This window comes from Balaenoptera musculus, chromosome 14, assembly GCF_009873245.2.
Source record: "Balaenoptera musculus isolate JJ_BM4_2016_0621 chromosome 14, mBalMus1.pri.v3, whole genome shotgun sequence".
Taxonomy (NCBI): Eukaryota; Metazoa; Chordata; class Mammalia; order Artiodactyla; family Balaenopteridae; genus Balaenoptera; species Balaenoptera musculus.
The window spans coordinates 38246814-38359676 of NC_045798.1; the positions used below are offsets into that span (position 1 = coordinate 38246814).

The 112863-nt window shown below is 37.4% G+C and overlaps 2 protein-coding genes and 1 pseudogene across 4 annotated transcripts; 2 read left to right on the plus strand and 1 right to left on the minus strand.

Annotated features, from left to right (window-relative positions):
• Window positions 1–9553: 9553 nt before the first annotated feature.
• On the plus strand, window positions 9554–50254 carry THOC1 (THO complex 1). Of its 2 annotated transcripts, XM_036823214.1 has the most exons (21): window positions 9554–9663; window positions 11562–11635; window positions 11729–11789; window positions 13033–13099; window positions 15748–15866; window positions 16337–16385; window positions 16803–16898; window positions 24677–24759; window positions 27644–27717; window positions 29599–29707; window positions 30883–31014; window positions 41900–42000; window positions 43247–43313; window positions 43512–43562; window positions 43653–43723; window positions 44131–44226; window positions 44983–45048; window positions 46628–46711; window positions 48383–48530; window positions 49272–49347; window positions 49855–50254. In XM_036823214.1, the coding sequence occupies exons 1-21, from the start codon at window positions 9610–9612 to the stop codon at window positions 50148–50150; spliced, it is 1974 nt and encodes a 657-aa protein (XP_036679109.1). In that variant the 5' UTR covers window positions 9554–9609; the 3' UTR covers window positions 50151–50254. The 2 variants fall into 2 exon arrangements, with proteins under 2 accessions (XP_036679109.1, XP_036679110.1); XM_036823215.1 differs by lacking the exons at window positions 9554–9663; window positions 11562–11635; window positions 11729–11789; window positions 24677–24759 and adding an exon at window positions 15306–15347 and having other exon boundaries at window positions 11823–13099.
• A 2205-nt stretch (window positions 50255–52459) lies between these two features.
• Window positions 52460–98341, minus strand: USP14 (ubiquitin specific peptidase 14). 2 transcript variants are annotated; one of them, XM_036823216.1, is made up of 16 exons: window positions 98000–98341; window positions 93212–93357; window positions 91061–91093; window positions 83637–83741; window positions 82800–82903; window positions 72321–72379; window positions 69337–69467; window positions 66984–67064; window positions 66532–66617; window positions 65739–65853; window positions 60740–60805; window positions 60503–60595; window positions 58964–59092; window positions 54368–54428; window positions 53894–54001; window positions 52460–53237 (listed from the first exon to the last, which is right to left on the minus strand). In XM_036823216.1, the coding sequence occupies exons 1-16, from the start codon at window positions 98013–98015 to the stop codon at window positions 53086–53088; spliced, it is 1485 nt and encodes a 494-aa protein (XP_036679111.1). In that variant the 5' UTR covers window positions 98016–98341; the 3' UTR covers window positions 52460–53085. The 2 variants fall into 2 exon arrangements, with proteins under 2 accessions (XP_036679111.1, XP_036679112.1); XM_036823217.1 differs by lacking the exon at window positions 91061–91093 and having other exon boundaries at window positions 52462–53237; window positions 98000–98316.
• LOC118879937 lies at window positions 81673–82184 on the plus strand (annotated as a pseudogene).
• Window positions 98342–112863: the final 14522 nt, after the last annotated feature.

The window sequence follows — 112863 nt, forward strand, 5'->3', positions numbered from 1 at the left end:
AGAGCAATGGTTCTTCCAGGGTAACGTCAGCAGTTAACTCCCGAATCCTCTGCCATACTCCCTCATGTACCTGCTAAGAAAAACTACTCTGTCCTCAGAGCAGGGGCCATGAACACAGTTGAATAGATCGGGGAGGGTCAACCACAGCAGTGATGACTAAGCTGAGCTTTAAACAAGAAGGATTCGACTAGTCAGAGCAGGGAAGAAAGGCATTCCGGAAGAAGCAGAAATGTACGCAAAAGTTATAAGACATAAAAGGAACTGAGAGTAGCTCAGTCTGACTGCAGAGTATGTGGTTATGAGGCGAGACAAGAGAAATGCAATACATAATTATGACTTTAGAATCAAAAACACTCAAGTCCAAATCCTAGTCGTGTAAAGAATTTTTTAAAATTCTCTGAGTTTTGGTTTCCTCGTTTGCATACAATATCTCAAAAAGTAAGGAATCAATGAGATCATGTATATAAAGTATAAAAGACAATGATGGCACACGATGTGTGCTTAGCATATAGTAACTTATTATGAATAGGAATATATCAATATATAAGGCTGATGGATTGGGCAGGGCCATGCTATGAATAGCTTTGAATGTGGAGTTAATTTAACTAGGTCTTGAAAGCTATTTGGAGCCACTGAAGGAATGGATTGATCAGATTTCTATTTTCATTAAGGCAGATATTCAAGTACAAGGCAGTGTGCTAATCACTGTGGGAGAGATGTTTGAACAAAAATGCTATCTTAGACACCCCCTCTATGATTCATTGCCATCAACCACTGACGATTTAGCGTGGGTCTGGTGCTGACATCAAAACAGGAACCTCGGGCTTCCCTGGTGGCGCAGTGGTTGAGAATCTGCCTGCCGATACAGGGGACACGGGTTCGAGCCCTGGTCTGGGAAGATCCCACATGCCGCAGAGCAACTAGGTCCGTGAGCCACAACTACTGAGCCTGCGCGTCTGGAGCCTGTGCTCTGCAACAAGAGAGGCCACGATAGTGAGAGGCCCGCGCACCGCGATGAAGAGTGGCCCCCACTTGCCGCAACTGGAGAAAGCCCTCGCACAGAAATGAAGACCCAACACAGCCAAAAATAAATAAATAAATAATTAATTAATTAAAAATGAATTAAAAAAACAGGAACCTCTTTTCGACTTTCCATTTACAAAGTGGGAGGAAGGAAGCTAGAGTCGGGCAAAAAAACCATTTTAGTGTAAAGTCTAACCAGAACCAAGTGGCAGAGGCCTCTTCTAGCCCTGAGGGCAAAGTGCTCTGTTTTCCTCTAAGAGCTATGAATAAAAATAGCACATGCTAAAATGAAGGTCACAAAACCTCATGAAATAGTCATAACTTAGTAATTCCCCCTGGTGTAGGTCTGTATCACTTGTTTTTTAAACTGACATAAACAGTCATTAGAGGAGCTCCTTGAAAGAAAAAAACACCAAAGTCCAGCTGAGCCTTCCTGACTTCTGTAATGTGGATGGACCTGCTGAGTTGCTCAGAACTAAGGAAGTATTCTAACACAGCACTATACGTATATACCATTTTCTGTAGTAATATCCTACTTACAATTTGCATTGACTACGGCCGTTAAGGTCATTACTACCAGAATCCACTTCAGATAGGAATACATCTAAATACAAAAAGTTCACTTTTCTGTCTCTTCGTCTTTCTACTTTAGAGGAGATATTTCCATGCAAATGCTGACCTCTCGTGGTAAGAAACTTTAGTAAGTTACTTACTAAACTACTTCTTTAAAGTTACTTTAAAGAAGGTATCATTCCAATGGAATTTAAGATAATTTGCGTTATGGATAGGAGAGGCAAAGTTAAATGATCCTATTTTAATGGAAAAAAAAACTTCATCCACAAAATGCTTTTCCCTTGGCAATCCCAGAACTTTCTCTCTTTCCTCCAAAGGCTTTCTCATTTTGCTTATTACATACCCATTGAAAATTATAAAAGTCAAACATGATCACTCCAACCAAAGAGATTTATTCACACTGAAACAAATACATCTAGCTCTTTCATTTTCTCTGCCTTACACTCAGCAAATGAATATTTTAATATTTATTCACCAATTCATTGATTGACACTTGGTGTTTCCAATTCTGTGGCGTTACCAACAGTACCAAAATAAGCATTTGTGTACATGTCTCTTTGTATACATGTTATCAATATAAGAAATCCTCTTGTGTTTATACCTAGAGAATTGTTGGATTGAAGGGTATTACACCTTCAACCTTATAGAATGCCAAATTCTCTTCCAAAATGGCTGTACCAGATTACATTTCCATTAGCTGAGTATACAGGCCCCACCTCCTCACGAACATGCATCAGGCTTTTTTTTTTTTTTTTTTTCTATTTTTTCGGCCGCGCCGCACGGTATGAGGGATCTTAGTTCCCCGACCAGGGATCGAACCTGTGCCCCCTGCAGTGGAAGCACGGTGTCTTAACCACTGGACCGCCAGGGGAGTCTCACATCAGGCTTTTAAATTCATGCCAGTCTCACAGATGAGAAAACAATATCTCAGTATTGTTTTATGCATTTCCCTGATTACCCAGGGAGCTAAGCATCTTTTCATATTTCCTCTTCTGTATGAATTTCCTGTTTATGCCTTTTACCATTTTTAACTTGTTTGCCTTTTTATTGATTTGTAAAAGTTTTTAATATATTCTAGGCACTAATCACTGGTTATAAGAGTCGCAAATATCTTCCACCACTCTAAGCCCCGTCTTTCCATTTTTATTATCTTGTCTTCTTAATGAGCTGAAGTTAATTTTAATGTAGACAAAATTATCCATTTTTCCTTTATGTTTTATGCTTTTTGTATTTTGTTTGCGATATCCCTCCCTACTCTATGGTAATTGGATATGCTCTAAATAATTTAATTTTGTATTTCAGACTGTGTCATTAATCCACCTGAAATTTTTTTGTGTGATATGAGGGATCTTTTTTTTTTCCCCATGTGTGGATAACCAATTGTCCCAGAATGATTTATCATATAATCTCCCATTTTCTTCTTGACTCTTAGTCACAATGTCTTCAAATGTGATACAATGAAACATAGATAAAACTTCTTCATATGTGTGGGTCTGTTTGGGGGCTCCTTATTTTCTTTCATTAGTCAATTTTTCTTTCCCTTAACCATTAGTATGGCATCTTAATTGTTATGATTCTAATAAGCATATATCTAGTAGGGCAAGTTTTAATTTTTTCCAGTGTTATTGAGGTATAATAGACAAATAAAAATTGTGTATTTTAAGGTGTACAACATGGTTTTGATAAATGTATACATTGTGAAATGATTACCACAATCAAGCTAATTAACATACCTATCACCTCACCTAGTTACCTTTTTTGTGATTGATGAGAACACCTAAGATCTATTCTCTTAGCAAATGTCAAGTGTACAATACAGTATTATTAACTATAGTCACTGAGCTGTACCTTAGATCCTCCCCTTCTCTTTTCATTTCCTATAGTCCATCTGTTAGCTCTGTGTCTGTGTGTTGGCCTCATTTTCTCTTTCTGAAGATGGGCTTTCTCCAAGTGATAAGGAAGATGGCAACATTAGCTCAATATTCACCACGGCTCCTGTGGTAACAGAGAATCGGGCTAGGCAGCCAGCATCACCAATGGATATTATCCTACTTGCTGTTCAGCATCCAAATACTCTTTCCAATTGAAGGGAAATTCCAAAATAGGGCTCTGCAGCTCACTACAGAAGCTGAAAGCAAGGAGGGACAGGTGTAACTCTTCCTGTTCCCTGGAAGCTAGAGCACAAGCACGAGACCTGAGTATAGCCAATCAGATACTGTCAGCCATGAACTTGAATCTCGAGGAAGACGTGCAAAGGTCTGAGAGCTGGAGATGATGCAGGACAGCTGCAGCGGCGTGGTGCTCAGTGATGCGGTGACAAGAGCCCAGGGGCTGCCGAATCCAGGAGCAGAGCCAAGCCATAGAAATGGTGTTGGCAGGGCATCTTAAGACTGAAGCTATGTCTTGCTTCCACTGAGGCCTGCCCAAGCTTTATCTCCAGCCTTTTACTTGTATGAGCTTCCCGATACCCTCCCAATAACTTACTTCTCAAAATACTAACCAGAGCAGGTCTCTATTGTTTTATAAAAGAGATCTAACTCTGACTAGTACAACAGCCATATTGTCCAGCTGCAGAAGAAAATTTTCAAAGACTTAACTGCTGGCCAGGCCTGGTCCTATGCCCACAACTGTTTGTTACAAGAATGGGGCAAAGGTGGTGGGAATGGCAAGTGAGGAGTGGGAAACATGTTGAGCACCCCTGCAACAGTGATTAGGACTGAACAATCTTGACCTTCATTTATAAACATTTGTAAACATACAGAATGAAAAATTACCAGTCATATGAATGTCTTTCTCACCTTTCTCTGCCAAACCCCACCCTCACAAATATACAGCTCATTCCTTTCCATTCTTTAAGCTTTAGCTTAAATATCATTTCTTCAGAGAGGTCTTTTCTGGCAACTCAAAAGTTAAATACTGCCGGAGCATCCCCTGCCTCAGTCTCTCATTCCTTTGGTTTTGAGGGACCTTGGGGCTACGTTACTTAAGCACTGTTCATCTCAGGTTCTTCTGTAAACCGGGAATAATAAAGAGTACCTACCTCACAAGGTTGCTGGGAAGGCTAAACAGTTCATACATGTAAAGCACTAAGAATTCAAGCACACAAGGGCACTCAATATATGCTATTGTTTCCTTCATAGCATTTTTCACAGTGAAATACTTTTATGTTTCTCTTTACTTTTTTTTTTTTTAAGTATTTGTTTATTTATTTATTTATGGCTGTGTCGGGTCTTCGTTTCTGTGCGAGGACCTTCTCTAGTTGTGGCAAGCGGGGGCCACTCTTCATCGCGGTGCGCGGGCCTCTCACTATCGCGGCCTCTCTTGTTGTGGAGCACTGGCTCCAGACGCGCAGGCTCAGTAGTTGTGGCTCACGGGCCCAGCTGCTCCGCGGCACGTGGGATCCTCCCAGACCAGGGCTCGAACCTGTGTCCCCTGCATTGGCAGGCAGATTCTCAACCACTGCGCCACCAGGGAAGCCCTCTCTTTACTTTTTAAAAAATCTTTTCTCCCATAGAATAAAAACTCCATGAGGATAGTTAACTCTTCTGTTTTGTTCAAAGTGCCAGGTTCATCCATATATACATGTATATATATACACACACACACAGACACACAACTAATATATGTATTAGTTGAGAATAAACGAATGAAGAAAATATTATAACAAAAACTTAGGAGAGTGTGGTGGCCATGAAAAGGCTCCCCTCAGACCATTTCCTGTGGGAAACATAATTGACTGACAGCCCCACGGCTGCCTGCTGGGTCCACCACACCTGCACCGAGGCCAGGCTTTCTGAGGGTGGCTCTAGGGCAATGACTGAGCATGGCAGAGGTAACCAGGGCAGGTCCATTCTGGCAAACTGCCAGACCCTTCCTACAAGAAGTTTGGCCTGACATCTCCCCACTGGCAAAGTCAAACCTTTCTTGGAGCTGCACTTCACTTCTGCCTTCCCTCTCTCTTTCCATAGGTGTCAGCCCTGCACTGAGGTCTGCAAGCTCTCACTGCCTGCTCCCGCTCCTGCTCCCTCCCTAATAAACCTCTTGCACATCTAATCAAATGTTGGCATCTGCTTCTTGGTAGACCCTAGCTAACACAATCAGGACTTGCAGAAGCAAACCTCGAGGGGAGAATTTGTGAATAAATGATTAAGGTGCTCTCAGGAGAAACCAGTAAGGGAGAGAAACAGGATAGGAAAGGGAAACAAGCCAAGTGATGGGTCAATTTCAGTCAAAATCTCTGCCTAACCTTTCAGGGAAGCTGGGCTCACCAGGGTTAAGAATCACCCACTATTCAATTTCTAACCTTAAATTATGTTCATCTATGTGGTCCAATCAAGCTCACCAAACAGGATTTCACAGCGTATACTAGATAATGATATATACAGTACCTACAATAAAATAAAATAATAATACTGCATATATAATCCAATAATATTGTTCTTGTGCCTAGCAAATAGTAGGCACTCAATAAATACATATTGAATGAATAGCACAATATTTACAATATAAAATGCTTGAAAATTGCCACCACCCTATAAAAAAGACAGCACCCACACAGTTTTCATGCATTTTCTCTTTTTCCACAAAAATCTAACTCCCAAAATATACACAAAGTGCCAAACCTCTTCCATTCTTCTTCTCAGCGATATTCCTCTCCCAATGCAGGAGTCTCATTCTTTTTGCTCAATTTTGCCTCTCAAACATCAGTTCCCTGTCAATATAATTCTTTCAATCCACTTAAATTACCTAGGGAAGGGAAGGGAAAGAGGGCTAGGGCCCAGAACCCAAACCGGCAAAGGCTGCAATCCCAACATGCTAACGTGGTTGACCTGTGAGCATGCAACAAAGTTTCCTTGGCCTGGGCTAGAGGATAAAGGCCAGAACGAAAGCAGACTAAGCTGCCTCCCTGGTCCTTTTCTCCTAGATCTCACCACACCAATGATAACTTGAAGCCAAATGAGACATACCAAGGAAAAGAAGAGGAATAAAGATGTGAATGCTTAGAATCCATCCAAACCATCCATTCTAGAATTTCCCATGGAGGTGTTTCCTAACAGAGAGGCATTCCCTGGTCCATCTTACCTCACTAGCATAGAAGGAAGAAGAGGTGCTCAATAAACGTAAGTGAGGAATTTACATGTTATTGGATGCCTGCCCTTGGAATGCTATTATTACACCCTTCTTTAAAAACTTATGTTATGAATGACAATATGATCCTCACCCTTATCTAATTATAAGGAAATAGTTTATGAGCCATTAACTAGGCCCATGGCTTCGTAAAGATTCATGAGTTAAGACTCGAGAAAAATATAGGCTTTGGGGTTCAAATCCCAAACCTAGCTTTCTCTAGCCATGTGACCTAGGACAGATGAGCCTGTCTCCTCACTGATGTGCATAACTATGTACAGTGTTGCTGTAAGGAGTAGGAATAATACAAGAAGTGTCTGGCTCATACGAGGTACTCAATAAAGCTTGACTATTACTTATGACAGCATGACAGTGTAGAGCTAAAAAATCGAAATCAAAACCCATGGGTAATCTCATGTTGCCGGTTACCTCTATCAAGAACCCTATCTCTTTGAGTTTGCTTCATGTGTAAAATGAGCATAATCGTTGTGTTACTCATCTCAAAATATCATTTAAAGGATCAAATGTCTTACTACACGTTAAGTGCTTTGGGAATTATAAGGCATTTATTAACATGATCTAAATGCTAACACATTTCTATGGTAGTGAGTTTTGATGGACAACTTTTTTAAATGCATCACCTACTTCCTTGCCTTATTGAATATCACTTCACCTTGAGATCTCAAGATCATACTGATGGCTGTGACGTTTTTGCCCTTTTTATCTAGCATCAGACTGCGTTTTTACATAGATTTTTTCTTAACTTGTGGTAAAGTATAAATAAAATTTAGCATTTTAACCATTTTTAAGTGTACAATTCAGTGTCATTAAGTACACTTACAGTGCTGTGCAAATGCCACCCATATCCATCTCCTGAACTTTTTCATCGTCCCAATCTGAAATCTGTACACATTAAACAGTAACTCCCCATTATCCCCTGATGTTTGCTGCTTTTTTTTTCCTACTGTTTATCTGGCGTTTGTTCACTCATTAGCAACAACAGCTCATTTCTCTCCTTCCCACAAAATATACTGCTGCCTATAACTTGGGAGGAACTGCAAATGCCATTTTTAAACCAGTAACATTCTTTGGCCTGAAACACGAATACAATCTGGTTCCAACCCGGTTTTTCTACTCCAAAGTTTAAGTCAAAGTCAACAGCCACCTTTCACTGTGCTTTCTTCTTTTCACACCTCTGCTCACACCTTCCTCACCCTTTGGAATGTCTTTCCTATTCACCTCTTCACACTCTGACCTGTCTATTGGAATCCTTCAGGGTCCAGCTCGTATTCTCTCTTTCCCACAAAGGCTCCTTGACCACCTCGTATGGTCCCTCTCTCCTTTGATCTCTTACAGCAGCTATGATGCAAATTACTCGTGATCAAAATTGTACATTGCAGTTGTTTCATTTATGTCGACCTGAGCTCCTCAAAACAGCAATTAAGCTATATTATTTTGTTCATTCAATCATGTGTCCATATATTTATTACTCATTCAACAAATACTGTCCACTGTGTACAAAGTGCCCAGCAAATGTGTGAATAAACACAATTCTAAGTCACTAGGCTTTGATGGATGAGTCAATAAACTCAAGCTCTTCTTCTGTTTGGATTTTGTAAAAAATAATTTTATTTACCTCTTGGGTCTTAGTTGTGCTCCACACAGTTAATAATCATCTATAGTATAATAATAATCCTAATACATCAGCTACCTATTAAATCAGTTAAAACCTGTTTATTTTGGTAATTTGGAAATTTACGTTGCACAATCAAACCTGAATGATTCTGTTGATTCTAAAAATCCTGCAACTCTCCAGGTAGCCAGCACTGTTCACAATTCCCACTTAGGGACAAGACTATGCAAAGCTGTCTTTTTGTTAGTGTCCTGTATTCTCGCTGGATATCAACGAAGGGAACAAGGTAAAGCGCGCCTAGCTTTCTTCATTTAGGTACACGTGGAGGTGAATAAGAGCTGGTAGGAAGTGTTTGGGTCGGTGCTTCTTCGCCCACAGCATAATTCCAACTGAAAAGTTACTGCCACTTGGCTTCTCGTTGGCCAAGCCTCTCTCATTGGCCAAGGGAGGAAACTGCTGAGAAGACAAGGTTTTGCAACTGGTGCCTCCAACCCTTGGCCCGGCGCCACCCGCTATCCAATCAGCGCCGAGTACTGCATTCCTCCAAGATCTTCCTCTTTCAGTATAGCCCTCTATGTGCCGGCAAAGTTAACTAATCCCCAAACATTCATAATAATACTTGCATTGCTATACAAGCCACATGCGCATTCATGATTTCATTGACGCTCCTCCACAGCCCAAGGATATAAGCATTATTTCTACTCCTCACAGGAGGAGGTTGCTCCTGAGCTACAGGGCCCATGAACTGTAGGGCAGAAACGCAAATCCGGAGCTGGGACCACTCCTCGAAAAGGACTTTGGTCCGGCGGTGCACGGCCACTGCCGACACTTCCCCAGCCTGGAGCGTTCCCGGATAACCCACCTGCCTTGGATTCTCTGGAGGCGGTTACCTTCCCTCGCGGCCCCTTGAGCGGTAACCAGCCGCCTTTCACCAGGCTTCCCCAAACCAGGAAAACCACCGCCAAAGTGCGCGTCCCGGCCTGCAACCCGCAGCGCTTACAGGACAAGACCACACATCTACCGTCACCCCAAGGGTTACCCACGAACCCGGATCGGGCATTGAGCAGCTGACTCCGGCTCCCAGCGCCCGCCCGTCCTCGGTCACCACAGAAGCTCCCACCCACCCCGCACCGGGCCCGCCCCTGCGCTCACAGGCCGCTCTAGCCGTGCACAGAGCCGGCAATCTCTTCGCTCCCGCCCTGACGTCATCGGCGGGCGCCGCGGCGCGGTGGCGGGCACGCGCGGCCGAGAAGATGTCTCCTACGCCGCCGCTCTTCAGTTTGCCCGAAGCGCGGACGCGGTTCACGGTGAGCGGAAGGCGGGTGGGTGCGGCCCTGGCTCAGCGCTAGTTTTTGCCCTCCTCTCCCTGAAATTACTCGAATTTTGCTCTGGGGTAAAGCGGGGACAGAGGCGTGTGCGCCGCGGCGACGGGCTCCCGGCCTCGTCGTGGGCTGGGAAGTGGCAAAGGCGCATTACCTGTCTCTTCCGCGCGTCCTCTGCGGTCCGCCTCCACCTTCCCTCCGGCGGGTCCCAGGACCCCGCGTTCTGGGCGTGTCTGCGCCCTGCGTGGAGGGGTCACCCGCAGACTACCTCTGTTCGGGTCCGGCTCCTCGGCAGTGCTCTCTCAGCTGGGCAGGTGTCTCCAGAACTGGAAGGAGGCTGCTGAAGGGGGTGGGCGGGACCGACTTCAGCCCAGAGAACCGGCTCCCGCCCCGCCTCCTAAGCTGCCAGGTGGTTGTTCTGGCCGCTTATTCACCACCCTTTAACCCTCTGTATCGCATTCCTAAGAGATCGATGAGGAAGGTCCTAAGTGGGACAGGACAAACAGGTCAGCTTGGGAAGGGTTGTCAGCTGTCATTTTATTCTTACACATTGGGGAACAGTAGTTTAAGCATTTGGGAGACACTTTACAGAGCGTTTTCATGTTAGCTTGTTTAACTCTTAGAATAACACTGTAAGGAGGCTGTTTTATTATCGCTGGTAGATGAGATAGAAACTGAGACAGCCTCCCCCCACTCCAAAAGTTAAATGATTTACTTCACTGTTTTCTCTGAATTCAGACCCAGTATTCTTTTTATGTTGCCCATCACTAAATTGTTTGACTGTATTTGTCCCTAGTGCTCTGAAATTCTGCCAGGAGTAACTGTTAGGAATATCCAAGGTTATATTAGTCCTGGAGGGGACCATTTAATGGGAGCTCATCTAGCCCAGTGCTTCTCAAGCTTGAGCATGGGGTGGGATCTCCTGGAGATCTTGTTAAATGTAGATTCTGGTTCAGTAGGTCTGGAATGGGGCCTGAGATTCTGCATTTCTAACAAGTTCTCAGGTGATGCCACTGCTGCTGTTGGTAGTAAGGATCTACAACAACCCTCATATTTAACTCATGAGGAAAATGAAGCACAGAGGTAAGGGGGTATGCCCAAGATTACACAGCCTATTCACAGGCAGAGTCAGGAATGGACTTTTCCAGTAAAAATGTAACTCCTGTGAGGTAACATTGATTTTCCAAGTGTGTGTGAATTTTCACAGAATGAATGACTTGGCAGTATTTTTGTCTTTCAATTATGACTACTTTAAGACAACCAGCAGTTTTACTACTTTAAGACAATCAGTGTTTACTTGGTGTCAGGGACTGTGCTGTGCAAGCTACCTAGACGAGGTAGGACTTTTTTTTTTTTTTTTTTCCGAGGTAGGACTTTTGATGGGTCTTGAAGAATGGATAGAATTTGCGTGAGCATGTGGGAGGAATAATGGGAATGAATACACTAGAGTGAGCTTGATAGAAAATGATGGGAAAATGGCTAGACCCTATAGAGAGTACGTGTTAGGGGGTACTGGGAAATGAGGTTGCATAGCTTGAGTGGGATAACATTATCAAGGACGTTTAGAGGAAGCTACGAAATAAGGAGCCACTTAGAGATTATTTTTTTAAAAGCAGGATACTCATGAATGGGATATTTAAAGAGAAAGTAGGAGGGAAAAACCTGGAATGAGAAAGTCTAGCTGGGGAGCTCTTGCAAGGCTTAAAGTGATGAGTCTATATCAGTAAGTGGCATTTGAATAAGAATTACTGATAGAATGACTCATAGGTAATTTTTCCCAGGTATAAACATTTTTTAGTTAGACATACTATTGATGAGTGATATGCTTTTCAGTAAATAATAAGCAAAATTTTTCCACTTATTTGCTATTTTTATTTTTCTAGAAATCTACCAGAGAGGCCCTGAACAACAAAAATATCAAGCCCTTGTTGAATACCTTCAGCCAGTTACCTGGAAGGTAAGGCGTTGATATCCATGAAATAGGCTCGCTGAAATCTTTATACTTACCCTGAGCTGCTTTAAAAATGCAGGTGTTTTTTGTTTTTAATAGTGAAAATGAAAAAAAATGTACCCTTGACCAAGCTTTTAGAGGTGTTCTAGAAGAAGAAATTGTAAGTATGTTTTTCCTTTATTTATCGTTAGAATTTTGCTGGCAAATCGATATTATTTTTAAATTTGCTTTTATCCTTAGAATAGATATTTAAACATGACTGTTTTTTCTAGAGTGAACTTGGTACTTTGTGAAACCTAACTTGGTCATAGTTAGTATAGGAGTTGTGTAAGGATTAAGGGTTTTAATAGCACAGCTTGACTTGTTTAAGGGTTTGGTTTAATAAATGAGTAGAGCCCTCTGCAAGTGAATATGTATAAGAAAAGTTGATAAGAGGTCTTCCTGAGCAAAAACTAGAATTTGAAGGTGAGCCCTCTCGCTTTGCTGTATAAACAGTGACACATCTTGTAGTGGCATAAAAGGTCTAGTCCAAGGATGTTCAGCATGGGAGCTGGGATTCCATGCCCTCATTTTCCTATGGCATCACCTTATCAGTTCGCCTGCAAAAATAACAAGAGCCTATCCAACTTCAGTAGAGAAATTTGATCTAAACATGAAAAATCTGAATTTATTTACCATTAGTGGAGCACCCAAATGAAAGGAAAAGTTTCAGTAGTTTATTCTTGGTTTAGCAAAGCTTAGATCTCAAGAAGCTAGACCCTTTTCCTGTGGCCATAAAACAGTGTCCCTTTCTTTTGGACAATTCTGTGTCAAATTCATTCTTTCCTCTGCTTCAGACCTAGTCACCTGTTGTCAGGCATTGGGCAAGTTACATTGCTTTTCTGAGCCTCAATTTCATTTGTAAGAGGGGAAATACCATCTTTTCATGGTGGTTGTGTGAAACGGCACTTAATGTACACTCAATAAATGCTGGATTTTATGATGTTATCAAACCTAAGCACCACCTCTCTTCTATTAAAACCCTCCCTCAGACATATTGATGCACCAGTACAATTAATTCCCCTGACCCTGCCTTTGTCCTGTGCCATTGAGTGAGTTATGGCCTCAGCACATCTGTAGTTGATTAGCTTACAGCCTTAATCATGCTAATGTAACGATCTTCCTAAGACTTGGATTTTAAGTGAATCACCTGCTGTTTAATTATTTGACATACTTCTACAGTTAGGGTTATTACTGTTCATTTTTAAAATTTTCATCTTAGAAAGTAATCTTATCTTCTGTGAGAAATATCTTTATCCAGCGTTAGTGATAATCAGTTTAACGTCAGAGGATATGTTTTTCTTATTATCAAATTAATCTAAAGTCTGGCTCCTAAATTAAGTTGTTTTCTCCTTTGTTGGTAGATAAATCATTCATCATGTGAAAACGTTTTAGCTATTATTTCTCTTGCTATTGGGGGAGTTACTGAAGGTAAGTATGGGTTTGTTTTGTTTTTTTTAAAGCAATCTTGGGCATGACATGTTTATTTAAAACTTATTCTCCCCATACCTCTCTACCTAATTGATTTTGTTCGTTTTTAAAATTCTGCCTACCCCCTTTGCCAAGAAGTCCCATGGAAATTAGCTCACAGGTATTTCTTGTCACTCGTGTATACAGTGCACACTTTGGCACTTTCTTTGTTCTCCACTTGTTCTGTTCATCAGGTAAATATTTATTGAGCATCTACTATGTGCCTGGTACTGAGCTAGGCCTTGGGAGATTCAGTGGTAAATAAAACATATTCACTGCCTGTAAGGAGCCTAGTGGCTAATGGAGGAAACACGTCTAAATGTCTTACTGGGGCGGGGGGTGTGGGGGGGTGGGAATTGAAGTAGGAATGAAGTATGGTTGAAGTGATTCTCTAAACTTCAGAGTCTGAAGGAATCAGGATGGTCTTAGAAAGGAAACTGTAACATAAGAGCTATGTGAGGGATGAGTAATTTGTCAGGCAGAAACAAGGATATAGCTATATAAAGACCTAGTTCAGCATGACTAAAAAAATGCGGAGCAGAATGGTGAGAGGATGATGAGAATGGTGAAGAAAAGAAGCAGGAGGAGTAGGTTAGGGCCATTTGTAAAGGGCTTTGTGTGCCATGCTAAAGAGGACCTATGGAAGAGCCATTGGATTGGGAGAAACTGCTGGCAGGAAAACTAGGTAGAGGACAATTAAAATGGGGCAGTGGCAGTAGGGGATAGTTTCAAGAGACTTTTGTTTATTTATTTTTATTCATTTATTTTTGGCTGCGTTGGGTCTTCGTTGCTACGCGTGGGCTTTTCTCTAGTTGTGGAGAGCGGGGGCTACTCTTCGTTGCGGTGCACAGGCTTCTCATTGCAGTGGCTTCTCTTGTTGCGGAGCCTGAGCTCCAGGCACGCAGGCTTCAGTAGTTGTGGCTTGTGGGCTCTAGAGCGCAGGCTCAGTAGTTGTGGCGCACGGGCTTAGTTGCTCCGCGGCATGTGGGATCTTCCTGGACCAGGGCTCGAACCCATGTCCCCTGCATTGGCAGGCAGATTATTAACCACTGCGCCACCAGGGAAGCCACTCAAATGAGATTGCCAGGCTTTAGCTTTGTTTTACTGAATCAGAATCTTTGAGAGTGGAATTTAGGTAATTTTCTATAGTTATTAATGTCAGTTAACTTTTGCCAAACTATACTTCCGCTAAGGGCAGGGAGTATGTCTCTCAAATCTCTTGAATATACAGGACATAAAAGTATCACAAATCTAAGTGTTAAAGGACTTTAGAGGTCATATGGTCCAATCTTGTCTCTGGCCTATCCTGTCTCCCCTCAGTAAAGTCCTTGGCAGGTGGTCATCCAGCCTGTACTCCCATTGATGGAGCTCACTATTTGATTTCTGTGAGATAGTTCTGATGGTGCGATTTCCTTTGTATTGAGTTGAAATTTGCTACTTTATGCCTCCCTGGTTCTAGGCAGTATCCCTCACATCACATTCCAGATATGATCTTACCAGTGCAGAGTAGAGCTGGAAATACTACTTCCTGTTTCTGACTACTGTGTTAATGCAGTATTTTGGGCTAATAGTACCCACTCAGGACTTTTTTTTTTTTACATACCATGCTGAAGTGGCTACTTTTCCTAAACACTTAACAAGTGTTAGTATCTATTACGTAAAAATAGAAGGAAGAATGAGCAGGGAGGTAAAAGTATTTTTAGCTAGCCTAGATGACCTTAAAGTCTTTAATTTATTGCTTTACTTTAGTAAGATTGAATTTAGAAATAAACAACTTTTTATTTTACCCTTTTTTCCCTTGAAACAATGGTATTATTGTAAAAGTTTAATGAGTTGAAATCAGTATCAAATCTTTTTGTTATCTTTTTTGAAGTAGTTCTTTTCAAATCACAGACAACTTAAATTTTAGCAATAGTACAGAACATTTGGATATGAGAAGGGAACATACTAGTCCTAATTCTTCTACTTTAAAAAAACTACCATTTATTTTGGTATATGGTTTTAGTTTCTCTGGTCTTTTTAAAAGATTTTATTGTGATAACCATAATACCCATACAGTTTTGAACCCTGCCTTTTTCACTTGACATTATATCATAAACATTTTCCAAGTTATTGTAGTCGTCATAACCATCGTTTTTAATTGGCTGCGTTATATTCTTTTGAATAGCTTAGTGGTGAAGAAAACAGACTGTGGAGCCAGACTGCCTGGGTTCGTATCCCAGCTCTACCACTTACTGGCTCTATGATCTTGGGCAAGTTATTTAACTTCTCTGTGTCTCAGTTTTCCCATTCTATAAACTGGAGATAATGTTATCTACCTCATAGGGTTATAAGGATTACATGTGTTAGTATATGTAAAGTACTTAGTGTGCCTGACATATAGTAAATGCTCTAGAAGTGGTATCAAGAATGATTATCATCATCACATACCAAAACTTACTTAAGTATATCCTGTTTGGGGACTTTAGGTTGCTTCTGTTTCTTGTCTTTCACAGCCTTGTTAGGATTGACAAAGTATACCTTTAATATTTTCTTCAAAATTATTTTGCATGGGCTGTTTTACTCAGCAGTATTTTAAACTTTTTAATTGGCTTGTGCTCCACTTGAAGGTATTTGTACAGCATCTACACCTTTTGTATTGTTGGGAGATGTTTTGGATTGCCTTCCTTTGGATCAGTGTGACACAATATTCACTTTTGTGGAAAAAAATGTTGCTACTTGGAAATCAGTAAGTACCTTAGTTTCTTTTTCTGCTAATATTATCTTTCTGTAGATCCAGAGTTCTGAGGGTAGTTTTTTTTGTTGTTGTTTGTTTTGTTTTTTGTTTTTTGCTTATATTTATAATATTGCTGATTGCCAAAAAGTTTGTCCCTATGAGAATTATATATTCTGCTCTCTTGGAAAAGCCAAGTAAGAGTCATACGGAGAAAAAAATGGAAGTACAAAATTTGAGTAGATACAATTAACTTGAAAACACACACTTTTACATGTTTAAAAGTTACTTAGAATCGTGTTTTGTTATATATTTGAAAATATTTTTATTTCGTTAAAAATGTTATTTGCTTGAAAAAAGTGAAAGTGGCATAGTAGATTCTCAGTGCATAGTAGTGTTCTTTAAAATTTTACTTCCTGTGACTTATTATTGAAGGACGTGCAACAACTTCAGAACAATAGTAATAATTTCTGTCTTAATTTCAGAATACATTCTATTCTGCTGGGAAAAATTATTTACTACGTATGTGCAATGGTAAGTAATTCAACAGTAAATGATTGTTTTTTAAAAAGTAAATGTGGCCAGGAAAACAGGTGGTGGAATTAAACACAAGTGGTAAAATTTTTAATGTAGATTGTATCTTCATTTTTAAATAGCAGTCTGAGTTATTAAAACTGATCATTTGCTTTAAATTAAACTATTCCTGTTCTGGGTATAAACTTAATGAAAACCAAAAAAATTTAGTAAAGCTCGTCTTACCCATGCTAAACTTGTTTAGTTTTATTCCTAATTTTCTAGAGCCTTTTTGTGACAAAAATAGTTTCTACCCCCATTTTGAGAACTACTACTTTAGGAAAATACTTTTGACAAACTGGTTAAGAAATTTGGGTATGGTTGTAATAAACATAGAATGATCTCACCTGTGTAACCTTCGTTTCCATGTGTTGTTAGATCTCTTACGAAGATTATCAAAATCCCAGAATACGGTCTTCTGTGGACGAATTCAGCTCTTTTTGGCCAGACTTTTCCCTTTATCTGAGAAGTCAGGTAAGCTTTTGTACATAAAATGCTTTGCAGGAAAACCTTTACCAGATTAGAATCTACCACGATGATAAGAAAGAAAAATGGTTCTAAAAAGTTGAAAGATAACATAGGAAACTGCCACTTTATTTTACTTATAAGTAGTTATACCTGTTTCAGTGTATGATACAGGTAACCCTTAAATAAAGTCATTGATTCCTTTTTTTCCTATATCTGCAAGCCTGTTTGTTTGTTTGTTTCTCTTTTTTTAATATTTATTTATTTATTTATTTTGGCTGCGCCGGGTCTTAGTTGCAGCACATGGGATCTTTGTTATGGCATGCAGGATCTTTAGTTGCAGCATGCGGACTTCTTAGTTGCAGCATGTGGACTCTTAGTTGCAGCATGCAAACTCCCAGTTGCGGCATGCATGTGGGATCTAGTTCCCCAACCAGGGATCAAACCTGGGCCCCCTGCATTGGGAGCGCAGAGTCTTACTCACTGGACCACCAGGGAAGTCCCTAAAGTTATTGATTCTTTAAGTTCAAAGTTTGTGAATAATAATGTACAGTTGAATCACACTGAAATATGTAGCTATGAATCATGTTTTTATTTCATTTCCTAATGTATGCCTATTTTTCTGTTTCCATTTTTTCCTTCAATCACTACTGTTCAACCACATTGACTTTGTTCATTTCTTTTATCATTTATTATTGTGAAATGTAATGGTAATGTGAAAAGTGCATAAAGTAAATATAGTATAATAATTATGAAGCAAACACTTGTATAACCACTGTCCAGCTCCAGAAATGGAACATTGCCCACCACAAGGCTCTCTAGAGCCCACCACAATCTGTTCAAATATGCCAGATTTTAATATCCCTTTGCTTCAGTCTTCCCTTCCTTAATATCAGGCTAATATACCACCTACTTTATATGTTTTTGTAAGGATTAAATGAATTAAAATATGTGAAGAGCTTACAACAGTGCCTGCATGTGGTGAGACCTATAGTATATGTTAGCAGTTGTTTTACATGTGGCTTTCTTTTTGTCCTGCTAGATCTATGTTTTTTTCTTTCCTTATTTAATGTGGTCAGGATTAATTTTGATTTATCAATGTATTTACCACTTGTATTTCTGACCTTCTGTCTGTTTCCCCCTTTAGACTTTACTATAGTGCAGATTTGTGTTTTCTTTGAAAATCTTTATTTCTTTACTCTTGAAGAATGGTTTCAACAGATAGAAGATTGTAGGTTGGCACTGGATATAGGATTTCATTTAGTGGGAGATAATCATTACTTTGCCTTCTAGCTTCTATAGATAAGGCAAATGTCAGTCTAACTCCTTTGAAGATAATCTAGTTTTTTTTTTTTCTCTCTCTATCTGCTCTTAAGGTTTTCTTTTTCTTTGGGTTTTTTGTTTGTTATTTGTTTGGGTTTTTTGGTTTGTTTTTCAGTTTTATATGATGTATCTAAGCATGGATTTTTAAAATTTATCATTCTTCAGATTTGTGGGCATCTCGAATTTATGGATTGGTTGTCCTTCATCCAGTTTGTAAAAATTTAAGCTGTTATTTCTTCAGATATTGTGTATGCTTCTTTCTCTTTTTCTCTTTATGGAACTCTAGTAGACATACTATATCTTCTGACTGTATCCTCTGTCTCTTACACTTTCTACATTTTTCATCTCTTTGTCACTCGCCATCACATTCTGCATAATTTCTTTAGAACGGTTCTCCAGTTCACTACTTCTCTCTTCAGCTATGAATAATCTGCTGCTAAATGAGTTCTTAATTTCAGTAATCGTATTTTTTCATTTCTAGAAAGTCTTTTTTAAGTCTGCTGTGTCACTTTTTTAGTTTCTTATTCCGTGCTGATATTTTCAAACTTGTTTTTTAATTTTCTAACCAGGGTAAGCATTGTTATTTTTATGTGTCTGATAATTCCAGTGTCTTAAGTCTTTGTGGGTATGTCTCTAGTGTCTGTTTCTACTGTTTCTCACTCATTGTGTCTTACCCCTTTGTGTTTCTGGTTAGTGTTTGATGTTATATTTGAGAAGATATTTGAGGGAATAATTTTGAGGCCTAGGTTAGATACCTTTCTCCAGACAAGAGTTTTCATTACTCCTGCCAGGCACCCTTAGAAGGGTGCTACTGCTAGTCCAAGATTACCTTAATCTAGCCCAGCTCAAGGCCTGTGATTCCTTAGATAATTGAGAAGACTTGGCACTGGACTGCAATTTGGTTCATCCTTACCTGAGGACGTAGGTCCCAGTCTAGGAGAAGGTTGAGGTAGGATTTATTAGATTCCCCACCTAGAGATTTATTTTTATCATCCTCACTTCAGGAAGCTGCTAAAAGAGTAGGTCAGTTTTGCAGCCGATTCTTCCTGTTTGGCAGATATCCTCAAGACAAAAGTGGCTTTGAGTGCTGATGATGCATTGCTTATCTTTCTTGCCTTCTTGATTTTTGCCATATATTCCTCACTGAATGTCAGCTCTTTACTATTTTTAAGAAAACAATTTTCTGTTTCATTGCCTAAAACAATGCTGTGAACATGGTTTATGCTCTGTAAGTATTCATAGAATTAATGTAATTTATCCAAGTTTTCAGTTGTCCTTAAAGGGTTAATCTGAATTAATTAATTAGCTAATTAATTAGCCTTCCGTTACTGGAAGCTCAGCTTTTTATATTTTTTAACAACTTTATTGAGATGTGAATTCACATACCATACAATTCACCATTGAAAATGTACAATTTACTGTTTTTTAGTATATTCACAGGGTTGTACGGTCATCATTGCAGTCTAATTTTAGAACATTTTAACTTCTAAAAGGAACCCTGCACCCATTAACTGTCACTCTCCACTTACCTCCATCCTTACCCTGTCTCCCAGGCCCTAAACAACCATTAATCTACTTATTGGTCTCTATGGATTTTCCTATTCTGGACATTTAGAAAATGGAATAATAAAATATGTGGTCTTTTGTGACCACATTTTCTGGCTTTTTTTTTTTTTTAACATCTTTATTGGAGTATAATTGCTTTACAACGTTGTGTTAGTTTCTGCTGTATAGCAAAATGAATCAGCTATACGTATACATATATCCCCATATCCCCTCCCTCTTGAGCCTCCCTCCCACCCTCCCTATCCCACCCCTCTAGGTGGTCACAAAGCACCGAGCTGATCTCCCTGTGCTATGCAGCTGCTTCCCACTAGCTATCTGTTTTACATTTGATAGTGTATATATGTCAGTGCCACTCTCTCAGTTCATGTGACTGGCTTTTTAAACTTAGCTTAATACTTTCAAGGTTCATCTGTGTTGTATGTATCAGTAGTTCATTCCTTTTTATGGCTGAATGATATTCTCTATATGGATATACCACATTTTGTCCATTCATCAGTTAATGGACATTTGAGTTGTTTCTGCTTTTTGGCTATTGTAAATAATGCTGCTGTGAACATTTGTGTACAAGTTTTATGTGGATGTATGTTTTCACTTCTCTTGGCCATATACATAGGATGGAATTGATGGGTCATATGGTAACTGTTTTAATTTCTCCTGGATAGATATCTAAGAGTAGAATTACTGGGTCATATGGTAACTCTGTATTTAAGTTCTTTTTTTTTTTTTAATTGGGGTATAGTTGTTTTACAATGTTGTGTTAGTTTCTACTGTACAGCAAAATGAAGTAGAGTTCCCTGTGCTATACAGCAGGTTTTCATTAGTTATCTGTTTTATAAATATTAGTGTATATATGTCAATCCCAATCTCCCAATTCATCCCACCCAACCTTTTCCCCGCTTGGCGTCTATACGTTTGTTCTCTACATCTGTGTCTCTATTTCTGCCTTGCAGACTGGTTCATCTGTACCATTTTTCTAGATTCCACATATATGTGTTCATATACGATATTTGTTTTTCTCTTTCTGACTTACTTCACTCTGTACGACAGTCTCTGGGTCCATCCATGTCTCTACAAATGATGTATTTAAGTTCTTGAGGAACTACCAAACTGTTTTCCAAAGAGGCTGCATCATTTTATCATTGATGCAAGTGTGTTCCAGTTTCCCCGCATCCTTGCTAACACTTACTGTTTATTGTCTTTTTTATTACAGCCATCCTAGTGAGTGTAAAGTGGTATCTCATGGTTTTGGTTTGCATTTGTGTAATGACTAAAGATGTTAAGCATCTTTTCATGTGCTTACTGGTCATTTGCATGTCTTTCTTAAAGAAATAGTCTATTAAGATTCTTTGCCCATTTTAAAAATTGGGTTATTTGTCTTTTTATTACTTAGTTGTACAAGTTCTTATTATATTCTGGATACTAGACCCTTATGAGATATATAATTTGTAAATATTCTCTCCCATTCTGTGGATTTCCTTTTCACTTTCTTGATAGTGTTGGTTGCAGCAAAAAAGTTTCAAATTTTGATGAAGTTTAATATATCTATTTTTTCTTTTGTTGCTGGTGCTCTTGGTGTCATATCTAAGAAACTGTTGCCTAACCCAGCAGTCCCTGACCTTTTTGGCACCAGGGACTGGTTTCGTGAAAGACAGTTTTCCACAGAGTGGGGTTGGTGTGGGGGATGGTTCAGGCGATAATTCTAGCGATGGGGAGCGACAGATGAAGCTTTGATCGATGAAGCTTTGATCGCTCGCCTGCTGCTCACCTCCTGCTGTGCGACACGGTTCCTAACAGGCCGTGGACCGCTACTGGCCCATGGCCTGGGGGTTGGGGACCCCTGGCCTAACCCAAAGTCACAAAGATTTACATCTACGTTTTCTTCTAAGAGTTTTAGCTCTTACATTTAGGTATATGATCCATTTTGAGTTAATTTTTGTATGTGGTGTGAGGTGGGGTTCCAATTTCATTCTTTTTATATGTGGATACCCAGTTGTCCCAGCACCATTTGTTGAAAAAACTATTCTTTTCCCACTGAATTGGCATCTTGCCTTCTTTTTACCTTCAAAATATCAAGATCAATTGAACCTTAGGACCTTGGCACTCTTTCTGCTGTCTGTAATCCTTTTGTTCGTTATTGTCACATTACTGACTTTTGCTGTCACTCAATCTCAGTTTAAATTTTACTTCCTTAGAGAGGCTGTCTTTGAGCATCTAATGTAAACCTGCCACCATAGTTACCCATTATCACCACCTGATTTCAAATCTCTTCTTAGAATTTAGCACCACCTGGCATTTTCAGTGTGTTTGTGTTGTTCACCTCTGTATTTTCTGTGCCTAGTAACTTCTAATACCAGATATCTAGTCGCTATTTAAATATTTGATGAATGAAACTCTCTTTGTGAAATGAAGTGCCCCTTCATAAGTACTGATTTGTGATTTCTTTTTCTGGAATTTACAGAAAACATAAGAACAAGGTTTCAATTCTCAGTCATTCTTCAGTCCTTCCTGTTTATCTCCAGCCTCCACTCTCAGTTTTTAAAAAACATTTTAACCTCTTTTTCAATACACTACATTCCTAAATTGACAAGACATAGAGAAATCACTTTTTTCTTATTAACTAGTTGAAAGACTAACAGTATGTTGCTAAATGTAGCTTTAAACTATCTATATATCTTTTAATAAATTATATTTTTAAATTTAATTTTTAAATTATAAAATTACCCAACCTTGTTTCAGAAAATTTAGAAAATGAAGGGAAAAAAAATTCATAATCAATCCTGTCACCCTAACATAAGCTAGGTTGGCATTTGGGGATATCTTCTTGCAGTATTTTTTCTTCTGTTTTTACATTTGTAAATGCGTAAGATTCACTAGAGTATATCCCAAGACCTTCAGAAAGCTGTCTTAACATGTAATTTACCCATTGAATTTAGTAAAGTATGACTGAGATTTTTAACCTGAGAATTATGGCATATGCTTTGTTGAGTAATAAATAGAAAATGGACAAAGATATTTTAAGTAGTCAATGCTAAATGGTCAGCCAGCTTCATTCACTAGCTTTACGATGTCATCTAGCATACTGGCTTTTAAAAAAAACTTCTTGTTTTAAAATAACTTCAGACGTGAAGAGTTGCAAAGATAGTATAGAGTACCCGAATAGCTTCACCTAATGTTAACCTCTTACATACCATGGTACAGTTATCAAAACTAAGAAATCAACATTGGTGCAGCACTATTAGTTACAGACTTTATTTGGATTTTACCAGTTTTATCACTGCTTTGTTTTTTAAGGATCCAATCTGGGATCCTGTATTATTTAGTTGTGATGTCACTTTAATCTCCCCAATCTCCCCAGTCAGTGACAGTTCCTCAGTCTTTGCTATTTTTTCATGACCTTGACAGTTTTGAAGAGCACTGGTCAGATAATTCGTAGAATGCCCTTCAATTCATGTTTGTGTGATGTTTTTCATAATTAGATTGAGGTTATGGATTTGGGGAAGAAGACCACAGAGGTGATGGGCCCTTCTCAGTGCATCGTTTCAACATGGTATTGATGTGTCTTTTTACTGGGGGTGTTATCTTTCATCACTTATTTAAGATATTATCCTTGATCACCATATTTCTCTACTACAGAGTTACTATTTTCCCCTTTGTAATTAATAAATATTTGGAGGGAGATACTTTGAGGCTATGCAGATTCTTTTTCTCCTTAGACCTTTGCCGGCTGAGTTTAGTACTGTTCATCAGTGGATCTTGCCTGCAGTGATTATTATTAGGTTGTCCTGGTGGTGATTTTCTATTTCTTTCATTCCTTCTACGTTTATGAATTGGGATTCTTCTCTGAAGATGAGTTGTCTTGGGAATTCCCGGGCGGTCCAGTGGTTAAGACTCCACGTTTCCAATGCAGGGGGCCTGGGTTTGATCCCTGGTCGGGGAACTAAGATCCTACAAGCCTCACAGTGCAGCCAAAAAAAAGAAAAAAGAAAAAAAAAGAAGAGTTGTTTCTTCTCCTTCGTTTACTTGTAATTCAGTCATCTATTTCAGTATGAACTCATGGATATTTATTTTATATGGGTTATAATCTCATAATATCATTATTTACTTTGTTGCTCAAATTTTTATGGTTTTCCCCATTGGGAGCTCTTTCATGTAGGCGAGGATAGTCCAGGCACATCTTGTATTTTCCCTGCCCAACCCCTGGAATCCGCCACTTCTCCAAAGAGCCTGATTTGTTTTACTTAAAAATGGTATTTAGAAGACAAGATCTGGGACCTAGATAATGCTAATTGTTACTAGAATATCACTGCTTCTAAGCCCTCTCAGTGGACAGAGCTTGGAAAGATACATATGTATACTAACATGTGTATGTATGCATCTGTATTCCTGTATCTGTCTACACTTTTTTTAATGACCAACAACAAAAACAATGCTGTCATAGTGACTGATAACTTGTGAGTCTAATCTAGCACCAATAGATCTGCTTATTTATAACTTCTTTCCCTGACAGCGAGAAACCTGGCTCTCACTAACTATATTTCCTATAAATATTGTTATACATTCACACTTTTTGAATAATACAATTTCTATTTGTGCTTCAGCAAAATTATAAATTACTGCATATTGCATTCTGTAAAATTGTTCTAGAATATTCATAAATAACAAGGATCAATATATCTGTTACAGTGTATACAGAATTTGGCATACTCTAAAGGCACCTTAAAGAAATGAATTTTAGAAAGAATTTGAAAATCAAGTGTGATGTTATTCTGACTTGATCTTTTGCTTAATTATGGATTTATCATTTTATGTATTTTGGTTATATGACAACAAAGTTATATTCTTAAACAAGTTTAGGTGTTTGATGGATTTGCTTTGAAAATTTTTTTTTTTTTCAATAGGTCTTAACTTGCAGAGTCAGTTTAATCTGGAAAATGTCACTGTTTTCAATACCAATGAGCAGGAAAGCACATTGGGTCAAAAGGTGAGGCTGATATGAAATCTAACATAACATTTTAAGTTTGTTATTGAGATAACTCAGATGAATGAGTCTTCTAAATCAAAAATTTTAAAAACCTTTATTTTCAATTTATAGAAATAATATGTATTCTGTGTAGAAAAAAAATGCAAACAAAGTAGAAATATTTAAAATAAAAAATACAACTACCCCATAATCCAAGGCCCCAAAGATAACCACTCTTAACATTCTTGTTTTGTCCTTACAGGACTTTTTGTGTGTATGTAGTTTTATTCCAAAATTGAGGTCATACAATACATACTGTACTGAAATTCACTTTCTTCTTTTAACAGTATGAAATGGTTGCGTTTCTGCATCAGTACATTTAGATTTGTCTCTGTGTTTTAATGTCTCATGATAAGTCTTTGGATATATCACAGTCTCCTGTCACTGAGCATTTAGATAATCTCTAATAGGGAAAACTTGTTAACAACATTATAGTAAATAGTATTTTGTATATCATTGCTAAATTATGCAGGTGTCTCCTTAGGATAAATTTCGATAAGTGAAATTTCTGTGTCAAAATAAATGCATATATCAAATTTTGATAACTGTTGCCCGGGTACTTCTCAAAAAAGTTGTACCCATTTATACCACCCCCAGTGGCACATAGAGAATGCCTTCCCATTTCCCCACAGCCTCACGCCAACATGGGGAATAACCAGTTTTTAAAAATTTTTGCTTAATTGATACATACTTGAAAGGTAAGTCGTCTTTGTTTTAACTTACATTTCTTTGGTTATTAATGAAGTCGAGGAACTTACTGTATGTTTATTGGAATTTATTTTTCTGTGCTGATTAGAAACAATGAGGAAGAGAACTGCCTATTCATGACATTTGCCCATTTTACTGCTGAAACGTCTTTTTCTATTGATGTGTAGAAACTCATTGTATAGAATATTATTAATTCATTCCTACTGTGTGTTGATACATTTTTTTCCTCAGTTTATGGTTTTTCTTGTAACTTTATAGTTTTCTGTATGGAGCTATTAAATTTGGATATAGTAATATTAACATTTGTTAGTCTTTTGTTTTAGTGTTTCTAGCCTTGTGTCATACTGAAGGCTTCCACTCCACAGGAGTATATAATTCTTTGTTTTCTTCTGGTGCTTTTATGATTTTATTTTTTCCTTTAAATCTTTTACCCAGCAGGAAGGTTGGAGTTTGGAGTAAGTTGAGTTATAATTTAATTTGTTCTAAATTGTGAGCCAGTTATCTCAGAACCATTTGTTAAATAATCCATCATTTGCCCACTGATTTTTTCGAAAGTACATCAGCAAGATCAACTTTATTTTTAAAGATTATTTATTTATTTATCTATCTATCTATCTATTTATTTATTGGTGCGTTGGGTCTTCGTTGCTGTGCACGGGCTTTCTCTAGATGCGGCGAGCCGGGGCCACTCTTCGTTGCGGTGCGGTGGCTTCTCTTGTTGCAGAGCATGGGCTCTAGGCGCTCAGGCTCAGTAGTTGTGGCTCACGGGCTTAAGTTTCTCCGCAGCATGTGGGATCTTCCCAGGCCAAGGCTCGAACCCGTGTCCCCCTGCAGTGGCAGGCGAATTCTTAATCACTGCGCCACCAGGGATGCCCCCTAAAGATTATTTTTGATGTGTCCAGAAAACAGTCCAGAGCTGGCAAATTTTTGGACATTCAGCACCTGCTCTTCATTTAGGAGCAAGTTATAAAGTTTAAAAAATTATTAATTAGATGTAACTAATATTTCACTGTAAATTAATTAGAGTACTTTACTTAATTTATCCCTTAAATTGTAATCATTGTCAATTTGGAAATGATATTGACTTTAAGATTTTTCAAAATCTGCCTTTCCCGTTTATGTATCTTTTAGGTATTTCTTGGACTATTCTATGTAAACTTGTTATTTTAAAGTGGGGGGGTGGGATGAATTGGAAGATTGGGATTGACATATATACACTATTGATACTATGTATAAAATAGATAACTAATGAGAACCTACTGTATAGCACAGCGAAGTCTATTCAATGCTCTGTGATAACCTAAAAGGGGAGGAAATCCAAAAACGAGGGGATATATGTATACGTATAGCTGATTCATTTTGCTTTACAGTAGAAACTAACACAGCATCGTAAAGCAACTATACTCCAATAAAAATTAATCATTAAAAAATTTTTTTTCAATATGGAGCTGTACACCCAGCATATCCTAAAGTGTTCCCAGATAATAAGTGTTATGTGTACAGGTAGGGGAAGATTTTCAAGGTCAAATTAAAGTTGGGGACAAAAACTACTTAAATCACTTTGAGTTATTTACTGTGGTTCTTGGAATCCTTAGTGTACTAATGATCTTCTCACTTTTCCAACACGTCATTGTATACTATGTTTCCAAATCATATTTTGCCATAGATTCTCTATTCCCAGAGAGAATGTACTGACTGTGTTTGGAAAAGTACTGGTTTAAAACTTTGCACTATGTTTTTTGTTGTTGTTGTTGTTTTTAATGAATAGGTATTTATATTCTTTTATTATTTATTTATATAAATATTTAATATTTATTTGTTTATTTAATATTTATTTATTTATTTTGGCTGCAACTGTCCTTAGTTGCGGCACGTGGGATCTTAGTTGTAGCATGCAGACTCTTAGTTGTGGCATGCATGTGGGATCTAGTTTCCTGACCAGGGATCGAACCCAGGCCTTCTGCATTAGGAGCGCAGAGTCTTACCCACTGGACCACCAGGGAGGTCCCTGCACCATGTCTTCATGACTATCTTATATTATTGTCATACTGCTCTTGAGTTCTCGGATCCCTGTCATATAGGATTCTCCTCTGCCTGACAACTGCTTCATGACAGGATGTACATTTTTTTAATTTAGCACATGGAGGACAGAGAAGAAGGAATGGATGTGGAGGAAGGTGAAATGGGGGATGATGAAGCTCCAACAACTTGGTGAGTGTTTAGAAGTTCAGATTTCTTGATTTACAAAGGTAATACCTTATGACTTATCAGGTACTAAGGTGAGAATGTAGACAGGGAGGAAGGAGATCATGCTTATGGATTTCTTTTGTTTGTAACTTTAATGTATATCACTTAAAATTACAACTCCAAAATCACTAATGGGCTGTATCAGTTGGTTTCTAAATTGTGTGCAGGCAGTCCGTTTTTTAGGTGTAACCTACCTTATATATATTCATAATGTTTGAAAAGCCAACCACAGGCGACCTACGCACTCCTTCCCTTCTCCCTTCCGTTTCATTTTGAGATCATGGTGCTGTGTGGATCACTAAACCTACTTCCTGTTTCCCATATAAAATTACAGTCTTACTTGGAATATTTGGGCATGAAGCTTAGCACAGATGCTAACTGTAATCCATAGGTTCAACTTGTTAAGGTTTATTTGGAAAGAATGGAGTAAGATAGTGTACAGTAGGGTTTACAGACAAAATTAATTTCACAGAGGTGATGTTGAAAATTTTTGTGGACATTTGAGGGTATGAAACAGTTGATACCTCAAGCATTTTTGATATATGGTTACTACTTAAAAGACTTTATTGGCTGTTTTTAGTAGTATAGAGGATTTTGCTAATATAAACTCTGAAATGTCTGTTTTAAAATTAAAAATTGAAGCATTTTGTAGTGTAATGATTGCTTGTAAAATTAAAAATTAAAATATGTCTTGACCCGTATGCTAACACATATATATGGAATCTAAAAAAAAATGGTTCTGATGAACCTAGGGGCAAGACAGGAATAAAGACACAGACATAGAGAATGGACTTGAGGACATGGGGAGGGGGAAGGGTAAGCTGGGACGAAGTGAGTGAGTAACACTGACATATACACTACCAAATGTAAAATAGATAGCTAGTGGGAAGCAGCTGCATGGCACAGGGAGATCAGCTTGGTGCTTTGCGACTACCTAGAGGGGTGGGATAAGGAGGGTGGGAGGGAGACGCAAGAGGAAGGGGATATGGGGATATACGTATGCATATAGCTGATTCACTTTGTTATACAGCAGAAACTAACACAACACTGTAAAGCAATTATACTCCAATAAAGATGTTTAAAAAAAAATATGTATTGACACTGAAGATTTGTAACATAGCCGAATTAGAAATTGAATTAGTAATGCCATTTTTGTAATACTAAGTTCATATGTACCTAATGTGTTTGTTTCATACTAGGTCTTAGTGTGTTGGTTAGGATATAATGCCTAGGGCTTTTACCATTAGAGTCAAATTAACATTAGCTTAAACAACATAGAAATTGATTTCTTTCTCATGTAAAAGTCTGAAGACAGGTGTTCAGGGCTGATGCAGTAGCACTCTTCAGGGAGATTGTCTAGGGACCCATGTTCCTTCTAACTTCTTGTTCCACCATGCCTTGGTATTTGCTCTTTTTCATATAGTCCAGGATGGTTCATCATCATATCTGCATTCTAGCCAGCAAAAAGGGAAAAGGGAAAATGGTAAAACATGGCCCATATAAGACATATGACTTCCGCTCCCCACTGACTGGCCAGAATTTAATCACATGGCCACACCTAGTGCAGGAGAGGTTGGGAAAGAGAGCCTTAAATTCTGAATGTATCCAGCCACAATTCAGGGGTTCCACCACTGAAGATAAAGAGGGAATAGGGGTCTATGAACTCCCTGAAATTATTTATAGACGTTTATATAAATATTTATGAATTTGTGTACTTTTCTGGGGAAAGAGGCCATGGCATTCATTAGCTTTTTCAGAGGATTTGTGACTCAAGAAAAGTTAAAGCATTTAGATATTTCTAAAAGAACTTAAATGATTTATTTAATGTAACATTTATTTTATCAGCTCCATTCCAATTGATTACAACCTGTACCGAAAATTTTGGTCACTTCAGGATTACTTTAGGAACCCTGTGCAATGCTATGAGAAAATTTCATGGAAAACTTTTCTCAAGGTGAGTTGCCAATTACAGACTACCAAAAGCCCAATATTTTATAGCTAATGGCAGAGTCAGAACTTGACTCTTGTCCAGCATACTTTTCACTATATAGCTCTACCTCTTATGTTTTTATACCTATTTCATAATATAGAAGCTAAATTGTAAATTAATATATAAACAGTTGATTCTGAGAGTAGTTTATAAATGACTTGAGGATTTAAAATTTAGTAATTACAGCCTTGGTTTTTTTTGTTTTTACATAGTATTGTCAACATGAATTGATGAACTTTTGCAGAATACATCCTGCCTTTGCACAAAATTATTTCAGCTATCCTCTAAGAATAGGACTCTGCATACTATGGCTTTGGACCACATCCAGCCTACTGCCTACTTTTGCAGACAAAGTTAATTTTGTCACACGGCGACACCAATCATTTACGTGTTATTTGTGGTTGTTTTTGTGCTATAATGGCTGACTTGAGTAATTGTGATTGAGACCATTTGAGCCATATAGTCTAAAATATTTACTATCTGACTGTTTACAGGAAAAGTTTACTAACCTCTTTCTTATAAGAATTCTCTATTTCTTTTTCTTGGCTCCTTAAAGGTCAGTTTGTCCTTTTTGTTGTAATCAAAATCTAAAGTTAATAGGTAGCTCTTAAAAGTAGCATGGTGTGTTTTCTGTGTTACTTTTTAAAGTTTTTATTTTATATGCAGTATCTTTTTTTCCCCCATAACTATCCAAATTCAGATTAAGTGGTAAGTGAGAAATCATCTGGAATTGTTCCTCAACTGGATAGGCTTTGACATCATTTTTTTATTTGGTCACAGTGTTTAGCACAAGAAATGCTTGAGAGTTTCACTGCTGATTAAACAGCTACTTTTACTGGTAAATTTCTGTATACTCTCAAAGCATTCCTTTCTCTGTTTGCCCCTTACACAAACTGCATAAGAAATCACATTTTTCCAGAAGTAGAGAGTTTATTCCTACTTTTACAATAACCATGATATCTCACAAAAAATAGTTTTACCCTCATTTTGCTGTCATAATTTTTCTTGTTTAGTGTGCCTTAAGGATGCATATACGGTTAACTGGGAATAAATTGTACATTATTTTGATAAAGAAAAGCACTAAACAAATGATTGGGCAACAATGCCAAATAAAACTAATTGATATTTTTACTTTGCAGTATTCTGAAGAAGTTCTAGCTGTTTTTAAGAGTTATAAATTAGATGATACTCAGGCCTCAAGGAAAAAGATGGAAGAATTGAAAACAGGAGGAGAGCATGTATATTTTGCAAAGTTTTTAACAAGTGAAAAGGTATAAATCTTTCTTTTTCACTAAGCATAGTAAGAAATGTTTTTATTTTTGTTTTCTCTATTTAGCTGATATCCTTTTAAGTTAAATACAGTAGAAAAGTTTCTTACTTTATTTTTGGTTAAAATTGATAAATGTTAGTTTGAGAGTCCTATTTCTTCTTGTAGAAGTAAGACTAATTTAATTTCAAAGGTGAAAAGTTGTTCTGCATTGTCTGTTTTGTAGATTTACTTTGGATTAAATACATTTTAGTTACTTTCAAGTACATATATTCTGAACCTCAAGTTAGGATTTCATTTGCATTTGTGAAAATATTTTGTAATTAGTTTGCCATTTAGGTACAAATAAGGGGTTTTAAAATTCCCTGTTAATCTTATTTACACAGTTTAATAAGTAATAAGTAAATTTTGTTCAAATACAATGCTAAGGCATTATGTAAGTTTCTAGTCAAGATGGCACATTGAGTTTGTGTTTCGATTCACTCCCTTTGCTCCAAACACATAGCAATGACAGGTAAAATATAAAAAGAGAAAACCAAAAAGACAAAGCTGGGCTTCCAGAGACAAGATAAATATCTTCATAGACCAGAACTGCCAAGTAATAAGTGAAAATGAAGCCTTGGGCCTGCTGACTGTATATTCCAAGCAGGTGGTGGCAACCAGGAGCTTGGCTACAGGTGAGACCAGATCCATGTGGGACCAGGAGCCAGAGCCATATTCACTGCTTGAAGCCAGAGACTGGGGTAGAACTTAACCCACTTTTGAAAAGAAGCTAAGGTAGATATTACCAGTCTTCTGCCAAAGGCTGTGGTTTCATAGGAAGTTGTGGGTCTAGGGATAACAAAGGCACAACTTTGTGTCCTCTGCTTGCTCTATGACCAGATATGAGATATCCCCAGTATACTCATGAAACAGCTGTTCCAAAAAGTCATCATGAGACTGTTTTCCAGACTTGGGCCCATGGACCTGGTAAAAGAAAGTGCAAAACTACTAGATAGGAAAAGGTATACACAGAGATAAAGAAGAAGAAATAAGCAACAATCCCAAAACAAAAGCCTTCCATTCAAAACTCTCTGATAAATTAAAATTCTGAAATCCAGTGCTAAGAAAGATCACCAACAAAATCAACTATTGGGATATATGTTTGTTTATTTTAGATACATAGCCTAACCAAGACTTTAAAATATATATGTTTTGGATAATCAAAGAGATAATTGATAGTACAGCATCCATGGAGAGTAAGAAATTGTGAAACTGAAACATTTCAGTTGAAATGAAATAGTAGTTTAATATGACAACTAATTGGGATTCTTGAAAATGAAAAAATATGATCATTGAAACCAAAGCACAGCACATAGAATTAAACTATAGTTTGGACATAGATGACAAGAGTACTAATGATGAGAAGTTCTCCCAGAACACAGCACAGAGACAGATTTTTTTGTTAACCTGAAAGCAGTTAAGAGCCATGGAAGATAGACTGAGAAATGCTAGCATATATCTAAGTAGGATTGCCAAAGAACAAAATGGAGAGAATATTGGAGAAACTAAAGGACTGAAGGAAGTCCCAAGTTCTCAGATTAAAAGTGTGCTACAACTACCAAGCAGGATAAAGAAAGATGAATCCATACTTCAGTACATTATGCTGTAACTGCAGGTATAGAGAGAAAACCTTAAAAGCCACCAAAGAGGGGAGGAAAAAAACACAAATATACTGGAAAGGAACAGATTTCTAACAGTTATCAATAATAGATACCAGAAAACAGGGGAGAAATATTTCTGAGAAAAAACTATCAGTCCAGAATTTCATGCCCAGCTAAATGCACTCAAGACTGTAGATGAAATAAAGACATTTTCATTCTAAGACCAGGAAAGCATACCACTCTAAGACCATCATTGTGAAAAACTACTAAAGGATGATCTTCAGGCAGAAGGAAAGTGAATCCATAAGAAAGGAGTGGAATACAGAAAGCAATTGTGAGCACAGAAATTGAAAAATATTTCAGTTTACTATTGACTAAAAACAAAAAAGTCATAATAACTGATTTTTAAAAAAATTTTAATGTAGTATGTAAACTAGATAACAATAAGAATCAGGGAGGGGAAAACAGATGTTTAGTGAGTAATTTAAGCATATGCTACAGTCCTTGTAATCCTCAGGAGGAGAAAAGGAATGCTGAATAACTTCAGACATTATTATATTAAAAGGGAAACCACCAAAGGAAAAACAGCCTGTAGCTCTCAAATGGCAAGGGGTTACAAAGGGGACAAGAAGGAACATAGACTACTTTATAAATCCAACAGATGGCAGGAAGGGAGGAAAACAAGAGAGAAGGGTAGGTAAGTCCAAATATATCAGTAATGACTGTATAAACTGATTTAATTTACCTAATAAGAGAGATTAGCACATTGGATTTTTTTAAAATCCAGGTATATTTATTCATTTAAATGAACAGACATATAAAACTCTTTGGTTGAATAAAGAATTCAAAATTTTATTTTACCGTATGTAGAAAGGGAAGAAAATTCCAAAGCCTCCTCTAACTTAACAAAGAAGCTTCCCAAAGATATATACCTTTCAGAAAGCTTGAGATATCAATTTAAGTAATATTATCAGGGCAAAACAGTTAAAAAAATACAACAACCAGTAAGAGTTGTATGCTTTTAGCAGTTAAAGGTCACATTTCTCAGGACATGACAACTATTTCAAAACCCTGGATATCTTAAAAGACTTTTTTTTTTTTGGACAGTTGACATTTCCAAGGACATTTTAGAAAGCAGCAGGATTATACATTTTCAGAGACATCTCCACATTGGAATGTAAAGTCAGTGCTTTTGTATCGATCTCCATTCACCACTTTATCAGAACTGGTCCCTGAATAGTGTCTCCCTTACTGACTCTCTGTGAGCTTTGTTTCACCAGCAGTGCAGACAGCATGAGCTTTCAGGGTTAAGCACTGGAATTCCATTAGGTAACGTTTTGATAGAGGGAAAAGCAGGTTTCAGAAGCTTAAAACTTTACAATATGGGAAAGAAAAAAAGGCACAGAGAATTGCAACAAAGAATGTAAGGCATGTGATGTTTTGCATCTTCACTTCCATTTGTTGCCTCTTAAGCAGTTACTTTATCTTAAATTTCAACCTATAAAAGAACCCTTCCTGTGCAATCTTCATATTTTTCCTATGTATTTCCAGTGTTTGTTACTCAGCATCCAAGTGAAAATATTTGTAATGCACCACCTACAGCACCATTTGATAAGTTTTACTGCTTCACTAAAAGAAGCCTTCTAGCATTTCTATAACACCTTACATGATGTTTTACATCCCAGGATTTCTGAAAAGGCCATCCCACCTAAATATGTGCCAATCTAATGTTACTTCTCAACTTTCTTCTGGTTGTAGATTTGGTAAATGACAAACACTCTTTATTTTTCAGGGATATATTTCTTGCCAGTGAGAGCTAGCCTAAGTGAAATCAAAAGCCATTTAATTATTTGGAGTATAATTCTATAGCCCATCGTTTCAGTGGTGAGCAGGTTTAGGAGAGTGGTCTTGTCATTACAAGGTTAGGTCTTTCATCACTCAAATAGAGCATATAGCCTCATTTGATGGCCGTGTTATTACCCAGAACCCTTGTGTTTTGCTTACATGAATGTGGTCAAACTTTTTCTTAGGAGAGTTTTCCTTATATCATCCTTAGAAAGGATGATATAACCTTTCTAGTTAGAGACAGGCCGATCATATAGCAGCTTCAGGTAGGCACAGATTTTACAGATAAAATAGATATGTTTCTAACTTATCATACCTTCTTTCTTAAAGGTGGAAGTTTCCACTAGAAACTCATGCCTAGGGTATGATTGTAAACACTAATTTCCAACAATATAGTTCCCTTGTTAACGTAGCAAAATAATCCCTGGATTATTATTTTTAGTGGAGAACTGCCAGTTCCTTAAGTTTAGTCCAGAGTCATACTCAGAAATTTTAAGGGAGAATTTCACCTCTAATTGTCCAGTTTATCATACTGTGTGAAGGGCACTGTATTATTATAGGAATTTCTCCCTCAGTACTGTGTAGCATGTAAAAGTAGAACCAACATTTTAAAACAAAATTCCAAGTATCATGAGTGTTAACATGATGGTTAAAGGAATGTATTTTTGTATCTTTGAGTTCTTACAGAAAAAATTCCAGCCAGTAACTAGGTATGAGCTTCAGGGTTACCCAGTTCTTCAGAATACCGACTCCTCTTCCCTTTACAGTTGAGACTCAGTGACCTAATGAAAAAGATCCGGGGGAATACTCCAGAGCTATCAGTTAGCAGAGTGGTTGCCCCACAGTCACACACACTAGTGTGGTCATTAGGCCATTCTTGTTCATGGAGGTAAGAGAAATAACAATTCTTCCCAGACTCTGCATTGTATGAAGAGCTCTCAAATAAGAACTTTTAGTCACTTAAAAAAAAAAAGTTCCTGGCAGAAAGAAGCTATCAGTACAGCCTTAAATTTTTCATACTTTATCCATTTGAGAGATAGCCAAGGCTGAGTCTTTATGTAGTGAAGGCAAAGACAGGTCTCATCTTTTATGAGACACACTACAACCTAGTTAGGCAATGACCTCAGAAGTAAGACCCTCCTATAGACAGACAGGCAGGCTAACCACTTTCCTATAATTTCCTTTAGTTACATCAGTTGTTTCATATGGGACTCCCTTTAAACAGGTCTGGGAGGTTTTTGGACAACTCTGGAACACCGCTTGAGTTTTCCTTGTCTGCAGCCAGAGAAAGAGCCAGCCCTCCAAATAGTTCCAGGAGTGTACCATGAGGTTCCTGGAGTTTGTCAGAAATTTAAGTAGAAACTAGATCATTGATCCCTGTGCCCCCAGAGAAAAAAAAGTTATAGCAAAAAGCTGTTAAATGGGTGGTGCTGACATTTTCTTATAGGTCCAAGGTGGAAGGCCTTACACTTTAAAAATCATATAAGCACTCAGCAGTTCTTAATAAGAACGGAGCAATGTTTTCCACTGATGAACCTTGATGTAAATCAGTTGTTAGACTTTACGTCTTGACACCATCCATCTGAGTTAACTGGTTGGGCTTCTCACAACTGTGATTAGAATATTTGACACACTTGATTCAGGCTTTGAAGTAATCTAACACAACATTATCTAGCACATCAGTGTTGGCCCTTGGGTGGCCACTGGGGAAGTATCAGAAATTTAGTTGGCCTACCATTAATATTTCATAAGGAGAGAAACCAAATCTTCTGTTTACTATAGATCTCATTGTCATATGAGCTGTAGGCAATGTGTCTAACCACTATAGTTGAAATATATACAAACTCTTGGGTTAGTTTATTTTTCAGAATTCTCTTTTGATGTTTGACTTTCTCTGCTGAATTCCAGTTCTATGGCATGAAGGCATTGATGAATCGTTAGGGTTTTACAAACTGCAGTTTGTTTGAAGACTTTTGCTGACACTCATGTCAGTTTTAACATATGGGTGTACTTCCACTCACCTGAAAAGGTAAACACAATTACTAAAGTTTTACATGCATAAAATCAACCTGAAACGGTCCGCAAGGTGGGAGGCATGAGCTGCCCTCTTTATTGTGACACTCCTGTACTCTGTGGGCCTGACACAGGGCAGCTCCATAAATACCATTGAACATACTGGAGAGTTTAGAGCATACTCATCGTTCTTTATTATTTTTAGAATCCCTTCTGTGTGTGAGTCAATCCATAGTTATGCAAGCAAGATAAGAGTAAATTCTTCGGTGCTGCCAAGCAGCCATTTAGGAAAGACGAAAGATAGGGTTAAAAAAAATACCCTGCCAGTGTAGACTGGATTTGGAGCCTAGTTCTGAAGAAGGACAAAGTATTTTATGCCACGTGTGTAGGTCACAAAGTGAGAGGTAAAAATTACCACTTTAAATGCATTAATGAAAAATTTAAGAGTGACAAATTGAGAATTCAGGAAGCTAAAAAAGATACGGAATAAACCTCAAGAGAGAAGTAAGTAATAATAATAGCACAAATTAATGAAATAGAACAAAGAAACTATAGAACATATCAGGAAAACCAAAGGCTTTGAAAAGAAAAATTTTATAAAAAAGATTTTTGTAGAAGTTCTTGTAGAACAGGCCTGACTAAGGAAAAAAGTGAAAACGTACCAATAAAATAGGAGTAATTGGAAATGCAGAGACAGTAAACTGTGTAAGAGACTATATTTCTAACTGCTGATTTTTAAATCTAATGAAATAGTAATTCTGTAGAAAAACTTAATTACCAAAATGGATTCACAAAGAAATTAAAAGCCTGAATAAACATATAACTATTAAAGGAATAGTAATCAAAGTGACACCTTTCAAATGACATCAGGCCCAGATTTTTTTAGGTACATATTATCGGCACTTCAAGGAATAGAGGAAAAGCAACCCAGGTCCTTATATGAGATTAATGTAACTTTTAAATAAAATCCCAATAAGGACAGACCAAGAAAAAAAGTATATATATCAATTTCACTTATGAATAGAGATGAAAAATATATTGTAAAAACTCACAAATCAATTTTTTAAATCGATAGCTATTTTTAAAAAATAGAGACTAGGGCTTCCCTGGTGGCGCAGTGGTTGAGAATCCGCCTGTCAGTGCAGGGGACACGGGTTCGAGCCCTGGTCCGGGAAGATCCCACATGCCGTGGAGCAACAAAGCCCGTGCGCCACAACTGCTGAGCCTGCGCTCTAGAGCCTGTGAGCCACAACTACTGAGCCCGTGTGCCACAACTGTAGCCCGCATGCCTAGAGCCTGTGCTCCGCGACAGACAGAAGCCACCAAAATGAGAAGCCCACACACAGCAATGAAGACCCAATGCAGCCAAAAAATAAATAAATAAATTTAATAAAATAAATTAAATAAAAAATAGAGACTAAATAATATTTATAATAATATTTATTATTTAAGTCTCTAAATAATAGACTTAATATTTATTAATATTTTAATAATCCCAGGATTGTATGATTCAATACCAGAAAGATTAATATGAAATTAACAGATTAATGGTTTTTAAATAAAAACTATGATCATCTCAGATGCCAAGAAAATTATTTCAATACAGTCTAATACTCATTACAAAACCAAATCAGAAGTAGAAGGGAATTTTCTGTAACTTGATTAAGGGGATTGACAAAAACCCTATAGCAAGCATCATATGTAATGATCAAACTTTCAAAAGTATTCTCAGTAATTTCAAGAGCAAGACACGGATATCTACCAACCATATTTCTGTTCAGCGCTGTAGTGGAGGACCTACATTTCAATAAGAGAAAACAGAAATGAGAGTTATATGTATTGGAGAGAAAAGACTGAACTGTCTGTAATTGAAGGCAATATAATTGTCTACAGAGAAATTCCAAGAGAACCAACAAACTTTGAATTAAGGAGGCTTCAGCAAAGTTACAAAAGAAACATCAATAGTGTTCCTATAAGTAACTGGTTACAAAATGTTATTTACAACAGCAATGAAAACTAATACCTATGAGTAATCTTCATGGAGAAAATTATAAAAATAAAGAGATACGACTACATTTATAGAAAGGAAGACCCAGTGCAACTTCTCCCCAAATGTGTCCATAAATTCAGTGTATTTTAAATCAAATCCAAACAGGCTTTTTGAGGGAACTTGAATAGTTGATCTTAAAGTTTTTATGGAAAAGCAAAAAGCCAGGAGTAACTAAGCCAAGAGTAACTTCTTCCTCCTAAGAAGGAACAGTTGCCCTATCAGATATAGATATTAAGACCTATAAAGCTCTAATAATTAAAACAGTAAGTATTAGTACAGGTATAAAGAAGAAAAAAGAACTAGGACTAGACAAAGTGAAAAGACAAGCCACAAAGTAGGAGAAAGATATTCACCATCTCCAGAACTGAGGAAGATTAGTATTTTGAATATACCGTTGACAAAAAGACAACCAAATGGAAAACTGGAAAGATGGTATGAACAGGTAATTTACAGATGTAGAAACCTGAATAGCTAATGAGCTTATAAAAGATGCTAAATGTCACTAGTAGCCAAAGAAATTAAAATGAGATAATCACTTCACATTTGTCAAATTGACCAAACTTAAATATCCTAACAATAAATGAAATGTATTGGCAAAAGTGTGGGGAAAGGAGAACTTGAACACACCGCTGGTTGAAGTATAAATTGATACAGCCACTTTGCAGAGTAATTTTATAATAAAGAGTGAAGTTAAAACTTCTAAGATGTGGGCCCTAGAGAATCACACATATGCACAAGGAAATATATGACTCATTGTAACTTAGGTGTTTGCAAGTGAAAGTTTGGAAACGACCTAAATGTTCATAAGCAGGAGACTGGGTGGGTGGTAAATTTATACCCTCGCGTTCTATAAAGCACTGAAAATGGATGACTTAGGATGGGGGTTGGCAAATTACTTACTATTTCTGTAAATGAGTTTATTGGCTCACAGCCATGCTCACTCCTTTACGTGTCGTCTGTGGCTGCTTCTGCATGGCAACAGCAGAGATAAGTAGTCGGGACGAGGACTGTATGACCACAAAGCCTAAAATAATTTACTGACCCTTAACAGAAATTTGCCAACCCCTAAACTAGAGCTACACGTATCAAGTTGTGTAAATGTCAAACATAATATATGAGAGAGGGCTTATTGCAGAATAATGTGTGTAGAGTTTGAAAACATGCAAAATACCTTGATATTTAGATGCCTCTATATGTATAATAGTGTAAAACATGCATTAGAATCAGCAACACCGAATACATGGTAGTGCTTTCCATAGTGGAGGGAGCTTATAGAGGGGCTTCAACAGTTTTGATAATATTCTATTTCTTTAAGAAATGTGGAACAAGTAAAAATGTTAGGATTTGATAAGTAACTGGATCGTGAGACATGAATGTTGTATTAACTGTACCTTTTTGAACTTTAAAAAATACTCCACAATTTGAAAATTGGATATTTTGATCTGATGTGTTAATAATCACAAATTAGTAAGAATTTAATTAATGAGAATGCTCTTAATATTTTGTTTTTTAGTAAAGATTTTTTAAGCATTTTGTGTTAAAGTAACAGAAATGGAAGATTTCATACTTCAGTTTAATTTTTCCAGAGCATTGTTTTGCTTTTAAATTTTTATATTATGAAAAGTTTCAAATGTGCAGAAAGGAATATTGTTTGTATGTACGATTTATTGACAGAAAGGCACATAAGGATAACTAAGAAGAGTAGCCTGAGCCTTTTTAGGTTTAGAATAATAATCAGGAAGGCTGAGGCCTGAGCTAAGAGGCGTAGTAAAAGCTAAGGACAATAAAAGGCCCTTTGTTCACAAAACAAAGACAACAAAGAAATATTTGACCCAATGCATGATGTAAATGGTGTAATTTTAAAAATAACCGAAGAAAAGCAGGACTAGAAAATATATATTATCGAAGAAAGAATACAATTGATAGTCCCACCTCTTACTAACTAGCTGTGTAACCTTGCAGGGGTCATTTTAACTTGTCAGGCCCTCATTTTCTTAAGGATAGTGTGATGCAGTTAGTTTAAATGATCAAACTAGTCCCCTCCCACCTGTGATTCAATGTCTTGTTGACTTCTGTTTTCAATCCATTGTTTCTGTCAAAAAAAATTATCACCCAACATAAAAAATAAATGTGGAATAAGGGACTTAAAGCTCAAGGTAGATGAAAAGTTCATAAACAGCACCTATTTCTTCAAGCCAGGAGTTCCTGTCTTCACTCTAAGCTGAACGCCTCAGGGTCTTCAAACAGGCCAGTCTTTTACTTGCCTCAGTCTTTGTACCTCCTGTTTCTTTCTTGTATTCGCTCCAACTTTAGGTTCGCTCCTGTGGCTCACGGTTGCTGCTTTTTCCAGGAAGTGTTCCTGGAGTAGTTTAGGCAAATGGATGGATGGTGGAGCCTCTCGGTGAATTAGCCAACACCGGAGAAAAGCAGGCTTTGTTGAGGAAATTGGTGTGTTTTATTTTGGACAGGAAATCTGATCAAGTGTCAGTGGGACATTCAAATAGAGATAAAGTAGTAGCTTCTTGAGCACACAGATCTGGAGATTAGGAGCGAGATCTAGGTTGAGAGTATAGATTTGGTATATAGTTTGGTTATCAGCTTATACGTGGTAATTAAAGAGGAGAGTGTAGATTGGAAAGAGAAGAAAGCATCAAACCAAATCCTGAAGAAAATCAGCATTTGAGGGAGAAGGAGAAGAGAAGGAGAGAAGAAGAAGATAGAAGAGTAGCCAGTGAGATTGGAGGAGAACTAGAAAAATATGACCCCATGGAAGCCAAGCATATCGAGTAGGATGAGGACTATGGAGAGTGCTCACTGGATTTAACAACAGATGAGTCATCGGTGGTCTTGGCAAAACACTTCCCGTGGATTGGTGACCCAGAACACCACTGGTTGAGGCGGGTTGAGGGGAGGATTGGAAACAGTGAATGTAGCCAGTTGCAGGCACTTCCTAGGACTACAGAAAAGAGCGACATCCCTCAGTATTGTATTGTTTATCCACAGGGACCTCTTCTTTAGCCATTATTTCTTTATATGTGGGAAAGTGACAGCCATACTTTACCTTTTTATATTTCTGCTTTTATCCTGACCTCAGGACCACAGATATAACATTGCTATCCACCAACATAAATACCTCATGGCATAAAATGGTTAAGAAAGCTAAATGAAGCTTTGCTACTCTATCCTGGGGCTTGTGCAGTAACGCCTCACATGCAGTGAGTTCTCAGCACGTGTTTTTTGAATTGAAATCTTCCATTTCTGTAATAGCATCACCTGCACCTTTAGGTAGAACTTGAATTTAATGTGGTGCTTTGTGTGTGTGCTTGTTTTTCGAGTAGCTGATGGATTTACAACTGAGCGACAGTAACTTTCGTCGACACATCCTGTTGCAGTATCTCATTTTATTCCAGTATCTCAAGGGGCAGGTCAAATTTAAAAGGTAAGTTAATATGGGGAGTAAATGGTTTATAAACAGCAGCAAAGAGAATGATTGCTTACTGATGTATATTTTTATGTAGCGCGCTCATTTTGTGTGGAAGGGTCACCTCCCTCAAACATTTCATTTGCAGCAATATTAGATAATCAGGGGCTTTTGTTAGCTTAACAAGATGCTAAGGTATTTGTTTTAGAGAAAAGGCATTGACTATATCTGCTGCCAGTGTCTTTCTTGCTGAGCACCTGGCATCCTGGGAGTTCTCAGTTGTCTTGGTGGGTGGAGGTCTTTGCTCCTGATTTCCGTCATTCCTCACCTCACTCAGACCTTCTCCAAACCTGATTTGCAAACTCAGCCAATAATACTTCTTTCTCCAGGTGTGGGACTATCTAGGACATTAGAACTGAAAAAAATTAAGTAAAGCTTTGAAGCACGGAGGAGTTCTAGTTTCTTTGGGGTTTCAGAAAGCCTAATGAGGACTTCCGCTGTCAGTCTGAATACCTCCACCTGTAGGGCGGACTAGTCCCTCTTGTCCCACCCAAACTGAAGCAGAGCTCCCTGTTGCTGGCTGGTATCGGAAGTTTGCAGAGCAGTGTTGTATTAGTTGTAAAGAATGTGGCTTCCTACCTGCTGGTTTCATCACCCACTAGCTGCAGTTCAGCTTTCAGACTTGTAATTTTAAGATAACACATAGCAAGCACTCAAAAATGTTATTTGTTATCCTTCTATCTGTTGTGGAGGTTTGGTATAGCATAGTAGAAATTGGAGGCAGACCTGGGTTTGAATTCAAGCTTTATGGCTTGAGCCTCTGTAGTCTGTTTAATATATGCACATGTCCTTGTTTTGAGAATTAAATGAATAATGTATGTAAAGTCTTTAGATCCTGGCACATGGCAGTCTATCAGTATTCGTTGGATGGCTGTAAACTATAGAGCACCTAGTCCATAGTGAGAGCTGAATTAATGGCAGCTATTAACAATTTGGGTCTGCCTTCAGCCTTCTCTAGTGTTTTGGGGGTTTTATTCATCATATCTTGAATGCGTTTTAAAGGAACGTAGTGTGACGTATTTGAATGTGCATCTTGGAGAGAAGTATGATAACATTTTCTCTGAGGCTGTCATCCCACACTGAACTCCTTATTTTAGGGAGCGTTCATTGCTTTGTTCAGTGCTTCTTCAAGACAGTCCATAAACCTTAAAATTGAACATACATTCTTGTAACTCAAGCATGCTTTTATTGCTTTGTTTCCTAGTTCAAACTATGTTTTAACTGATGAGCAATCACTCTGGATTGAAGATACTACAAAATCAGTTTATCAAGTAAGTTCATCACGCAACAAACCCATGATTGAACAAAATGAAAATTTAGAATTTTCTTTGTTTCAGCCCCAAATAGGAAAATAAGGATAAAGTTAAGCTCAGGTACAAGACCACAAACACTTCTTGGTTCTCTGCCTACAAACCACTCCTATGATGCAGAAAGTTGTTGAAAGCTTAGTATATTCTTTCTAATCACAGCTACTATCTGAAAACCCCCCTGATGGAGAAAGATTTTCAAAGATGGTAGAGGTATGTGTTCTATATTTACATAGTCTTCTTAGCACCCAGTAGAGTTTCAAAGTCTTCATTATGGAAATGTAATTTCTTTGTTTTTCCCAGCATATATTAAACACTGAAGAAAACTGGAACTCATGGAAAAATGAAGGCTGCCCAAGTTTTGTGAAAGAAAGGTAAATATATACTCATCTCAAGCAATATGAGAAAGGCTTTCAGAATACAGTTTGGTATGATTATTTTACATCATGTACAGATATGTGTAAATGTATTTCATATAAAAAATGTAAATTGTATTCCATAAAAATTACAACCACTTTGATATACTTCTATTTGACATTTTTATCTCAAATTTCTTGTCATTAACTTCTCAGAACAAACTGATCTGTTATTAATTATTGGGAAAAAAATGCTGTGTACCCACTCCTTGTAATTTGTCCCCCTGGTGTGGCATTTTTGTCTTCTCTCTGATGAGTGTAATAATAATGAAGCTTTCATATGAAGCTTTTTTAGGAAGAAAACAATAACTAAATTTTCTTTTACATTAAACATTTGAAATTCCAGTATGTTTTGTTTACCACAGAACATCAGATACCAAGCCGACAAGAGTAGTACGGAAGAGAACGGCTCCAGAGGACTTCCTAGGGAAAGGACCCAACAAAAAAATTCTGATGGGCAAGTAGGTTAACCTGTCTCATAGGTGGGATGTTATCACAGAGGCTTTTATATTGTGAAAATATTACTATAAGAACTCCCAAGGTTTTGTGTTTTTCCAGTTTTTTGTGTGTTTGGTATGTACACAGATGACTAAAGCAAAACACACCCTATCAATCTGTAGGGTCCATCATGGATTCATGCAACGAGACAAAACTTACATTTTTTGTCTCCTGCTTCCAAAATCCATGGCTCTAGGTTCTGCCATTTTTTCCATGTCACAGACAACACAATTGCTGTTAGATTGATCCAGCTTACTTCTAGTTGTTGCACGGTACTATAATCCTTTCATTTCTTTTACCTTCTAGTTAACTATTCATTGCGTTATACTGCATTTGAATATTTTTAGAAAAAAGTAATGGTTATCACTATCATTAAAGGGAGCTCAGCTCAGCGCTGTGACGACCTAGATGGGTGGGATGGGGTGGGGCGGGGGGAGAGCCAAGAGGGAGGGGATATAGGTATACATATATGATTCACTTCATTGTACAGCAGAAACTAACACAACATTGTAAAGCAATTTTACTCCAATAAAAAAAAAAGGAAAAAAAATCATTATCATTAAATATATGCTCATATAGAAAATTTGCTAAATACCAAAAATGAGTAAAACTCATCACCACCCCAAAATCCACTATTTAAGTATTTTTATAGTTTAAAGGTAGAAGAGAACGGTGTCCATAAAAAAATGTATTTATTTTTGTGTCTGTCTATTTTGCAGTGAGGAGTTAACAAGGCTTTGGAATCTCTGTCCTGATAATATGGAAGCCTGTAAATCAGAGACAAGGCAGGTTTAAAATGTTTCATGTGAAGTATTGCTTTTCTCAAATGTTAACTAGAGTAGAATTTTGTCAGCTATAAGCAGAGCTCAAAAGAAATTTTAAAGTTTACTGTGGTTGACTTTGGCCCAGCAGAATATAGCTTTCCATAAAACACCTAGAAGTACTGATAAAATAATTGTAGAAATCACAAGAAATAAAGATTCACAAAAGAAGGGGGAACTAAAGATCAAAGTAAGAACTAATGCCGCGGTTGCTTCTAGCTGGGGAGCAGTGCAGGTGATTCCCACATTGGGGAACCAGAGAACTTGGGTTTTAACGGCCACAAAAGGACAGAAAGTAAAGCCTAAGGGCTGTACAAATATGTAACTGAGTTTCCCCCAAGTAAAGCTGAGGCCCTCAGTGCACACTATCTGTAAAAGAAGGGCATGGCGGGAGGAGGAGGGACTTGCTCACTGGCACAGGAAGCAAGGAGCTCGTCCATTTCCACCTGAGATATGGGCGAAAAGAAAAAAAGTATTCCCTGAGAAATTATAACCACAGGTCTGCTGTCATGCAGTCTTAGAGTTTATATTTATACTACCAGCAGTGTAAAGGAACGACCCCCAAGCTAAGAGGGTGAACTAAAAAGTCCCAGGCTGATGATAGAAAGCTTGTGGCGGGGTAGGGTGACCACACCTTCAACCTAAGCCACACAAGGATTCTACAGGTAAGTCTGAAGATAAACTCACCATCCAAACTTAAGAAAACAATCTACCATGACTAAGAATCAGCAGACAGAAGCAACTAAAAGGAACATGGCACTCTCAAAAAGGACCAGGCAAATTAGAAAAAACAAGTACTTCTTGTGGCAATAAGAAAATATAGCCGTTTTGTACAACACAGGGAATATAGCCAATATTCTGTAATAACTGTAAATGGAAAATAATCTTTAAAATTGTATAAAAAATTTTTTTAAAGATATGATAAATGTTTAAAAAAATATATAGTCACTGAAATTACAAATTTAATAGGCTGTCTTCAGAGAGCCCATTTTTCTCGTTTTAGTCAAAGATGTCTTCTGATAAGATTCTTGGGTCTTATTTGCTTGACTGCATCAAATTTTATTTCTACATACAAATGCAAGAAAGGTGCAATTAAAAACCAATCATGCTACCATGGTAACAATCTAAACTAAGCTCAACGTTAAATTCATATGGTCTGGTTATTAGATTTGGTTTAATTCTGGTTTTAACAATAAATATCCATGGATGTTGACATGGCATGAACATTTCCTGCTTGCTGGTAAAATTTAAATGCTCTTAAACCCCTGGCTACCCTCTGTGACCAGCAGCACCGTCATATGTGACAGTATGCAGCGCAGTGTGTGTTACATTATAGACTAGTATATAAAATGGTGTAGTACCACACTGCCCTCTTCATTGTCCCTTTTGGGAATTTTAGTTTTGAGTCACCTCCTTAAAAATCTGAGTTCCTAAGTAATCTAAGTGAAAAATCAGTGTGGGTAATGCTGGAATCTTTATTGCCACCATTGTATGAGCATTAAGAACACACATGATCCTCACTAGTTATTTTTTTAATGCCCAGGGAATATATGCCAACTTTGGAGGAATTCTTTGAAGAAGCCATTGAACAGGCAGACCCTGAAAACATGGTTGAAAATGAATACAAGTAAGTAATGTTTCTCATGAACTAATTTCCCTAATACCTCTTAAGAATTGTATGTATACTAGAATGCTTATCAAGGCAGACAGTTGAGAGCATAGTACTTTTCCTTTTAGCTGAGTTTATGTGCCAGCTTCACATTACTGCACGTCTTGATTTCAGTGACCATTCCCATCGACTAACAAGCATGACTTAGAGTCACGCTTGTGTCAGAAAAGTAGAAAAATCCCCCTTGAGCCCACCTCTATCACCTCTTTTCTCTGTTCCCCTTCAAATCACAGTATGTCCAACAGTGTTTGATAATTACTGCCTTCATTTCCTCAGCTCCTTTTCTCTGGTCAGCCCATGCCTGCTGGGCTGTCTCCTCCTCATCACTCCACTGAAATAGCTCTGATCATTTTTTGACCTTTCGGCAGCATTCTCCAGTTGATCTCTCCCTGCTTAGATAATGTTTTCTTCCCTTGACACCCATCTAACTGCACTCTCCTCCTGTTTTTCCCTTTGCCTCACCATCTCAGTCTCCGTTGCTGGCTCTCCATCTAACTCAAATTTTGTAGTAACTTCAGGATTTAGTCTTAGCTGTATCTTCCAGGTGACACCACACAGCCCCATGGTTTTAAATAGGCATTACAGCATCGTGATCCGAGGGCAAGGGTCCTCTCATCAGCCTGCCTAGGTCAGTCCTGGGACTCTACCACTTACTGGCTAGGCTTCTAAGGGCTAATTTAAACCCTTCTTTGCTTTGTTCCGTTATCTGTTAAATAGTAATAGTACCCATTTCACAGGGTTATTCTGAGCGTTAAATAAGATGGTTCACGTTGAACCATGCACTGCCTAGCGGTAGTTTTTCAGGTGCCAAGACTGTCTCAGAGGTAATGAGGCTCATTTATGAGCAGTGACTAATAAACTAGATTGCTACTCTAAGAACTTGTGGGGACTTCCAAGTCACTTACAAAAACTCTTAGGTGCAACAAATCTGTGCTCTGCATTCTCTGTAGCTTGCCTGTTTCCAAAACATTATCTTTATAGAGTTTCTCAGGTTTTTCTTACCTTACTATGTACCACCTATTATTAAGGAACAGTTCGTGGATTCTGTTCTTGGTATCACTGCGTATGGTGTTGGCTACTGGATGTGTCCCTTTTAGTTTTGGAGTAATTTTTATTTACTGAGGTTGATATTCAGCAAATTAAAGTTTAGATGTTACATAAATTTTTTAAAAAACAGATTAATTAAATTAACATGATGAAAACTGTTGGGTTTATAAAATATTCTGAAACTCACACTTGCAGATGGCATTGCCAGTTTGGATATCAAGTCAACTGAACATAGTGAACCATGAGTAGTTTTCTAAATGACCAGGGGGATGATTTGTCCTGCGCACATAGCATCTGGCCAGTCCTGGACACATACTAATTGACTTTTAGCTTAAAATGTATGTAAACTTTTTAAATTTAAAAACTGCTGCATATGAACCTGCTTCTTTGGATTCTGTTGGTTTCCATTTATAAGTGAACGGCATACTGAGAGGTTCTTTAGGGCTATGATCAGAATGAGAAGAATGGTGCCTTCAGCTACTGACCTGGGAGTATAGAATTTTGCCTGGTGAACTACATTAACTAGAAGGGAATATAGAAATAAATAAGTATAAATTACAAGACTGACATCTCTTTTTATAGGGCTGTGAACAATTCTAATTATGGTTGGAGAGCCCTGAGACTGTTAGCACGGAGAAGCCCTCACTTCTTTCAGCCAACCAACCAGCAGTTTAAAAGTTTGCCAGAATATCTCGAAAACATGGTAATAAAGCTAGCCAAGGAATTACCAGTAAGTAACACAGATCAATTTTTACGTCCCTTAGTTTGCGTTACCTTCTTTTTTTAAACTGCTATTGCTGTTTGAGCTAAGAGCTGAATTTAGCCTTTATCATGTGGAAAAAAAAAAAATCCATAAACCCCCTTGTTTTAGAATGAGGAAAAAAATGCATTTGAGTATACATTTATAGGAAGTACATAAATTGATAAAGTAACTTTATATACTGTATAAAAAATTAACTTAATTATTATACTTTGATTAAACTTATTTTTTTGTTTGCCAATGCATTATATTTTATCAAAGGTAGGGCCCATGGGGTAGTGGTAGGCAGCTTGGCCTATCTTTCTACTCTTTTCTCTTTTCCAGTACAATATGGTAATAACTATACTGTATGCATAAATCTGAATTAAATTACTCAAAAAAAAAATGTTAAGGACATGGTTGCTCCCCGAGTCTTCCCTACACCATTGTTACCATATGCTGAGTACTTGCAAGTCATCTTACCATACTTCTTACTGGCTCCCTTCTTCCCAGGTTGGAGTAAGAGTCTTTCCAACCTTCAGTCTTCCCCGCCCCTCCTTCTCCAGGTTAACATTGTCCCACTGTGATCCTTACCTGACATTCACATTTAACACTCTCAAGGGTAAAGTTCTGGGCCCCGTAATTGGAATCTCATACCTAAACAGAAAGTATCCCCAGTTATCTGATTTTAGAGGTTGGCATTCTTTTAAAACATTCTTTTACTCATTTTAGCCTCCTTCTGAAGAAATAAAAACAGGTGAGGATGAAGATGAGGAAGATAATGATGCTTTACTGAAGGAAAATGAAAGTAAGAATTGAATTTTCTTGGCTATTTTACAAAATTGGAAAAGATTGGGGTTCTTTGTTGAGAGGTACGTTATTTGATCTACTTCTCAACTTCTACCATTTTTCCCAGCTGTTTCTTATAGTGAGGAATCTAAAACATTGCTTGATAATAACTTTTAAAATAGTACCTTTTATACAGTAAAATTTGGAAGTTTGGGAAGAAAAGTACTTACATACATTTGAAGGCAACTCATACCTCTGTTAATTCTTGGGGTTTAGGTTGGGGGCCGCTGGTTTCAGAAGCCTTCCTAATTATAATAGAGGTAACAGCTTTAGCTTTGATTGAGTCCCTAATGATCATAAGAATGGTAATTCAACCCGCAGAAAGTATAAAAAGGAACTGTTTTACTTTTAAAATAAAGCTTATTAAAGGTGACTAATATCTCAGTGGCCCCATATTCCGTTTTATATTTTGAATCGTATACATCCTCGTACCTTGTTCATAATTTATGTTTCCTGTGTTTTCTAGGTCCTGATGTTCGGCGAGACAAACCTGTAACAGGGGACCAAATAGAGGTATTTGCCAACAAACTGGGTGAACAATGGAAGATTCTGGCCCCCTACTTGGAAATGAAAGACTCAGAAATTAGACAGATTGAGTGTGACAGTGAAGACATGAAGATGAGAGCTAAGCAGCTGCTAGTCGCCTGGCAGGATCAGGAGGGAGTGCACGCGACACCCGAGAACCTGATCAATGCACTCAACAAGTCTGGGTTAAGTGACCTTGCAGAAAGTCTAACTAATGACAATGAGACAAATAGTTAGCTTTTTTTTTTTATTATTAAAACTGTGATAAGCTTTTGTTACCAAGCAGCATTTGATAAGAGGTCCACTGGTTTTGGTAAACAATAAACATTTTTATAACAGTTGTACAGTTGGCTGGTGCTCCAAGAACAACAGAATGCATGGTGGCTCTTGATGACTGACCTCAGGGTCTGGGGGGACAAGGGGGTAGGTTGGGGAAATGGCCAAAGTAAAGTGACCTCAAGGTCACATAATATTTTTGTTAATTAAACATTTATAATAAAGTCAGTAAGCAATATTTAGGGGCATGGTGTTTCCTAAGATACACTATGCCAAACTGGTTTCCCGCATTCCATTAGTAGTTACAGAATTTAACTTGCTATCCTGAACATCCCACAGTAATACTTTCTGAAACCATATGACTGCTCTAGTCTCATCTATGCTTTAAAGCAGAGGATCAGCAAACAACAATGGCCTGTTTGTCACCTCTTTTTATAAGTAAAATTTTAATGGTACACAGCCATGCTGGTTCTTTTAAGTACTGTCCTATGGCTCCTTTCATGCTACAACAGCAAAGTTACATAGTTGCAACAAAGACTTATGGCCTGCAAAGCTTAAAACATATTTTTAAAATACCTGGCCCATGGCAGAAAATATTCTCCAACCCCCAACTTTAAAAGAAATGGGGTGAAGTCTAAAACGTAGTTCTTTTAGCCTTACAGAACTTATTTTAAGCTCTCAAGTCATTAAAATAGGGATACATACCTCAGGGATTGTTGTGAAGTTCAAATGAGATGTATGTGAAAGCATCCTACAAACAGCAAAGCACTATGTAGTCATGGCTGGAGACAGTTTCCATTACCCTTTAGGGTGCTAAGGTCATTGTTTGAATCCTAAAAATATTCTTGCTGGGGCTTCACCTCACTCTCTAGGTCCAACAGTGACCCAGCACAGCTCTAATATCAAAAGGGCCTCAGTGCGAGGGGCACAGCACATAAGGCACGCTCAGGAATCAATCAAGACATTTTCTTGCTTATTCTCTCTTTTCAAAGATCTTATATGAAAGGTTGAATTCTAAAATAGCCTTAATAGCTTAAAACAACACTAGTGTAAGTCCAATTTCTTATACTTTATAATGCTTTTTGGGATCAAATAAAATGAAGTGTTTTGTAATGACAAGGAATTATAATTTAAAATGCTAATTCCATACAAGGCTTATATACTATACTTTGTTCTAACCCTACCTGATCTAGTAGCTACAGCATCCTCCAAATCGTAAAATCTGAATTGTAATTCCTAAATTGGTGTCCTCAAAATTGTTCAGAACAAAATAAGATAGTGAATAAAAAAACTTCACAAATTTACAAGCATCACACCAATATATAAAAGAATCATTACAATTCTTATGGTCTCATCCTCCCTATTCTATTCTGCACCCCCTCCAAAGCAAAAGGAGTACTGATTGCCAATTATTAAAGCTTAGCTGAAGAACCTATTTACAAATAAATTTTCCTGAAATGCTTATTTTATCCCCTAGTGTTCTTAGATTATATTACATTGTTCAAACTTGAGAGGAAATGGCCATTATCCTCTAAGAATCTAATAGGTATCGCTACTATGCTCTGCAGAGCATTAAAACAGCATAAGCAAAGATGAGATTTCACGATAATCCCCAAAACTTTATTATAAATATCTAACTCAAAGGAAATCAGACAAGTTAGCTGATATTCTATCCTTTCGCAACCAAGCAAGGCTCCTAAAACAAAAATGAATTGACTAGAGTGTATTAAAATGGAAGAAACATACCATATATATTGAAATATCTCATACTTTGGTATTTCTACCATCACTTTAAAAATCGTTGGTATTAAATTTTGATAGGCATTAAGAATTTGGGAGTTGACAGGGGAGTAGAAATAAACATCCAACTGAGCCAAGGAACAGATCTGATAACATGGTTGCATTCAGCATCCAAAGAACTCCATTACTTTTACAACTCTATTTCTTTTTAAACAGAATATTATGCTAGCAGGCAAAGACGACAGTATTTCTAAATGGATGCTTAAGAGCATAGTTAAACTAACCACCTGCAGAAACTGTAATAGTAGTAAACATATCTGAACTTCAGCCAAGCTCCAACACTCAACAGACAAAAGACTTGAGGTCAAACGCTGTTAGTCCCTCTTTGTTTTTGTTTTTTTTTATTAAATATCCTAATTTTCTAAAAATAAGCAACCGGAGCTTGTCAACATTATTTTTAAGGTTGATTACTACAAAACCATTGCAAAGTTAAATGTACAAACCTAGTACATCAGAGACACAGTAATAAATGTATAATCAAATGTACTATTATTGATCACAATTTATTTTAAAGTCATGAAAAGCCAGCAACAGTCAGGCTGGACAAATACTTGATTGTACCCATGTTTCCATGGGATGGGGACAGCAGCACTGAGTTACACAATGAGATCAACACTTAACTTCCTTTCCACCGTCCTGGCAAAATTTTTGTTAGATAATGCAAAGGATGGGCAGCTACTGAATCACTGGTGGTTTGAACCATGCAAAAACAACAAATAATAGAGTAATAGGTGTGCAATAAACATCTGATTGCTGAATCTTGGGCTGAAAAAGACAGGAAGAAAAATTATCACAGAAGGTAATCGTTGAAAGGCATTTCAACTCATAATTTTTAAAAATTAATCCAAGAAATAAGCTTTTTAAAAATGTCTTCCTGTCACCTTTATACAGGGCAGCACAGTCCAAAGGCAATTTTCTCTTTTCTGTTATTTTTTAGGTCGATAACACAGAGTGGTCTGCTTCTGCCCTCTTTTGTTCTACATGAGGGGAAACATGTAAAACCACCTAAAAAATCTTCCTTTAAAGCTCTGGGTTATAGAAATGATCAACAAACAACATTTATTTCACACCTAAGCATAAATAGCTAAAATGAAGATTACTGTTCACTTTCCTCTTCCATTATTTCAATTCTGCGAGGCCCATAGAGTAGAACATAAGCTATATGCCAGTCTCCACCACCAGAAAGCCTCAAGATATCCTCTGGTGTCACGATGCTGACCTTATCATCATCAAACTTAATCCATTCATCTAAAGTGCAAAAGAGAAGAATGAAATTAATCTCATATATGATTTTTTCAGAGTTCCATTGCAAAAAAGGTACTGAGTAATTTTATGTACAGTAGTATTCCATCTGCCATACCAACAGTTCTCAAAGTGTGGTCCAGGGACTACTCGGGTTCAAGATCTTTTCAGGGGTTCCATGAAGGTTACAACAATTTTCATAACACTCCTAAAGCATTATTTCCCTTTTCCCCCTCATTCTGTGAAGTGTGCTTTGGAATTCTCCAGAGGTTACACAATGTGTGATAAAGCAGCAGATTGAAGGCAGAAACGGGAGAATCCAGCTGTCTCCTATTAAGCCTAACAAAACAGACTTAGAAAAATGTAAATCAATATCATTTTTTGCCTTTGTTTTGGAAAAGATTGTAATTTTTATTTTGAAAATGTTATTTATGTTAATATGTAATGACTTCATTCCTGTCAGCTTTAAATGACTTCTCAGTTTTAATTTCTATTATAGTAAATATTGAGATAATCCTCATGAACAGAAGCTCTTTGGGATCCTCAATAATTTAAGAATGCAAAAGGAGTTCTGAGATCAAAAAGTTTGAGAACAAATGTGCTAAAAATCTAAACAACTTATCAAAATAGTATGGAACAATTTAAAAAAACAGAATCTTTACCTTGTTTCCTTTTCACCCATGATACGTAATGACCTGAAGAGCTAGATCTTCCCTGATGTGTTAGCACTGCTTGTAAGTCATAGTATCCACAATTATTGGAGCCAATGTCTAAAGAAAGATGTAAACCCAATAATATTAGAAATGAACAGATATGTGCTTTCTCAAGCTAAGTAACAAGCAAGAACAACTCAAGTTTACCCTAGAGAAGTACTCTGTTAAAATCCAATAAGATACTACTGTCCAATTAAAGGTTCATGAAAGATGTTTTAAGAAGTATGCTATCATTCATAGAACATATATTCACTAAAAAGTGATTTTTTTTACTATGTCATACTAAGGTAAATTATAAGAAACAACTTTTTTTTAAAGCACAGTATCTGAAAAAAACAGATATGTGGAAAGAGTAATTTTACCTTAAAAAAAAAAAAAACCCTACACACAGTAAAACTCAACTGAAATGAAGATTTCACTTACCATCAGCAAAAGAAAAGGGTTCATACTTAACTTCTTTTGGGGGACTACTCTTTTTGTCACTCTGAGGAGAAAAAAATTTTAATTTTAAGTTTTCATGATATTGGAAATAAAATTTATATTCTCAATGAGTATCCATCTCCACAAATATTTACTGATTTACTGTCTATAATGCAAATCACCAAGGCAAGACAAAGAAAAAATATGATCTGCCTTACAAATTGCTCAAATGATACAGCTACAGTTAACATAAAACTGTAAACCCAAAAGTCCTACTCTTTAACAGTCTCATATGTCTAGTAGGAGATCCTGATTACAGAACCAACTTCAAACCACTAAACCTAGAGCACACCAGTGAATAAATACAGAGTACAGATAAACACTGCTCTACGGTAGAAAAAGAAAACCCAATTCTGCAACTTTTCTAGAACACTATCAAACCATATAGGTAAAGACAAAACAAAAGAAAACCTGCCTCAAAAAAAAAAGTCGAATTACTGCAATTAATATATCTACTAAGCCACGGCCACCTGCCACTTCAGCCCAAATGAACTGAAACATTTAATTCAGCAAATATTTACCTAAATTAAAAGAGGCATGATTTACAACTTTAGACAAGGATCTTCAATGGGAACTCCCTTGCCTCAACCCATTTCAGTGTGTAATATAAAAACAACTAAGCAGGGGCTTCCCTGGTCACGCAGTGGTTAACAATCTGCCTGCCGATGCAGGGGACACGGGTTCGAGCCCTGGTCCAGGAAGATCCCACATGCCGCGGAGCAACTAAGCCTGTGAGCCACAACTACTGAGCCTGCGCTCTAGAGTCCGCAAGCCACAACTACTGAAGCCCACGCACCTAGAGCCCATGCTCCACAACAAGAGAAGCCACTGCAATGAAGAGTAGCCCCCACTCGCCACAACTAGAGAAAGCCCGTGCACAGCAACAAAGACCCAACACATCCAAAAATAAATAAATAAAATACAAATTAAAAAAAAAAATTTATTTAGGCATATGGACACTAAGTTCTTGAAGACTGTAATGATAATGAAGACAACGCAAGCAGTTTAAAAGATAGCTAAAGTGACAAGAAGCCAAAGGATCTTACAACAAAGAAAGGCAATTAGGTCAACCATTTCTTTATATATTTTTAACACCTAGAGCAACCCAAAAAAGGCTATACAAAGAAACACATTAAAAAACATTACACATGGGCTTCCCTGGTGGTGCAATGGTTGGGAATCCGCCTGCCAATGCAGGGGACACGGTTTCGAGCCCTGGTCCGCGAGGATCCCACATGATGTGAAGCAACTAAGCCCATGTGCCACAACTACTGAGCCTACGCTCTAGAGCCCATGAGCCACAACTGCTGAGCCCGTGCACCACAACTACTGAAGCACGCAAGCCGTAGAGCCCATGCTCCACGACAAGAGAGGCCACTGCAGTGAGAAGCCCACGCACCATAGCGAGGAGTGGCCCCTGCTTGCCGCAACTAGGGGGAGCCTGTGTGCAGCAACAAAGACCCAATGCAGCCAAAAATAAAATAAAATAAATTTTTTAAAAAATCAATTCTTCAAAAAAAAATTATACATAACCTAGAATTCTAAAAAACGTTCATGTAACCTACAAGAAGGGAAAACAGAAACAAAAATCAGAACAAACAGCAAAATATAAAATAGATTTAAACACTAACATATTAAGAATTACATGAAATGTAAATGGTCTAAATGTACCAATAAAAAGACAGAGGTTAACATAGGATTAAAAAACATGACCCAACTATATGCTGTCTATAAGAAACTACCTTCAAATATAGCATGGGCAAATTTAAAGTAAAAGAATGGAAAAAGATGTATCATGCAAACATTAACAAAAAGAAAGCAGCAGTGGCAATATGAATATCAGATAAAGTAGACTACAGGACAAAGAAAATGACCACGAACCGAGAGGGACACTGCATAATAATCAAAGAATCACTCCACCAAGAAGACAGAGCAATCCTAAATGTGTATGCACCAAATAACAGTTACAAAACATGAAAAGCAAAAAGCTAACAGAACTGAATGAATGGAGAAACATACAAATCCACAATTTTAGTTGAAGACTTCACCACTCCTCTTTCAACAACTGTTAGAACAAGTAGACTGAAAAACAGCAAGGTTACAGGAAAATGCAACACCATCAACCAACTGGATCTAATCAACATCACATAATACTCCACTCAACAACAGTAAAATACACATTCTTTTCAAGTGCCCATGGAACATTTACCAAGATAGATCACATCCTGAGCCATAAAGCAAACCTCAACAAATTTAAAGGAATTTAAATCACACGAGTGTGTTTTCTCACCACAATCGACTCAAACTAGAATCAGTAACAAAAAGATAACAGGAAATTTTCCAAACACTTGTAAATTAAACAAGACACTTCTAAATGATCCAAGGTCAAAGAGAAGTCTCAAATTTTTAAAAAATACAAGAAACATAATGAAAATGGAAATGCAATACAATTCATAGGACACAATCTGAAAGCACTGCTAAGAGGAAATTTACAACACTAAATGCACACATCAGAAAACAGGAAGTCTGAAATAAAAGATCTAAGTTCCCACACCATAAGGACCTAGAAAACGAGAAGGAAAATAAACCCAAAGCAAGCAGAAAACAGGAAATAATAAAAGTAAAAATCAATAAAACGAGATGCAGAAAAATAGAGAAAAATCAATGAAACGAAATGCTAGTTCTCTGAAAAGAGCAATAAAATTGACAATCCTCTAGCAAGACTGACAAAGAGGAAAAAAAAAAAGACACAAATTAACAATATCAGGAATGAAACAGGGGACAGATATCACTACACACCCTGCAAACATCAGAATAATCATCATCCTAGGAACAACTCTGCACACATAAAATTGACAAGCTAGATGAAATGGATCAATTCCACAAAACCACAAACTACCAAAACAAACCCAATATGAAATAAATTTGAATAGCCCATAACTATAAAGTTCAATTTTTAATTTAAAAACTCCTGAAAAAGAACTCTGCAGGCCAAGACTGTCTGACCAAGACAATTCTACCAAACGTTTAAAAGAGAACTAACACCAATTCTACACAATCTCTTTCAAAAAAAATAAGAGAAAAAACCATCTAATAAACCAATTCAGGAGAGTAGACGTTATAAGATCAATATACAAAAATCAACTGCAATGAATGCAAAAATGAAATTTTAAAAACTATGCCATTTACAAAAACATCAAAAAGAATAAAATAGTTACAAATAAATTTAACCAAAGTACAAGAAATGGACTTCCCTGGTGGTGCAGTGGTTAAGAATCTGCCTGCCAATGTAGGGGACATGGATTCGAGCCCTGGTCTGGGAAGATCCCACATGCTGCGGAGCAAATAGGCCCGTGTGCCACAGCTACTGAGCCTGCACTCTGGAGCCCGCAAGCCACAACTACTGAAGCCCGCACGCTGCAACTACTGAGCCTGTGAGCCACAACTGCTGAAGCCTGCACGCCTAGAGCCCGTGCTCCACAACAAGAAAAGCCAACACAAAGAGAAGCCCACGCATCACTCAAAGAGCAGCCCCCAGTCACCGCACGTGACCAAAGAAAGCCTGCACCAGCAACAAAGACCCAACACAGCCAAAAATAAACTAATTAAAAAAAAAAAAAAAAGAAGGGGGTAGGGGGAAAGGAAAGTGGATTTGGCTACAAAGGGGCAGCATGAAGGATCGTTGTGGTAGGGGAAATGTACTGCATCTAGACTACATCAAAGTCAGTATCCTGGTTGTGATATTGTATTACAGCTTTGCAAGATGTTACCACTAGGAGAAACTGGGTAAAAGGTACTCAGGAACTCTATTATTTCTTGTAACTGCATGTGATTCTACAATTATCTCAAAATAAAGTTTAATTTTTTAAAAATTGCTTTTAACACACAAACACAGTAACCTGCAGAAGAATTTAATTTTAAAATTTGGTATATAATATCACACTGGAAATATTCCTAGTTACCAGGAAATACCTCTTTCCTTTTGAAGAAAACAATCCAACATATAATTCAGCTGTCCCTTCTCTGAATTTAAAATATACAATTTATTAAATATAAAGTTGCTAAGGTTATAATTTTATCAGTTATAGGTGCTTGTTAAAAGATATGACTTAAGTTGTCACAGTGGGCATAATGAAGCAATATTCGATAACACTAATTCCATTTTAAAAACTAGAGATGCCTTACAAGGAAAATAATAAAATACTCTGAATTTTACAAGGCAAGATTTTACGGAAATAAAATAAAAATTTGAGGAAATAAATATTGATATAAAAGGAATATAAGCTGCAGATTTTTATGGGAAAAGAAAATATTAAGTTTATTCTACCATAAAGGACCCATTTAGCATAGCTAGAGTTCTTTTTCTTATGCTAAACACACCTAAAACTTTAAGGGCTTGCACCAATACCTGCAAGATTTGTATATATGCTAAACACAGGTTCATCCATTTTTACTAATAGGTTAACAATATAAAATGAATAGTGGACACGGATTAAAGATAAACATATTAAGATTAGAAAATGACCAATAAGAACCTACTGTCTTTGGCTGCTGATTTACTTTTTTATCTTCCAGATCCTTGAATTTTGATCGAAAAGAAATCATTTTCTCTTGAAGTTCTGGTGTACATAGTTCGTACACATCCAACATAAGAGGAAATTTAACATCCTATATACAAACCAAAAAGAAAAAGTGCAAACAGACTTATAAAGGTAGTTATTTAAAATATTTATCACACTTTTTAAAGTACTGCTTTCATATTCAAATAAAGTTGAAAATAAGAACTGTAAAATTCACATGGAAATCTATGCATTTGAAGATATCAGTGTTTATTTTCAATCTGGTCCTAACTTTAAGATTAAAAAAATTTTAACTTTTCCATTAAACATTTTAACCCATGAAACTGACCTCAGAGGAGTTACCAAAAAATTTAAACAACAGGGACTTCCCTGGTGGTCCAGTGGTTAAGAATCCACCTCCCAATACACGGGACACGGGTTTGACCCCTGGTCAGGGAACTAAGATCCCATATGCCACGGAGCAACTAAGCCTGCATGCTCTAGAGCCCACGCACAACTAGAGAGCCCATGTGCCACAACTACTGAGCCCGTGTGCTCTGGAGCCCCACGCACCACAACTAGAGAGCCCACAGGCTGCAATTACTGAGCACATGTGCTCTGCAGCCCGTGCGCCACAACTAGAGAGCCTGAGTGCTGCAACTACTGAGCCCACACGCTCTAGGGCCCGCATGCCACAACTAGAGAGAAGGCCGCACGCTGCAAAGAGCCCACACGCCACAACAAAAGATCCCACATGCCGCAACGAAGATCCCGTGTGCTGCAACTAAGAGCCAATGCAGCCAAATAACTAAGTTTTTTTTTTTAATTTAAACAATAAAAGAAGCATTTCAGAAATACTAGACTAGCAGATACTTCAACTACATTTAACCTGTTCATATGACACTAAGTATATCTGAAAATGTATTATAAATTTCAGCTCAAGAGGCTAGAATTATATATACCTCTCGCAAGGATCAGAGACTCTATGGATACACAGCAGAGCTACAGTTCAACAAAACAGATGAATCATAAGGTAGGCTCTGACATCAAATGATTACAATTTAAGTATTCCTTGGGCACCAGTAACTTAACACTCTCCTTTCACCTGGAATAAAGGAACTAGAATAGAGTGTGTTATATTGCCCCTTACCCCACTCCCGTCCCCAAACCTACTGGACCAGTATCTCTGGAATTGAGGATCTGGTCTAGGGCAATATTTCTGGGGAATGGAGGGCATCCATCAGAATTACCTTTTGAAAAATGTAAGACCTAAGGCCCCACTTAATCAGATGCTTGGTGGCAGTTGAGGGGCAGGCGTGTGTATGATTTAAAATAAAAAGGACAATAGATAATTCCAATACATATTCTTATTAAGAACCACTTGTCTAATGTTAATAACTTCCCTATTTATAGTATTTTAAAGTGAGTTTATCCCTAAAAGAATAAAGAAACCTATTGTAAGTTAAGAATTACCTTCAAAGAATTACAATAATTTATTATAGTAAGGTTCGTTACTAACCTTAAGAACTTTGGCATTCACAGATTCCTTCTCTTTATAAAAAAATCGAACCATCTGAATAGTCAAGTAAGCAGGCAACCGGCTGATCTTGGACTGAGGAGACAAAGTGGAAAGAAATTCTGTAACATACAAATACCACACAAGTTTTTAATTCCTCAGTTTGGTAAAAACAAAGACTGGGTAACATTAATTAGCTGGAAACCTTTCTAGTAAATGGAATTGGATTCCAAAACTTACAGATTTGATGTACAAAGCATTTCTTTGCAATGTTGGAGACTGTTTGGTGATTTCTTCCTGAAGTCGCTAAAAAAGAACATAACAGAAGTCCAAACATTAAAGAATTTTCTTCTGCAATACAGTTATATCTTTAATTCTTTTAAAAATTATCAACAGTACTAATTAATAGACAACAAATAGTACGTCAACGGATTTATACCCCTGAGAAATAATTTGAATGAAGACAATGTGGGAAGGCTTTTAGATATGGTTCAGTTCTTAAAAGGCATCAATTTTTACTGGCGTGAACTCCTCAGAATGTAAATAATACTTGAAGTCTTTTAATTATGAGCCAAATGCTCAGATTCTGAGAGTTTATACTGTATTTTATACAACCTAAGGAAGCCTTTCATAGTATTCCTCTACTTATGGATCATCAGAATATTCATATTAGAAGAAAATTAAGAGAATGTAGATAACCCTTGTTCTTTACGCTTTATTTAGCAAAGCCTTCCAGAACAAATCAGTTTTTGTTAAATTTGAGAAAAGTCGTAACACAGAAAACCTCTGTTAATCTAATAAATGTGGGAAAGCCTTTAGCCATTATATCTTATAACCATCATGTCTGCCATTCCACTCCTTACAGCCTGTGTGACACTGAGCAAGACAGTTATCCCTCTGGGCATCATCTGTAAATGGTGCATCATAGATGTAAATGGTGCTAAAAGCACTTAACGTGACAGTGCTGTTGTTAGAATTACATTAGTACATGGAGAAAACTTGGAGAACTATTTGGTATATATTCTATGTTCAACAAGCATGTTACACTTATATAAAAATTGTTTCAGGTTTGATTTTTAAAAATTACTAATTACAAAAGGAATCACCATGGAGTAGCTTTTTAACATTTAACCAAGTTTATCTGGCAACAAAGAGGTAAAGAAATGTGGAGCAAAATTACTCAAAAATAAAACAAATGATGATAAGGAATCTAAAAAATTACCAAGACAATAAATTAATTAATACATTAATACATACATTAATACATGTTTTTAAAGAAAGGATATATGGTACAATGTTACTCATCAGGTAAGCTACATATTATTACCATCAATCCATGATCATCTAGAAGTTCCAGGTATACTTAGTTTTCCTGGAATTTTATAAAATTATGAAGAATATACCCTGGAGAGTCCCTGCCGAAACATTCTATCCCACACTCTCCAATTAACATTTACATCACGTTTTGATGCCCTGAAACTTGTATCATAATTTGTTATAGGACTTGGGGTGGTAAGCTAGTATCTGTATGCTTTTATTTTTATTTATTTATTTTTACTTTTCCCTTTTTTTTTTAACATCTTTATTGGAGTAAAAAATGGTGTGTTAGTTTCTGCTTTATAATAAAGTGAATCAGCTATACATATACATATATCTCCATATCTCCTCCCTCTTGCATCTCCCTCCCATCCTCCCTATGCCACCCCTCTAGGTGGTCACAAAGCACCTAGCTGATCTCCCTGTGCCGTGTGGCTGCTTCCCACTAGCTATCTATTTTACATTTGGTAGTGTATATATGTCCATGCCACTCTCTCACTTTGTCCCAGCTTACCCTTCCCCCTCCCCATGTCCTCAAGTCCATTCTCTACGTCTGCGTCTTTATTCCTGTCCTGCCCCTAGGTTCTTCAGAACCTTTTTTTATTGTTTTTTTTAGATTCCATGTATATGTTTTACCATACGGTATCGTTTTTCTCTTTCTGACTTACTTCACTCTGTATGACAGATTCTATGTCCACCCACCTCACTACAAATAACTCAATGTTGTTTCTATTTATGGCTAATATTCCATTGTATATATGTGCCACATCTTCTTTAACTATTCATCTGTCGATGGACATTTAAGGTTGCTTCCATGTCCTGGCTACTGTAAATAGAGCTGCAATGAACATTGTGGTACATGACTCTTTTTGAATTATGGTTTTCTCAGGGTATATGCCCAGTAGTGAGATTGCTGGGTGGTATGGTAGTTCTGTTTTTAGTTTTTTAAGGAACCTCCATACTGTTCTCCATAGTGACTGTATCAATTTACATTCCCACTAACAGTGCAAGACGGCTCCCTTTTCTCTATACCCTCTCCAGCATTTATTGTTTGTAGATTTTTTGATGATGGGCATTCTAACTGATAATGAGGTGATACCTCATTGTAGTTGTGATTTGCATTTCTCTAATGATTAGTGATGTTGAGCATCCTTTCATGTGTTTGTTGGCAATCTGTATATCTTCTTTGGAGAAATGTCTATTTGGGTCTTCTGCCCATTTTTGGCAGAAATGGGTGATAATGAGGTGATACCTCATTGTAGTTGTGATTTGCATTTCTCTAATGATTAGTGATGTTGAGCATCCTTTCATGTGTTTGTTGGCAATCTATATATCTTCTTTGGAGAAATATCTATTTAGGTCTTCTGCCCATTTTTGGATTGGGTTGTTTGTTTTTTTGATATTGAGCTGCATGAGCTGCTTGTAAATTTTGGAGATTCTTTGTCAGTTGCTTCATTTGCAAATATTTTCTCCCATTCTGAGGGTTGTCTTTTCATCTTGTTATGTTTCCTTTTGCTGTGCAAAAGCTTTTAACTTTCATTAGGTCCCATTTGTTTATTTTTCCATTTCTCTAGGAGGTGGGTCAAAAAGGATCTTGCTGTGATTTATGTCATAGAGTGTTCTGCCTATGTTTTCCTCTAAGAGTTTTATACTGTCTAAGCATTACATTTAGGTCTTTAATCCACTTTGAGTTTATTGTTGTGTATGGTGTTAGGGAGTGTTCTAATTTCATTCTTTTACATGGAGCTGTCCAGTTTTCCCAGCACCACCTATTGAAGAGGCTGTCTTTTCTCCATTGTATATTCTTGTCTCTTTTATCAAATATAAGGTGACCATATGTGTGTGGGTTTATCTCTGGGCTTTCTATCCTGTTCCATTGATCTATATTTCTGCTTTTGTGCCAGTACCATACTGTCTTGATTACTGTAGCTTTGTAGTACAGTCTGAAGTCCAGGAGCCTGATTCCTCCAGCTCTGTTTTTCTTTCTCAAGATTGCTTTGGCTATTTGGAGTCTTTTGTGTTTCCATACAAATTGTGAAACTTTTTGTTCTAGTTCTGTGAAAAATGCCATTGGCAGTTTGATAGGGATTGCATTGAATCTGTAGATTGCTTTGGGAAGTACAGTCATTTTCACAATGTTGATTCTTCCAATCCAAGAACATGGTATATCTCTCCATCTGCTGGTATCATCTTTAATTTCTTTCATCAGTGTCTTATAGTTTTCTGCATACAGGTCTTTTGTCTCCTTAGGTAGGTTCATTCCTAGGTATTTTATTCTTTTTGTTGCAGTGGTAAATGGGAGTGTCTCCTTAATTTCTCTTTCAGATTTTTCATCATTAGTGTATAGGAATGCAAGAGACTTCTGTGCATTAATTTTGTATCCTGCTACTTTATAAAATTCATTGATTAGTTCTAGTAGTTTTCTGTTAGCATCTTCAGGATTCTCTATGAATAGTATCATGTCATCTGCAAACACTGGCAGCTTTACTTCTTCTTTTCCGATTTGGATTCCTCTTATTTCTTTTTCTTCTCTGATTGCTGTGGCTAAAACTTCCAAAACTAGCTGAATAACAGTGGTGAGAGTGGAGAACCTTGTCTTGTTCCTGATCTTAGAGGAAATGGTTTCAGTTTTTCACCATTGAGAACGATGTTGGCTGTGGCTTTGTCATATATGGCCTTTATTACGTTGAGGTAAGTTCCCTCTATGCCTATTTTCTGAAGGGTTTATATCATAAATGGGTACTGAATTTTGGCAAAAGCTTTTTCTGCATCTATAGAGATGATCATATGGTCTTTCTCTTTCAATTTGTTAATATGGTTTATCACATTGATTGATTTGCCTATATTCACGTATGCTTTTCAAGTGAACTTCTCTTAAAAGCCATTATGCCTCACCACAACTCTCCCCTCAGTATCACAGGGCAAAGAATAGCACTATTTATCTATCTGTTTCTTACAGAAACATTTACCAGTACTTCCCCTAACCCAATCTTACCCCAAACTGTACATGGGAGCTCCCTGACAACAAATAACCTTATTTTCAATGTAATTCCTGCCCCAATTCACTGCCCGTCATTCAAGAGATGTACATATTCCCCCAAACCATATCAAATAAATGTTAGGCAAGAAAATTGTTCTATTTTATCAATCTGCTCATTAGAGTGGATTCTTTAGTATGGCACTGGGGAAACAGTACTAACTGAATAATAAGACAAGCAAGTTTTAGATCTGGCTCTGCCACAAACCAAGTAAGTCACTTAAAATCTAGGGCCTCAACTTTAATACTAGTGCAATGGGAGAATGACTACATGCCCTCATTTGCACAATACAATTCCAGTTTATACCTCACATTAATATATCCTCATTATAATACCCTCAGAGGCCTCCTTCAAGCCTCTGGCCACAACATTTTTGTCAACCAACCAATACACAACCTTGTTTTATGTGTTTCTATTTAATGACACCTTAACATACACTGAACTCACAGTCAAGTACACTATAACTCATCCCTGAATGAAGCTTATCTAACAAATGTTATTTTCTCCTTAAGGCACATCACAGCCTTCTTGCACTTAGAACACCAGACAGCACTTCAGCATTATGCCTGAAGGGCATTCTAAACAGCAAGATGACCAAGAAAAAGCACAAAAATGCAAGAAATGTGGCATTAAAATTACCGCAAAAAGGGTACTTGTTTATAGTATGAGCACTGAAACAAGAAGGTAGAGCATCACCTTTGGGACCTCAGGTGAAACAGTGTGAGTCAGGCGACTCAAAATTTTTGTCACCCTGTGCATATCTACAAATGACCATGAAAGCACCATGAGTACTTATGTTGGGGTTACAAATACATTTTAGCAAGTAGGTGTATTTGCAAATACAGAATCTACAAACAATGGGGATGAACTGCAATTGTCCTTACCAACTTAAGTCCTGTAAAAAGATACTTGACTTCTTGATTGATAAAACAGCTAAGCTGAAGCTGACTTTCCTTTCCTTTACTGACTTCTTCTTCTTCAGATTCTGTACATTTCATGCTTTGAAAAATAAGATAAGGAATTTGCCAATAGGCATTCAATTTGTTATATAACCTTCAATAAGTTATCTTAATGCTATTAAAATTAATAGCATCATTCATTGGTATTTAAAACATTTCAGTCTTCCAAAAGAGATTCATTTTAATATACTTAAAAATGCTCATTCACTTACCAACAATACGGATTAATGAAAGTGTGTAAAAGGATAAACTCTCAACAAATGTAAGTTGGTATTTATAGTCTTAAAATGGTCTTAATAACCCAAAGATAGATAAACAAATCTTTTTCTAAGTTTCCACCCATGATATAGAAAATAGTACTCTCCTAAATTCATGTTTTATTAATTATATCAATCTCATGTATATAATTTAGCTGATTTATCCCATTTCATAATTAAAAATTAATTCTCTATGAGGTGAATTAATGAGGTATTCTGCTAAAGATGTTCTTAGGAAAAAATAATGAATGTCCTTAAAGAGTACATTTATCTAAACTTCAAGAGCACTCCAAAGGGTGTATTTTTCCAAATTCCTAATTTCCATATTTTTTAAGCATAAAAACCTCTGAAGAATTTTCCTTCATATCCCATCCACCACTCCAGGCAACAACGCTATTTATACCAATTCACTTCTAATAAGTTATGATTACAGTCATACTAATCTTGGCTCATAAGGATACGTAGTTTCAAATTCAACTCCGAAGAACTGATCAATTAAACTTTTCTTTTTAGAAGGTGTCACTGCTGGTGCAGATGAAGAATCTGTCTGCAAGTTAAGATGAAATAAAAATTCCAACTTTACATCACATGCATATTAATGTACATTGGCTCCCACACAATCCAGTTTAGTAACACACATTTAAGCTTTTTAAAATGTAATCCCTTTCTGTAAAATCCTTCTACTGATCAAAAAATATTACCAAAAAATTACAGATGCTCAATAATCTCAATTGATTAAATTTAGCAAATAATGCATTGAATTCAAGCACCAAATGCAAGCTGTCAAGTTCCAACTACAGATTCAGCATCTGAAGTATTCAAGTACATGTCTATCTATTAGGATGAACTAAGACTTTAGGGTGGGGGTGGGATAGAGAATCAAAGTCTATATTCACAAATATATTTCAATTACCTCTTTAACAGTATCATCCTCTACAGCTTCCAATTTCTGTTGCAATACTCGCATCATTTGTATCCAACATTCATTAGCATCCTGTAATTTAAAAAGTGACACAGTAAGTAATCCTGGCTATTACAGTGTTTGATCTATAAAATCCCTCCAAATTACTGTTTCCTTAGAGAAGGGGAAGTTGTTTTTTTCTTTAAAAATATTAAGCCAAATTAAATATTATATGATCTTCAAAACAATGAAGAATTCCAGAATAGTTTATTCATTCATTCAAGAGATGTTTTGTGGGGCTTCCCTGGTGACGCAGTGGTTGAGAATCTGCCTGCCAATGCAGGGGACACGGGTTCGAGCCCGGGGCTGGGAAGATCCCACATGCCGTGGAGCAAATAGGCCTGTGAGCCACAACTACTGAGCCTGCGCATCTGGAGCCTGTGCTCCGCAACAAGAGAGGCCACGATAGTGAGAGGCCCGCACACTGCGATGAAGAGTGGCTCCCACTTGCCACAACTACAGAAAGCCCTCACACAGAAACGAAGACCCAACACAGCCATAAATAAATAAATAAATAAATAAAATAAATAAAAATATAAATAAATAAATAAATAAATCTCTCCTAACATAGTAACCATAGTTGGCTTATACTTTAAAAAAAAAAAATTCAACCATTAAAAAAAAAGATGTTTTGTGAATTCATTATTATGCTAAACACTATTCTAGACACTAGGAATACACAGCAGTCAACAAAATAGGAAAAGTCCTAATGGGGAACAGAAACAAAATATAACAAATTCAAGTAAAGAGAGGGTTATGAAGGGAAAAAAAAACAATACAGGAGCAGAAAGTGATTAGGGGATTGCCAACAAACACATGAAAGGACACTCAACATCACTAATCATTAGAGAAATGCAAGTCAAAACTACAATGAGGCATCACCTCACACCAGTCAGAATGGCCATCATCAAAAAATCTACAAACAATAAATGCTGGAGAGGGTGTGGAGAAAAGGGACCTCTTGCACTGTTGGTGGGAATGTAAATTGATACAGCCACTATGGAGACCAGTATGGATGTTCCTTAAAAAACTAAAAATAGAACTACCATACCACCCAGCAATCTCACTACTGGGCATATACCCTGAGAAAACCATAATTCAAAAAGAGTCACGTACCACAATGTTCACTGCAGCTCTATTTACAATAGCCAGGACATGGAAGCAACCTAAGTGTCCATCAACAGATGAATGGATAAAGAAGATGTGGCACATATATACAATGGAATATTACTCAGCCATAAAAAGAAACGAAATTTAGTTATTTGTAGTGAGGTGGATGGACCTAGAGTCTGTCATACAGAGTGAAGTAAGTCAGAAAGAGAAAAACAAATACTGTATGCTAACACATATATATGGAATCTAAAAAAAAAAAAAAAAAAAAAAAAAATGGTTCTGAAGAACCTAGGGGCAGGACAGGAATAAAGACACAGATGTAGAGAATGGACTTGAGGACAAGGGGAGGGGGATGGGTAAGCTGGGATGAAGTGAGAGAGTGGCATGGACATATATACACTACCAAATGTAAAACAGATAGCTAGTGGGAAGCAGCTGCATAGCACAGGGAGATCAGCTGGGTGCTTTGTGACCACCTAGAGGGGTGGGATAGGGAGGATGGGAGGGAGACGCAAGAGGGAGGAGATATGGGGATATATGTATATGTATAGCTGATTCACTTTGTTATAAAGCAGAAACTAACACACCATTGTAAAGCAATTATACTCCAATAAAGATGTTAAAAAAAAAAAAAAAGAAAGCGATTAGGGGAAGGGAAGTGTGCTATTTCAATAGGACTGTCAAGGAAAGCCTCTGTGATACCTTGACATTTGAGCCATGAGACCTGAATGAGGTGAGGAAGCAAACCATGCACCTGGGAGCCAAAGGAAAAAGAGCAAAGGTCCTACAGAAAGAGGATACTTGGAGGGTTTTTAAAAAATAGCAAGGAAGTCAGTGTATCTGGAGAGAATTGAGCAAGGGGAAGAGTGGCACATGATGAGCTCAGAGAAGTAGCCAGGAGCTAGACTGTTTAGGACTGAGACAGAAAGTCACTAGGAGTTACTGAACAAGGAAACCAACATAATCTTATTTACATTTTTAAAAGGACTCTGGGGGCTGTGTAGAGAAACACCACAAAAGGCAGAAGCAAGGTGATCAGTTAACAGACTACTGCACCTCTCCAGGCAAGAGATAATGGTGGTGTGAACTAGAGAGGACTGATTACTTGTATTTCCAAATATACTCCAGTAAGTGTAGGACGCCTAAGTTTTACATTTACAAAATGAAAACCACAGAACCTTGCCCTGATTACCTGTTGAAGATATTGTCCTTGTTCGCCCTTCTCTGCAAACTGTGGAAAAGCCATGTGCAAAAACTGCAGTAGAATAATAGGTGGAATACTAGAAGAAGTTTTATCCATGGAATCAAACAAATCTCTAAGGGCTTAAAAACAAAGCAAATACTTCCTTAGTAAAACAGTGACATATTTAATACATGCTACTGTAAATTAATTCTCAATTAATACCAAGAAATGCTTATTAATTATTTTTAAGTATATCTATTCCTTTTGCAATTGTTGGATCCCTAATAAGAAAATAATTTGTTTTTAAATCTTAACTCACCAGAAGACTTTGTAATGCAATCAATCACTAGCTATAAACAATGTCTCTCTCTCCTTGACAGCCTTTGTCTTCCCTAATAAAGCAGGGTATATTCATTTAATACAGACAACACATAACTTCTGTCTAGGAATCACACAGGCATGATGCTACAGTTCCGCCATTATCAGGACGTCAGGTAACCACTCCCAACCCTCCTCCCTTTAAGCCCATACTTGGTTCCCGTGTACTGAACTCCTGAGTATTGAAATCTGGAGTATGTTTAAATGAAGTATGTTTAAATCCTTAAACAAACTTCCTGACTGTACTGAACAGCTAAGAACCAAAACTAATTTGCCTTCTTCAAAATCTTTCCTCTGCTTATCCTCTCTCACCATCATAAATCCCATGGTCATAAACTCAGCCCTGCTCGAGTTCAGAATACTTTTTCTCTGTTGACTCCCTAGCTATCACACCTTGCCCTTACTTCATGTATAGCAAAACTCTAATCTAGCTTATCTTGCATTGTTTTGTTAACTAAAATGTGAAATGTTATCATTAGTATACAGACTATTTAGCATAGCAAATACTAAAATACAACATCTCAGCACAAAGTAACTACTCAATGAAATGTTCCTGAATAAAACTACTAAACACAATGTTTAAAAAATATTTTAGGAGGTAGAGCTGAAATTATGCATCCCTACTAAGCTAATAATTTTAAAATAAAAAAAGCCTAAATTGTAATAACACTTTAAAGGATACATTTCTCAAAAAAAAAAGAAAACAAAACCCCAGATGATTTAATTTAATATATACCATGAACAGAGCAGCTCAAATATTTCATTAGTTTGAAAGAAAAAGCTCAAAAGACACACTATACATTAAGAGACTAATGAGACATAACAACATAACTAAATGCAATGTGTGATCCTAAATTGGCTCCTGAAGCAAAAAAGAAAAACAACTTTATAATGGGGCAATACGGAGTTAATTGGCAAAATTTAATCAAGTCAGTATTACGAGTTAACATCAGTGTTAAATTCCCAGACTTTGAAAAATAACCATCTTGTGGTTATGAATGTCCTTATTCTCAGGAAACACATACTGAAGTATTCAGGAACAAAAAACATGATGTCTGCAACTTACTCTCAAATGGTTCAGAAAAAAAGAACATGCATTACAGAGATTGATGAACCAGATGTGACAAAAAGTTAGTAATTGGTGAATTCTTGCAACTTTTCTGTGAATTTAAATTTATTTCAAAATAAAAAACTTAAAAAAATCAAGAAGCAAAAAGTAAAGAATGGTATTTTTCATCCCATCAATACTGCAAGCCTCCTATAAGACACTGGAGAAGCTGTTGAAATTCTGAGCAACTCTTAGATACATAAGTTACCAGATGAACTAGATATGTGATCACATTTTCCCAGTAAAAACTTCAACAAATGAATCTACTTTCAGGGAAAAAGGTTAGAGGAAAATCTCACTAATTCCAAATGATGCAAAGAAACCTACTGTTTATAGTATTACAGATTAATGATTGACCACAATGAGATACCATTTCACACCCTTAGAATGGCTATAATCAAAGACATTCAATACCTAGCGTCAGTGAGGATACAAAGAAATCAGAATCCTCATACATGCTGGGAGGAATATAAGATGATGCAGCTGCTTTGGAAAACAGTCTGGCAGTTCCTCACATAGTTACCATGTGACCCAACGATTCCTCTCCTAGATATATACCCAAGAGAAATGAAAACATATGTCCACACAGACTTGTACACAAATGTTTAGCAATATTTATATTGGTCAAAAAGTGGAAACTACCCAAATGTCTTATCAATGATGAAAGGATAAATGAAATGTGATATATCCAATACAATGGAATCTTACTCAGCAATAAAAAGGAATGAAGTACTGATACATGTTTATGATGTGGCTGAACCTCAAAAACATTCTAAGTGAAAGAAGCCATCAAAAAAGACCACATACTGTACAATTCCATTTATATCAACATTCTAGAATAGGCAAATCTATAGACTGACAGTAGATTACTGGTTGCACAGGGCTGGTAGTGGTGAGAGGAAACGGGGTGACTGCTGAATGTTACAGGGTTTATTTTCTAGTGATGAAAATGTTCTAAAATTGATTGTGGTGATGACTGCATAACTCTATGAGTAAACTAAAAAACAGTGAACTGTATAACTTAAATGGGTGAGTAGTACGGTATGTGAATTGTCTCTCAATAAAGCTGTTACAAACCACCCCTCCCCCCCAAAAAAAGGCAAGGCTGTTAAAAACCCTATCAACCCAGCCCAAGGATTTAAGAGAATATTCATTTGTAAAACTGTCCAAAATGGGGCAGTGGAGGCAGAATACACTGTCTCATGTAATAAAGAAACAAGATACTTCTAGAATTTCTATTTCTCCTACCTCATATCCAACTTCCTTACATGAATACCCACTAATCCAAAGATTTTTTCAAATAGGACAGACATCACTGGTTTATAACGTGGATAATAAAATAAGTCCCAAGTTGTTTAATGTAAGTGTAAGTACTCTAATTTTAATGAGGTGATGTTTTAAAAATACATTTTGAAAACAGAAAGATACTAAAAAAACTGTGAGTGAAAAATGACGTTTATTGAATACCATATTCCCTCTTGAAAAGTAGTATATTTAAGATACTGACCTGCAGTAATATACTGTGCTGAAGCCATTTCCCCTGAAGCTCTCAAGGCACCTGCATACCTAAGACATTAAGACAGAATTAAATATTCACTTTATTCTGAAACTCAAATGGGAAGAAATTAGTTATTATGAAACCCTCAACTACAAGTTTCTCTGAGTTGTTCCCACCATTTTTTCTTCTTCTCTTCTGGTCTCGTTCCTTTAAGAATGATATGGGCAAAAAAGGACTGCTAAGAAAAAACGGAAATTAGATGAATGAAGCCTACTTTAAATTCTTTCCTCTTGTCTAACTCATCTATAACATTTTCTAAAAATTGTGTAAACAAAAAAGTACACATAGCTGACTCACTTTGTTATACAGCAGAAACTAACACAACATTGTAAAGCAATTATACTCCAATAAAGATGTTAAAAAAATAAATAAAATAAAAAAGTACACATTTAATGTCCATTATTACAAAGAAAATAAAATATAATTTCAGAAATGAAGAAAAAATCATTAGATCAAAAACATTAAATGAAAATCAATAAATCTACATTCAGCACTAACTTCTACACAACACTAAATAAGTCACTTAAATTTCAAGTCAGTTTTCTTACCTATAAAATAAAGGGTTTCTATTAAATGATTTCTAAATTCACTTTTATGATTCTCAGTTAATTTATGGCAGTACAAAGGACTGGCCACCCAAAGGAAATATTCAAACCACTGTATTTACTTATACAATGTTTTACGACAAAGGATCAAAAATTATCATTCAGGTATTAAAAACTGGGCAATGGGAGAGATCCCACAAAACTAATATAAGATCAGTGGTTACTTGGGGGAGCTGGGCAGTTGACTGGAAAAGGTACAATAAAGCTTCCTGAGATGATGAAAATGTTCTATAAATTTTATTGTAAAATGAGTTACAGAGAATTTGCATTTGTCAAAACTGATCACACCAAACACATAAGATGCATACATTTCACTAGATGTAAATCATATTCCAATTTGAAAAAAAAAGGGGACTTCCCTGGTGGCGCAGTGGTTAAGAATCCGCCTGCCAATTCAGGGGACATGGGTTCGATCCCTGGTCCGGGAAGATCCCACATGCCGCAGAGCAACTAAGCCCATGTGCCACAACTACTGAGCCTGTGCACTGCAACTACTGAGCCCGTGTGCCTAGAGCCCGTGCTCTGCAACAAAAGCCACTGCAATGAGAAGCCCACGTACTGCAATGAAGAGTAGCCCCCGCTCACCGCTAGAGAAAGCCTGCGCAGCAACAAAGACCCAATGCAGCCAAGAAAAAAAAAAACCTCTGTGCTTATGTAAGTGAATGAAAGAGGTTACAGAAAATATTATGTTAAATTATATTCAATGGAAGAATTTTCTTTCTTTTTTTCATTTGTTTAGATCTTTTGGAAACTCTTGCAACTAAAAAATTCTTAATTTTTCAATATACAATAATGCATATTGTCTAAATTATATATGTTCATTTAAAAAATAAAAATCATAATAGTTTCCCTGTCAGACAGTTTAGCAACTTTTTAAAGGGCACTTCTGAAGTTAAAACGAAGAACTCATAAAGTAGATGCATCCCATAACATCACTGAAGTATGTAATTACATAACTGCCGCCGTTATGAATTTACATCTAGTTACAGGGTAACATGAGTATGTAACTATTTCTACATTTATGACAAAAGCTGCATTAATGAATTATCAATCTTTTTTTTATTATCTGAGAACAGAAAAATCATAGCTAATTTAATACCACCCCCCTAAAACTCTCAATATTATACCAAGAAAACTTATAATTCCTAATTAAGATAAAACCATCCAGTAAGCCAAACATTCATAATGAACTTTACAAAGAAAAAACTGTTAGAAAAGAGGAGGAATTGACAGGAGTACTGAGAGTTTTAACAGATAAAAATACTGAGAGGTTTTTCAGACAAAAGAACCAATAGAGTACCTTTCCTAATCTTTGCAAATAAATAAAAATTAAATAATGATATAGAAAATCTGAATGTAATTAATAAACTTAATGTCTATTATACTTTATCACCTACAAAAAGAGGATGCCTTGACTTTTCTATAATCTGTGAAATATTCACAACATTCAGTCATAGATCAGATCAACCCAAACATTCATTGACAGAAAAACGAATAATTATTTGGTAGTATATACATACAATGGTGTACCCTACAGCAGGGGTCCCCAACCCCCAGGACACTAAATGGTACTAGTATGTAGCCTCTTAGGAACTCGGCTGCACAGCAGGAGGTGAGCAACAGGTGAGGGAGAGAAGCTTCATCTGTATTTACAGCTGCTCCCCATTGCTCGCGTCACTGTCTGGAGCTCCGCTTCCTGTCAGATCATAGGCCTCATTAGATTCTCATAGGAGTGCAAACCCTACTGTGAACTGCACATGTGAGGGATCTAGGTTGTGTGCTCCTTATGAGAATTTAATGCCTGATGATCTGAGGTGGAGCTGAGGCAGTGATGCTAGCGCTGGGGAGCAGCTGCAAATACAGATTATCATTAGCAGACAGATCTGACTGCACAGAGACCATAATAAATCAATTGCTTGCAGACTCATATCAAAACCCTATCAGTGGGCTTCCCTGATGGCTCAGTGGTTGAGAATCCGCCTGCCAATGCAGGGAACATGGGTTCGATCCCTGGTCCGGGAAGATCCCACATGCCATGGAGCAACTAAGCCCATGCGCCACAACTACTGAGCTTGCGCTCTAGAGCCCACGAGCCACAACTACTGAGCCTGCGTGCCACAACTACTGAAGCTCGTGTGCCTAGAGCCTGTGCTCCGCAACAAGAGAAGCCTCCGCGATGAGAAGCCCGCGCACCGCAACGAAGATTAGCCCCCGCTCGCCACAACTAGAGAAAACCCGTGCACAGCAATGAAGACCCAATGCAGCCAAAAATAAACAAATAAATAAATAAATAAATTTATTAAAAAAAAAAAAACCCTATCAGTGAGTGGCAAGTGACAATTAAGCTGCATCTTATGGAGCAGAGTGGACATAAGCAACACACTTCAGGTGTCACCGTCTCCCATTACCCCCAGGTGGGACCATCCAGTTGTAGGAAAACAAGCTCAGGGCTCCCACTGATTCTGCATTATAGTGAGTTGTATAATTATTTCATTATATATTACAATGTAATAATAGAAATAAAGTGCACAACAAATGTAATGCTCTGAATCATCCCAAAACCATCCCCCCCACCCTAGTCCGTGAAACACTGTCTTCCATGAAACCAGTCCCTGTTGCCAAAACGCTGGGGACCGCTGCCCTACAGCATGAACATGAATGAACACACACACAACATGGAAAAGCCAAATATAATGAGCCTGACTCAAATGAACATAATCTGTACGTTTCTGTTCATAAAGAGTTCAAAATAAGCAAAATTAGAAGTCAGGTGAGTATAACAACTTTACAAAGAAGGGTGGGGGCAGTGGATAGGAAGGGATCAGTGAGGGGACTTTTGGAGTGCTAACACAGTTCTGCTGATCCCCATCAGTTACAGGGATGTGTTCACTCTGGGATAATTCATTTGTTTCTATATTCATATGTTTCTATATAATTCAATAATTAAAAGCAAACTTTGGTTTTGCACAGCAAAGGAAACTATAAACAAAACGAAAAGACAACAGGAGAAAATATTTGCAAATGATGCAACAGACAAGGGCTTAATTTCCAAAATATACGAACAGCTCATACAGCTCAACAACGAAAAAACAAACAAGCCAATCCAAAAATGGGCAGGGATTTCCCTGGTGGTCCAGTGGGTAAGACTGCACACTCCCAATGAAGGGGGCCTGGGTTCGATCCCTGATCGGGGAACTAGATCCCACATGCATGCCACAACTAAACAGGCCACATGCCGCAACTAAGAAGCCCGCGTGCAGCAACTAGGAAGTCCGGATACCGCAACTAAAGAGCCCACATGCCGCAACAAAGATCCTGCATGCTGCAACTAAGACCCGGCTCAGCCAAAATAAATAAATATTTTTTTAAAACATGGGCAGAAGACCTAGACATTTCTCCAAAGAAGACATATGGATGGCCAAGAGGCACATGAAAAGATGCTTGACATCTCTAATTATTAGAGAAGTGCAAATCAAAACTACAGTAAGGTACCACTTCACACCAGTTAGACTGGCCATCATTAAAAAGGCTACAAATAACTGGGACTTCGCTGGTGGCGCAGTGGTTAAGAATCCGCCTGCCAATGCAGGTGACATGGGATCAATCCCTGGTCCGGGAAGATCCCACATGCCACGGAGCAACTAAGCCCATGCGTCACAACTACTGAGCCTGCACTCTAGAGCCCATGAGCCACAACTACTGAGCCCAAGCACCACAACTACTGAGCTCGTGCGCCTCTACTAGAGAGCCTGCATGCCACAAACTACTGAGTCCATGCACTCTGGAACCCACGCACCACAACTGCAAAGCCCACGCACCCTGGAGCCCGCACGCCACAAGAGAGAGAAAAACCACATGACACCCCTAGAGAGAAGCCCACACGCCACAACGAAGAGCTCGCGCACCACAATGAAAAGATCCTGTGTGCCTCAACAAAGATCCCACATGCCACAACTAAGACCCGACGCAGCCAAAAATAAATAGTATACATAAATAATAATAATAAATGTTTTAAAAATAATAATACCTTAAAAAAAGTCTACAAATAACAAATGCTGGAGAGGGTATGGAGAAAAGGGAACCCTCCTTACACAGCTGGTGGGAATGTACGCTAGTGCAGCCACTGTGGAAAACAGTATGGATGTTCCTCAGAAAACTAAAAATAGAATTACCATGTGATCCAGCAATTCTACTCCTGGACATATATCTGGACAAAACGGTAATTCAAAAAGATACATGCACCCCTATGTTCATAGCAGCACTGTTCACAATAGCCAAGACACAGAAACAACCTAAATGTTCATCGACAGCTGAATGGATAAAGAAGATGTGGTACATATATACAATGGAACACTACTCAGTCATAAAAAAGAAAGAAATAATGCCATTTGCAGCAACATGGATACAACTAGAGATTATCATACTAAGTGAAGTAAGTCAGAAAGAGAAAGCCAAATAACCATATGATATCACTTATATGTGGAATCTAAAATATGACACAAATGAACCTATCCCAGAAACAGAATCATGGACATAGAGGACAGACTGGTGGTTGCCGAGGGGGCGGGGGCTGGGGGAGGGAGGGAGTGGGAGGTTGCGGTTATCAGATGTAAGCTTTTATATACAGAATGGATAAAACAAGGTCCTATTGTATAACACAGAGAACTATATTCAATATCCTGTGATAAACCATAACGGAAAAGAATATTAAAAAAACAGAATATATATATGTATAACCGAATCCCTTTGCTGGACAGCAGTAATTAACACAACATTGTAAATCAACTATACTTCAATAAAAAAAGCGAAAAACAAAAAACTTTGGGGCAAAAGGAAAAGATAAGAATTTATAACCTATTTTTTAAATATTTATTTATTTATTTATTTATTTATTTTGACTGCACGGGTCTTAGTTGTGGCGTACGCGATCTTTAGTTGTGGCATGTGGGCTGCTTAGCTGCGGCAAGTGGACTACTTAACTGCAGCATGCAAACTCTTACTTGTGGCATGCATGTGGGATCTAGTTCCCCAACCAGGGATCAAACCCGGGCCCCCTGCATTGGGAGCACAGAGTCTTACCCACTGGACCACCAGGGAAGTCCCTTTTATAACATTTTTAAAAAAACATCTGAGCAATCTCATCTAATGAACAGAAAACAAGCAAAACCTCAGAATTAAATACTTTCATTCCTACACAAGAATAAATTAATGATCCAAGCATGCAACTTAAAAAATAATAAAACAAGCCTAAGGAAAACAGAAACAAAACATTAATACAAACAAAAGTAGAACGAATCAGACAACTGAAAGAACTGAGTGAATAAATCTAATAGCTGATTCTGTGAAAAATACACAAACCTCTGGCAAGATAATCAAAAGAGAAAAAATAAGAAATAAAAATGGAGAAAAAAATACAGATCCCAAAACCGAGTAACTCATATGCTAAAATAGTTTAAAGACATAAGGACAAATTCGTAGGAAAAAATAAATTACCAAAACTGACTCAAAAAGACACAGAAAATGGACATTTAAAATGCCCCAAAAAGGGCTTCCCTGGTGGCACAGTGGTTGAGAATCCGCCTGCCAATGCAGGGGACATGGCTTCGAGCCCTGGTCCAGGAGGATCCCACATGCCGCAGAGCAACTAAGCCCATACACCACAACTACTGACCCTGTGCTGTAGAGCCTGCGAGCCACAGCTACTGAGCCCATGTGCTGCAACTACTGAAGCCCACATGCCTAGAGCCCGTGCTCTGCAGCAAGAGAAGTCACCACAATGAGAAGCCCGTGCACCGCAACGAAGAGTAGCTCCCGCTCACCACAACTAGAGAAAAGCCCATGCGCAGCAATGAAGACCCAACACAGCCAAAAATAAATAAATAAATTTATAAAAATAAATAAATAAAATGCCCCAAAAAAAGTTGGGTGCAGCCAATTTTACTGGTAAGTTCTATCAAGAATAGATCATTCCTCTACAAATTTGAAAATGAAAGTCAAAGAGCAGTCTAGTAATTACTAATGAAAAGACTATTTTGTACTTATTAAGAGTTGGCTTGCCAGTCTCCAATAAGACAAAAATATTGTCATGTGATACTGTCTTTTACAAGTAACTTATAGAATTTTCAAGGGTAATTTTTATTATATACACTTTTCACTTTAGGTTCTAAATTTAGAACTCCCACATTAAGATGAGGTTCCACTGTTGGGCAGCATCAAGCAAACCAGATTTTATCCACAGGTATAGTTCTTGGCCCTCACTGCCTCTCTTCAGCTAATCCAGTCTGTTTCTCTTGAATGCATTTTCTTTCTACTCTTCATCGTTATACATTCCACTCTCCAGAACCTGCCATACATTTGAGGATGAACTTCAGCATCTCCAGCAGTAAAGCATCTTTCATGGAATTGTCCTCTTTTCTTTCATTCCTATTTTATCAGTTAGTGTCATTTTCCCAAAGACATACAACCCCATCCACGTCATTCTGTATCGATTAAGTTAGTAAGTACAGGGGCTTCCACCCTCTTGCAACAACTTAGAATTCAAAATAGTTTATTTGGTTTCAAGAAAATGGAAGCAACAAGATGAAATCTCCCTGCTTACATAAAACTCAGAGAAGTAACTCCAAAACATGAAAGAGAGCTCTCCTTGAAGCAGAGGCTATAATAAGGAATCCCAGATGAAAAAAGTAAAGAGGAAGTCTTGGAAATAAGGCAAATCTGTCCCAACTAGCCACCCTCTATGACAGGGAGCTGCCCCAGCAAGCTACTCATTCAGATAATTTGCACTTGGGACACAAGAGAATACACTGCATAAGATAAGTACACCATCTTCAAAGAAATGAAGATCAATCCATATATCCAAAGAGAACAAAGTTAAAGGACCAAACAGGAAAAAAAACCTTTAAATAAGAATACTTTGGAGCCTCAGAGAAATAAAAGCAGGAATCATATCCAAAACTTAAGAAAGGGAGATTTTATTAAAAAGAACAGAAGGTTGTGATAAATGAGCAGTTGTGAAACAAAGCTAACGTACAAATCAGTGAAATGTAAAACAGAACTGAGACATTCTCCCAGAACACAGCACATAAAAATAAATTAAAAGTGCAGAGAAAAAAAGACATTAGCAACAGATCCAAAAACTCCAATATTTAGAATATAAGAGGAAGGTAAAATAGAAGAGAAGCAATATCTGAAGAAATAATGGCTAAGAATGTCCCAGAGTTTAGGACAAGAGTCCTCAGACTGAAAGCACCCACTGAGGGTTAAATGAGATAAATAAAAGAAAACCCACACTTACGACTGTTGGAAAACGCTGAAAACAAAAATAAAGAGAAAACCCTAAAAGTTACTGACAGAAAAGATTAAGAACAGAGATTGATATTAGACCTCTCATCAGTAACCATGCGCACACTAAAACAGTGGGGAAATAACTATGAATCTCTGAGGAAAAATAACTGACTTTAACATTTCCCAGCAAAGCTGTTCTGAAACAGTACCCGTTTACTTGGTAGTCTTCCTCCATTAGACTGTCGGTACCTTGAAGACAGGTGCTCTGTCTTGTGCACTGGCAGTATATTAGTGGCAATCTAGGCAACTTCATGTAAATACTTGACAAGTGTTCACTTCAGAGAAATTCAGAAAACCTTCAGTTACTCTCAGGTTTCTGCATGTCCCCTCTCTCTCCTCTCTACTGCTCAATTTTATCAAAGCATTTCATAAGCCAGTAAGGGGAGAAAAAAACACACAGCATTCATTAAGCTGTCTAAGAATCCAAACTGCAGTTCAGAATTCCACCACATATTAATAACTGGCAATGTATGAATCAAAATAGATGTAATAAATTTAGTCAGAATTAAATTACATATTTTTTAAAGTTGCACATTTATACTCACTGAAGAGAAAGGAACCCTCATTTTACAGACTATTTGATATGTTCTCAAAACATGGATAACTGTTTACTGTTTACTTTTGTAAATACAATAGTACAAAAACAAAGTTCTATTTCTTTTAAAAACCATTACTCACTGGTATAAGGATAAACATACAATGTATGTGTTTCTAGACTAGAATTGAGAATCCAATCTTATTATTACATACATTATGGTCAATTAATTTTCAAAAAAGGTGCTAAGACAATTCAACAGGAAAGACTAGTCTTCTCAACAAATGGTACTGGAAGAACTAGACATCCGCATGCAAAAGAATGGGGAAAACTACCTCCCACCATACAAAAAAATTACCTAAAAATGGATCACAGACCTAAATGTAAAAGCTAAAACTATACAGCTCTTAAAAAAAACTTTATAACCTAGAAATTAGGCAATGGTTTCTTATATATGACACTAAAAAAAAAAAAAATTCAACTACATCAAAATTTAAAATTTCTGTGCTACAAGAATGCGGTCAAGAAAGTGAAAAGACAACTCACAAAATGGAAGAAAATATTCGCAAATTACGTGAAAAAGGACTTGTACCCAGAATATATGAAGAACACTTACAACTGAGTAATAAAAAGACAAACCATTTAAAGCATAGGCAAAGGATGTGCTGATCAGACATTTCTACAAAGATATACAAATGGCCAATAAGCACATGAAAAGATGCTCAACATCATTAGTCACTAGGTAAATACAAATGAGAGCCACAATGAGATACCATTTCACCCTTAGGATGGCTATAATCAAAGACAGAGTCCCAAGATGGCAGCCACCATGAAGATGACTGCATAGATGTCAACGTTACATTTGAAGATCAACAAAAGATAAATTTTCACAGAATACAAGTAGAATCACACAGTTAAAGGAAGAAACAGAATTAAAAAAGAAACAGCTCCAAAATTTAGGAGATGCTTGTGAGGCTACCACACTTGCAGACGACAACTGCTTAATGATATCTCATTAGATTAGTGATGTTTTCATTAGCCATTCTCAAGAAGAAACACAAGAAATGTTAGAAGAAGCAAAGAAAAATTTCCAAAAAGAAACTGATACCTTACAATCCAGAGTGGAATCAATTCAGCAGGTGTTAGCAGATTTGAAAGTTCAGTTATATGCAAAATTGAAGAACAACATAAACCTTGAAGCACGAGAAAGCTAAACATTTTACAATACTTTTAAAATGTTGCTCAACACAGGTTACCATGTGACCGAGCAATCCACTCATAATCGAGAGAAATGAAAACAACTCATCTGCACAAAAACTTGTGCTTGAGTGTTCATAGCAGCATTATTCATAATAGCTAAAATGTGGAAACAATCCAAATGTCCATCAACTGATGAATGGATAAACTAAACATAGTATATCCATACAATGGAATATTATTCATCCATAAAAAGGAATGAAGTATTGAATCATGCTACAACATGGATGAACCTAGAAAACATTATGCTAAGTAGAAGAAGCCAGTCAACAAAAAGACCACGTACTGTATGATCCCATTAATATGAAATGTCCAGAATAGGCAAATCTGTAAGACAAAAAGTAGATTAATGGTTGCCTAGGGCTGGAGGTGGGAAAGGTATAGGGAGTGACTGCTTATGAGTATGAGGTTTCTTCTCGGGGGGCAGGGGAATATTCTGAAATTAGATCGTGGTGATGATTGCACAACCTTGTGAATATAATAAAGACCATCTAACTGAACACGTTAAAAGGGTGAATTGTACGATAAATGGATTATATCACGATAAAGCTGCTAAACATATATATATATATGTGTACACATACACACACACACACACACACATATACATATATACGCAAAACAACACTATTCATCCAAACCTCCTTTACCCAAAAAGGACATAAAACAATCTCTCTTCTGTCTTACCTTTTAAGGGCATCTTTGAGTTCAGGTACAGAACGAATACACTGAACTGTAGCATTCATGTAACAAGTGTTACCAAGGTTTGTCAATCCACATGGTAATTCCATCTGATAAGGAAAAGGATTAAATCATTTTTATAAGATGACACAGCATATATAAATCACTAAACACACTGAAGCAAATACAATTTACCAACTCATACCAATTTATTCCACCTTAACAATGTTTTATTTCCCTAACAAAATATTTTACTTGCATCATGCGGACAATCATCCTGTTTTAATTCCCTTCTTAAAAATAATAAGAAAACAATCGTATCAGTTCTGCCTCCTCTGCAGGTTTATCACTGGAAGAGGGTAACAAAATATATACAGAAACACTTCAAAAAAATGAATGGTACTATATAAATGCTGGGTAGTAAAAATAATAATAATATTTGACAAGTGTGTGTTGGCCAGTTTCTAAACCAACACTGCATTTAAATTAAGGATAAACTGTATATTTTCAACATGGAAGGTTTTAAGAATTTAAATATCCCAGCATTTAAACTATTTAACTTCTTTGAGCCTGTTTTCCCATAAAATAATAGTAAACATTTAAATAGCACTATCTGCCAGACACATATTTATTACAGATATTCACTGACTTTATAATGAATTATTCAATTAAAAAAGGATTTGTTGAGCCCAATTTCAAAGATAAAACTTTTATTTACTGCTAATAACATACATCTTAATATTGATTAAATCTTCAAAACATGTAGATGCTTTCTGAAAGGCATCTTACTAACTGTACTTCTTAAAAGTAGTGATCAAATATATAAAATGTGGTATGTCTTACAGCAGATGCTAACTGTTCTTCTGTCATGTCTTCTACAAAGACAGTTTTAGCTGAGGGTTCCTCAGGAAGAGCATCTGCTGACCCCATCATTAGTAAAGTCATTCCCTGTTTAAAAAAAAAATTAATTTCATGAAAATGCTGAAAAGTTGATCACGTTTATGTCCAATGAAAGAAGCCAGACACAGAAAAACACATGTTGCATGCTTCTATTTGCTAGAAAAGGTAAATCTAGAGAGACACAAAGTAGATTAGTGGTTGCTAGAGCTGAAGGTGGGAATAGGGAGTGTCTTTAAATGGGAACTCATTTCTTTCTGGCGTGATGAAAATATTCCAAAATGAGACTGTGGTGAAGGTTACACAACTCTGTAAATACATTAAAGATCACTGAACTGTTAAAAAAAAAAAAAAAAAAAGTACTAGCGTGGCTGCCTCAGGCCACAGGTCACCTGCTTATCTGAAAAGGAAACTTCTTAGAATGATGGAACTTCTTTATCTTGACTGTGGTAGTGGTTTCATGACTGTATAAAGTTCACCAAATTCATCAAACTCTTAAACTAAAGTAGGTGAATCTTACTCTCTATATACTATACATCAATAAAGTTAACAGAAAAAACACGGTCACAAAGAAAGCTGAGAATGTTTTCAATACTGGAAAGGAGAGAATTCTTCAAATCATCATTAATATTTAGTGGCATCATTTCTCCCCATAGCACACTAAGCACTGATAAGATTCTTTCTATGAAAGTCTATTGTGTAAATGTAACCATTATTTACATTTGAATAGAAATATTTTGAAAGCATTGAAATCTCATTAGAAAACATCAAACCAAACATATAGATTAGTTCAAAATATCTAATTTTATAATTCTACACATTATTAACTTAAGGGAATACTTATATTCAGTACAGATACACCATTCCATACAACAGAAGAACAATGGAGACACTGTCACCCTAAATCTCATAATCCTGAAATGTGAACATCTTATTCAATATCTTTCTGGAAGACACAAACATCTGAGACAAAGACAGAGGGTAAAGAGGTTTAAAAGAAAAAAAAAAGGCCAGAAGGAGAGATTTTTTTTTAAAAAAGGACAATAAAATAAAAATATCTAGACGAAGATTAAAATTAGTAAATTAATAAGGTCACCAAACTCATAGTCTTATGAGTACCTATGCTGAAATCCAACAATCTTCATTCTATCACCTATTATTTTTACTTAAGCTTTCTATAAGATAATAGCAAAGCAGTACTAAGCCATCACTAAAGAATCTTTTTTAAAAGACAACTGTCGGGCTTCCCTGGTGGCGCAGTGGTTAAGAATCCACCTGCCAATGCAGGGGACAAGGATTCGAGCCCTGGTCTGGGAAGATCCCACATGTCCCGGAGCAACCAACACTGTGCGCCACAACTACTGAGCCTGCGCTCTAGAGCCTGTAAGCCACAACTACTGAGCCCGTGTGTCACAACTACTGAAGCCCGTGCGCCTAGAGCCTGTGCTCCACAACAAGAGAAGCCACCGCAGTGAGAAGCCCGCGCACTGCAACGAAGAGTAGCCCCCGCTTGCCACAACTAGAGAAAAGCCCGCATGCAGCAACAAAGACCCAACACAGCCAAAAATAAAATAAATAAAATAAATAAATTTATTAAAAAAAGAAAAGACAACTGTCTCAGGAAAACCGAATACCTGAGGAATATACTAGCAATAGCCAGTTAGAAAATACAATAGAAAAGAAAGAATACCAACAAATATCTAAGAGTAAACATAACAAGAAATATGTAATACTTTAATAAGAAAACTATAAAACTTTACTGAGGGATATTAAAAAACACCTAAAGAAACTGAAGGACACGAAAGATTTCTGGACTAGAAAAATTACTGTAAAGATGTGATTCCAAATTATCATATAAATTTAACTAAATTCCTTTCTGAAACTTTACAAAATGTTTCATTCATGTAGCAAATTCATACCCATGACAACAGCTAAGAAATTTCTGACAAAGAAGAAAGACTAAAACCAACAATACCTTTAAAATTATTAAGAAAATAAATTACAAAATGAAGAATGTTGAGGACAATAATTTAGAAAAAAAATACTTTGAGTTCTCCACCTCATGACATGCCACACCCAAAATGAATTACAAATTGAAGATTTAAACGTAAATAAAATGAAACAAATAATTACAAAACATTTAAGTTAATTTTCTAAAAAATCTTACTGCTTTTGGAAGATTTTCTAAAATTGACATAAAGGATGAAAGGACTCATGTCTCTAGTCTCTAACTACATAAATCTTAAAAACTTGCCCATTAGCACAATCAAAATTTTAAAGGACAAACTTAAAAAAAAAATCACTATATATAGGCACAATAGAAAAACAGGCAATAGAGATAAATAGAAAGCCAACAAAAAAGGCTTAAAATTAAATTAAATATGCTTCCACCTTAAGAAGCTAGCAGAAGTATATATTAAAATCAAGGTAAAAGGAGGAAATGAAGCAAAGAGGGGAAATCAATAAAATAATAAATGAACAAGCAAAAGTTAACTCTTTGGATGACTGGGGAGAAAAAAAAATCAATGAAACTTTACAACCTCTGCCTAGATGATAAAGACAATAAGCAAGAAATCACAATCTGCCAATACGGGGGCTGGGGGAGGGGTGGAACGACAGAACTACAGATTCTAGAATTAAAGGATATCCTGTAAGAGTGTAGTATGACAATCAATCCAACAATTTAAACTAAACAGACCAATTCCTTAAAAGACACTACCAAAACCGGTGTAAAAGAAAATATAACATCTGAATAATCCTACATTTATTAAAGACTCTAGGGGCTTCCCTGGGGGCGCAGTGGTTGAGAATCTGCCTGCCAATGCAGGGGACATGGGTTCAAGCCCTGGTCTGGAAAGATCCCACATGCCGCGGAGCAACTAAGCCTGTGTGCCACGACTACTGAGCCTGCGCGTCTGGAGCCTGTGCTCCGCAACAAGAGAGGCCGCGATAGTGAGAGGCCCTCACACCGCGATGAAGAGTGGCCCCCGCTCGCCGCAACTAGAGAAAGCCCTCACACAGAAACGAAGACCCAACATAGCCTAAATAAATAAATAAATACATTAAAAAAAAAAAGACTCTAAATTCTGAATTAAGTCTTCCCACCAAGAAAGTTCCAAGCCCAGAGAACTTCACTAGATAATTCTATGAGACACTAATGTGTGTGTGTGTGTGTGTGTGTGTGTGTGTGTGTGTGTGTGTATATATATATATATACACACACACTCTTTCATAAAAGAGGAGAGGAATGAATGCTTCATAACTCATTTTATACGGTCAGCATTATACTGATAGCAAAAATCAAACAAAGACAGTTCAAGAAAACTACAAACCATATCTCTCACAAAAAGAGACACAAAAATACTTAACAAAATACTACCAATAGAATCCACATTCTATAAAAAGGAAAATATATAGTGACCAAGTGTTTTACTATTTCGAAAAAGGCAGTGTAGTTCACCACATTGAGATTAAAGGATTTAAAAAGAAAAATCATTTCAATATATATAGAAAAAGTATTTGCCAAAACTCAACTCCCATTCATGATAACTCTCAGCAAACTAGAAATTGAAGAGAACTTTCCTCAACCTGATGAACATCTGTAAAAAACCTGTAAAACATCTGTACAAAAGGGACCAAAATTCTACAATGGGCAAAACTACCCTATATATGGTGTAACTGTAGTCTCAAAAAAGAGGAAAGAGAAGGACAGACAGAAAAAATATCTAAAGAAATAGCTAAAGATTTTCTAAATTTAATAAAAACTATAAACACACAGATCCAAGAGGTTTAAGCAGAATACACATAAAGAAAACCTGACCAAAACAAATAGCTGAAAACCAATAATGAGAAAAATCTCAAAAGCACCCAGGGAAAAAAGGACACATTACATGCAGAGGAACAATGATAAGAATGACAGCAACTGTACAAATCAGAAGACACCTTTCAAGTACTGAAAGAGTGTTAATCTAGAATTTAATACCTATCAAAAATGTTTTTCAAAAATGAAATGAAACCAAGAGCTTTTCAGAAAAACAAAAGCAGAGAAAACGCATAGATAGGCTCTGCAAGAAATGTAAAAAGGAAGTTCTTCAGGCAGAAGAAAATGATATCAGATGGCAATTTGGATCTGGATCCAAAGGAAGAGCACCAAAAATGGTAAATATGGGTTTTCTACGTTTTTTAATCTCTTTAAAGGATAAATGACTATTTAAAGCAAAAGTGGCAATGTAGAAAGTAATAATAATAGCAATGTAGTATGGAGTTTCTAACAGGTAGAAGTAAACTATATGTATGTATGACAACAACAGCACAAAGCAGGTAAATGGAAATACACTGTTTTAATAGTCTTATACTATGCCTGAAATCACTTGTTATAGATACATAATATAAACCCTACAGCAGCAGTTCAAAAACATCAAACATCATCATAGGACCCTTTATACCAACAGTTGGCAAACTTTTCCTATTAAAGGTCATATAATAAATATTTTAGAATTTCTGGGCCACATACCATCTTTGTTGCATATTCTTCGTTGTTTTCAACCCCACCCCTTTAAAAATATAAATATCATTCCTAACTTGCAGGCCTTACAAAAACAGGCTGCAAGCCAGATTTGGCTCAGAGTTCACAGTTTGATGACTCCTGCTTCACGTTCTTAAAAATCGAGAACTTCTGTTATGTAGGTCTTAGCCATCAATATTTACTGTATTAGAAATTAAAACTGAGAAATTTTAATAATATTCATTCAAAAACAATAAACCCACTTAATGTTAAGATAATTAACATTTTTATGAAAGATAATTATATTCTCAAAACAAAACTAGTGAAGACTGATATTGTTTTACATTTTTTCAAACGTCTTTAATGTTTGGCTTAAGAGAAAACAGTGGATTTTCATATTTGTTTCTGTATTCAATCTGCTGCAGTATCACATGTCCCACAACCTCTGAAAAATTACTGTACATACATAATCAACAATAGAAAAGGCAAATAAAATCTTAATGTCAACATGAAAATATGTTTTTTAAATATGAAAACAGTTTTGATCTCAAGGATCCCTTGAAAGAGTCCTGGGTACTGCCTGGAGTTCCCAGGATACACTCAGAGAATTGCTAACCTAGAGAAATCATTAAAACTCTGGGGATGGAGGGGAGAATGGAAAATGACTGTTAATGAACACAGGGTTTCTTTTTGGATAATGATATGTTTTAAAACTAGACAGTGTTGATGGTTGCACAACTCTATGAATATAGCAGAACACACTGAAATGAACATTTTAAAGTGCTGAATTTCATAGTCAGTGAATTTTCTCAGAAAACTTATTATAAAAGCATAAATAACAAAACAGAGATAAAGCAAAGGCAGAGATAAACACAAAATTAAAAATAATAGAAAAGAAGGCAGCAGAAGAAAAAATGAGACAGAAAACAAATAGCAAGATGGTAAATTAAACCCAAACATGTGGATAATAACATTGAACATAAGTGGTCTAAAGGTTCCAATTACAAAGTAGAGATTGGAAGACTGGATAAAAAAGCAAGACCCAAGTATATGCTAACCTAAAAAAATCCATTTTAAACATAAAGACACAGATGGATTAAAAGCAAAAGGATGGGAAAATACATGAAATGCAAACAATAATTAAAAGAAATACGGTGTAGCTTTATTAAAATCAAAGTAAAACTGAGAGCAAAGAATATTACCAGGGATAAAGAGGAATAGTTCATTGTGAAGAGAGGTCAATTCATCAAGATTTAACGATCCTATATATGCATGCACCTAATAACAGAACTTAAAAATACACAAAACAAAACTGATACAACTGAAAGGAGATATAATCAAATCCACAATAATAGTTGGAGATTATGACACACTTGATAAAAGAAGTAGACAGGGCTTCCCTGGTGGCGCAGTGGTTAAGAATCCACCTGCCAATGCAGGGGACACAGGTTCGAGCCCTGGTCCCGGAAGATTCCACATGCCGTGGAGCAACTAAGCCTGTGCACCACAACTACTGAAGCCTGAGCACCTAGAGCCTGTGTTCCGCAACAAGAGAAGCCACCACAATGAGAAGCCCGCGCACCGCAACAAAGAGTAGCCTCCGCTCACCACAACTAGAGAAAGCCCGCGCCCAGCAACGAAGACCGAACGCAGCCAAAAATAAATAAGTAAAATAATTCAAAAAAAAAAAGGTAATGGGTTTGCTATTGCTACTTTTAAATGAATAATATGTCTAATTTCTAATACAATAAATATCGACGTAACCCATATATATGAAATTCTTTGGGGTTTAAAAATAATTTTTGAGAGTGTAAAGAGGTCACAAAGACCAAGAAATCTGAGAACTGCACATGCCAAAAATGCAAGGTTTAATAGTTAAAAATCAATGAGACTAGCCAGATTACCAGAATAAAAGAAAAATCATATGATCCTTTTAATAAGAAGCAGAAAAGCACTTAAAATTCAACAGCCATTCATAACTTAAAAGGTCTTAGTGAACTAGGAAATGACAAAAGATGTCCACTCCCACCACTTTCTATTCAACACTGTATTAGAAGTCCTAGCCAGTAAAGTAAGGCAAAAAAAGAAATAGCAGCCATAAAGACTGGAAAGGGAAAAGTAAAACTGCCTCTATTTGCAGAGAGCATGCTTACGTACATAGAAAACCCAATGGATTCTACAAAAAAACTACTGGAACTAGAAAGTGAATTTGGCAAGGTCACAGGTTAAAAATAAACTGTATTTTTATAATCTAGCCATGAACACTGGAAAACAAAATTTTTTTAAAGTATCATTAAATAGCCAAGAAATGTTAAGTTCCAGAATCTAACAAAAACCGTGCAAGCTCTCTATACTGAAAAATTATAAAACTGAGCTAAGAGAAATGGAGAAGTACACCTTATTTAAGGATTTCAGTACTCAATACCTTTAAGATGTTCATTCTCCCCAAACTGAACTACAGATTCAATGCAACCTAAACAAAATTCCAAGAGTCCATTTGTAGGAGTTGACTAATTCTAAAATTATAAGGAAATGCAAAGGAGCTAAAATATTCCTGAGGAAACAGAAAAAGCTGGAGAACTTACATTATCTTATTTCAAGACTTATTATAAAGCTTTAGTAATCAAGACCATGTGGTACTAGTATAACGTTAATCAAATATATCAATGAAACAAGAGTCCAAAAATAGACCAACAACTGATTTTCAAGAAAGACTCTGACATAAATCAATGAGAAAAGGAAAATATTTTCAACAGATGGTGCTGGAACAACTGGATATACAGATAGAAAAAAAGGCATTTGGAATACATTTTGTGTAATAATTAGGGAACTGCATTATAACTAGTGTTCTTAAGATAATACTTACATTTTTTATTTTGATGTTTCCCCAATCATCATCCTGTTTTAAAGACAAATAATAAACATTTAACCACCCCCATATAATCCAAACATAATCTAAAAATCAACTAATTTTAGATTTCTACTTCAAAATAGAAATTGTCTATATGCAGATTTTACTTAAAATTACTGTAATCAAAAGTATTTTTTAAAAAACAAAAAACAAATGTAGTCCTAAAACTAGTAAGTCTAACAATTGTTCAAACTACGTAAGATACAATCTAAAAGACAGTAAACTTGGCAGCACCAATAGTACTGAAACACTTGACTGATGACAAATGACAGATGCTAATTTTTTGCATATTTGGAACCAGCAGAGCTAATAACTAGCATACGTTTGACAAGAATAAAGAATAACTTCAGAAATGAAATAAGGTCTACATAATTAGGGTGATTATATAATTAATCACCCAAATCAAGACTCTTGAGAATGAAAGTGCTATTAAAAATTATACCAGGAGAGTAAACAAGACTACCCAAGGCAAACTAACCCTTAATAGTATTTGCTGCATCCACAAATGTTTCTTAAGTCCTACATTTCACATCTATGAATCAATTAACAAATACTTTGACTTCAGTATGTTCAATTTAAATCAAGTTTTTTTTGAAATGCCATGATTGGTCCACAGATATTTTGGCAGCTGAAAGCCCTTCCCTTCAGAGGACAGTCAGTTCCATATCACTCCTTCCTTTTTACCGAAAGTACCAGGCACTTAATACACCTCCCTTTGGTGGTGCCACTATTTCTTTTTGGGCATCCTGCTTCAAAGTAGAACACTAAGTTTCTAAATGCCCTTCTCAGTTTAAGGGCTATTACTGCTAATCATAAGGAATGACAACTATAAATGTCTCCTCAAATAATGCCTCCTCCTACGTATCCAAGGTCACACAAAGCTGGGAAATGAACCCAGATCTGCTTGACTTGTAAATCACATGTTCTTTTGGTGCCTTACTATATGTTACTTAAGCCTCTCTGATGCTCAGTAAAATATGTAAAATACATTTACTTTCCTCATTTTTAATATACATACAGTTGAAAATTAAAGAAAACAAAAGCCTGGCACAGAATAAGTATTCAGTTAAGTGGTAGCTATTAGTCATAGCTTCATTTAATTAACATTTTTCTGTAATTCTCCACAGTATACCACCAGTACACAGCTCAGCACAAACTACATTACCAAGTTCACTAATGACCAAAAGCTCATACTGCAACTTGAGGGGAAACAATGTTTCTTCACCAAAATCTGTTTTACGGCCCAGCTAACAGGGGTAGCCAATCCTTATCTCTAAAGTTAATTAGAGCTCTTTAGCATTTCACATCTAACTCTTGAAGAAAGTGTATTTTAAAAAACTATACTTATATAGTATTACAAACAATAATAAAGAAAATACCTTCACATCTTTGCTGTGGCCCTTCATCAATGATACTGGTAAGTTTAGACTCTTAACTGTAATCAATGTGATCATTCCAAGGGAACTAAAGGAAAACTTAAACTCCCTCTTTTTTTAAACAAAAATTTCTTTCCTCCCATCTCCAGCAGGTGTTAGACAGTGATTACTTCTAAGAGAAAGGGGCTCTTTTTAATGGTAGGATGCAAGAAAGGCCAAAGGAAAAATTAACAGTTTTCCAGTATTCCAGAACCAGGGCCTTAGTAAATTTGGTACATTCGCATGTATATACAAAAACATTGTGTAGTAGCCTTTAAAAAATAAATTTACCATACTGTTCCATATTTTTAACAGAGATAAAATTTCTAACCCCATAACTGAAAATTACTAAGGAAATACAAATAGACTTTTTTAGTCTATACAAAATGAAATACTTTTAACACACCTTCATAAGAAAAAAATGCAAACACAGATAAATGGAAAGTGCCCCAGTCCCCTGACCCCCAGAGATAATCATTGATAAAATGCATTTTAAAATAAAAATTTTAATGATGCTTTATAATACAGTGTTTTGAAATGGCTACAATGTTCCTTCATTAAACTAACATGAATAAGAGTTTTAATACCATAGACTATATACTCTCACCAAATAAAAAATACCTTAAATGCTACATTTTCTGGTGCCAGTTATTTTCACTAGTACATAATGAAAATCTGGACTAAATTTTACCTTCAATGTTCCTCCTTTCACCATAACCTTCTGTCTGGCCGGCTGGACTCCAGTCAGTGCAAAAAGCTGAGCCTTGAACACCATCGGAGGTTCATCAGTATTCAATTCTACACCTTCAAATTTCTCCTTTCCCCATTTCACAGTAACTGCAAACAAACCATAATTTTTTTTTTAATTTACAAAACAAGACTTAAGATTTAGAAGATCCTTAGGGAACTATTAGGCTAGTTCTTGAAAGCCAAACTATGTCATTAATCTTTTTACACACCTAATGCCTACCAAATCAGGAGTGAAGTGAATGCAATAGATCTTGGATAAAATTTAACTGGATCTAATCCACCTTCTCATTTGATAAATAAGGAAACTGAGACTTAAAAGAAGCTGATTGATTAATGTCACAAAACCAGTCAGTAAATATTCAGGGCTTCTGAATCCTACTCCAATAATATCTGCAAAATATGACCACACTGAAATACTTCCCAGGATAAAGTTCAGACTTCAGAATGTGTTTATTTAAACAACCATTAAAATCAGTTGAATATTACATACTGCTGAAATAGAGAGGGGAAACTTGAAAGGCTAGAATATTTTGAGAAGAAAAAATATTCTTGGGAAAATAAAGCACACTGACAACAGGTTAAGGAATATAGATCTGGATTATAGGAAGAAAGGTGTGGAAGAACTGAAAGGTCTGCCTCCTGAGCAAGAGGTGCTCAAATATTAAGAAGAATCCAAAAATATAGCTAAATCATTAAAAATTATAGAAATCCTACTTCACAGCCATTCAGATGGCTACAACAACAACAACAAAACCACAGAAAATAACAAGTGTTGGCAGGGACATGGGGAAATTGGAACCCTTGTGCATTGCTCTAGGAATATAAAAATGGTACCACCACTGTGACAGAAAGTATGGTGGTTCCTCAAAAATCAGGCACAGAATTACTACTATGTGATCCAGCAATTCCATTTCTATGTATATACCCAAAAGTATGGCAACCAGGGAATCAAACTGATATTTGTATACCCATGTTCCTAGCAGCATTATTTCACAATAGCCTAGAAATGGGAGCAACCCAAGTGCCCATCAACAGTGGTATATACATACAATGGACATTAATCAGCCTTAAAAAAAATAATGAAATTCTGACACATTCTACCACATGGATGAACCTTGGAGACATTATGCTAAGTGACACAAGCCAGTCACAAAAGGACAAATACTGTATGATTCTACTTATGTGAGGTACCTAGAGTGGTCAAATTCCTAGAGACAGAAAGAAGAATGGGGGTTGCCAGGAGGCTGGGGGAAATGGCAATAGGGGTACAGAGTTTCAGTTTAGGAACGGGAAGAATTTCCAGAGGTGGGTGGTGATGACGGCTGCACAGCGATGGGAACGCACTCAATGTTAAAAACTGCACACTTAAAAATGTTTAAAACTGCACTTTATGTTACATATATTTTACCACAATAAAAAAATTTCAATCAATCTCATAAAATAGCTAACTTTTGAAATATGTTAACATAAATAAACTAGGGAATTCCCTGGCGGTCCAGTGGTTAGGACTCCATGCTTTCACTGCCCAGGGCCTGGTTTCAATCCCTGGTCAGGGAACTAAGATCCCACAAGCCGTACAGCACAGCCAAAAATAAATAAATAAATAAATAAACTAACTCACTCAAAGATGTACATAGTTTTTTCCACTGAAAACTTTATACCTACTCAAAATGAGACTCCCATAATTAATAGTTGTCTAATTTCTGATTACTAAAACCAGAATATAAAAAAGTGACCCTGACTCCAAATCCCTATTCTTTCACTAGTTCAATTAACGTGTTAGCGTTCATTCAATGATAAGCCCAGTTACAAGGATTAGGGAGACTCTCTGTGAACTTACAGTTTAATAAAGGAGAGAGGAAAAAAGGTTAAAATAATTAACAATACAATATAAATATTACAAATGCTAGAGGAGCACAGTGGAATGCTTCATGAGGGAGGAAGGATTCTCCGGAGAAAGTGTTAACTGTGAGTTACCACTATCAACTTTGAGTCTCAAAGAAAAAATTAGGTGTTAGCCAGAGAATAAGAATAAAAGCATTCCTGGAAAAGACACTCAAAAGCATAAAGCAGCATGGTGTCCTCTGAGATACAAGTAATTCCCAGAGTGAAGGGGAAGCAGCTGAAAAAGGAGAAACTGACCAAAGATCAAGTCAGGGAAGATAACATAAGTCACGTTAAAACATACAGGCTCTAGGTTGTACAAAATGTGCAACCCCTGAAAGGTTTTCATAAAGGCCACTTTGGTCTGGTTTGAACATTAGAACACTCTAGCAGCAGCAGAGAAAATATTGGTTTGAAGGGGGAACGACTACAATCATTGAGACAAACCAGAAACATGTAACAATAGTACAAACAAAAGAGAGAGGACTAAATCAAAACAGTATTAGAAATAATGAAGACGAAATCTGTAATTTATTTAGCTGTGTCGCCATGGGCAAGTTAAACTTTTTGCTTACCCATAAACCAGGGGTTCCCAACCCCGGGGCCACGGACCATACCAGACCATGGTCTGTTAGGAACTGGGCCACACAGCAGGAGGTGAGCAGCGGGGCGAGGGAGAGAAGCTTCATCTGTATTTACAGCTGCTCCCCATCGCTTGCGTTAACGCCTGAGCTCCGCCTTCTGTCAGATCATTGGCAGCATTAGATTCTCATAGGAGCACGAACCCTACAGTGAACTGCGCATGCGAGGGATCTAGGTTGCTTGCTCCGTATGAGAATCTAATGCCTGATGATCTGAGGTGGAGCTGAGGTAGTGATGCTAGTGCTAGGGAGTGGCTGCAAATACAGATTATCATTAGCAGACAGATCTGACTGCACAGAGACCATAATAAATCAATTGCTTGCAGACTCATATCAAAACCCTATCAGTGAGTGGGAAGTGAAAACAAGCTCAGGGCTCCCGTTGATTCTGCATTATGGTGAGTTGTATAATTATTTCATTATATATTACAATGTAGTAATAATAGAAATAAACTGCACAATAAATGTAATGTGCTTGTATCATCCCGAAACCATTCCCCCCCGACCCCTCCCCGGGACTGTGGAAAAACTCTCTTCCACGAAACTGGTCTCTGGTGCCAAAAAGGTTGAGGACCGCTGCCATAAAGGAGAATTATACTAGTACCACGGGACTATGTTGAAAATTAAAACAAAGCAACATGTATAAAAAACATTAGCTTTGTACCAGACAAAAAAGTGTTCGCTAATTTTTACAGCACTTGTTCTTAACCACGTAAATGACTGGATGTTTAATTTTCTATCAAAACTTATGACAGTACTTAAGATGTTCTTGTTTTAATATAGGGCTTTTTGCAGAATCTGAAAATACAGATTCTCAATATGGAGATGTCAAAGGAAGAAACCTTAGAAATCTACTTCAATTCCCTCATTTTGGAAATGAGGAAAAGATCTGATTAAATATTTAAGATGGAACTCAATTTCTAAGATAGAAAATCTGGTGAGTACAGGCATTTTTTGAGGGGAACAAACTACCTGTGTGTTTAAGTATTAGCATACACAGATTATTTACCACCATTACTTAATGCCCCTTAAATTCTATATTGCATAAATAGAATATTTCAAGTACCATTCTACTGTTCCATTGTTGTGGCCTTAGAAAAAGAGGTTGAGCAATCATTATTAAAGAATTTGGGGACACACAGTTTTGAGGGCATTAGCCTGCTGTGGCCCCCTTTACCTGGCAAAGCAATAAAGCTATTCTTTTATACTTTACCCAGAAAAAAAAAATCATTATTAAAGCATTCAAGATTCTAGAACATCAAGAATCCATGTCGAGTTTAAACATTATTCTTTGGTTTGATGTCATTCTTTGAAAACGCTGAATCTCCAATAAAGGAATTATGATAGAGTGTCAAGGATGGCCAATGAATCACACATCCATAGCCAACTGGAGCCACCACATACACTTTAGGGGCCATTTTGAATTACACTAGGAGACAGCAAGGTCCATTAACTCAGTAAAAACATGATCCTTGGCCAACACCTTGGACTGCCATCACGCAAAAAAAACCCTGTCAAACGCCAATCAAAAGGAAATGATACCCGCGGACATCTGTATTCCTTTACCTCTCAAAGCTAACACTGTGCTTCGGACACAGAAACACAAAACAGTGTTTGATGAAATGAAAACGAAGCAAAAAGCTCGCAATCTGCCTCAGGATAAAACTGAAATTGGTACAAACGGGGTGGTGGCAGCAAGGGGTAAGCGAAGGGAGGCTATGGAGGGAAACCCCCAGAACGAGGAAGGAAGGCTTAACCTCACATCCCTGGTCCCTCCATCACTCCCTTACCGAGGCTTCCCCTCCTGGCCGCTCCCTTCCACGGCTACCACTGAAGAGGCCCAGGAAATGCCACTGCACCTCCAGCCTGGTCCCTGCTGCCCCAGGACACAACCTCACCCTACCCCGCACGTGAGAACAGAGACAGAACTATTCTGCAGAGTCACCACTCGGAGGGGCGGACGCTCGCTGCTTCCCCACCTCCCCTCCGGCTCCCACCCCACCCACGCGGCGGCCCAGGAGGGGCACGGCTCCCTCGCGTTGCAGGGCCCGGAACTCGCAGGGAGAGAGAAAGGGGCGAGGGTCCCCTCCACGCCGCGGAATCCCCGCCCCGTGCTCAGCGGGGCGCCCGCCCTGCAGGCCAGGCCTACACAGAGGCCTAGCCCCGGGCGGGCCTGCGGGGCACGAGACGAGGAGGGCGCTCACCGGAGTAGAGCGGCATGGCGGGGCGCGCTAGGAGGCGGCGGCGGCGGCGCAGGAAGGCTGGGCCTGGCAAGGGCGGCGAAAGGAAAGGGCCGCGAAGAAGCTGTGGCGGCGGCCGAGGCGGAGGCGCGGTGGTGGCGGCAGACACGGTGCGACGAGAGCCTCATTCAAACCGGCCACTGGCGATGACGCAGTAACACGCCGTCCGCCAGCCGAGCCACGGGGCGACTGCGGGGAGGAGGCAAGGCGGGGCCTGCGGGTGGAGAGACAAGGGAGGTGGGAGCGGCCGGGAGAGGCGGGGCGCCCGGGGCCCCTGCGCCTCACAGGTGCGCGCCTGCGCACTGCACACCGCCTGCGCCCACCGGCTCCCAGCGCCGCCCCGCCCCGCCCGGCTGCAGACACTGTGGGAACCTAGTGTCCCAGCGGCAGCCTCCTAGGAGGTCGTTCACCCCTGTTTCCAAAGGGTGGGGCAGTACGAGCTGGGGCTTTTTTCCCTCTGCTAATGTAGGCTGGAGAAGAACCTTGCTCCGCCCCTCAACTTGGTCTACTTATTAATGAAAATGTCTAGCCCTCCCATTCAGGATTTTGCAACAAAAATAAACATCAAAATGATCTGAATATTTCAGAGATAGGTCTGTCTTGGTTGTAATGTATTACTGCTGTTTCTAACACCTGTTCGGACCCTAGGTTGGCTCTAGTAAAGGAGTAGATACAGCGCCCTTGCCTGCCCCGTGGAAGTTACGTGCAGCCCTCCACTTAATTGTCTTGGACCTGTTTCCTCAGCCTGGTAAATGAGGAAGCTAGACTGGAAGGTTTCTGAGGCCTTTTTCAAACTCTAAATTGTCACGGCCGAGATCCGTTTAAAACTTTCTAGATGAGTTAGAAAGGAAATAGAACCTGTAAATGAACGAAGGAATTTCGAAAACGTGGAAATTAAAATTGAGGTGTTTCTTGCCTAATATAGAGGTTTTATAATGATCACCTATACTGCAAAAGAGGAGTTGAAACTGTCCCTATTTCAAAACTAAAATTCTCCATATTTTAAAACAGTACAGCCCATAGGAGAGTGAGTTTTATCAGTCTACATCAGGAGTCTTACCCTTCACTGCTTCATTATTCAAGGCCTATCATAAAAATATAATCCAAAATGTGACCAAAATAACACAAAGATACGCAGAACGTTATTTAAAGTAATATGTGTAATATTAAGTGAAAAGAGTATATCGGATTTATGCAGTACATAAAACCATTGTTCATAGGTTCAGACTTTTTAAAAATTTTTTTAACATCTTTATTAGAGTATAATTGCTTTACAGTGGTGTGTCAGTTTCTGCTTTATAACAAAGTGAATCAGTTATACATATACATATGTCCCCATATCTCTTCCCTCTTGCATCTCCCTCCCTCCCACCCTCCCTATCCCACCCCAGACTTCTCTTTTTAACTGAAGTACAGTTGATTTAAAAGTTGCGTTAGGGACCTTCCCTAGTGGCGCAATGGTTAAGAATCCACCTGACAATGCAGGGAACATGAGTTCGATCCCTGGTCCGGGAAGATCCCATGTGCCGCAGAGCAACTAAGCCAGTGTGCCGCAACTACTGAGCCTGCGCTCTAGAGCCTGCGTGCCACAACTACTGAAGCCCACATGCCTAGAGCCTGTGCTCTGCAACAAAGAGAAGCCACCGCAGTGAGAAGCCTGCGCACTGCAACGAAGAGTAGCCCCCGCTCGCCACAACTAGAGAAAGACAGCGTGCAGCAGCGAAGACCCAATGCAGCCAAAAATAAATATTAAAAAATAATAAAAAATAAAAGTTGTGTTAGTTTCAGGTGTACAGAAAAGTGATTCTATTTCTATATTCTATATATATATTCAGAATATATATACACTTTTTCAGATTGTTTTCCAGTGTAGGTTATTACAAGGTATTGAATATACTTCTCTGTACTATACAGTGAGTCCTTGTTGTTTATTTTATGAATAGTAGTATCTGTTCATCTCAAACTCCTAATTTTTCCCTCCCCCCCCACTTTCCGCTTTGGTAACCATATATTTGTTTTCTATGTCTGTGAGTCTATTTCTGTTTTGTAAATAAGTTCACTTGTATCATTTTTTAAGATTCCTTATCACTTATAAGTGATATCATATGATATTTGTCTTTCTCTGACTTAGTATAATAATCTCTAGGTTCATCCATGTTGCTGCAAATGGCATTATTTCATTCAATTTTATGGCTGAGTAGTATTCCATTGTATATGTATACCACATCTTCTTTAACCATTCATCCATTGATGGATATATAGGTTGCTACCATATCTTGGCTATTGTAAATAGTGCTGCTATGAACATGGTGCATGTATTATCTTTTTTCTCCAGATATATGCCCAGGAGTGGGATTGCATGATCATACAGTAAGTCTATTTTTAGCTTTCTAAGGAACCTCCATACTGTTCTCCATAGACTGCACCAATTTACATTCCCACCAACAGTGCAGGAGGGTTCTCTTTTCTTTACACCCTCTTTAACATTTATTATTTGTAGAATTTTTGATGATGGCCATTCTGACCATCATGAGGGAATAATACCTCATTGTAGTTTTGATTTGCATTTCTCTAATAATTAGTGATGTTGAGCATCTTTTCATGTGCCTGTTGGCCATCTGTATGTCTTCTTTGGAGAAATGTCTATTTAGGTCTTTTGCCCATTTTTTGATTGGGTTGTATTTTTGATATTGAGCTGTATCAGCTGTTTGTGTATTTTGGAAATTAATCCCTTGCCAGTAACATCATTTGCAAATATTTTCTCCCATTCTGTAGGTTTTCTTTGTGGTTTGTTTGTGGTTTCCTTTGCTGTGCAAAAGCTTTTAAGTTTAATTAGGTCTCATTTGTTTATTTCCATTACTCTAGGAGACAGATCCAAAAAACTATTGCTGTGATTTATGTCAAAGAGCATTCTGCCTATGCTTTCCTTTAGGAGTTTTATAGTATCTGGTCTTACATTTAAGTCTTTAATCCATTTGAAGTTTATTTATTTTAATTTATTTTATTTATTTTTGGCTGCATTGGGTCTTCGTTGCTGCACGTGGGCTTTCTTTAGTTGTGGCAAGCGGGGGCCACTCTTCGTTGTGGTACACAGGCTTCTTATTGAGGTGGCTTCTCTTGTTGCAGAACACGGGCTTTAGGTGCACAGGCTTCAGCAGTTGTGGCTTGCAGGCTCTAGAATGCAGGCTCAGTAGTTGTGGTGCACAGGCTTTGTTGCTCCACAGCATGTGGGATCTTCCCGGACCAGGGCTTGAACCTGTGTCCCCTGCATCGGCAGGCGGATTCTTAACCACTGTGCCACCAGTGAAGCCCCATTTTAAGTTTATTTTTGTGTATGGTGTTAGACAATGTTCTAATTTTATTCTTTTACATGTAGCTATCCAGCTTTCCCAGCACCACTTCTTGAAGAGAATATCTTTTCTCCATTGTATATTCTTGCCTCCTCTGTCAAAGATTAATTGACCGTAGGTGTGTGGGTTTATTTCTGGGCTCTCTGTTCTGTTCCATTGATCCATCTGTCTGTTGTTGTGCAATACTACACTGTTTTGATTACCATAGCTTTGTAGTGTTATCAGAAATCTGAGAGTATTATGCCTCCCGCTTTGTTCTGTGCCCTCAGAATTGCTTTGCCAATTCTGGCTCTTTTGTGGTTCCATATACATTTTAGGATTACTTGTTCTAGTTCTGTGGAAAATGTTATGGGTAATTTGATAGGATCATGTTAAATCTGTAGATTGCTTTGGGTAGTATGGCCATTTTAACTATATTAATTCTTTCAATCCAAGAGCATGGGATATCGTCCCATTTCTTTGAATCATCTTCAGTTTTCTTTATCAGTGTTTTGTAGTTCTCAATGTGCAAGTCTTTTACCTCGTTGGTCAGGTTTATTCCCAGTTTTTTGTTTTGTTTTGTTTGATGTGATTTTAAAAAGCAATTTTTTTTTTTTACTTTTTCTTTCTGATATTTCATTGTTAGTGTAAAGAAATGCAAAAGATTTCTGTATGTTAATCTTGTATCCTGCTACCTTGCTGAATTCATTTATCATTTCTAATAGTTTTTGTGTGGAATCTTTAGGGTTTTCTGTATAGAGTATCATGTCATCTGCATATAATGACAATTTTACCTCTCTCTTTCTATTGGATGCCTTTTATTTCTTTTTCTTCTCAGTTTGCTGTGGCTAGGATTTCCAATACTATGTTGAATAGAAGTGGTGAGAGTAGGCATCCTTGTCTTGTCCCAGAATTTAGCAGGAAGGCTTTCAGCTTTTCACCGTTGAGTATTTTGTTGGCTGTGAGTTTGTCATAAATAGCTTTTATTATGCTGAGATTTGTTCCCTCTATACCCACTTTGGTGAGTTTTTAATCATGAATGGATGTTGAATTTTTATCAAATGCTTTTTCTGCATCTATTGAGATGATCATGCGGTTTTTGTCTTTTCTTTTGTTGATGTGCTGTAACTGATTGATTTGTGTATACTGAACCATCCCTGTGACCCTGGGATGAATCCAACTTGATTGGGGGTATGATCCTTTCCATGTGTTGTTGGATTTGGTTTACGATTCAGACTTGTTTTGAATCTCATTATTACTAGCTGTGTAACCTCTGAGCCTCAGTTTCCTGATCTATAAAATGGAGATAACCACTGCGCCACCAGGGAAGCCTTGAGAATCTGCCTGCCAATGCAGGGGACACGGGTTCGAGCCCTGGTCTGGGAAGATCCCACATGCCGCGGAGCAACTGGGCCCGTGAGCCACAACTACTGAGCCTGCGCATCTGGAGCGTGTGCTCCGCAACAAGAGAGGCCGCGATAGTGAGAGGCCCGCGCACCGCGATGAAGAGTGGCCCCCGCTTGCCGCAGCTAGAGAAAGCCCTCGCACAGAAACGAAGACCCAACACAGGCATAAATAAATAAATAAAATAAAATAAAATACAGATGAACAAAGTCTGGAGATCTATACCAGAAAGTAGACAGGGCTTATCTCTCAGTGGTGAATTGGGTGAGTTTAGTTTAAAAAAAAAAAAAAAAAAAATGGAGATAAAATGTCTACATTATAGGATTGTTGCGAGGATGAAATAAGATCCTGTATAGAAGATACTTAGCACAGTGCATTGCACATAGTGTACAATAAATGGTAGCTATTACAGATTACACAATAAAAACTTGAGAGGGATTTTGTAGGGTGTGGCTCGAGTAGAGGACTATGGGTAGCTTTAGTCTCTATTTTCCAAATGTTCAGTAATATAGTTCTATAAAATATATCTTTAAAAATATACTGGATAGGTCCTCAGTGGGAAACTCTTTGCTGCCCTGTGAAGTTGACAGTAAGGGAGGCCTAAAGATGGAAGGATGCCAGTGCTTATCATATACTGTCTCTCATTGCACCCTGTGCTTTCCCTCTAGTAACTTCCATCATATGAATATTTCTTTAACGTCTGTATTCCCCCGACCAAACTACAAACAGGAATTGTGGCTATCTGGCAGGCACTCTGGAATTATTTGATGCTGTGAGAACTGGAATGTGAGAGAAAAGTATTTTGAGCTTACTCGTTGTATACATGATCAGGGAGTCTTCTAGACTAACTTTGTTTTCAACATACACACCCCCAACTTTTGGTACAACTAACTTCTAGCCTCATTGGGGGATCTGGGAATTTGAATTTAAGACAAATGGGGCACAGTGAGGATGTGGAACAGTGCTAGCACTGAAAGGAAGCATAAAAGGAAATTTGCATGGCTGGTCTCCCTGGATGTCAGCAAGAGTTGTAGATAGCAGCAACCTCGCCCCATGTCTCATACACTGCTAAGCCCTGGTCTACAGCTGTCTAATGGAGAGAATCTTCTGCTTAAGATTGACTTCTTTAAATAATGAATATATTGGTAATATCTTAACCTGCATGTTTATAAATAAATAAACAAGGTCTCTAAAAGGTGGCCAAATACCAGAAAGGTTTTTAGCTGGTGAACCACCTACGGTTTATTGCTTAGAATGCCCCCTCCTTATCTGGCCAACGGAAATCCTATGCATCTTTAAAGTCTCCATTTAATGCTAACTCCTTCATATAAACTTCAAGCCTACTTCTATAATTACCCCTTTCTTTCAAGTAGCAGCATCGTAGTTGTTTGCTCCTTTTATGCAACAAGTATGTATTGAGTGCAAGACACTCACTGTAGAAGCTGTGGGTACAAAGATGAATGAAACAAAGGCTCGCCCCGCCTAAGACTGAAAATCTACTAGGAATATTGAAATATGCGCACATTAACTATATGGCTCTCTGAATTCATCAGAGCTCTTGGCTGTAAACAATAGAAACCTGAGAGAAGGAGCTGATTTGTAAGACAGGGTAAACTAACAGAATCAATAGGAAAACCTGTGAAACAGGTCTAGGTAATGGATAGGAACCCAGTGACATGGGCAGCGGGAAACATGGGCCAGGTCATGTCATAGAAACAGCCTGGCCACTGCTGCCACCACCTCCATGACTAATTTTGAATTCCAAGTCTACCCCACTCTCTCAAAATTCCATGTCCTGAGCAAGAATATATAATTGACCAAGGACGAGGAAAAGAATGCCTGGCTCCACCTCCCAGACACATCGGAGTGTGGGGCATGGGCTGCCCAAAACCAAAGAGCTATGTATTTATTTCCTATCGCTGCTGTAACAAATTACCACACATTTAGTAGCTTAAAACACAACAAACAAAACAACAACAAAAAACCAAAAACAAACAAAAACCAAGAAAACCCCAGAACACAAAATTATCATCTTAACAGTTCTGGCAGACAGAAGAAGTCCAAGAACAGTCCTAACCTTATGGTATTGGCAAGACTGCACTCTTTCTGGAGGCTCTAGGGAAGAATCCATTCCTTACCTTTCCCAGATTCCAGAGGCTGCCCGCATTCCTCCTCCCATGGCCCCACTCCAGCAAAGGCATCACTCCAACCTCAGCTTCCATCCTCACAACAACTCTTCTGACTTGGATCCTCTGCCTCCCTCTTTATAAAGACCTTTGTGGTTACATTGGCCTCACCTGGCTAACCCAGGATAATCTCATTTAACATCCCTAGAGTAATCATATCTGCAAAGTCCCTTTTGGCATATAAAGTAACATATTCACAGGTTTAGGAAATTAGAACACAGACATCTTTGTGGGAGCATTACACTGTCTACCACAAGTTTCCCCCATCCCAAAAAGAAAACCAGCAAATATGCAGTACACTTTCTTATAGCATCTATAATTTTAATATTCCTCTATCTTTTCCCCTCTACGAAATTATAAACACTTGGAGGGAAAAAGCCCAGCCTTAAATAATTTGAAAACATGTATATTCATATTCAAATTATTTATATATAATATATATAAATATATAACATATATTCCCAAATCATATAGATATGGGAGGAGCAATTGCTCTGCTTCACGAGGTCTTCATCAAAGACCAACATTCTTTCCATAAAGTCCCTCTGCCAGCCCCTAAAGCAGATCTTCTCAAAGTTTAATGTGAACATGAATCACCTGGGATCTTGTTAAAATTCAGATTCTAATTCAGTAGGTCTTGGATGAAGTCTAAGATACTAACAAGCTCTCGGGAAATCACTCTTTTGAGCAGCAAAGCAGTAAAGAACCTGTCTTTTTCTATTTGGTCGAAGATGGGTTGCAGACACATTTGGGTTTACAGCACACAGGAAGAATCTAATGGGGAAAAGTACAGGGCAGCAATTTTCTTTTAAGCAAGAGTAAGGGGAGGGATGTGCACAAACCACGTCCACTCACATTTCGCTGGTGAAAACAATTATATAGCCAAGCTGCGTGGAAGTCTGGGAAATGTAGTCTCCATCAGGGCCAAGACCCAGCACGGAGAGTATCTGATATACTTGCTGAATAGTGGATTTTGGGTGTTGTTGATAGGAATTCAGAGCAGAAAGAAACTGAAGCAAATGGGAAGCAGTTGGGGGCAGGAAGGTTTTAGAGAGACAGAAAAAGCAAAACATCATAGCAATCAAATTCATTAATTCAACAATTATTTATTGCCGACTCATGGACCCTGCATTGCAGGAGCTCATAATCTATCAGAAAATGTAGGAAAAAGTTATTAAAATAAGTAATAACTATGCATGTGGAGGACAGGAAGGAGACTAGCTAGAATAGTGCAGAGGACACATGTGCAGGGCTGTGGCAATAGATAATGTAGGGTGGGTGATACGGGACGCAATTAGAGAGAGCCTGCGTGCCAGGATAAAAGGTTTAGTCTTAGCTAAGTGGGGTTTTCTATCTTCTTAAAGTCTCTAGTCATCACAAACAAGAAGAGTAATACTGAAATTTCTTCCATGTAATCTCTTACTCCAAAGTGAAGATCTAACCTACATCAAGAATTCTTTTATAGGGATCCCTTTCAGTCAAGACAGAAAGACCACATTAATGTTCTCTACTTTTTTTTTTCCTACAATGAGAAAAAGGATAATTTGCATATCATGTAATTTGGAGCAACATTTTTGGAACACTGAAGCAGAAAATTTAAATGGAGAACTGGGTGGTAGTAGCAGAAATGTTGGTTTAAAATCTGCTCATGTGCTCTCAAGTGAGTTCTCAGTGCGACAGAATGCTCTGTCAAAAAAATAGCAGCGGTGTTGTTTTCCTACTGGCAACTCACCCGAGAGCCATAGCAACAAAACTAGAAATTTCTTTCCTCCTAGCAACCCACACACATTTTAACAAAAATTGGTGGTGGGTAGTGTGTTTGGGAGGAAAACAGGAGGGAAAAAATGCAGCCACTTCCCAAAGAAAGTCTTCTAATCACATGTATTTTGATTCCCAATTTACTTCTTATCCTCACATTGATTCCTTTGATTCCACAAAAAAGTTGACCATGTGTATGCTGAAATTTCTTATAGTAATTACTCCCATGTTATTTTTCACCATACACCTATTTATCAAATCCATTTTCTGGTTGTTATTCAGTTTTTTAAAGATTATAAAATTTGCCAAAATTTCCAGGTTTTCCCTATAGAGAACCAGCGCAACCAGCAGCTATAAGGAACATCTGTTGCTTTTGCCTCTTGCGTTTTTGCATAAGAGCAGCCTGATTTTCCCTTTGCAAACCAACCCTTCCTCCTCCTCTCTCAATGTACAAGGTTTGTGTGGGTCTGACCTCACATGTAACCAATCAGAACACTGCTTCCCTTGAAGCCAAGCAGGACCCTGCAAGGGCTTCCTGGGGACAGGTCCCCCACCACGTCCCCCACCTCTTATTTGTTAAAAAGCTTTAGCCTCCTAGGTCTTCCACGAGTTCCAAAGAGCAAATTTAATCAGAGAAGTGAGAAAATGCAGAAACATAATAATTTAGCTATAAAACAAAGTCAAGGACCTTTAGTTCCTCCTCAAGGGCTCTAGACAATATCCTGAGCCATATCCTTGATTTGTTTTGCAGATACTAAAACCCTCGCCAGGTGGAGGAAGTTAACTGCATGCCGACCCCAGACCAATTAGAACCAGAAGGTTGATGGAGATTCCCCAAACATCACCCTGTTACCTCACCATCAACCCATCAGAGAATTGTGCACAAGCCGATCACATACCCTGAGACTCTCTCCCTCACTTTGTCTTTAAAGTCCCTTTCCTGAAAGCCATCAGAAGTTCGGGGCTTTTGAGCATGACCTGCCCGTTCTCCTTGCTTGGCCCTGCAATAACTGTTGTACTTTCCTTCATTACAACCCTATGTCAGTAGATTGGCTTTGCTGTGTATGGGGCAAGGGGACCCAAGTTTGGTTTCGTAACACCCTCTGCCCACAGGAATAGGCTCAAGGATAGACATATAATGCAAGCAGTGAGAAGATTTCCCCAGATCCTAGGAATGATTAGGCTTTTGGCTGAGATTGCTACACTTCTAGAATGTAAGCCTGGTGCTTCAGTGACTTGAGACTATGTGAGGAGGCCAACCCAGAGGAAACAGCTGGAGATACAAGGATCCTGACAACATCATTCGATCCCCTGGATTCAAGCTCAGAGCCAACTTTTCTCCTAAACTTTATAATTACACGAGGCAATAAATTTCCTCTTCTTTAGTCAGTTTGAGTTGGGTTTTCCATTTGCAACCAAAAGATTCTGTATACAAAAGCATATGTTGTAAAGTGATATCCGAACATGAGTTCCATCTTTACATTTTTTCCTACACGTTTAAATGTTTTCTGTAATCATGTTCGTGTATTGAATAACATGTACTCTATTAAAAAGCACATCATGTTAATAACTCAGGTTTGAAAATGAAACTATATGTGGTAGAAGCAGCATTCAATTATGAGCTGGGAGACATGGGTTCTATCCTGTTTTGTGTCTAATTGCAAGTTAGGACATGGACATGTTACAATTTCCTCCCTGAGTATTGATACAATAAGTAGCTTGAGTTGGACTATCTCTAAAATCACTTCCAACATTAAAATTCTGTCACTCTAAGAAATATAGCTTGGAGGGGGAAAATGGAAAAGATTACATTAAATAGGCGGAAATAGATAAAAATCATACCACTTTTCTTTCAGTAAAATGGGGTATTGAGGTGCTCATGTGTTAAAACCTTGATTTGTTGGTCAAAGAAAAAGGAAATAATTGTGGTAGGAAACATTATTGTTCCCCCAATTTCCTGTCCTTCCCAATCATATGATTATGTATCCTCCTCTCCTTGATGGCAGGTTTGGCCTATGACTTACCTTGGCCATGAGATATGAGAGTGACATGTGTTGCATCTGGGCCAAAGCGTTAAGATTTAGCTCATGGGCCACCATGTTCTCTTTTCCTTTGCCATGATGGTCAGTGATGTTCCTGAGAGAGGCTGCTATGGAGTCCCAGAGTGAATAGGATGTGGAACAAAGCTGCAGCTGACCCATGGTGGACATGTCACGTGAGGGAGAAATAAACCTTTGTTTTTGTAAGCCCCTGAGATTTGGGGGATTGTTTGATACATAATCTAGCCTCTCCTGATAATGCTGTAATGGTGACTAAGCAAAATTTTTTGGAGCAACCTCCATACTGTTTTCTATAGTGGCTGTACTAATTTACATTCGCACAAGCAGTGTACAAAAGTTCCCTTTTCTCCACATCTTTGCCAACACTGATCTTTTTTTGTTTGTTTTGGTTTTTTTTTGATGTAAGGGATAAATAATGCTTTTTTAAAATTGAATGAAAGACTCTTTAAATTCTATAGTGCTGTACAATTTTCAAAAGTTTCATACACACACAGGTCAAAATGGCCATCATCAAAAAGTCTACAAACAATAAATGCTGGAGAGGGTGTGGAGAAAAGGGAACACTCCCACACTGTTGGTGGGAATGTAAATTGGTACAGCCACTATGGAGAACAGTATGGAGGTTCCTTAAAAATTATTAAAAATAGAGCTACCATATGATCCAGCAATCCCACTCCTGGGCATATATCTGGAGAAAACCATAATTCGAAAAGATACAATGAACCCAATGTTCATTGCAGCACTATATACAGTAGCCAAGACACGGAAGCAACCTAAATGTCCATCGACAGATAAATGGATAAAGAAGTGGTATATATATACAATGGAATATTATTCAGCCATAAAAAAGAATGAAATAATGCTATTTGCAGCAACATGGATGGACCTAGAAATTATCATACAAAGTGAAGCCAGACAAAGACAAATATCATATGTATCACTCATACATGGAATCTAATTTTTAAAAAATAATACAAACGAACTTATTTACAAAAATTTACAAAACAGACTCAAAGATTTTGAAAACAAACTTATGGTTACCAAAGGGGAAACGTAGTGGGGAGGGATAAATAAGGAGCTTCAGATTAACATATACACACACTACTATATATAAAATAGATAACCAACAAGGACCTACTGTATAGCACAGGGAACTCTACTCAATTTTCTGTAATAACTTATATGGGTAAAGAATCTGAAAAAGAATGAATATATGTATATGTGTAACTGAGTCACTCTGCTGTACACCCGAAGCTAACACAACATTGTAAATCAACTATACTCCAATAAAATGGAGAAATCACACAGATGATTTTGTATAATCCCATAACCCTTTTTTTCCCCCTTACTCCTATATTGCTCTTCCCCCCTTCCCTCTCCCCACTGGTAACCACTAGTTTGTTCTCTGTATCTGTGAGTCTGCTTCTGTTTTATTTACTAGTTTATTGTATTTTTTAGATTCCACAAATCTTTTGGGTTTTTGGTTTTTTGTTTTTTGATATGGCCAAACAGGTATGACGTGATATCTCACTGTAATTTTAATTTCCCTGAGGATTAGTGATGTTGAGTATCTTTTCATACACCTGTTGGCCATTTGTATATTGTCTTTGGAGAAATGTCTATTCAGGTCCTTTGCCCAACTTTAAATCAGGTTATCTGTTTTTGGTTTTTGCTATTGAGTTGTAGGATTTCCTTACATTTTTTGAATATTAACCCTTTATCAGATATATGGTTTGCACATATTTTCTTTTATTCCACAGCTTGCCTTTCACTATGTTATTTCCTTTCCTGTGCCGAAGTTTTAGTTTGATGTAATTCCATTTGCCTGTTTTTGCTTTTGTTGCCTGTGCTTTTGGTGTTATATCCAAGAAATCATTGCCAAGGCCAATGTCAAGAAGCTTTTACCCTATGTTGTCATCTAGGAGTTTGAGTTTTAGTTCTTACACTTAAGACTTTAATCCAAGTTGATTTTTGTGTAAGTTGAGGGTCCATTTTCATTCTTTTGTATGTGGGTATCCAGTTTTCCCAACACCATTTATTGGCATGACAATCCTTTCCCCACTGTGTAAATGTTAAAGTCAAAACAATGAAACTTCAAGAAGCTAACGCAGAATTATCTTCACGACCCTGGGAATAGGAGAGAGTTCTTAAATAGAATACAAAAAGCACTAACTATAAAGGAGATCAATAAATTTGACTTCGCTAAAATTAAGACTTTTGCTCATTAAACAATACCATAGAGTAATAAAGTGTAGTAGCACAGTATATTATGTCCTTCACAACTAACTAATTTTTAAAGACATTGTCTTTATTCATCCTACTAGCTGCTAGTAGCTGTGTTTTCTTTCTGAGCAGAAAGAACTGTAGAAGTGCTGGAATACCAAAAATAAAAATTAAAAAGCTCAAACCAGCAACCCAGTAAGAATCAACAAACTAATTTATGTAAATACCAAATTTAGTTATTACAAAACTTCTAGTGATATGAAAAAAACACATACTTTATCAATTAGAGTTTGACTGCCATGTTTAAATTATTTCACTTATTGATATTTCTTTAAACGAAGGATGGATTATTTTAAGCTGAAACCCCAAATAATGACAAGTGACCCATCGTTGTTTTGAGCTTGTGAATCATGACAACGGCTGTTTTCTTTCTAGCCCATAATCCCTGACCTCAACCCAAGCTCTCAGGAGTGGTGGGTGGGCAGGCTTGAGGCTGAATCTCATTCTACACTCTGTGTCTTCCTGTAATCAAGAGGCTAGAAAGCTAAAAGCTCCATTTCCCAGACTTCCTTACAGCTAGAATTCTGAATGTGATGTATTTTGGTTGAGCAGATGCACCTATAGAAGACAGAGGTGAGATGGAGGGTATGCTACTGCCAGCAGATAGGGAGGCTCATGAAAAGGATTTTTCTGAGGTATTACTGACAGAGACCCCAGTGTTCAGACACAAGGTTCCTAAATGGTAAGAGAATGAAACACAGCATCTAACGTGGTGTGGAATGTAGCAGGCATCGCAAAGTACTACAGAGAACCAGCAGTGGTGTGACTTCCTGATCATGACACTATCCTGATACTCGCCACGTTGGTATACTTTGGGATTGAGTGGTTTCCTGAACTTAGAATAGAAGCAGCTCTCTTGGGGACGTCCCTGGCAGTCCAGTGGTTAAGACTTCGCCTTCCAATGCAGGTGGTATGGGTTTGATCCCTGGTCAGGGAGCTAAGATCCCATATACCTCACGGCCAAAACACCAAAACATAAAACAGAAGCAATATTGTAACAAATTCAATAAAGACTTTAAAAATAGTCCACATGAAAAAAAAAAAAAAAAAAAAGCAGCAGCTCTCTTGGTTGACCTGGTTTTGCAATGTGGCATTTGAAGTCATTCCTTGAAGTTCTGTCAGTTCTCAACAATTTTATGCTCAAGTTAATATTTTGTTAAAAAAAAAAAGTACTCTCTTGCTCAAATAAATAGAATTAACTCTGTTCTCTGAACTTTACTGGACCTTAATACATTAGACCTAAATACATTAGGGTAATGGTGATGGTTCTGAGGCAGTAGTAAGGACACTGTCCAGAACTGTGAAGGGTCTGAGGTTTCACCCTACTTGCAAGCTACAAGTTAGCCTGCCACAATTTCATGGATCCTGGGTCAGAGCCAAATGACTTTATACTTACAGCACAGCAAGCAGCATGAGCTTCACGTTCTCATCAGTTCCCTTGTCCTCCGAGTCCCACAGGGGCGATGCAAAGTGGTCCAGGTGGGTGCTGAGCATGCAGTGAGTTTGCATCACAGCTGAGGAGCCCAAAGCTTAGGGTACCTGAATCTTTTATAATGAGCTCAAGCAAATCTGTCCAACTTTTGCCCTGGAGAGAGACACTATCTTTATTATACAACAGCAAACAAACCTGCCTTCCTCTCTATGGAAACACAATGTCTTCCACGGCTGTTCACTATACAAATCTCCCTGGCAAAGACAGTGTAGAACAAACAAAGCCTGTCAGAGCTTCTGCTCTCAAGATGTGAGAAACATAAGAGACCCATGGAGAACTGTTTCCAAAAGACATTAGCCAACTTTTCATTTCAACT

What these genes read in the sequence shown, in the direction of transcription:
- THOC1 (XM_036823214.1), top strand. Translation starts at nt 9,610, where the DNA reads ATGTCTCCTACGCCGCCGCTCTTCAGTTTGCCCGAAGCGCGGACGCGG. An exon ending in CATGGAAAACTTTTCTCAAG is followed by an intron (nt 29,708 to 30,882) that starts GTGAGTTGCCAA and finishes TTTACTTTGCAG; the next exon opens with TATTCTGAAGAAGTTCTAGC. An exon ending in GATTTTCAAAGATGGTAGAG is followed by an intron (nt 43,563 to 43,652) that starts GTATGTGTTCTA and finishes TGTTTTTCCCAG; the next exon opens with CATATATTAAACACTGAAGA.
- USP14 (XM_036823216.1), bottom strand. An exon ending in ATGCTTTGTACATCAAATCT is followed by an intron (nt 60,596 to 60,739) that starts GTAAGTTTTGGA and finishes TTGTCTCCTCAG; the next exon opens with TCCAAGATCAGCCGGTTGCC. An exon ending in TGAATGCCAAAGTTCTTAAG is followed by an intron (nt 59,093 to 60,502) that starts GTTAGTAACGAA and finishes GTTTGTATATAG; the next exon opens with GATGTTAAATTTCCTCTTAT.